Genomic DNA, 144,179 nt, shown 5'->3' with positions numbered 1-144,179 from the left:
AGCCCGTATCACTGACCTATTCCCTTTATTATAACCACTACGTTGTTTATCATTACATGTGTTTTGGCATTCTCTTCACAAACTAGGATTAAAGTTTATTTTCTACTTCAGTGAGAAAGCCATTAAACATGTTAGAGCTGACATCCTTTCCTCATATTCAGCAAAAGAAATCATCATAGCAATCAACATAGCATTATTATCCCTATGTATATTTACATCTAAAATCCATTGTTAACTATTTTATTATGTGGCAAGGCTACCTTTGTGTTCTTCAGTTCATCCGTCAAAACGTAGTGTGAAAAACAGTCAAATAACTTATGACACAACTCCTAAAAATGTACTATAGACTGAAGGGCACAGCTACATGCAAAATGCATTACCCAAGATGTAATCTAATCCATAAAATGACAAGAGGGAGCTTATAGTTGGGAATGTAAGAATTGAAAAACAACTATATATACAGCATATGTGTGTATATAAATCCACTCATATGGTTATAGATATGCTTCACTATATATAATGATCCCTGCATTCATTCTAGATAAATACATTTGTTATGATATTGAAATAGCCTCATGGATAGATTTATAATGAAACCACCCACAGGATTACATATATGAAAAAGGATCACCAATCACCAACCTCGGCTATTAAAAAGTTCTCTGTTGTAGAAGTTGTCATATGCATATACTCCCAATATTCAGTAGCAGGTAAATATTTTTGCTAAATAAACATCAGAATGACACACAACAGGACTGGATGACCTTGGGAATTGCAGTAAAACTTAATTTGATGCATTTCCACAGAATGCAACACATGGTCATGCAGTGAATCTTACTTCAGGACCAGATCAAGACTTGTCTACACTAAACCTGAAAGTTCTTAGCATTGAAATTGCAGCAGATAAAAGTCTTAAGAAAAACAGAGCAAATTAGAGACTGACTGCAAGACCTGTGTTGATACCTAAAAAAAAAATAAGTTTAGCGAATATCAAGTAATATTTCCAATAAACTGAAGACACTAAGATCTCATCTAGAATACAAGATATGTTTTATCACCAGTTTTCAGAAAAACTAAAAGTCTGAGAGTATTGAAAGAATGAAAAAATATAGAATATTAAAGAGTTTTACTTTCATAGTCCACCAAAAAAACACTTTTGCAGAAGCTATTTTTGCCATGTATAAATAGAGCAAATGAGTTAAGCGCTATGGAGGATTAAGAGTTATTCAAGTAAAAGATTAAGCTCAGAGAAGTCAGCGGTTTATACACTGAACAAATTTATTATGTGACTAGATTTCTAATGGTCAAAAAGCCACCTGCATCATGTTCTCACTATTCAACTGTTCTTCTATAACAACATCTCTTTAGCTGAGCACAAAAACCCAGATTTAATATGGGATTTGATTTTTTTTTTAAAAAAAACACCAATCAAGATACAGATGGTCTAACAAAGTAAGGGATTGGTTTAATGAGCCACGATGTCCCTTTCATTCTTGGTTTCCTAAGTTCCCAGGGTCTAAAAAACCCCCAACAACTTACCAGTTGTAACCCCCATTACTCTGGGTAAAAACTGTGTCCACTCACTGGGAATGTATTTAATTGAAAGGCAGTAATTAATCTCCTGCATGCTAGGCACTTAACCACTACTGCATGATATGATAACCAGTCATAAAGGGCATAGACTGAATTTCATCAGGCAAAGTACCCCACATCCCATTAGGAATCCCGTGAGCTATTTCATGGGCTATTATCAGTCTTAGTCCCTGATGGGAACTCCTAAAGGTTCCCAAGAGCTGCACATCCTCAAATAAGTGGAGTGATTAGCAACTCAGCATTGGGTTTTCCTAGTTAAATTACGCTTGACTTCTTTTTAAAGCCAGACAGCTTTAGATATCTTCAGAACAGTTGTGGGTCAACATTGGTTACATCTGTGGTAATTCCAGTTTTCTAGTATTTGTTGAACTGGGGCTGTTTCACATTGGTACAGCTATTGGGGTTTATGTGTGTTTCCCAGCCTTTTTGGTACTTAAATTCAATCAAGCATATACTAACTAGGGCTGTGTATGTGACAGCCAAAATCTTTTATGATGCTGATTCTATTTCATATTTTGAGAGCCAAAACCCATTTGATTGATCTGAACTCTGATACAGACACACCAAAATAAAATGCAGTTCAGGAAGGCCCATCTGGGAAGAAAATGATAGTTGGTTTGTTCCCTCAAGAAAAAAAAAATTAAAAATATCTATCTCTAGCTGTGGCATAGACCTTTTTTTCCATAAGTTTGAACAACTTATAACATTATTGAGTGTGCCCACTAAGATCATGATGAAGCCTAACTCAAATTTGATTTAGAGTTTAGTAGACTTAACATTTTCTAAATCACATACCTGATACTTGTGCGCTTCATTTACCCAATCTGTAAAATGAATTTTAATCTCATTACTCAAACATGTAAGAGCATACAAATGCTTCACTCATTTTGAATTTTTGAGGCTAGAGTTTAAATATTGATTTAAAATAAGATTATTCTTGAATTACATATAAAATCCTCTGTTGCTTGTCAGGAATGCATCCTGTCACACAGCTCTATGGAGCTACTCATGCTTGGGAGTCTGTAGAACCGAGTCCTTCTGCAACATCTTTTGGATATGTTCTGGGACACACAACCCCTTCTTTGGGCCTGAACATCTTTGTGTATAACACATTATCACAGAAAAAGGGTTGCTAATTGTATAAAACTTAAACTCAAATAGATCTCTAGTAAAGAATATTACTTTTGGAGACATCTCAGTGCTGGAAAGCCAAAGTAAAACTTTTCATGACAATTCCATCAGGAAATTAATTTTCACCCAGACTACTTTGGTCTCAAATCTCAAAGAGTATTTTCAGAGGAAGGGAAGAAAGTCAAATCAGATTCTTAATTTTAATTGAGGTAGGAGCTCCATATGCAAAAAAGATACCACCTTTTTGGATTATTTCACATTGTATTTTTAAGGATCATCATGGTATTATAAACTCTTCAACTTTGACACTTCAGTGAAAAGAACATATTTATTTTGAAAATTCTTTACAAAATATAGTTTGCCTCTAAATCCTGTTGTGCAGGGGAGTTGATTGCACTAATGAAAATAGACAGTGGAATAAGAGTCTAGAGTTATGATTACTACACGTAGGATTTTGTGACTAAGCTACACCTACTGGTTAGTCAGCCTGTTTCTTTTAACATCTTTGAAGAAGAGAGACAGACACCTACCTGAATCTTAAACACTTTTACATACCTCCTGAAATACCTCTAGCTCCAGGGAAATTTCTGTAACATAGTTTGTGCTGTTCAATTGCTTAATACAAATAAGCAGGGTTTATTTTTTTTCTCTTAATTTCTCCCTCATGTAAAAAAATCACTAGTAAAAGAAAAACAACCGCCACACCCTAGAAACCGTGACCCATAACTTCAATACATAGTGCCTGTTTGGGACTGGAAACAAAGGCAAAATAGCTGTTTAGAGAAATAAAGCCTGAGAAATCATGATTTTATTTTTTTTTTTTTACCTATTGAAAAGATCATTGAGAAATACAGAAAGGGCTCATCAAGTGGAATATTGCCAGACAAAAACATTTTACTTTTTTGCAGGATTGCAGATTTGGGAGCAAGGTAAGACTTACTAAGTATTATTTATATTACAGCAACATTCATAAGCACAGTCAGATTCTGGGTCCCAATCTGCTCAAGCACTGTACATGACTGAATTCCTTATGGCATGATTCTTCTGCTTTCCACCCAGCTGTCTAGACAAGTAAAGGATGTAGACGGTTCTCAACTCATCATAATGCCACTGGAACAAGGTGTAATTAAATCCTAGAAAATGTAAGTAGAGGAGTAGCAAGTAGGACTGAATATTCTCTCCCAAGTAAGGAATTGGTAAGATTAATATTAAACTACAACAAGATCTACTATTTATACAGGACATTGAGGAAAACATACAGAAGAGGTTAAAAAAATATATATAGTGAAGGAATGCATACAGAGGTCCATCTCTTTATTTTATCAAACAGCAGGTGTCTTATTACAGTGTTTAAGGACCTTAAAAAAATACTAAATGACTAATCAGATAAAAACAGAGGAGTTAGTGAAAGTTGAAGATACACACTGAAAATAGAAATAACGTACTTTATTTATGGCAGCAAGCTAGCTTTTTTAAGATAAGTTATAATTAACTATAAGTAAATATGATCAGTGTTGATCATATTTACATGACTAACAGGTAGCTATTAGCTTTAAACATCTATGAAACTAGTCTAATACTTCACAATATTAACCATAGGAGTGTATTTCTTGTAGTAATTGAAGTATAAATCTCAACATGAGCAGCAGATAATAAATCAGTCTTTCAAAGAGGCTGAAAGAAAAGATGCTTTTAAATTTTGGGGGAAGGAAAAATCTGGAAAGGCTGACAATGTTATAATGAATGGAGCTTCCAATGAACAGTGTTATCAAGGTAACCACAGCTTCACAATTCAGAGCCTGAATCATCTAGTTTTGTCATGCAGTGGCTGGAGAACAGTATAGCCCTTTGCTAGCACTTGATCTGAAGCCACATAAAGCCAGAAAGGATAGAGGCAATGAATAATCTGGTTTTGCAATCAGCAGGGAAGACATGATCAGACCTCAACTCACTTAAATTGCCATTTCTGATATAGGAAAGATTTTCTGACTGGTGGCAAGACACGTCAGGCTCTCCCAGTTCCTCCTACTACTCACGCAGGGCACACACCAAACAAATGCTGGCTGTGCAATTTGCACCATCGTTGCATCAACAGTGGCCAGTGACTCTCACCCATCCATGTGTGTCTGGGCAACAACATGGGGTTCACTGGGAGCAGAGGGGGGGAGACCCTGTTTATCTGCACCAGGTGAGGGTAGCCATTTGGTAAGGCCACCAAGGTGGAGGGGGAACTTCACGAGCCCTGAAACAGGAGCCCAGCCAAGCTATTCCTCCAGGAGGCACTGAGATGTAAAGTCTAAACCTATACAATTAAAACCAACCACATACTCAAGAAAAAGCCCCAGCTCACTTGGTCACCTGCTGCAGCACTCTCCAAACTAGCCAGCTACAACAAGGTCTTTTACCACCACATACCAACATACTCTTCATACAGTCCCTCTGCTGCCTTCTCCTCGTCTCACCTCATCCAGGGCATGCACTCTCTCTTCTCTCTGCTTCTTCCTCTCCTCCCCTCTCTGCCTTGGCTGCTCTCTCTTCCTTGACCACCCAACCGCTTACCAGAACCAGCCACAGCTACCCCTTATCCACACCAGCCAACCCCCCCGCCCCTGAAGCCAGCCCACAGCTGTATATTATCGGTGTTAATTAACCTGCCTTCATTCCTCTACAGTCACCATCAAGGAATAGTCTTGCTCTACAGTAAAATTAATCAATGGACATCAGCAGTGACATCTGAGGACAAAGTCCTACCATTCGGTAGGAATTAACTAGCTGGAGAACTCCATTGCCAAACAAGCCTAGCTGCAGCATCAGAGTGATACGAGACCAGCAGAGCTGCTCTGAATAAGAACCTGTGCAGGACTACTTTTAAACGTGATATGACTAGCAACATCTGGACAAAATAACCTATGATTTCCCACATGATTAGGAGATATACATCCAGTATTTATGAAGATAGATCTGTCTTTCCCTAAGCCCCAAGACCTTTCTTCAGTACTCAGGCTTATAACAGGATCTTTCAGTCATTGTCAGAGCCTTAAAAGAAATCTCTTCTCAGTCTCAACATCTTTGAGAAGCAAAATATATTGAAACCTAACTGAGACAAGGAGCTGGGGATGGTGCTGCATTTGTTTGTAATTGCCTACGGTCTCTTCTACTTTATGTTTTTTCCTCGTTGGTGCCGTACCACAAAATATATTTCCTTCACAGTGCCATTTGTGAGCAAATTTTAAACAGTAAAACTATAAACGAGCCTCAACCACAGACATCATCATGAGTATAATATATAATTGAACTGTGGAATTCACTGTCCCCAAACATTACTGGGGTGCATTATTGAAAGGAATTACACATGTACTAATATTAACATCAAGTTTTACAGACACTGACCAGCCTTGTAGTTTGGTTTCTGTAGGTAAGTGTTCCAAAGCATAAAAAGGGGTCAGAAGGAAATACCTTACCCTGATGAAGTATTGCAGTTAGGTGGATTGTGAGAGTAGAAGTCGGAGGGAGTACATTAAACTTCTGATTTCCACCATTATCCATGGCAGGAGACATCTCCAGGATTGATATTTCCACTAAAACAATTCTTAAATCCCTAAAAAAAATAATTTATAGAACTCATTCTGACAACTTTGCAGAGACAGGTCATGATCTTTCCTAATGCTTGCTAGGAAAGACATGCAATGTGAAGGAAATTGTTATAAAAAGTCTTAATAATCCAGTATTGTAGGACTTCTTGCAGACTTGCTAGTTTAGGGCTAATTTTATACAAAAAATAAATTAATACTACATAAAAAGGTAAGCAGTATCATAACCAAAATCATTTTATAGTCATCATAAAAAGGATAATTCTAAACACGGGTGACATGCTCTGACAAATGGTATATTCTACAGAGCAATAACTTATCCATTTGTGATTTTCTCACCCACAGCTCCTCAGTCTATATCCTGTAGGTCACCACTCTGCTCCCAGTTATGAATTCCAAGTAGGAAACACCTCACTGTCAATATTCATATATTTCTTCAGGATTTAATGGTGAGGGTTATCAGTTGGAAATATTCCTCTTTTTGTTAGTGTGCTTATTTGCCTAGTGAAATTAACTGAATAGTAGCTTCAACTGGAAGTAGGACCATCAGACTTCTCGCTGACTTTAATTGCATAGATTCCCTTATCTCTAAGAACATCCCAAATAACGTTAATAACCCTGTCTGTGTCTTAGACTGCCAGGGACCCGGTATTTCTGCTGAGGGTTGTAGTCTTTTATATTGAATAAAGTTCATTTGTTTACAAACACATGCTTTCTCATCCATTATTCTACTGAATGAAGCATTTATCAGGGAGATGAAATCAAGTCTGTTGTACAATGCTTTCCAGGAAGCTGTGCTACAATGGCTTTTTTGTGATAGAAAGTGATCAAGCAGTGCCCTGAAGCATGAGATTTGATTACTCATGTTTATCAGAATATATATGAATATTCTTCTCAAACACAGAAGTAACCTGATATAACACATCTCCTACAATTTATACAGTGAACTACATCTACGTTATGATTTATGTATAATCCTGAAGTAGAAAGAGGACAAGAGAGAAAAAGATCCTTTAATTTAGGATCAGTATGATCACTAGCACTTAGCAAAAATAAAGATTCAGGACTTGGTCTTTGGGGGCATTTGAAACACAAACTGCAATGTGGACCAGACCTACCCTTGCACAGAAGTTAAGCATGTTTATCAGATTTTTAGTTATTATATGTAGTTTATCAGTCTTTGCCTTATTGGAAAGAAACGTCTTTTTCTCGAAGTCTCTTAGTAACCCAAAAATCATATTAACTGCTGCAAGCCCGTGACATTTTTGTGTAGTAAAAGGCTCTAAAAAGGCTTTGATCCAGATATTATTCCCACACCTTCACTTGATATATCAAAATACCGAGTACAGTCAGTAGTTCTGTGCCATACCTAGTTAGTTATGGTACGTCAATAAAAAGCACAACAAATAAAACACATGCCCAGAAGTGCTTTTCATTAGGAAATTTCTCCCCATTCTGAGTGGGACTAAAATAATTTCTGAATATTTTATTAATAATTTTATACTCACTATTGACCAGAGTAATTATAAATAAAGCATATCATGCACATTTTTTATATTTTATAAATTAGTAAGGATTGTATCAGAAGAATTAGGATTTTATTGTTGATTTCTCTTCCTTACTTATTAAGGAGGGAATTTTCCCTATGAGAACATAAAGCAAATCACCAGTAGCTTCACCACTTCTGCAAGTCTGAGCTGGATCTCAGCTCAGAAGCCTTCACCCACTTCCTGAGAGTTCATCTCTGGACAGCCCTGATTTTTTGCTTCTCTGAATCTGTTTGAGTCCCCTAATTTCTCCCACAAATGTATTCACCTCCCTACTCAAAACACCACCTTTCAAAGCTCCAGGACCACATAGTTTCAACTCCCCAGGAGATTTTCATGTTGCTGTTTTAGTGGTGATGTGTTATGTTTGGGGTGGGTTGTTTGTTGTTTTTGTTTGGTTGTTGGGGTTGGTTGTTTTTTTTATCAGCTTCCTTGATTTCTCACATTTATCTGAAAGGAGGACTCCATTTGCAATTGCATTTGATGTAGCTTAGAATATTTATAGTATTATATCATCATAGACAACAAACAGGGCTAAAAGAGATCTCAGGGGGAATTTCTTTGTGCAGTTTAAACCCATTGCTTCTTGCTCCACCCACCATGTAAACAAATAACAGATTACACCCTCCTCCTCAGCAACCTTTTATGTCTTAAAAAACTGTTGGCGTATTTCTCTTCATCTTCTGTGATGTAAAACATTGTTGTTTCATTCCGGTTTTGTAGGTTATCTCCTAAACTCTTTTCTTAGCTCTCTTCAGTTGGGCTAGCAGTCACTCAAGCAACGAGCTCAGAAGTACTTAGGTCTGGAAGCCAAATCCTTACAGTTTACCCTTGTGCCTTCCAAACTACAGCTTTGTTCATATGCCCAGTCTGATGTTCGCTTTTTAGCAATGAATGGTTTTGACTCCATTTGTGATCTAGAGCTGCTTTTCCTGCAGATCTCTCACACGGCCAAAGGTGTGCAGATCCTCTGTTCATCAGCTGATTGTTTCCACCTAGACTTTTGTCTGTAAGAACAGTTGATAAAAGTTTTAGACATTCTCAGAGAAAGCTGTACTCAATGAAAAACAGTATTTCCTAGTGGAAAACCGGAAATTGCTGTTTTACTGACAAGTCCTAAAATTAAATCCATCACTTCCCCCAAGACTGACAAGTAAGAATTACTTACTTCTTGGCAAACTCAAGAAATAAGAAAGTATTAAGGAACAATGAGAGACATGGCTTGTCCAACAGCACTGAAAAAATGCTGATCTGGGTCCCAGCTTCTTAATCAGGACTCAGTCCTGGTCACCATGGGAGATGGATATCCTATTAGACACCCAGAATGTCCCCCCCTTGGTCAGTGTAAGTATTATGGTGACAGTGATATCCACCTGTCTTTATGCCAAGCCACTTCCAGGAGTGATAAACAGTTTTAATTGTTACAAAACATTTATTGTCCAGCCAGTTATTCTCTACCTCTCCTGGCATAAAAGCACAATTTGGATGAAACATCCCTTGGGCCTGTTTGGCCTAGGGACTGCCTCTAGGACTATGCTGTGATGATGAACGAGATTTTAATCTTAATTGTATCCCTCAAACTCAAAACAACCCCCATGAGATTCCAGGGACGTCAGCAGATTCACAACAGCAGCAACAACATAGAAACCAAAGCACTTCTCCCCTCCCCCAGGAGCAATCTGGCTACAGTGCTCTCAATTCTATTATCACTTCTGTTCTTGCCAAAAAAATGCCAAAACCACTAAAAAATATATATAAATAAATCACAGACATTAGTGCTCAGATACTTCCAGATGGAGTTTTGGCTCAGCATCTGAAATATTTATTAACTCACCAATAATATTCTCCTGCAAGACAAACACTTTTATTTTTCAATTGTAAAATCAAGTACTGAAAAAGTTTGGGATTAATGCTATGTGCTGCACAGGTTAATGGAGCAGACCAGGTTTAAAATCAATCATCCTTAGTGTGAAAATATATTCATTAGTACAGGTAAAGAAAACACATAATCTTTAATTTCTTATCCAAGCAGTCAATTTAAAATTAAATTGGTATATTAGATAAAATAATTCAAGCCTTAGAGGACACTGTGCTTAATGGTATCTGTAGTGAAGAATGTATATTTTTCTGATAGCAATGTAATATTCCCTAGCACTTCTAGGTTTGCAACATCAGAAAAATAAAAATGATCCAACCCGCTTTGACGGGGCGCTCATTGCACATGCAGACTCCACTTCCCCAGTCCTGTCCTTCAGGCTGATCTAATCTCAGCAGCTGTGGGAGCTGGATTCCAGGTTCGTACAGCCATACAGACACTCCATCCCCAGCTGGCTGAATCAGCATGGTAAGACCAGCTTCCAGACATTCATGCACCAGACTGGTTGAGGATGCAAGATCTGGTGTCTGAAGTCAAGGGTGCTATGCAATAAACCTGCCAGGCAGGCTGAAAACCAGTCAGAAGGTAATGCAGTTGACTTCTTTCCCAGAAGACAGTCTACTGCCTGCTGATAGCTGCGGAGATATCCTATTCTATTACCCAACAACTTCAACCTTGCTTATGATGAATGAAATTACAGCAAGCAGAGACACGGAAAGGATCAATGCCAAACTGTAGTTACAGTCTGATAGTCCAGGACCCAAAAGATTCTCCAACAGCATTTGTTTGGTTTATGTTTTTCATGCTGAAAGGTCAGTGTCAGCTTTGCTATTATCTTACGTAAGGGTGATGGGTAAGGACAGCAACAGCGCAGCAAAAGCTGTTAGAAACAACGCTCAGATGGTCCTGCCTGCTCACTCTGAATCATGATTGCATCCCTCCTCCTTCTCAGCTCAGAGAAGTGCAACCAGAAAGGATGATCCTTAATGGCTACAAACAAACTGTAAAAACTATAAGCTATAAGACTCTGACAAGAAGTTTTGGTGAATCAGCATCCCATCTGCTTCTCAGGTGCACACGCATCTGAAGGTGAAATCTAGCACCTGTGTTTTTATCAACCCACAGGTTAATCTGCATGACATTCTAGCACATTCCTATGAATTCCTCCCAAAAGTGATGCTTCTTATACCTGATTAACCACATTTCTCTAAAAGTAGCTAAAATAAGAATGAATGTTTGGGTTTTGGTTGGCCTTGGTGATCACAGGAACTCACAATGGATTTCTTTTGGGCTTTGAAAACATTGGCAAAAATGGAAACTTCATTCAAGAAACAGTTTTAAGAATATTAGACCAAGAAATTACACTTTAGCCCTTTAAAAAGACAGTGAATAGACCAATTAAGTGAGGGGGGAAAAAAATGTTTAGTTACACAGGCAGGACATGATAAACATGACTAGGGATGAAAGCAACCTGAAGTGAAGCCTGCTTCTGAAGGAACTCCAGTGGTGGGGATTTTTTTAAAGAACAAGCACTGAACATGTCTTAAATAGATGTCAGAAAAAAATCAGTCTTCTGGAAAAGGAAGTTTAAATCTCGCAAGTGATTCTGTAATGACATTAGACTACCCTTCCATTTATGCTTAATAATCAATAAGGCGGTGGATAATTTACACTACTGAAACCACAACCTGCCATAATTTCATTTGTAGTCCTTAGTGAGCCAATTACACAACATCTTTCTTACTTTTTTTCCTTTAAGTGACTGCCTTTAATGCATATTGATCTGATGGTATACAGTATATAAATCCATCCCTTATCTGTGGAGAGGGAATGAAACAATGTTTACAATTGACAAGACAAACTTGAGTAGTTTAACCTAATCTATCCATCTAATCAAATATCACTCACGCTTCTTGCCAAGCTCTTGAAGAATCTCCTGCATGTAATGCCTCTACGGTATGAACAGTCGCCCAAAAACTCTGAAGAGCTAGGTCTCAGGTTCAAACTGAAGATCCAAAGAAGGTGTAACAAAATAAATGTAAGTGTATAATCAAAGAAAATGTTGCATCTGATTTCATATGCACATAGGAAAAATGTTTAGGTAATAAAAGTTAAATTAAAATGAACAAGTGGTACTAGTTTGTGCATGACATAGGAAGATATGATGATCCCAATTAATACTTCTTTCCTGATCCAAGCTGATTGAGACTGAAGATAATTAGTCTCATGAATGGCTGGCAGCTTGCAGCAAAGCACTCGGTGGGAAAATACTGTATTTTGCCTGGATTTCACCCGATCCATCTACCTACACAAGGCTCCACTTGACTGTCAATCTCAGAGCTGTGATCAAGGAATGAATGGGCAGGGAAAGTCAGCTCCATTTTATCACAATATAAAGTCTGGGATCAAAAACTATGCAGAAGCTTGTGCTACCTAATATGTTTGTCCTGTTATTACTAAAGCATTTCTTGGAAACTGACACTTTTCATCTACATTTAGAAAAGCTTGCTTGAAAGGAAACGTTCTGTACATTTGCTTTCAGGCTCTGCTAGGATGGATCACACGTAGGAAGAGTGTATTCAATAAACGTTTGTGTCAGTTGTGAACTAAATTACACACAAATAATTCTTGACATGATTCAAGTAGTGCTAAGTCTCTATCTTGCTGAGTAATGACAAAGACTGGAAAGGACCTTGTTTTTAGCTGTCATGACGCATTATTGCAGCATGCATCTTTCCAAGATGTTTAAGATCATGAACATGTCTTCTGCTGCAGCTGGGTTTGGTTTGAGCCATTAGATATTTCCTGGAATGCATAATTACCAGTTAACACAGCCAAAAGCCATTTCAGACTCTTTCCATAAAGCTCTAAGTAATGATCTGAAAACATACGAGTTGTTTAAACAAAATGAGGGCTTGGATTAGCTTTCAAGGGAAGTCAACAGCCTCAAAAGCAAAAGCTAACTGAAATGCCTTTCAGAAGCATCTCTACATATAGCAAAACACTAAATAACTGAAGATTCATTACATTAATTTGAAGGCTACACTTTCTCCAGCATGCTGGGAGTTTCAGAAGAAATTCCCTACACAGAGGAGTTTTTATTAGGAGCTTTATCTCAAGGCATCCCTTCACTTCTGGTCATCTCATCTCACTGGTGTTTAAGGAACTCATGTTCTTAGAAACAAACTTCATGCTACTGCCTAGATGTAACTCATACATTCATCTCAGTGCTTTAATTTTCCCAGTCTCCTCTACTAGTAGCTAAAATAGCAGCTTATTAAAAAGCCTTGTACCTCCATAAAGCTGGGCCATGATCCCCTGCAGCCTCAATAGGTACCACTTCACTTTCTTATAGGGGTCAGGTCACCCCATCAGAGAAGAAAGGTCAAATCACAGAACCCAATTCTGACTTCAAATTTGCAATCTGTCACTGAAATCAGCTTCAAGCATTTTGCTAAGAGGAATTCAAAGCATTACACACCTTGTAATCATTACAGAATGGCTCTACCAAATCATAAAATCACAAAATCTCAACATCAACAACTAAAACATTATAAGGACTAATATCAGCTCAGCTGCATTTTTTTTTCTGCCCCATCCGGGGCCAGAGGAAGCAGGTTTCCTCTTCATGCTGAGTACACAAGGGTTTGACTCATATTACCAAAAAAGCTGGAAGGAGAGGCCTCCCCCAAGCTTCTGAACTCATCTGGTATCTGCTCACACAAAGACATCAATGTTCTGAGATAAATTAGCCCCTGGAATGTTTTTGTTTTTAGAACTGTGTTCTGAAAAGGCAATGTTTGCCATACATCTGGAAAAAGTGTGCATAGGTTAAGGATGGAAATGGGAAAGCCCTGAGAAAATAAAACATGAAAAGGAGCAGACTGGGTGGGAAAACTGCTGCAGCCTAAGTGAGGGGGTGAAAGGGGACTATCCTATCAGGAGGACGTCTTGCAGAGAAGCTTACAAAGATAGCATTTTCTTCTGGGGCTTGGAGATGCTTCATTTGACACACATCACTCCCCAGCAGAGTGGGTGGACAGCTAGTTTGAGATTTTATGTGAAAGTGAAATCTTAAGATATAAATACATAGAGAGGATCAGAAATTCTACACAGTTGTTTTGGTTTGATTTTTTCTCTTTTTTTTTTGTTTTTGTTTTGTTTTTTTTAAAGACATCCCTTGTTGCTAGAGAAATGGCATCCTACACCCCAGCTGTAGAACATAATGGTCAAGAGAAAAGAAAGAATCCACAGAAGCTTTAAGTGCCACCTTCTTCTAGCCTGCTCTTTTGTCTAAGGTCTTAATAACTGCAATTAGTAGAAAACTGAAAGTCTAAACAGACAAGGTCAACTGTAGGACGTAACATTCCCAGAATTTCCAGTGCACTGTATCTCCAGCCTCTTACCAGACCTCAAGCCTGCACCTGATATACTGCTGTATATAGAGAGTTATGGATGTCTCTGCAGTTCTTGTAGCCCTTCCCAAGAACAAATACTCTTTACTACCAGTAGAGCTGAAGCTCATTTCTACTCAGCATACTGATACCATTGCTAGAAAAAGCATCTCACTTAACTTGCTGATATGGTCCTCACAACTGATTTCACATGATCTGATCATTGCCATCTGGAAAACCCTACACACATCTCTCAGTTATTTCTGTATATACAGAAAAATAAAACTAGGAAGCCATCCAGCATTTGTATAAATGCACTACCCCACTCAGTGGTGAAAAAAAAGCATGCTAATAATATATAAATACAAAAAAATTGTTGTCTTTTAGGGCAATAATTGAGCCAGTAAGCTCAAGGAAGTATGCTTGCTATTTACTAGCTTGTAGATGTTACTGTAATGCAAGAAAAAAAATCTAACCCATAAACAAAACTGAAGAGAAAGAAAAGGGCAAAACCCCTCAATCTTCTTCCATCACAATTATGCCAGACAAGTTATCAAGGTGAAAAGGACTCTAAACCCAATAGTAAATCCCAAGAATGGTTTTGTCAGTTCTGTGAAATGATAAATTCAACAAGTAAGAAAATAATTTAAAGCATGTAGCAATCCAATGTACATAGTGAGAGAAAAAACTACAAAGGTGAAATCATAGTCTACTGAACATTCTAGTAAGGACTGGCAGTTGACCTACAAGTCACAGGCTCTTGACAACAGATTTTAAAGCCAGAGGTGTTAGGTTGTCTGTGTGCTATAATCTAAGAACTGTTCGTTAGCCATCATTGGCAGAGAGCCAAATGCTCTGTGTCAACTGAAGTATGGTTTCAGAAAAACACTCACTAGACTTGAAAGCAGCAAGAGACAATCTACCATTCCCCCAAACAGTTTGTTCTCTTAGGAGGTTGGACAATGCTGATCTGAATGTCTGTAGGCTGGCAAGAACTTGAATCTACCATTTCAGAGTTTCAGCCAGACTAGCTCACCTTAATGGTCAATAAATGTAAAGAAAGTCATCAGTGTCTCACACCCCTATCAGCATTTCAAAGGGAAAAGATTGAATGAACATGGAAAAGTCTGAGAATTCAGTCTGGAAGCGAAGATGAGAAAGGGACAGGGACAGAATCAAACAAATGACTTTCTTCTGGTTTTCTTATTGACTACCTATCATACCTATCTATCGTCTTCTCCCATGTCCATCCCCCCGCCCAGTTAGTGTCTTGGCTGTTCAGAAGTCTTGTCCTGCTGCCTACCTCCCCAGCACATTGCTCAAGAGATCTGTAAGTCCAAGGTTTTAAAACTCAAGGCAATTGCCATGCAAAGAGGAGGTACAGCAATCATGACTTTTATTACTCTTTAAGAATCTTCACTTTCAGTATCTTAGTTTAACTTGTACCTTCGCAGCGGGCAGAGAAGTGTCTGTCAGTATGCATGTCACAGCAGCTGGTGATCCTTCTCATCCTGTCACTAATCAATACATACTAACACTTGAAAAGTTTCTGTTAATGAGCATGACTTCAGTAACAACAGTACGTGACAGGTATCTCCAGACAATTCCATTATATGCACATTTTTAAACTTATCAAATCAAGTCTTTGTTCTTTAAATACTTCCTGAAACTCAGACAAGAACATACCAGAAGTGTAAATTTTCTGGCAACTGCTCAACTTTTACCTGTCCTTTATATAACTGTTCGCACAGCTTTTTCTTCTGGTTATCTGTTTACTGTTTTATTAGAAATCTATCCTACTTTGCACAATAGCATTGTGCTTGCAGTGTTAATATCAGTTTAATTAATCTTTGTTTCTGCAACAAAAGAACATTTTAAAAAGGAGGAAGAAGAACTAAGCACAGATGAATGAAGGAGAGAGCGACGCACAACGTAAATGGAGAAGTGAAGGGTGAATAAGAATTAAATTAGTCTTCAGCCATGTGTGTGCACCAACCAGCCATACCTTGCTAAAAATCAAGGAGCTGTGAGCTGCCCCTGTTTCTGTTTTACATCCATAAAACCTAACAGTGACATGAGAGAGGCTGTCAATGAGGTAGCTCAAAGTCCCCTTTTCCTTACTTGTAACTGCCAGGTGAGAAAGGTATCCAAGCTTAGCCAGGGAGATGGTGGCATAAACTGTTCTTTTTTTTTAATAAGTATTTTACATACTGGCATTGCTCTGTGGCCCAATGTGGTTGCAGGTCACTGGAATGCTTCCCAACACAGCAGACAAGTATATTTTCCAACAACAACAAAGTAAGCCATAAGAGTACCCTGCCTTTATTTAACCTTCCCTGAAAAGCATTGCTTATGTCACATATACGTGTTCATACTAAGGGTCCTGCAAGCATAAATCTCACCGTCTCTAAGAAGGGAAATGTAACTGAGGCTCTGTGCAGAGAGAAATTCTGTTGTGAGTTGTTCCCCCCGCCTTTATTTGTTTCACAGTCGTAGCTAAAACCTGGCCTGAGGATGACGACAACATGCAAAAGAGGGCTCCTTGCAGCATCGCTAGCAGGGATCGTGTCAGGTGGCAAGCCGGAGGAGACAGTTTCCTCAGGTCCAGTGCCAGTCTGAACAAACATTTCACTGTGAACTATCAAAACCTGAGCTATTACTTCTTCTACATGCAAAATAGGTTTTGTTAAAATTAAAACTAGTCTATGTTAGTGTTTTTAAATCTGGGCTAATGAGTAAGCCTCAAATGTTTGCCTCTGCTTTGTTGTACTAGCATAACTTATTTCACTTCAACAGAGTGCATCAAGCAGATAAATCAATCTTTACATGGCACAGGAAAATGCAAAGGACTTAAATCCATCCCCTAGCTCTATATGCATTAGAGATGCAAAATTCCAGTGGCTGCTTCAAATTCTCTTTTAATACTAGTAGAGGTTCAGACACAATAGAACTTAAACAGACAAGGTTAGCTTGTTCCAACACATACATATTCACTCTGCCCCCTTTTCACTGATGTGAAGGCACGAAAAGGAACAAAGGCAGCCTGTCCTGCAGCTCCCACAAAAACATTCCTCCCCTGGCTAGCTTATATCCTTTCTCTCTCTTAATCATCTATTCCTTGCCCCCATTACAGGAACAGGTTAAGAGCGCAGACCAATTACTCTGTGCATTAGTTACCTCCAAAAGGTGCAAAACATTCTGCAGAGCAACCAGAAAAATTGGAGTTATTAAAACTTATCCAAGGCTTGGACCAGGACCTTAACATGTAGGGGGTTGAGCTGCAGAAGTGCCAAACACCATATCTGCCTCTGACATCAGCAGAAACAGCTTTTGCTCATTGCCTTTGAGAATTAGGCCACTGCATTTTAAGTTATCACATACTCCTTAATTACTTAAGAAAAGTAATTCTTTCTTTTATGCTCAAGGCAAAAGTGATGCATTAAACAAGGGTCCAAAGGGAATGTAACAGCAAAGGCATCAAGGTTCTCACTGTCTTCCAGAGCACTGGCTGGAGATCAAATGGCATACATGCACTGCAAACCAGGCTACTGCAAGGAGCCAGCCACCCCTCGGCAGCAGGGAGCGGAGGGGACAGGAGCCCAACACAGCGAGCAGCCCCAGTGCTGCTAGCAGGGTTCAACAGAGCCACCAGCACAGCAAGCACAGCGCTCAGCTGGTGACAAAAAACTGGAAACAGTACAACATACCCATACAAGGGCTCCAGGCAGGACCAACTGCCAGTAACAGGTCACCTCAGGGAAAGAGCAAACTCCCAAAGCTGAGCTTAAATGGGACCGTGGCAGGGGTGGGTGTCCCAGGTGAGTGGGGTCAGGGTCATTAAAGCCTATTAGTACCCTCAGGGCCCTGTCACTGTAAGGTATTGCTGCCTCTTACTGCAGTGGGCAGGGAATGATTTGGAAAGGCAAAAAAAAACCACATCAAAAAGCCCAGACAACTCAGTTCTGTGTCTGTTTCCTCTTAAGAGAAAGTGCTTGTCCATCTTCTCTGTGTTGAGGACACAAGGTCTACAACTCTTCTTAGAGAAATTAAAAGGAAAACACAGACTTAGTCCTTTAAGAAAGAAAAGCCCAAGTGCAAATAGTCCTGCAGGTCATCTCCCTAATGCTTAATTTATTTGAACAGCTGTGTATCAAAGCTAGCAGAATTAAGTGTCTCCTTCTGTTAGCTGTGAGCCATTTGAAGGAAAAGTCTGAAAATGTCATAACATTTTGTATTTGATATATACAAGTGCAGATTCAATGGGATGCGTGGGGAAAATATCTCTTTCATAATGCTTTTAATCGCTCTCCATTTACAGGGAACAACTGCATTCACAGTGGCTTTTTCTAGACTTGGTGTTTTGGACAATTAATTCCCAGTGGGTACAGCGTAACTGGTGATAGCATCAATGGGGCTGGTGGTGTTGCCAAGGGTTCAGGAGCTCGCAGTCCCATTTCATGTCTGAGTGCATATGAGCAGTCTCAGGTTAGAGTTTAACTGTAGTTATGGATCTGCACTTAGGCATAAAGAGATCCCACCACAGATCAGGCCACTGCTAATTTTTCCCAGCACCATCATTGTCACGGGTTTGGGGCTGCCTGGAAGGAGGCATGGAACGTGGAGACAGTTCCTCATGATTGTACTGTAAAGATCACTAGTAATATGAGAGTTCCTAAGATTTAAGATAACTTTTCAAATATTATCAGAGTTGCTAAGACTTCAGAGAACTTTTCAGCTATGTTTTGGGTTTGGCGTGCTTTCCACTCCTAACACTCCATTTGTAGCCCAGGTTGGATGAGAAAGTACTGACCTTAACCCGTGTTTGTAATCAAAGAAACGAATACAATGATTGTGCCGTTTAAAGGAGAGATCTTAATGTTGTATCATATTATCCGCCTCAGGAGAGGCAACCACGTGACACCACGTCCCTGGCCATCGAGCTCTGAGAAAGATGCTGCTGCCCTGAGCCTCCTGGTCCAGAGGAGGAGCAGAGGCAGAGACACCCGCCACTACCCAGGAGGGTCACGACTAGTCTCTTGGTTGGTTCTGAAGTAAAGAAAGGCAAAAATAAATTTCCCTGACTCTGCTGTGTGCTGTGTCTCAGAAGTCAACCCTGAAATACTTCACAGAAGAAGAGAGAAAGATTTAGGCTGTGCTTTGAAAGAAATGTAAATGTAATGCTTCATTAGGTGGATTCAGGCAAAATTACGTTCCCTTCTTTTTCCTTTCCCCTGCCCTTTTCCCTCCCCTCTTCCCTCTCCTCTCCACCTCTCTCCTGTGTTTCCCAGTGGGATTACTAAAGGGTTGAAGGAGCCAGGGAATGCTACCCAGGCTTTCTCAGACGCCGATGCAACGGGACTGGGGAGAGCAGCTCTTTCTAATCTCAGACAGTCAAACCCCAGGAGCCGGAGGCTGACTTCACCCGTATGATGAAACCAGTTTTAAATCCTTCAGACAAACACTATGATATCATTGATGTACGCTCCATTTTTTTTGTTCTTTGCCTAGTTTCTCTTCTACCATTTAGTACATGACAGAATCCATTCCCCGACTTGTCTTAAAGATGCTTTTCCCCTCCCAGGAAAGCTGAAATTCATGAGAATTTGTATGAGTCCAGAAGCTCAGCTTTTAGGACAAACAGCAAATGTCAGGGAGCTGTGTCATAAAATCCTGAGCATGTGTGACAGTGGAATTGAACCGACAGTTAGGAATTCATCTTGCTGGGAAGATCCTCTTCAGAGCTTTCCTAATTTTGTTTTACACGCTGTATACATACCACTTCTCTGACAATCACAGGAAGTGATAAACTTGTTTTATTGCTCTGCAGAGGTACTATTGTGTCCAATTAACTTGGTGCTACAGTTTTTTCTAATTAGCCAGGAAATAGACATCATAGTTAATTATACTGTACACCATTCAGGAGGCTGGAAATAATTAAACATGTTTTCATTATTCAACCGGCCTGGAAAAAGTAAATACATTTCAAGCGCTAGTTCTGAAATACTCTCTCTGATGGTGGCGGCCAGTTGCATCAAAACTTCAGCCAAGCCTGAATATATTGTCAGAAATACACAACAACAGTCAAAACAGCGAGCTGTGTGCCTCTGTGAAATATGTATTTGTTCCTTAAAGGAAGAAAGTATATACCTCTGTGGAAAACAAAACAAAACCAAAAACCAAAGTGCCTATGTGATCTATATAAATGTAGTAACAACGAAGAACATGCAATGTAAACCACAGTATATGAGCAGTGAAACTAACTGAAACTACAAATACACGCAATTTTGAAAATGGAGGCAGCAAAATATATTTTTTCCCTTAAGATTTGCCATGTAATTAAAATTCAGCAAATAATACCACTGAAAAATAGTGCATTGTGATATCTAAACAGGAGATGATCTTTGTTCAACAACTTCGTTTTCAATAACCCTGCCCTAAATGGCTGCAGCTGCAGCTTGATTTTTACAAAAGGCCAGAACCTACAAAGGACTGAGGTCTGACTAAAAAGAAAAAAATCTGGCACAGAAGCATCGGCGCTGAGCAGGCGGGCTCCCTGCAGATTGCAGTGGGAGAGCCAGAGCCCTCAGGGCAGCACACCGGGGTGGCCGTGGGGGCTGGAGCTGCTGGCTGTCCCCCACCTCAGCAATCACTAGGTAAGGGCGACGGACAGGGACATGCAGTGGTCAGGAGCACTTCAGAAATGTCACCCACTCCTCCTCAGGTTGGGGTCCCAGTGGCACAGGGGCACTTGGCTGCCCTTGATCTCCAGCCCTGAGCATCCTCCTGGACAGAGAACATCTCTTTGTTCCTTTCCTAACACAGAAGCAGGCAGACTTCATGTTCTCCATTAAAAACAATGCAGAGGCCCAGGCCATCACTGTGGAAGTGGCCCAAGTCTGTGCTGAGGTGCCCGAGCCGTGTGGCAGTGATGTCCTCCATCGATCTGCTCACCGCTACCTCAGGCGCACCGAGCACCGGGGCTTGGCAAGTGGGTCCGTGCGCAGTTATCGCCCTTTGACACCAAATCTGCACAGGACAGCAAAAAGATTTTAGGAAACTTGTTTACACAGGAGGCAGCTCTCAGACCCGTGCAGGAGCTAGAAGTTCTGTTTTGTTGAAGAATTTCCAACACGTAACAACCCACCCAGGCTCCAAAGCACCCGGGAAGGGAAGTTTTAGCAAGGGTGACACAGGGGAGGGAAAATTACTGTGGCTGATTGAAACTCAAAGTGGTGCGATTTACAGAGTGGGGTAAAACACAACAGAAAGTCAAACACATGTGGTAAAATAAATAATAATAAAAAGATAAAAATAATTTAAACACCCTTATTATTAAAATGGTCAAATTAGATTTTTTTAACGTTGTGATGATTTTTCCCGCCATAAAATTAAACTTTGCAAATCATACATCATAAGAAATGCAGTTTTGACAAAATCATGCATTTTCACAGAATATGATCCCCTCAAGATTTCTTTGTCCTGAACTATTTCTTAACTTTTTCGAGAGATCCATTCTGAATATACACAAAATTTACACTGAAGCCTGCTCGTTGTCAAAGCATTTAGAAAGGTTATGGGATGAAACAGACAACTAGAAGAAAAACTCTTCCTTCATCAGGTATTTCAAATTAGCTTTTAGAACCTAATATCTGATGGTCTGTGAAATGTGAGGGTCTGTTTACTGAGAACATAAGCAGGAAATTGCTTGCTCCAGCCTGCCTTTACAAACGAAGCAAATCAGATACAAAACTGGTTGCTAGTGACTTCGCAAATTTGAAATAACCCATTCTTCTTTGAAGTTAAGACAAAAGAAATTTCAGTGCCCTACAAAATATTTTTATGTTTAAAACTGCCATTTGTATGATCTGACCTTTTTTCATGACTTGACAGTTACATTAACACAAAAAGAAATTTAAACCTGAAACAAATATGCCTCCATGGTTGTAATTTGAACTTCAACCAGTCACAAAATCAAATGTCAAAATGTGTTCAACCTAAATCAATATCAAGATTAGAAGAGGCATTTTCCTCTGTTCATTCTGTTAATTTGAACTTCTAAACATGATTATCTCAAGTTATTGATTTATACAAATGAGACATATTTTTACTTAATTGAAACCATTCATGAACCACCAAACTCATTTGTAAAATTATGCAAGGAGGCTAAAAAAGCTTTAAATACATTTTATTTTTATCTTACTGCAATGAGAGTAAAGCAGTGTGAAAGCTTCCTGAACAAAACTGAGCAAGTTTTAGTTGGTAAGTGAAAGCAAAATAGTTATGCCTTAAGGATGATTTATTTTGCTGTAAAAATTTTTGCCTACTATTACAGTTGAAATATACGTCCCCGGTGACATAGGTACCTATCCCCAAACTCTAACTGAAAAGCCCATTGAAATCACCGACATTATTTTCATTGAGCTCAAAGGATCAAAGCAGTCTTACAGCTTCCCTGCTGATGTGCAACAGTGTTTCCTTTCATGTGCAAAGTCCGCTGTCCATTTCCAGCTATAAGAACATGCAACAGGATGTACACAAGCAGCTTTATTTTTAAATGAAATGTAAAAACTCATCTATATCTTTTCTACATATATTGGTTAGTATTTCTCCATCCATTCATATATTGCAGAGACATTCTAGAATTAATTGAAAATATGGAGGACCATAATTTTTGTAGGGTTTTCTGTCTTACTAATGGTGTTGTAATTTACCATACTGAACCATAAATGTATTTGGTGGTTTTCTCTGAAAAATGTGACGTCACCTGACAGCATGATGCTAAATGAGCTTGATGTAATAAAACTCAGCCTGTCACATCTGTTGTTGCCATATTATATTTAAAACAAGCCTGCAAGTGACAAGAACAAATAAAATATTGTCAAGTTCTAATTGCTCCTGCAGGGAAAGCACCTCACCAAACTTCAGGCTGCCTAAGCTAGGCCAGTAACGCCAGTAATGCACAGCAGACTGGCAAATTTACTGAACGTCTATGTTTCCCTTAATGGAAGGAAAACCAAGGCAAACTGAACATCCCATTAATGCACTCTAGTTCAACAGCTGTCCACAAAGCCGAAAACTACAGGGAGAGGAACTTCAGACCTGGACCTCGGTGAGGGTTTGTGAGACACCTGGGAGTCCCCAGAGCGCCCATGAAGCAAAAGGACTTTCTCATCCAAAGCCCTAGGTAACCGGAAACTACAGCAATTCCGCTTTAAAGGAGTATTTCTCAGCCCTAATTTTAGTCTTACAGGTAAGTAATGATCACGTGAGCTTCCATATCCTTCAGCCCTGTGTGGGGTCCAAGCTGACAGTTGCTGTGGTTGTTTTAGGGGGGGCTGAAGGCAGCGCTATTGATTGCAAGGAGCTTGGAGGATGAGGGGCTGCTGGACTGAGACCTCCACAACAGCAAAAAGCAGTGCCGGGGTGGTGACAAATAATACAGTAGCAGCAATTTAATGCAGCAGTTCTTCTGGTACATTAGTTAAAAATTAATGTAGAACCCAGGAGCCTGATCCTGATTTCAAGAAAATCAATGTTTAAACACCCACTGAATTGTACAAAAGAGAGATAAACTTCTAAATTATTGACCACCGCTGCTTATGTCATCTGTTTGCAGTCCAGGTGTCTGGTTTCTTAAGGGATTTTAGAAAGATTCAAAGTCTTTCCTTATCTCAAACACTGAGCAAACTCAGACAGACTCAGACATAATCTGTACCACAGGAGGAACAATCTGATGAACGGAGGTGATGCATCACTCCCATGGCAGCCTGGGTTTTTCTAACACGCAGAATTACACTAAAGAGCACATGCTTCACCTTTGCTCTCCCAGCTGTTCAGAGCAAGCAGATCCAGCCCTGGCCCTGCGAGATCATCATTGTCTGTCCTACCGGTAACAGAAGAATAGCTATCCCTAAACAAACTACGAGACTCCAACCTCTTCTTAGTCACCTTTCAGTCTGCTGGTCCTTCAGGATCTCTTTATCTCCACAGCATTGTCACAGACATGCTTGCCTAAGGCTAGGAGAAATTCAGATTTTGTAGGAAGAGGAAAGATTTGTCATCGAAATGAATGATAGCTGAAAAAAGTAGTCCGTTTTCTGAGACAGGAAAGGAAAAGGCTTCTTTTTCAGGGCAAAAGAACAATTTCTCTCTGAAAGCTTGTCTGCCTTTTCCAGCTAGTTTAGCTTCAGTTAGTTTAACAAAAATTCTTCCTATGCAACGTCAGGATTCTTTGAATTAAAAGTGGTAATAGCAGCATCAATCTGATAAATAGTAGCTAAGACTTTTAAGATATAATGATGTGAAACCAAATTTGCACAATTAGAACATACTGTTTAGGGGCAATAAAGTTAGTTTGGTTCCTCACATTTTGAAGGTCTGTTCTTTTTCATTTTGTTTTCTTATTCAATTTCTTTTGGTACATGCCATTAGGATTAGGTGTGCCCTGTTTTTATGAATCAGGGTAGTTCAGTATCAATCACCAGGAAAGGCAGATTTATGCTTACTGAGAATTTGGAGGAGGTTGTATAATTAGCTGCAAAGCAAGAGCAGAAGAGATCATTTCATTGCAGAGCAGAGCATAATAAAAATTCACTTATTTTGTTTTGTTAAAATATACATCTTCTAAATTGCCCTTTTCTGTGACTAGATTGTGAAAGTTAGGCCAACTGACTGAGGCAAGCAGGATAACAAAATAATCCCAAGGTAAAACACAAAAACAATAAGAAGGGAGTCTTTAATCTTTTCAATGGAGCTGGTCCAAAAATAATAACAAAATTTCATTTTAAGCATAGCCCAATATAAAATAAGCCTCACTTTTGTATTATCTGATTCTGCCTGTTTTGCTACTTTGCTAGCTGTATCTTTAATGTAATTATATGTTTAAGTTTCCTTACCAGCTATATCTTCTTACCTGTAATGACTGCAAGTAGATATGAATAGGTGTAGGAGGACAAAAAGATTTTCTGTCTCGTAAATAGACAGTTTGCCTTTTTACTATTTTCTTTTAACTGTAAGTCACAGCAATCTGGCAAACATTTTTCTGACAATTTAAATATTTAGTTCTGCTAAATTTTGGATGTTTGTTCAGATTTTTTTGTTCTCCGGAGAAAGAGTAACTTAGCTTGGTAGAACAAAATGTACACATAGTCCTGTTTCTTGTCTTTAGTGCTGACCAAGGAAGGTGCATGAAGAGCCAAGTCATCTACAGAACAGTATAGAAACATGGCAAATTTTATTAAAGACGTGTTTTCTTAGTATAATCAAACAGCTTCCTCTGATCTGAAGTTCAAGGTCTTCCTGAGTAACAGGTTGTATCTTATGTTTATTAGCCTTTGATAGATTAATCTTCTCTGAGTCTGCTTAAAGAGTTTTTAAATTTATGTAAATTTTTGGCATTGGCAACACACTGTAGCAACAAGTTGCACAGATTAATAATTTTTTGTGTAGGAAAAAAAGACCCACAAAACATTTTGTTCGGTTTGAACTTACTATATGAAAATTTAATTTGATTACCATTGCTTCCCGTATTCAGAGAAGCAGTGAATAGTCATTGCATATAAACATACCTTCCCCAGGCAAATAGTGTTGCTTTAGATCTCTGTAATTTCCTCCTTATTTGTGTCTTTTCTGTCTTGTGTAATCCTAATCTAGTAGTATGTCCTTAATATAGAAGCCATTTGTTTCTTTAATCAGCCTTCTCTCCTTTCAAGGCACCTTCTCTGGTTTTACTGTATCCCATTTTACAATAAGCAGATCAGGAATTAATTCAATGTTGAATCTCTGGGCACTCCACCAACATATATAGTAACACAATGACGTTTTCCATTTCATACTCAGTCCCTTGATTGTTTGTTTTTGGTTTTTTTTTTTTTGTTAATATCAGGACTTGACAAGATTAAATATAACATTTGTAAAGGCCTCCTTTGTTTTCTAGGAAGGAGTGAAGGAGGAATAGAGTTTGACATGAGATATTTCACATTTAAATCTGTTAGATCTTAACCTACAAAAAAAAAAAAAAAATTGTCAAATTGGAATCTTGCTATAGACAGAGTGATCTAAATGAATATGAACAACCAATGATGTAGGTAATATATTTAGTTACATTATTGAAAATTGCTGAAGAACAGCTGCGTAAAATGCCCTGTGCAGAATCCGTCCATCACACTGGCACTTTCAGTCTGGCATTTCCTATCAACTTTGTACTTGGATATATTTTTCAGCATCTGTGCTGTCTTTGATTTTGTGCCCAAACATAGGAAAGCCTTCAATTCTCAGAAGTTACTGTAAATAATAAATGGTAAAAAAGCCCCAACCCTCTCCTGTCACATGCTGAATGCCTTCTGTGCTCTTCAATCTCCCATTTTGGAGATTGGAGCTGGATGAATTATTAGCTCGTGCCAGCATTCCCATGTCCTTGCTGGGAACAAACTATCTGCTTTGCTATCTTGCTCTCTGAAGTGCTTGCTTGGCTCCTGCTCTGCCTTTCCCCACCGTGGAATCTGCACCATGAGCCTGTGCGCGGAGGAGCATCCCCCAGGCTGCCCAAGCATCGCCCCCCTGCCTGGCCATCTGCCCCTCCACACCCGAAAGCAAAAAAGGAAGCACTGGCCTTGTGACTAATTGCAAATGTAATTAATATTTTTAAATAGCTGATGCTTTTATTGGGATTTTTTCCTTCAGAGTCACATCCTGAACACTCAGACTTTGTGAAGCCTACTTGCATGAACAATATTTGAAAATAACCAGAAGTGACCTTTCCAATTTTATTTGAACCATGCATTTAGATGAAAAGAATAAAAAGATTTCTCGATTAAAAAGAAAAGGAAATCGGTTAGGTGACACTTAAAAGTTTTATCAGGTCTTCGATGATCTGTGGAAAGTTAAATATTTGTTTTGCAAAGCAAATTCCACAGCACATCCATCACCACTGTTGGGGTCTGTGAGATACCATTAGCAGGAGGAGCAGGAGGAGCAGGAGGAGCAGGAGGCATGGCTCCGGCACTCCAGAATTGTGCTCCATTAAAGATGCTGATTCTGACCTAGAAAATGTCATTTAACATGGAGTCTTTCACCTACCAGATTTAAATAGGCTACAATTATTTTTGCCTGTATCAAAAGGAGCTGGTGAAAGTCATGTTTTACCTGGCTGTTCAGAGGGTGTGCGACAGGAGTGGAGCTGCGCTATCTTTTTCTCTCAGCCTCAGGATGTTTAGTCACGTTTGGTGACGTGATATAATGGGGATGACAAACACGGTAAATGCTCACTCCACTCCACGCTGCTCATCTGCCAATGGTGATTATGATTATTACCTTTGCAGCTGGGAAAGCAGAGCACATTTTAATGCAAACTGAAATGGGACAGATTGTATTTTTGTTTTAACATATTAGCATAAATGAAATTGTTGGCAGATTCCTGCTGCTGAGGTGCTGACCTTGAGATGATAGCTGCTTCCTCCTGCCTGCCACCACGCTACCGCCAGCAGCCACCCACCTTTTCTTCCAACGAATGGGCCAGATACACCTGCTTTACTAGCATCTCCTTGGAGTGGGTCTTTGTCATTGCCACCTAAGGGTACAGCAAGGAGGTAGGTGTACACACACGCGCGCACACACACACACGCACGCACACACGGCTGCTGAAGAGAGGGGTGCTCGAGTCCTGGGGAGGCTGCTGTAGATATTTCCCTTGCACAGGCCGGGTTCCCTTGTAAAGCTGTTTTGCCTCCATGATCTCGTTTTGAAGGGTGGGAATGACTAAATTGGGCCAATGAAGGTCTTAATGGCACAAGCTGGCTTTTAATTCATATTTACGCTGAAGCCTCAGCACACTGCTCCACCAGCATAAAAGACTATAAAATTCAAATAAATTATATTTACAGCCACTGTAAGGCCTCTTTACAGTGTGAAAGTGACAGAAATGAGAAGCAGGCGTGTTTGCAAAGTGCTGTGAAGACAGCCCTGTTTTATAAATTGGAAAGCATTATAATCTTTCAACTTGCTATCTCGTGAAAGGTTTCTTCAGCCTTCCCTCCTTTTGTTGTGAGGGAAGGCTTGGCTGCAATCACTTTACACTTTTGGCTGACAAGAGTAGATGGCACTGCCATCCACGACGCTCCCTCTCCTAACCTGCCGAGCATGCCGGGGAGGCTTGCTCCCGCCAGAGCTTTCACCACCCCAGAGGCTGTCAAACCTGTTGTCACTCACATATGTTGGAGCGTGGTAGCTCCAGCATAGGGTGGGGGGTGGGGGGAAGCTGAAAAGGTGCAAGAAATGGGAATAAATCACAAAAAGAAGGGAGAAAAAAAACCACAATCCCACACATAAGGAGGTCTTTCCTAATGGGACTGTGCAATAAACCACAGAACAATAATCCACAGAGTGCTAAAGCTCACTGGTAAAGGAATTGGAAATGCTGGTATAATGTTATGCTTCAAGCATATCTTCAACTTCCTTAGGCCAGATCCAAAATTATTTATTCAGTCGTTAGGGCAGGTCTTGAAAGCAATACGATTGAGTTTTTTCTTTACTCCAGATAAAGAATTGTAAATTTGGCCTTTTGTGTTTGCATGATTCATTCCCGCAGTGTTAAACTGAAGTCTTTAATGTTTGGATTTGATAACATACTGTATACAAGCAATTTATCAGAAGTGTTATTGAGTTAAAGGCTAGCTGATTACAACAGATTTTTCTATTTGATTTACCAAAAGTGACACGGTAACCAAACACACATACTCTGCTGTCTGCGATTCATCTATATGACACTCTTATCTCAAAAAACGGAACAAAAAAGTGATAAATAGGTCAGACACCATGAGGTCTACTTTCCCATCAAAAAGTTAAACCACAGCCTTGCATATGGGACGAAGAGTCGTTCATGCAAATCTCCGGCACGACAGACCTGAATCTCTTCTCACCAAAATCACTTCAAATTAAAAGGTAGCACAGCAAAGCCAGCACCCCGGTATCAAAGAGCACAGAGGGAAGCCACTCCCAGAGTCCTAGTTATGTAAAAAACAATGTGATGCTCTTTAGAAACCTCACCCTGAAAGGAAATCTGAGATGAATAATTTCATTTTTCTTAGGAGGAAAATACTTCTGTCAAGGAAGGCTGTAAATCTGGGTGTTGGAAAGGGGAAGCTGGGGTGGCTGGAGCACCAGGGTGTCGTGGTTCACGCTTTCTGTTTCACTGAACTTATTTCACATTGCTGCATGATGTGCAGCACCCAGAAGATTACATGCCCACAAATTGTTAGAAAGGCTATGCAAAAAAGAACTATAAAAAGGAAGCTGAGGTACCTTAATTTACCAAGCTACTAACAGCCTAAGACTGTACTTACAGCTTTGATATTCAGGCTAAAAATCAGTCACGAATTCTCATTAGTCACCAGCAGAACTTCTTTCTGTTCCACGGGCCCAGGGTACCGAAGCCTCAGGCTGCCTGTGCCAGGGGCACACCTACAGAACACTGCAGGGGCTCTGCCCCCCCAGCCTTCATTTAAAAGGTCCCAATACATTAATTTTTTTTTTAAGCCTTGCAACAAAATTCAAGGATAAAAGAGCAAACCCAAGTTGAGATGAGTGAACAGACATTTCCTAAAAGTTCTGTTAAGATTATATGACCTAAGATAATTTTCCTTCAGAAGGTTTGAAAGCTCTGATCTTGCCCTTGCTGTCATCAAAGTCAACAATCCACTAGAATATAATAATGCCGCAGAGTGCCTGGAACCTTATCCTGCTGTCCCACCACTTTTCTGCTACAGTTTATTTCAGGCAAGTTAATCCTTTCTTCCCACCAAATTTAGCTGAGATCTCTGGCCACTGGTGTTGAAACCGAAGAGGTTCTGTCCACTAGTCCATTAATGATTTATCCCAAGGGAGAGAACTTTAAGGCAAATTAAAGGGAAGACAGACAACTGCACACAACCAGCTGCCTGGTAAAACAACTGACCTGAATTGTAAGTGGGTCAAAATTTCTTGGCTTAGAGAAGGGAGGATATTTGCAGCATGAGATTACATGATCCTCTCTCTGAGCAACAGGGATTTTCCTAGGAAGCCCATGTCCCTGTAGAGATTGAACACTAGTGAAAAAGCAGATAGCTTCCAGAAGTCATACTTTTAAATAACTGTAAAAACTCTCTCTGCTGTACTTTTTGTGAGCCATAATGCACTGCATCTTTGCAATCACAATTATTAATTTACAGTGTTATTGGTTGCTAAATATCTAAGCTAATGCTGAATTCATGCTAGCACAGTTCACGAGGGTGATCCCTAGAAGACCCTTTCTGATAGATCAGAGTAACCAGAGCTATTTAACAGACAGAGAAACACAAGCAAGGTAGTGAAATTATTTATATGAATGTGTTGCATATAAGCATCTCTTTCTGCTGAAGTCCCTGATAAGTGGTATTTGCTACCTCACTTTATCTATGTCGTTGTGCCAAAAGCAGCAACATTAGTGTCTAATAGCGGTATCCTCAAAGGCACTTAAGCAATTTTGTTCCCTTCAGGCCTTCAGGACATAGCCAGAGATAAGCAGATAAGAAGAGTGACCGATGCCTAAACTTTGTTTAAAAGTAATATTCAGACCCTGCCTGTTTACTCATGAGTATGAAATAAAAAGTTTTCTCTTGAGAAGGCAGTGCAGGCATGAACCTCTTGATATTAGAGTTTAGGAGTTCAGCAGTACTAAGAGCATTATCTCTATGGGATCAGAAGTTCAGAGCAAAGATTGAGATACAGCTTTTGCTACGCTGAAATTCTGAGCTGATTTCATCCTTTCAGTACTTACTCATCATCACAAGAACTTGATGTGAGAGCAGAGCATTGTCTGTGAAGGGAACGGAGACTGGAATCACTGTTTCCATCTGTCTGTTGTTGAGATATCTTGCAACTGATCCCCTTTTTATTTGTCCTTAAACTCAGAAACTGATGTTGCTCTGCTCGTAATTACCACATGGAGTGATGCTAAGCATTGCTCAAAGACTCACCAGCAACATAAAAATTTGGATTCATAGTCACAGTTTATTTAACCAGATTATAAAGCTAATGTGCTCAGAAGGGAGAAATAACATCAGAAATGTACTGGGCACAGAGATTAACCTTTCAGGAGTTTTACAAATCTTTCAAGTCTTCAACATTCACTTACAAGTTCTTTGTAGAATAATTCTAGTGAATGCATTTATAAATGAGGGACATGGACCTGTTGGAGGCCACAAAGATGCTCAGAGGGCTGAAGCACCTCTCCTGTGCAGCCAGGCTGGGAGAGCTGGGGTGGTTCTGCCTGGAGAAGAGAAGGCTCCGGGGAGACCTTATAGCAACCTACAGGGGGCTGATAAGAAAGCTGTAAAGAGACTTTTGAGTAGGGCCTGAAATGATAAGACAAGGGGTAACCATCTTAAAGTCAAAAAGGATAGATTTAGTTTAGATATTAGGAAGAAATTCTCTACTGTGAGGGTGGTGAGGCACAGGAACTAGATAATCTTTAAGGTCCCTTCCAACCCAAACCATTCTATGATTCTATGAAATGCATTTCTAACTTCTTCCTGGAACTCATACTCTATTTCTCCATTTTTCCCAGATGCAAACACTGATGAAATGACTAATGCAGTTTGGTCTTTAAAATAGAACTGGAAAAATCATTGCTGCAACCGTGTAATATCTCCTTTGGGTTTTTTTCTTCCCTTTCTGGGTTATGTCTTATTAGCTCCATCCCAAACAGAGACAGCATATGCCTTGTGCTAGCTGTCTTCTGCTTGTGTCCCTGGTAGGTGAGCTTTATGCTTATCCTGCCATCTTTCTGAGGCAGCTTATGACATACCAAGAGGTGATAATCAGAGTTCAGATCCAAGTAAAGCTAAACTCTGCACTAATGATTATCCAAAGCAGACAAACAAGGAAAGATGTCACCACTGTCATTCACTCCACCCCATTTAGGTCTATCTGACCAGTCGAGGAAGGAATGAAAGAAGTCACCTGTCACTAGGATGCCCAGGATACACACTGAAAACTGTAAGAACATACTGAACTCATGATTTCTGTGCAGTGGTGTCAGGGCAGAGCCTGCCTTCTGGGATCCAGGCTACAGCAGCAGGCAGGCTGCACTCTGATTCCTGAGGCTATGAACAGTGCCTTGAGATCTGGTTTACTCGGCTAGCCCACTAACTGTCTTTAATAATTGTCTTTAAGCCAAATTCCAAGAATAAGGAGGTGAGTTTTAATGGTGAAATATAATGTACCTTTTTTATGTTTTGAAGATTGGTGTCACCTACTCTTTTTACTGACTGACTCAGTTATTCCTGAGGGTGCAAGTTACTGGGTTAGCTTAAGGAAGTTCTTCTTTCTTACCCCCGCCCCCCGCCCCGCCCCCCCCCCCCCCCCCCCCCTTAGTAAGAATTTTTCCTCTGTAGAAAGAGGTTAAAACTTCAGTCTTAAGCCCCACAACCTGGACCAAAGAAAACCAAAACACCATCTTGGAACTGTGCAGTAATGGGGGTATAAAGGACATCCAGAGGCCATTAGTCCAATACCCACTCAAAGCAGGGCAAGTATCTAAGTTAGAGTAAGCTCTCAAAGACTGAGCTGCTCAGGATCCTACCCAGCTTCATCCAGCAGAGGGGCCAGCCAAAGATCAGCTACTCCTCACTAGGAAAAGGTCCAACCGGTACTACCTTCCGCTTGTTGTGGAACCAGTGCCCCCACAAGGATCAGGTGACTGACCTAAGTGGAGGGGTTTGCCTGTGGTTCCGTACACGCATGGATCTTTTGTGAAAAGTGCTTTGATGGAGCTCGATTGCTTCTTTTCATTCTGTTTAATTGCAGATGGAGCACTCCAAACAAGGAGAAATTCCTCTTCTGTGTGCCCAAGTGAAAAATGCTTCATTGAGTTTTTAAGCTGTTTGCTAATGCATATAGAAAATGGATCTTTCCCGAGAACCATGTCACATCTTTCAAGCAGATATTACAGGCAAAAGGAAAAAGAGCTGGAGAGCCGCCTGGGACTTTGGCTAGGAACTGTGCTTTTCTTAACAGTGCATGGTTTTCCTTTGTTGTTTGAAGTATCAGGTACAAAAATGAAGTTTCAGCAAGATCATAAGTGGTATAAGCCCAAGCCAGAAATATAACCATCAAAATCTTAACAAAGTGAAAAGATGGAGAGGAGGAAGCTCAGGATGTGATGGACCAATTGACTGTTTCACTTCATTTAAAACACAGGCTCTTCCTGCTTTCCATTACAGATCCTAATGAGTATTTCTACCCTACAAAATGTTCCCGAGCTCTCCCTCAGTGTGGGACAGTTGATCACTCCCAATCAACTAGATAAGACATTAGAAAGACTTATCTTCCTTTCTTGCTGTGATGTTTCCTAACGATACCAATAGCTAACTTTGCAGCTGAAGCTGAAATACAGGTGGTGAGGTGTAACATTAATACTACTGCCATGGGTTGCTTTTTCTCATTCTATAACATTAAACGCAAATTTGTTTGAGGAACACAGTAGCAAAAACCTGACCCAACAGGGCCCTGTCAGTGATTAGGGAATGTGCTGTTTTCAATGCAGGTAGCATCATAAAATCAGGACTAACAGTGCTTAATATAAAGATTGAGAGGACATAAACTATTCATGAATCAATGAAAGAGGTCATAGCCCAAGTTCTTCACTGATTCATATGCCATTTGTATCTGATTTTGCTCTGCATAAGATACCTTTATCTGCTATTTTTAATTCTTCTTGGTTGAGAAAACTGCTCACTCAAATGTCATATGCTTCCAAAGCCAAATATAGATACGAATTTCTTTGGATTTTAGACATATGTATGGTGTTAAAATTCACAGTGATGCATGTTAGGGAAAGATCCTGTTCTCATTTCACACTTCTGACAATCTGGAGCACCTCTTTCTACTTCACTGAGGATACAATCATTCAGTCACAGCAGAATGTGGGTCCTTGACTTTAGCGTGGCTTTGTGAACTATTGAAACTACGTTTTTCTTCACCCCCAAAATATGCATCTCATGAACAAAAATTTTGCACACCAGGCTGCCCTTCAAAACAGAAGGGCACAGGTGAAAGGTTGGTATTATGTCAATGTATAAGCCCTGTGGGTCAGATTTTGTGAAATATTTCAACTCCTAAATGTGCAGGACTACCTTGGAGAGGTTTGAAAACCCCACCAGCACACTACCGGTGTCTTAAGGCAATACAGCTTTTAAAAACTGTTCCCAGGTCAGTCAGGATCACAGTCAACAAGCAGCTACACAATAAACAGCTACAAATAGCGATGTATTCCCTTTTTAAAAAAGAATCCTGGCTTGAACAAGCAAACAAATTTGGCTAATGTTGCATGTTTTACACCTATATGCAACTGCTTGGATACGAGCAGGAACTGCTTAGATATAAAGGTAATGTTTGAAGAAAATGCCTCATTTACTCGCGCAAAGGCTATTAAGGCTTCTACAAAGCAGAAAATTAATTAATACACTCAAAACCTTGTTGTCTTTAAATTAGGTAGCACTGGTAGCTGCTCAAAGGCAGTTATGCAGGTTTACATTTCTTCCCATGCCTGATATAAATGGCGATGAGTTTGGTGGAAAAAAAGTTGACGATGTTTAGTGAAAGTGTAGGGGGGTGGAGGTGATGGCAAATAACTTTTAATTTTGTATGATGAATTCTGGTATCCTCAAATTTAACTGCTCAAAGTCTGCCAAAGAGAAAAGAGAAAAAAAATCCCTACAATTCAGACGTAATTTCAGCCCAGAATTTCCCAAGAAAATTGATTAAACGAAACGGGAGAAAGAAAAAGAAAACTGACTGAATTTAGCTGCTAAATTATTTATGAAGTATCTTTTGGGCTTCATCTTACGAGAGTTCACAGTCTGAATCCACTTTCTGAACTCCTATCTCAGTCTGTGCCAAGGTGAATTTATATCTCCAGTGACTGTATTCAAAAACTCCATCATCCTGATTTATTTGCTGTCTTTTGCCATGTTAATCATGCATCTTAGGGGCACAATGTGGTGTCCCTAAGTATCCTATAAAAAGCAAAAATGCAGAAAGACAAGGAAATATAAAAGCTTCTCCTTGTACACTCAGCAGAACCATGGCAAGCAAAGTATCTCCTTGGGCCAGTGCCATTTTTCTAGCGTTACAGCTGACACCAAAATAGTACAGTAACTGGAGACACATAAATATCATAGATAATTATATTCCCTTTAGTTAATTCCAAAACATCTGTGCATGAGACCGCAGACATAGTCAGACTTTTCAAATGTCAGGGCGATGCTGGTAAATCAACACTTCCACGCATGTGACTGTGCTATAGGGAGCTCCCAGGTCAGCCAGGGCTACCCGGCCGTGTCCCCGGTGTCCCCTGTCCCCAGCGCTCCTGCTGCTCACAGCAGGGCAAAGAGGTCCTGTGGGCACCATGGGCTGCTTCCTAAGCGGCATTTAGACGTGCAAACTCGTCCTAATGATGCCTTGTTGGTTCACAGAAAATTGTCTCACTGACATTTGCTGCAACTTTTTGCTTTGCTGAGTCAATTTCCCTTGAAATAAAGATTTGCTCACATGAACATCAGGTTCCTCCAAGTGGCCTCATGTCTGTTATCCTCTTTAGGGATATTCTGTGTAAGCTAGCAGGCAAATTTTCTCTTCTTTCTAAATTTAGCTCCTCATACTTTCATCTTTCTTTTTTAACAGAGAGCAACATGATAAATACCTATTCTCAGTGAATTTACAAGATCTCCCAAACTCTCTATTTGTCATCTCAGAATTAGCGCTGTATTTTGTCCGGGTTTTAGGTTTGCTTTGAAAACAGTTGTTTTAAAATACAATGTTTACTATTTTGAAGTACAAACAGGTAGGATGAAGTATTAATTTTCCTGAGGTACAGCTTAACAATGAGCTGAAAACAGATGGTGTGACCACCAATTAGGCAAAAATCTTTGATGGTTTCATGCCTTTGTTATTGACACTAATATACATAATTTTAGAATCAAAATTATGATCTGGGAGAAACGTATGCCTAAATTCAAGGGTGATTCTAAGAGTTCAAGTCAGAGAAGTAGTAAAAAAATAGAAAGGTGAACACGTTTTATTTTATTTGCTTAGAAGAACTAAACAGCACCCTCAAAAACTCTAATCAGGACAAAGCTAGTGGTATAGAAAGTGGGTTGAATTGATATTGGGACATAGGATCACTCTGATACATAAGAAAAAGTGACTCGCCTGGTTTTGACTGCAGTTCCAGAAAGCATTAGGTGGATTCAGTCCTACACAGAAAAAGCTTTTGGCTGCACTGGAAAATCTTCTCAGTAGAAATCAAGATTTGAGTGGAAACTGAAATACCAATTTAATTCCAGAGCAGGGTTTGGTTGTTGTGATTTAGCTACCTGGTTACGGTTTACTGTGGGAAAAATTTAAAAAAATAAAAATAAAAAGAAACTGCCCAGGAAAATTAGAGATCATATGAAGGCTTAACTCTTCCTGTACATAGGTTAACTGTACCTGTATATCCAACTAATACACTTAGCAGAAAAATTATATATAAACCATACCTATATGAATGCCTTTGTCATCTTGCATACTAAAACAGATAACTAGATCACTGCAATGAGTTGGTAAAAGCTTTCTATAAAAATGTATCATTAAAAAAAAAAAAAAAAAAAAAGAGCAAGAAAAGAAATAAAGAGAAGCCAGTGTTAGTTCTTTAGCAAAATGAACTCCACTTGCTGAAACATTTTTTGGCCAGAACAATTGTGCCTGGTTTTGCCAGCAGAGCAGAAGCTGGATAGATTTTCCTGTTTTGTTTTTCACACTTTATCTGACATATGCTGTAAAACTTTCTGGAGAAGTCCAGGCCAAAGTCTTCCCAGAGTCTTAACTAGGATAGTTAAGATAGTCTTCCTTCTCTTTTCTCCTCACATATGTTCATTATGTTTCAGCATCACTCTAAACTTGTGGTGCTCGTGTATAACCATGATGTTAGGGTAAGCGTTTGGGTCAGGATAATTTTTTTTTTTACCTGTTAAATTGGTGTATTATTAGCAGAGTTTTTTAAGGCAGTAGAAGTTGGGATTAATAGATTTATGGCCTTTTATCCTGCAGGAATTGCCTCTGTACTGGTAGTGCTTCAACAGACACGCTTCAAGTGGTGCAGTTCCGGGAGCTGACAAGGCTTTACATAGCTCACTTGGCAAATGAGCAACGTACCGCAGGGTAAGAGTGTGAAATTACAGCAATGTGGTAGCTGCCAGGTGCATGTTCTTATTCCACAGAAAACATGACGGAGCTTACCTCTTACCTGCCAGCTTGTCAAGCCAGGCACCAGGGCACAACATGCAGCATGCACTGGATGTAAAAATCTTCCTGATAGGAGGCAGAGCAAGCGCCTTGGAGGAGAAAAATCTTCAGTCATTGCGAGCAGCTACAAAACTGCTGGGTTTGCAGCTAAATGTGCAAAAAACCCACGCATAAAGTGCAATGTGAACCAGAGCCTTTACTTGGTTATGAACCTCATGCTCACTGCTGGGCGCACAACTTCTATCACCCTTTTTACATATCATCAGTGACTTTGGCCCGGAAAGTCGAAAGTCTCGCTGAATGCACAGGAGCCGAAGCAGGCAAATGCAAACGTGTTTACTCAGGGGTACAGAGGTGTAGCAAGAAAACCAGCCAAGTATTAGAAAGTGCTCATAAAGAGTCTGTTCCCTCCTATAGGTAATACCTTCTCCCTCTTCCAGGTCCTCCACATGTAAATCACATCAATTTACACTCCATTTCACTGACTTACACTCTAGTAAGTGAGTGTAAGTAGGTCTTAAGGTGTCTAACTGAGCATAAAGGACTCTAAATTACACATTTTATGCATCACCTCTGAACCCAGCTCATAGGTTTTAAACAAAAGAGGAGTAATAAATCGATAGTTTGGAAGAGGGAGGACATTAAATGTATGTCCATTTTGGTTTCTCGAGGTTATCATTGTATTTCATCAAAAGTAAGTAAAAGCTCCTGCCTCTATAGTTGAAACATTATTCAACTCAAATTGAGGTATGTACAAAATTCTTTAGACAATTATTTCAGCAGGTCAAAAAAATAGGAAAACATGAAGATAATAAATCAGGGTTTGGATTGTTTTTCTGGGTGGGTTTTTTAATCTCGGTTTTGATCTGTCCCTGGGGGAAAAAAAAATGTTTCAGAGAAATAGATGTTATTTTCTGTTTTGGATCATGGGCTGAAATCTCTGATGTTAAACTTCATTCTGATTCACTGTCATTTTTACAATGGAATATGCATTTCAGTAAATTGCTGATGAGGTTTGTGGCAAAGCTACCACACTATGAATAGTGTCTCAGAGTCAGTAAAAAAACTATTTAGAAACAGTGGAATCTATTTATTACCAGATTACTTACTCCTGAGGTCAATTATTGCTACAAACATTTAATTAAATGGTGATGTAAATTTGATGAGCCTACTTAGTAAAAGCAAGGCCTGTTCTACACTTTGAAAAGGTGAATAACAGAAATGTCCCTCCATCATTCCAGTTAAAATTAATTGGTCTCTTGGAAGTCTAGTTACAGAAAATATGCAAACTCTTGGTTCATCTTCCCCATTAACTTAAAAATGTACCAAGAACAAGATTTCCCAAAGCAGAATAAAACAATCTGATTTACTTTAACAATTGAAAAAATCCTGAGGGTTACATTGTATTAAGGAGGGTTGTGGGGGGATTTGCGTTTTGGTGGTTTTTTTTTTCTGAGCTTGGGGGAGGGTTTCTTTAAGGTATGATGTGGAGCTGGAAGGGAAATAGTATTTAAGCTGAGAAACCTGTTATTATTAGTGCTCTGCCTCCACAGTTTTAAAAACAGATTCTGGTACTTATGAGAACGGGGAATTGTATCACTCCGTGACTTCCTCCGTGATAACAAATTAATTAGATGCCAAGTGCTAAATGCTGGATTCGATGCATTCAAAGGGACACTTATGAAAACAAAAGAATTTGGCATCTGAATAGCCTGTGTTTGTTTCTGGGAACATTTATTTATTTTAAGGCTTCAAAATAATGACAATCCATAGAATGCAGCACTCACATTTTAAAGCCCATATTTCCTCACAAAGACCTTTTTTTTCCAATTTTAATAGAATCCGTTCTTAGAAATTATAATTATACACCAAGCTAACTCTGCCAGCGCCACACTGTACAGCTATGAAAATCAAAAGACTTGCTTTTATGCATTTGCTGAACCAGAGATTTTCTTGAAATCCCTTTGTTGAAAGCCTGCCCAATATTATGAACCACACAATCTCTCAGTCTTCATTCAGACAACATTTTGAGTGAAATAAAGACTTTCTCTGGTGCTATAATACAATTTACCCTTAGCTCAAATCTCTTCAGCTGGTCAGTTGAGAACAGTTAGGAGTGAGACTTTGTGAGTCTCAGAAGCAGAAAGACCTGATGAACTACTTGACTTTCTGGAAACACAAACATTGCATACATATCCGTCCTGTTTAGCATCTCTAACAATAACCTGAAGGAGGTGATGAGGCGCTCTTTCTTCAAGTTTGCAGGTGACACCAAGAAGGAGCGGGAACAGACAATACAGTTGAGGGTGGAGGGACACAGACCTGCTGAAAGAATGGGGCCAACAGGAGCCTTAAAGAACACAGCAAAGACAAACGTGAAGTCCTGCCAGTGGGAAGCAGAGCTTGGTGCAGCGTCACCGGCTGGGAGCGGGTGGGCTGGGCGCAGCCCTGCTGTAAAGGTCCTGGGGGTCTCAGTGGGCACCAAGCTGAGGGTGAGCCACCAGCGTCACCTGCAGCAGCAAGGGCCAGCTGCATCCTGAGCTGCAGGGGCAGGAGGGGAGCGCCGTTGGTCAGGAGAGGTGTTTATTCTCATTTACACACCACTCATCAGTCCACTACAAGACTGTCCAGTTTTGTCCCACTCTGTCTAGTAAAGGCATTGGTAAAGAGGAGTCAGTTCTGCAGGGCGCACCAACAGGACTGGGGGGTGGATGCCTTGCCCTGAAGAGAGGTTGAGGGACCAGGGCTTGTTCAGCCTGGAGGCAAAGGTAGCCTCAGGGTAACCTAGCACCTATATGGAGGGTGTTGAGATGACACAGCCAGCCTCTTCACAGTGATGTGTGGCGGGAGGATGAGGGACAAGAAGCATAAACCAAAGGAAGAGCATTTCACATAGTGAAACTTTCTGCCCATGAAAGCAGTAAAGATGAACTAGGTTGCCCAGATAGGTTGTACAGTCTCCATCCTTGGAAGTTTTCAATATCTGATAAGATAAAGCCCTGAGCAACCTCAACTGGCAGCGAGTTGACCCTACTGTCGGCAATGTGCTAAAGCAGTGCTGTAGGAACAGCAGGAAGGAAGCCCCTGGAAGAGATGTCCTGGCTGTCAAGTTGTCTCGCAAAGGATTTTGTCCTGAATGCCCATATACCTCTCTAGCACTTGTGCAAGGTACTACTGGAGCTATTACACATCATTCTGTATAAATTCTGCATTTCCTCTTCAGGTTCATGCCAATTTCCCACCAAGGAAAACAAAGTATTCGAGTCACAGCACATTTTGGAATGACTATGTCAAAGGCGTTTGTGCCAGCCGAGCTGCACGTACTGGTCATGTACTTCTTCCTACCTCTGTCCATCAGAAACATATTTCACCAATCTTTGCGATCTCTGGTCTCAGATCCCTGGCCCTGGCTCACTGAATTTCCATTAAATGTACCTCTTTAGGTTTGTTGCAATTTGCTTTTTTAAGTGTGAACTATCTTGAAATTTTGTTTAGCTTTAGTTAAACAAGCAAATTAAATTAAAGCCTTGCTTATGGCTTTCCAGCCTATTTCTTTTCCATTAGAATTACAGGGGACATTATTTAGGAGGTTAGACAAAAATTGCTGAAAACTCCTATCAAGCAGCATGAGTCTCCCAGGTAAATATACACGGGAAACTCATTTAAATGGCCTTAGTAGTAATTAGCCAATTTTCCCCATAATACTATGAACATACTATTGGAATTCTGTAAGAAATGCATCTTATTCACCCAACAGGCTAGAAAACTTTATCTGGAGCAATGCATTATTCTACACTGTGTAAAGACATATCCAGTCACATAATGATATTCTTCTCTTTGCCCGTATTATATATTTTACAGTTTTGCAAATTCTATTTACTCTTCAGCTGCAAGTCAAGCATACCTATGAAAAACAATACCAAACCTATATATTGCTACAAACCTCCAGAAATGTGCACAAACTTCCCGTAGGAACACAATTAATTACTGGATCTGCTGAGATTCCAGCGGTAACTTGTTCATAATTCAAGGTTTCTCTTACCTGTGCCAAAAATATCGGCATGCTGTCGTCACCCGCATGAGATGGCTTTTTATGAGATCTAAAGACTAATACAGTTTCTATCAATGCAAGCTGTTTTCTGAGAGGTGGAGGATGCAGAACACCTGTCATCGACTTTGTAACAGGTATACCTCAAACTGGGGATTAAAACAGTGAGAGCAACGCCTGCCTCCTTTACAGAAACCCACAACGGGGGGCAACAGCACAGGCTTGGCCATCCCTGAGAGAATATTGAACCTTTGCGACATCATTTATGAGGTTTTCCAGCTTTTAAGAGATGATATCGTCAACTGCTGTGAAAATAACTACTGCTCTTAAGTTAGGAACAAAACACAGAGGAAAAGCAAGCAGGCAATCAGGCTGACGTCATTTTTATGACTCAAAACTTTAAAGCCCGCAAGAAAATGCAAAGTTTTTGAGATTTCAACATAGCAAGGCATTTACTGCTAGCCGTGGTGACTTGTATGGGTTCTTTTGGAAGACTGGAGTCCGGGAGGGTTTACCTTTGGCTAATCATTGCCTCCTGAGAAGATAGGAGAGGGGGATTTTCCATCCCAGCAATGCCAAGACTCCTTCCCCACCCAGCATTCAGCGATTCACCACTAAGCAAGGCATCCAGAGTGGATGCTCTGTGATTCCCATCGGCTCCAGAAGGGCATTGCTCTTCCATCGCTCTCCGGCTGGAGTCGGGACTGGTAACGGGCTGACGTGGAACCAGACAATTCCCACTGACTGGAGTGGGAGACAGTCCCATGGGGAGGGGATGGCTTCACAGAGCGCAAACACCAGGTAAGCAATGGGAAAGGGCACGCCGTCGCATCCAGCTGAAGTAGGACACACGCTAGGAAGCGATCTTTCCTCTTCTTAGGGCTCCAAAAGCATCTCCCACGTGAACAGGCTGCGCAGGGCGGAAAGGGAGAGGGTCTGGTCTTTTATTAGTGTGCTGGTTTTGCTTCATTGCCAGCTGGGGTTAAATCATGACAATTAGAAAGCTGCAGGCTTACTTAATCTAAACACGCCGGGGAAATATGGAGAGACAAGTTGTATAAATGTTGAATTTAGCTTAAACATTGTTCCAGTCTAGGCAGATCCCTGGCTATACAAATATATTTCTTTGTGTATATATGCATTTGTACACTATACATTCGTATGGATGAAGATCACTGCCTATGCTAGAAAGAACGAAAAAATAATTTTCAGAAAATATTGTGTTAATTTGCATTTAACTCTGAAAAGCGACTGGTTTGTCCTGTTGTTTCATGGTTTGAGAAGTACAACCCCCTCCCCACCCCCAAAAACCACCCCAAACAAAAGGCAGGCTGCTGATAATGATACACCAAATCTACATGATATGAAACAGCTTTCAGATATTCATTGCCTCCAAACTTTCCTCCACCCCACCTCATGCTTTTTATCTTTCATATCTTTGATTTTCCCTTCAGCCTTCCTCTCACACTTCCATTGAAGGTTGCACAAACAGTGTAAGTTATAGATTGTTCCCTGCATCTTTTTCTGTAGGGGATTCATTTTGCTAACAGCTTTCAAATCAAGCATGGTGCCACCAGCCACCTTGCCACTCTTTCACCCCAGAGGGAGGAACTGATGAGGAGACAGGTCACAGATGTGCAGAAAATTCAATATAAATTGGATGAACTATTTGGACCAAGACAGCAAGGGCTGTCTTATTGCAGAAGCCACACACACACACACACACACACCCCCCTTAATCCTCCCTCAACACATGGCCAAAATATGGCCACTGAGTTCCCAAAATGCAAAACGGGTCACATCCTTCCTTTTCCCAAAATGTTTTCATGCTCTGGCGGGTGGCCAGAAGGTATCTATTCAGTTTCAGTCACACCACAGAGCTTTTGTTATTGGAAGGTGGGGAAGGACTTGGGATATGTGGCCTAAAACATGTTCCAGTCAGAAATTCTCTCTCTTCAGTTTGGTTCAGGAAGAAAACTAGGTGGCAACTCCACAGGGCAGGAGACTCTCGATCAGAAATTGTGCCACAAGGTCCCGAATATAGCCAGATTCTGCCTCTCGCTCAATATCTTTTTACTTTACAGTGGTCTCAGGCTGGTTCCTTAAATAAACTCCCCTGGCAGTAGTGCGGCAGGTGTAGGAGAGCCAAAATACACTGAATTTGAGCACTTGTTGTTAGGTGGAGAGGCTGTAGCAATAACCAGCTGAGCAGACAGTAGCTCTAAATGATGTTGTCAGCTGTACCCACTGGCACAGAGGTTTTGCTTTCAGCCGCCATTGCTAAGCAGAACTGCAAATGAAGGCTATGGTGGTCTCTGGTGTGCCATGTACTGTGTTTTGATACCAGAAAGCACTGGTGGTAAAACAGGAGGAGAAAATTTTAGGAGAAGATATAGTTTGTGGGGAGGAAAAAGAAAAAAGAAAAAGTAATTTCCAGAAGAGATGCATGTCTATGGGCTGTGGCCATTTCATCTTCCACTTCATATTGCCTTTGACTGAGGGCAAGCTGGGGCAAAGTTGGAAGCTGCGAGCATTTGGTGGTACCTGTCCTGCAGGGGCAAAAATGGCTGTATAAAATACAGCAGCAGAGATTAACTGTGGCATTTTCCCTGACTCTTCTTCATTTTCTTTTGTAAGTTATAACAGCACAGTCACTCGTGCTTATTACGTTATGCATAGTGATTTAGGGCTTGAGATTCTGTGGTAAGAAAAAGGGAAGATAAGAAATGAAAGGGTGGGGGGAGAAGGAAAGAACAGGAGTACAAGAAGAGAAAAGCAGCAGAAGTTATGTCATTTGCAGCAATAAATGAGTCAAAGTTAAGAACTAATAGTAAGAAACAGTTAATCCACAGCATACCTCAGCACAGATGAATGAAATAGCAACCTCAATTAGCAAGTGGCAGCAGTGGAGGAGCTAATCCATTGGCAGAAAGGAGGTGAAAGCTAGCAAAGGTGATTAAATGGCAGCAGAGTCGGTGGAAAGGCTTGAATGTGCTATAGTATTTAGCAAGGCAAATTAAACGGCAGGAACAAGCAAGCTGTGAAATGGCTGGACAAAAAACTGACAGATTTTGCAACAGGGCGGCAGAGAAGCAGAGGGCATGGGAAGTCAAACATGGCCCTGCCTGTGCCCTGAGGGCCAGAATGGAGATCCTTCTGGCTGCTGCAGCTGGAAATGTGTTTTCCACCGGCTGCCTAGGCAATACCACAGACCTGTTCCATCCCCATTGTGTGACCAGCTGTTCCCAGCGGAGGTTCAGAAGTTTCTGCAGAGCCATGTCATGCTTTATGCTGATGAAGATCAGGAAATAGGCTAGAAACAGAATTCCTCCATCTTTCAAACATGGAGAGCTGCCAGGAGTCTTGGACAAGTACCTAGTTCTTGATTGTTTCTTGTGGGTGAATGGCAGTATTGGTAACAGGTGATGCGTTCGGATGTTTTGGACAGGAAATGAGACAAAAGTCAGCTGGGAGGTGTGGGTGGGGGATGCTGCAGATGACAAGGAACTGGTAACCAACCAGTAAGACCCAGCAAAACAGCGAAAAGAAAAAAAGAAATATTTCATTACTTAAGAGGGTTAAGGAGAAAAATCCATTTTCCTTTCAAAGAGAAGGTTCCTGTGTCATTTGATCATTTTTAATTAGTTGCATGAAGAAAATGATGCATAATCTGTAGCAGCAACCAATGGCTGAAAATTCAAGGCAGACAAACTCAAATGTGTAATTAGCATTGAAGATAATTAACCATCATGACAGATTATCGAGAGCTTGGTTATCTTTTTAAGCAGTATGTTCTTTCTCAGTTGAAACCTACTAGCTTAATACAAACATTTTTAGGTAAAATTAGGCACACTTTAGCAATGCTTCATAGACCGACCCCTTAGATGATTACATTGCTACTTTAAAAATATGACACCTCTTAAAGACTTTTTTGCTTAATTTCATTACAGAATATATAAAAGATATAAAGTATTTCTGGTGTTTACAAAATTAATCGAAATTAAAACAGTATATGAAAAGTTCAGAAGGATGGTGATGTACTTTTCACTTTTGTGATGACTTCTGCTCTTTTTAACACTCTGTAACACTGCACAGGCTGTCAGAAATTTTTGTTTTGGTGAAAGTATTTGAAAAATTGATTAGAGAGAGATATGAAAGTAAACTGAGCCTCGGCAGATTTCTTGTGGCCTGTTACTATTTCTAGTCTAAAGAATTACTAAGCACTATATACACTTTGGTCACCTGAACTCAAATAAAGTCCCTAGGCCTTTGAAACCAGCATGTAACGATACTACAGCTAGAGCTGCCTGAATCTCTGTTGAAAGCAAAAACAAATAAACAAACCCATGCACATTCACGTTTTCCTTCTATACAAACCACCTTAGTTTCATTGGATCCACTGAAGTTATAACAATGCACAGCAGCTAAGGAGCTGAGCTGTAGCATATCCACCATTTTATCCTGCTACAGGAATCTTCTACCCGATAACCTTCACCTACTCATGAGAAGGATTTCCCTGTGAAGGAAACAAAGCTCATTTATCCATTTTACGGGTAAGGAATAAAATACCTGTACAGCCCATAATTTATGGTTTTGAAATTTATTTCTTTAAAAGCAGGCCTTTGGGTTCTTCATCCAAGTTGTAAATCACCTTTTGGGACTTTGCGAGGTATTGCATGCATGTGAAAAGGCAGATTTGCTGATAGCATGTGCTCTTTTAAAATAAGATGTCATGAAGGATGAAACAGGTACGCAGGAGGAAAAAGATCTCAAAGGCAAGCATAGGCAGTTACATGAGAATTAAAAATGAAGGCAGTATTTTAATTAAATAAAAAGAAAACATGATGCATTATAAAAGGAAGAAGGAATACAAGCCATCAGTAAGAGTCCTTACCTCCTGCTGGCCACCAGTCTAGTCATTACCAGCAGGCAATATTACATCACAAAAGAAATTACTTACAACAAAGAATCCGGAGTGCTTATGAGTTTTAGGCTATGTCAAGGATGGTGTCCAGAGCATAAAAGATAGGCTAGGAAAAAGTGTGTAGACATCTGTGGGGTATAACAGATCCCCAGTCCCAAGATTTATCCTGCCTTGCTCTGGCACGTTGGTCTTGTAGATAAACATTAGGTTTAAGAGTATAAACACTTACTAAATGTGGAAAAAAGCATTACCAATATTTCTGGCTTGAAACTGCTAGAAGGTTGCAAACACAGCTGGTAATTAAAGAAATTAAATGCAGAAAGCAGAAAGCAGTTAGCAATCAGTAATGGATGGTCGAGGAAGAGTAAATAATGAGGAAGAATGCAGACAAGTGCAGAAAGACATATAGAGCATTCAAAATGCTAACAGGTGACAGACAGTTCAATGCAGATGAATGAAATGTAATTACGACTTTGATGAGCCTTCATGGCACAAGACTACTCTTTGTTCAAGATAAAATATGAGGAATATAGATGAAAACAGATGAAAAAAATGGAGACAAGTCATTGTACATCATTAATGACTGATAAGAAACAGAAAGAAGAAAGACAAATCAATGCATTTAATGAGTCTTAATAGTCCAGTCCTGTACGCCCGTGAATTAGTATGCGCAAGCTTCATAAAATATGAGCATTTAGAAAAATAGTGAGAAACAAAAGGCAGCTTCTTCATGTGCTGTTAAAAATACAAGGTGTCTGTGTGAGCACTCAGCTAGAAAAAAATCATCAGTTTCTCTGACTTCTGCTTCTTCATCCATAACTTTTATAATCAAGACATGTAACTTGAACAATCGGCCAGGTGGTTTATGGAAATTTTTTGCCCATTTCTCCAAAGTGTCAAACACAGGCATGGCCAGAAATAGCAGGGCGTTGGCGTGGCTGTACCAATTATTTGATTCAGGGCATCTAATGTTGTGCAGTCAGTGTGATCTGAGCCGGCTGACTCAATAGAGTTTGCCCTGCAAAAGCAGGAGACGCCTTTTGTCCATTTATCTCTCAGAATTATAGAACTTCAGATTTGTAATAGTAACCAAGTCCATAGGAAGCGATTCCGTGCCCTCTCTTTCAGTACAACTACAGAAAGGGTATTCCCAAAGGACCTACTCCTATGTCTCCAAAGACAGGTTTGCTAGGAGATAATAAGTTTTGTAATATTATCCCCCACCAATCTGGAATAAACCCAGCTAAGTTAAATCAGTTCTATGAGAGCATAAGGTAAGTGACAGTGGACCAGGTCCTGAGGACACGGGCAATGAAGAGTGCGCAGGGACTGCAACGCGCTCCTTAGCTCAGCTATCACACGGCATGAGCATCACTCAGCTCTCTGGCCAGTTTAGAATATGGAGGGGGAAAAAAAAAAAAAAAAGAAAACCAAACAAAACCAACAACAACATAAAGGCAAAACAAACAACCCAAAACAAGTAAATGCAACCTTAGCAGTAACAAGAAGGGAGAGAAAACCAGCACTGCTCACTCTAATCCTTTCTCAGTCACATAATTGAAAATCCTGAGATTCAAAACCTGCGTTTCTAGTGCCAGTCACGATGGTAAGCTACAACATGACGTGGAAGTCTAAATCAGTATTGATGAAGATTTTCTTTTTTTCCAGTAATTATCTTATTCACTTACTTTGTGTTGGTTGGCTGATGGGTTTGTTAGCTTTTTTTGACTTTTTTCCAGTTTGAGGACTTGCATTCTTGAAAGTTAGAGACTTCTCCCCACCCCCACCCCTGCCCTCCCTTTAAATTAGAGTTTGCAGTGGGGGATCAGACAAGGCTGGTTACAGTTGTTACCTCCCCCAGTTGTCCACCCAGCTCTTTCCTCATTTTCCCTCCACAGGAAGAGCTTCTTTAGGTTGGCAGCAACTCCTGATAGCTACCACTTTACAGCTTAGCATAAAAAAAGAAGTGGAAAATCGACACTGGTCAGCACTAGTACATCTTTTGCTGTCAGCTGCAGAGGTTCAAGAATACACCTCAGTAATAACTGATGTGCCAGAGTACCTGCTGGAGCTCAGCAAAGAGCTCTGAGCAGTAACTGCTTAAAGCACCTTAGTTTAGGTGACTGCAAAAGCCTGAGTGTCTCAAGCAATCGCCCAACTCTAGAAGTTAGCTCTGTCAAATGATCGTCAATTATAAGGAAAATCATAACACAATTATTGAAAATTGTAATAGTGCCTCTGCTCGGTGAGCCTGTCCAGTCTCACGTACAGCAACAAGACTAAGAAAAGTGAAGCACTGACACTATTATCAATGAGCTTAAAAGCTTTCTCACAACTAGATGAAATATCACATCTTTCAAATATTTAATGTAATAGACTATCCACTATGGATTGGTAAAATCATCTATTCTCTGAGAAAAGAGCTGAAGTTGATTTCTAAGCTTATGAAAAGGCCCTTCAGAGAGTTGATGTTACGTATTGATGAACTATTATGTGGTTTCAGTAAGTCATGTATGCAGTTGCTGGTGGTGAAGATCATAAAAGTCAGAGCCCTGTGGGCACCCCCAGGCCATGACGGGGTACACCCCCAGCTGGGATGCTCCACACACCCTCTGCTGCGGTGCAGGGGCTCCGTGGCGGCGTGGGGCTGGCAGCCAGTGCTGCTCTGGTGGCTGCTGCAGGCGTGCAGTCCTCCGGTCCTGCCTTCTGTGTGCATCCTGGGCATACATGTCAGCCTTCTTTCCAGTCCTGTCTCTGGTCCTGGGTGAACGCTGAGCCTGACTCTCCACCCTGCTGTGTGTGGGATTATTAAGGCACCCTGCCCCCATCACCCTGCTCTGCCCACCCACCTCCCTGCTACAGGGCTGGCTGGGGGCACTGCCTCTGCCTGGGGCCACCCTCTGCTTCCAGCCCATCCTCCCTTGGGCAGCAGCCTTGCTCATGCAATAAACAGTATAAATTGTATTTTAAAAAATATTTTTACTGATTAAATTTAATATCATTTAATATTTTTTTTTCAAGACAAACTCCAGTAATAAACCAGTAATCATGAGAATGTCAAGACTGGCCATAACAATATTTAATAGCCAGCAACGAGTCAGAGACCAGAGAAACCCAAGGATGGTGACAATGGAAGTATCAAATTAGCCTATTTTTTTTAGTGGTGGTTGAAACAAATTGTGTTCAGCAAATGCATGAAACAAGCTCCAGAGATGTTCCCATAGCAAAAACCCAGCTTGTCTCTGAGCTTGCAGAAAACTGTCCCTCTGCTCAACGCATGCTGACAGCCATGCACAGGCTTCAAAAATACAATGAATAAGTCAAATGCTGAAAACTCTCCTCTCCCCTAACTCATTTTATTTGCACTCACTAAAAGTCACCAATAAACCAACACACACCCAAGCTGCTTCATTCTCTTCAGGGAGGATTTCACCGCCTTCTCGAACCCTACGAAAAGAACAGCTTAACTTCTTCCCGTTCTTTTTGCCTGAGGCACTGAAAGGAAGATCATTTTATGATGCAAGTAAAAAGTTCAATCTGTCCTGGGGGTATATTCCTGACTCTTCTTTGTAACTGCTCCACCTAGGCCATTGTATGTGTGGTGTGTTTAGCGAAATAAGCCCATGGTTTGTCTCAAGTGAAATTTATCACCACCAAGTAAGCAGAATTAATCGACGAGAAAACTCAGTGTGAATTGAGGCAGGGTCTGTTTGAGTCAAAAGCAAAGGAGAAGCACACCACAATTACTTAATTATTAATTCTGCAAGATAATTAAGTTATATATATATATATGATTCAGAAAAACTTCCCATGTACTATTACTTTTACATACAGCTCTTTTCTTTATAAAAAATGGTCAGCGCTCTCTCCCAGGCTGAATATCGTACGTGCAAAGCCGATGTAGGTCGTTCCCCAGGGACTGTTCGAGATCTTGAGAACTGCGAAGACTGCAAAGGGGAAAACGAAGAGGAATGGAATTTCCTAACAAGGACCCTTTAGCTGAATTAAACTCACCCTATATTTGCAATCCTGGTGCAATTCCGTAGATGGGTTTTCTCACCTGCAGGTTCCTTCAGTATCCCTTTGGGGAAAGAAATTCAGGGTCTTTCCCAGTTCTGTTGTAGCGTGGAAATGAACTCAAGAAAAAAATCTGCTGGTACTGGCGACTAAATATTCTTCATAGCATCGGTGTAGTAAGTAGCCTCATACCTTTGGAGCAGCCCATCTCTGCTTCCACATAGCACACACCCCTCATTAAAGCACATCCCTTCTGTCCCCCTGCCAGCAGGCCATGGTTACCTGCATGGGTGCTGAACCTTTCCCTGCTTCAGTGGTTCTCATTAGAGATCCTTGTTCCTTCTAACAACATCTTCCCTACGTCTAAAAGGCAATGCCTTCCTGTTCATAAAGAGGTTACTGAAAAGAGCTCCCTGTTACTAGATATTAAGAAAAAGTTTAGCGCTGCAAAGAATTAAGCTGGTGCCCTGCGTTCCGAAACTGATGAAGAGTTGTTGACTGCTGTGACAACCTTCTTATCCCCCTCAGTCCACAAATCTGTGACGTGGGTGCTTTACACTGCTGAAAAGCAAGACAAATGGTTTCACAAGATATTTTCACTGCCTCAGAATCCTCTCAAAGACCTGAAAGCTTACTGCCAATTTATCAGGATTCAAAACAGATACCATCTGCCGAGTCATTCTGCCCGGGCCTTTTTTTTTCCCCCCTTTCCTTTCAGGTAATCAGTCTGTACCAGGGTGACATGCTTTTCTGCCCTCTAGTAATAGCCCCTGGATAGGAACCTTCTGGCACAGCAGCATGCAAAGACTATTGCTCATTTATTTCTGAGTTTGGAGGTGCAATCACGTAGCCTCTAATTCTTGACCTTGATGGTCAGTGTAATGGCTTTATACCTCCTCCTTTAGGTAATTGAAACCAATTTTCCTTTTCACCTATCCATTTTACGACAATATTTTCTAAAATATATAAGCAGGAAGGATTAGGAAAGGCTTTGCAAAATGTCATTACCTCTTTATCATAATCAAGGGATTAATCCAGAAAAAGCAAAAATCAATAAATTTCAATAGAAAATCTACATTCTCCTTTGTATCTTATTACACGTAATTAGTTTATACCGGAATTGAAAAAGAGTTAACAACGGTTGTCAGCCAGAGCTCAGGGTTCTTTAAAACATTGTAGAATGAAGTTTGCTAGCCTTGCCTAAAGTGCTGCATGGAAATCAGGCAGCTATAAAGCCGTAAGACCCGTGCTGTGAGCCCTGGGGGCTGCATGGTAAGCTGTAGCAATTTTTTTTAGGCTCTCTTTCTTTACATAATATTAAGACACTTTGACCAGGCTAATTGTTTTAAAACAGTTTTCTCCTGTACAACTTTTATAAAGCTCAAAACTCTAAAATCTGTCCATTCCTGTTTATTGAGCTGAAAGAAAACTGGTTCTGCTTAGAACATCCAGAGGTGCTCTTCCGTAATTGCAACAATCCCCTTGAAAATACAAGAAGTTACAGAAAGGGACTCGACAGAGACAAAAGTGGAAGAATGATTTTAGCTTGCTGAACCTGTGGATAAGAAAGTACAAATGAATCTGTTTTTTTAATCAGTAGAAAATTAGAATGAGTGAGCTCTTGAAGTCCCTCGGGAGATAGGGCAGATGGCCTTGTGATCAGAAAGTGATGCTTTTTCTAGAGTAGATTGATAGTCTGCCTTCTAGCCTTCTCCACTTGGAATAAAAGAAGAGCGATGAATGCAAAAGGGGCAACTTAATGAATGCTGCGCAGCTTGCACTGGGCTGGTGTTTTGGTTCTACATGGTGCAGCTAGAGTATGTCTGGTAGAAGCATGTGGAGTTGTTTTCCAGAAACATAAACGTCCAGTAACAGAACCAGAGATGGAAAAATTTCCTTTATTTTAAAAGCTGCCTATGGCAATGAAAAAGACCTTAATGATTTTGCTTAGAACATGTTAAAGAGAAAACTCACGTGGGCCATTTGTATGCTATTCACAAGGTTTTCCTTATGCCTTCTACTTACACCTTGGTAAGTAGTTAGGTCAATCATAAATGAACTTTTTTTACCCACCCCCACCCCACCCCCCGTGTGTGTTGATTTCAGCCAGTTGCTTTTCTGGTTATTCTATTTTTCCCTTGCATTTTGCATACATTAAAAAAAACAAAGAACCAATGTATAACAATGTTTAATGATGCTGGTTGCTTATGTCCATGATGATTTAGCCATTTCAATTACCTAAATTTCATCAGATGCAAATAATTAGCTGGATTAATCTATATTTGTGCAGCTGTTTTCAGTGTGAAAATTAAGGTGAGCAACCAGCAATTTATACATAGAATTTCGTCTTCCCTATAGACTTTTTGCTTAAAATAAGATAGCGTGATATGTGATGCAATTTGTCATTGTTTACTTTGGTCACAAAATGTGGTCAGAAAAATAGACTACTTATTGTTTCAGATATAATAAAATGTTACAGTCCAGTCCTCCTGTCTTACCTATTTATCTGTTTCCAACATGTCTATCGGATGGCGTCTGGGTAGATCTATTTTGATTTATACAAAATTTGACAGGAGTCTCTCCGGTTTTCAGAAGGGAAGGGAGGAAAAAAAAAAATTTTCAACAGATTTCGACCAGCTTATTTCCTGATTTTATTGGAAATCAACTTGACAAACAGGCTGCAAACAGAAAAACTTGGAACATCCTCCTCAGTCTTAAAGACGAAAAAAACAACCCAAAAATCTATAAGGCTCTGGGATTCCTGTGTCTCCTGGGATAAGGCGGTGAAGGATGACCAAAGGCAATCCATAGAAGCAGTTTATCATGACACTGTCAAAAGATAAATGCAGAAATCCTTGCAGTAAGGAGGGGAGAGCCTCGGCCAGGTCAAGGCTATGAAGTGCAGCAGCCCAAGGCACTGTGGTACTGTCACAGGCTGACACCCAACACAGACAGGTCAAAGCCCAGCCCGCGACAGTGGGTGAAGGGAAAGGGGGAGACAAGAAAGCACCGATGAGAAACACCACAAACAAGGACAGTCTAATGGCATACTTAAGTTTTATTGTTAATTCTATTTGGAAATCAAATCCAATCCCTACTTTCCAAAATAGTAGAAATTTACCATTTGAGTCATATCACAAACTCTGCCAAAGGCTGTTTCAGAACCAGTATGGTAATTTGCTTTTCAGCTTGCCACAGAAGTGAGAGCCCAGAGAAAAGAGACATGGGGTGTTGGTGTTCCCTGGTCTAATGTAGTTCTAGCTCAAGTGCTTCACTTGTTTCATTGCAGTGAAGAGAAACACATTCATAACTTCATCTTGTCTAGAATTCAGTACAATATAACAATATCTTCATAACTCATTTGTCTGCTATTCTAAATGCCCCTTTCCCTTCCTTTTTTTCTTCCCTTCCCTTCCTCAAAGCCTTTTTTTTTAAAGCAGCTGATTTTCCCAAATTTGATGAAGAATTCACCTTGTGATTGCTAGCCCCCCCCCTCCCTTCTATCAGCTGCACGAATTTAAGGCCTGACCCCCAATTTGACATGATTGACAAGACCCGGGCATCACTCAGTACGTTTCAGACCAACCAGCCCCCCCCACCCCCCACCCCATTACAGAATCACTTCCAGTGCCTTTTCCCGGCTCCCCTGCAGCTGCAGAAATCACTTTAACGATACAGCTGGGGGTAAAAAAAAAAAAAGAAAAAAGAAAAAAAAAAGGAATTTATGGAAAAGACTCTGATTTTTATAATCTTCCTTAATGTTACCCCATTTCACATTCTGTTTCAAATAAGTGAGGTGGCGTTGCGGCTCGGAGGACCACCACCGCGGGCTGGCCACCCTGCGTGCCCCCAGCCCATGCGGGAGCACCCTCGCTGTACCGCCTTTTCGGCTGCCTTTCCCCACGCCGGGCGGTTTGCTCACACACACACACTTATATCGCGGGTGGGGGGGAAGCTGTTGTGAGCAGACCGAGCCATCGGGGGTGGGGTGGGGGGGGTGTCCCGGTCGCCCAGCGCTGGGCTCTGCTGCCCCCTGCGCCGCGCCGCCGGCGCTGCAGCCCGCCCCGCTCCGCGCCCGCGGAGCCCCGCTGCGCGCCCGCCTGCCCGCCGGCCTCAGCCCGGCGGCTGCGCCCACCTCCCCGCTTCTGCCCCCCAACGTTACAAACGGGATGAGGCTATATGCAATATCTAAAGGGGGGTTTTTTGTTTGGCTTTTTTTCTTTTTTTTTTTGGGGGGGGGGGGAGGCGGGTATTCTTTCAAATAGGTCTATTTGCCTCTTCTTAAATTCCAAACCTAAAAATGTGGGTGGGAGGAGGTTTGGTTTGGGGTTTTTTGTTTATTTTTTTTTCCCCTGCTCGTTGGCTTATTGTAGGGTTCTTCTCCTTCCTCGACCAGCCTTACCTTACACAGCTCACGAGGCCAGAGTCCCCTTGGCCCGCAGGGGCCATTGCCTCCGTGTCCTCCCCGCGGGGTGACCCCCGGGGCGCTGCAAGGAGGTCCCGGCAGCCCAGCCCACCTCCAGGCTCTCAGTGTTCAGCTGCACTTAGAGGTGGTCGTATGTGTTTGTCCCCCTTATTTTGTTTTTATTCGGGGTGTGTGGGGGGGGTGTGCAGGGAAGGGTGGCAAACATCATAATTTCCTGAAAATATATAAAAAAGAATATTAAAAAAAAAAAAAGAAAAAAAAAACACCAACCACAAAAAACAATGGAGTTTGCTAGTTTCCTTCTTTCCCCTTCCACATCTTTGTGTTGCAGCGCTCCGGCGTTGTCTTGACATCAGGCTCCAGGCTGGTGGTGCTGAGTTTGGAAAGCTTTCATGCACTTCATTTCATCTTTGAATTGCACATGCTTTTTCTCTCATTTTTAAGCTCTCTTCTGCTTCGAAGGAAACATGTTCTGACATGCTGGAGTTTGCTGGTGGTAAATATTTCCTTTGACTACAAAGTGCATGTGTGAAAAAGGCTTTCTGGTTGGTTTGTTGTTTTTTTTTTTTCTATTTTTTTTTCCATGGAAATATGTTTCTTTCTCGCTTGCTCCTTTCTCTGCTGTTATTAATAACCTGTAAACGTGCTGAATCCGGAGGTCTGAGTGAAATAGCTCATGCGGAGCTGTACTTTCAGCCACACCACGCTGAGGAAGGTGTAGAAGCTCTGTGTATGTGTGTGCGAGGGATCCGTGCCATGAGTGTGACAGTTTCCATACCAGACTCGGTGACAAAGTAGGGACCACAGGTGAGTCCCCAAGAAAGCTGCTTTGCCGAGAGGACTCTTTTTTTTTTTTTTTTTTTTTTTTTTTTTTTTTTTTTTCCTCCGGCCCCTAACCAGAGAGCAGTGTTCAGCTCTCCAACTGCTCCCCAGTTGGCGGTTGTGATTTATTTCAACTGAAAAAAAAAAAATAATAATGAAATGAAATCAAGACTAGCGAATGGCACGTAACTGAAAGCCGCCGGGCGAGCAGCCGGCTGCGCTGCCCCTCGCACCAGCGCATCCCCAGGGCTGCGGGCTCGGCGGCCGGGCGAGAGCAAGGGCTGCAAAGGGTTAAGCCGCTGACTCGCTCGCTAGGCAAAGTTTAAGGAAGACTATGCCCGAGGCTGGGCGCGCCGCAGCCCCGCGGCTGGGACCGGTCCCCCTCGCTGCGCAGCGGAGCCGCTCGGGCAGCCGGCGGGGAGCGGGGCCGGCGCGGCCGTGAGGGCGCTCCGCCGCGCTGCGCCCCAGCCACCGCTGGGAGAGGAAGACAAGGGAATTCCGAGGCGTTTAACCGCTTTCCCGGGGTGTTCCTCCGTGTCATCGGTGGGGGACGGGGTCAAGTGACCGGCTGGACGAGCAGCTTGGCAAGACAATTTCCTTCCTCCTTTCCTTGAGAGAAACCTTGCGTGATGGTGTCCGTTGGCAGCTATGGAAAGCAGAGACCTTGGCAGTGATCCCTAAAATCATACCATGCCGGAGCACAGCGCTTCGGTCACTTTAGTCCCTTTCAACCTGCCGGACCCGGTGGGCTTTGGGTGACCAAGCGAGGAGGACCCACCTCCGCAGGAGCAGGTAACGGCTGGTCGAGTCATCTCCTTGGCTTGACACCCTCTTGATTTGACCGAAGTGTGTCTCGAGTGTCTCTGATGTGAAGCGTGGGCTGGGTGAGGGGCCAAGGGCAGGAGGGGGCCGGGCGTGACCCCCCCCCTAGCCCCTCTGGGGCCGTGGGGCAAGGCAGCAGGAGCTTGTAGTATCCCCCGTGATTTGGGGGCACAGGGAGCAGAAATGCCTGGCTGGGATCGACAAAGCTCTGTGTGTCGGCGACAGGTTGCTAATATCGGGGAACGTGGAGAAAGAAGGGACGGATGGACAGAGGACGAGAAAGATTTATAAGGGGGGCTATTTTTTTTTTTCCACGAAAAAATGCACCGCTCGTCTATCAGCTTCGGGAAAGGGATATAAATCATCCTCAAATAAGAGCTTTGAAAAGTATGCAGAGCCTTAAAAAAAAATAAATAAAGACAGGTCCTAAAAAGTCAAAAAAGACCCAGAACAGCCTTTGATCAACGTCGTTCATTTGCCTCTAGACCCTGCGGGGCTCCTGATGCTTTCATCCCTGGGAGCAGCGAGCAGCCCTCCCTCCGAGCCGGGGGTACAGGCTCTCCCCGCGGGCTGACCCGTGCCAGACCCGCTCCTTCCCGGCCGGCTGAGCCCCGCCGGGGGGTTAGGACCCCCCCACCTCCATCCCGGGGGCGTACCCCGGACCCCGAGGCAGAGGTGTCGGGAGGGGAGCGGGCTCGTCCTCAACTCCTTCCCCCTCGCCGAGTCCCCTGAGAAATGCCGGGGTACCTGCGCTCCCCGTTCCGCGCATCCCCAGCACTCAGCGCACCCGCGTAGGTGAGGGCGCAGCCTCTTCTCCGGGCAGGGCGGCTCGGGGCTGGCTGTTAAGGAGCGGGGTGAGGTGGGGGGGTCCTAAGCCCCCTTGGAGGGCAGGGTGCGGGGGGGGCCAGGAGCCGGGCTGGTCGGTACGGCTTGTTAAACCTTTGAAGTCGTGAATAATTTAGCCCCCCCACCCACCCCACCCCCCAGCGAAGGAGGTGCGGAGACAATGGCGAGTGATTCAGCTTTTGAGCTGAAAATGCAAGCTAGCGAGCAGCCGGGGGTGAGGGAGAAGCAACCCCCGAGGCATTTCGGTTGCTTTTTCTGTTTCCTCGACACATGGCATTGATCAGCTCTCCTCTCCCCACCCCTCCCCAGCCCCTCTCTTAAAGTAACTCGCAGCAAACGCCGCATTGTGCGTTTTCTGTACTAATGGAGGAGTTTCGAGGCAAATTCTCCTCGCGCACAACCCCCGTCCTACCTTGGAGGGCTGTATCCTATCGCCCGGGTGCTTCTCGGTGTTAAAATAGTCCTGCCTTTGCGTGGGCTTGGCAGGGCAGGGCAGCGGCTTAGCGGGGAACGGGGCGGCAGGGGAAGGGTTACCCCGAAAAAAGCGCAGGCAGCCCGGGATGCGCGCACACACATGAACGCGCACACATGAACGCGCACACGCACTGGCTGAGCGCCGGAGGGGGGGCGGGGGGTGTGGGGGTGTGGGTGTTAGCGCTTTAGGGCAAGAGGCGGTTTCTCCAGCGGTTTATAAAGTCTTTCTGCCTGATGATGGAAATCAGACGGAATACTAAAGGAGGTCCGTCTGGTCCCTGAGGGTTGGACTTTCTTTTATTCTGTGTTATATGTATTGAGTACTGCTATTGCCTACCTAAAAGTTCGCGGGGGGAGGGGGTGAGGCGGGCTTGGCGGCGGCTGCACATGAAATATCGCCATGTTGGTGGAGAACACGGCTGTAATTACTGCCGGCGAGGGCATCTCCCTGCTAGGACCGCAGCTCGGGGAGTTTTCCAGCTCCTCGGATCCTCCCCGCCAGAGCCCGGGAGCGAGCCGGCCAGCGGGGCCGGGCAGCCGCGGCGAGGCGGGGGGGGTGGGGTGTCCGCGGGCTGCGTAACCCGCGCGCAGCACCGCCCGCTTGCTTCCCCTCGCTGCGAGGAGGAGGAGGAGGGGAGGGCGAGTCCAAAGGGAGGGAGGGAGCTAAGCTGCCTTCAGCAAGCAACGGGTTAAAAGCGGGAAGAAAAAAAAAAAGAAAAAAAAGGAAAGAGAAAAAGAGAAAACCTACCCTGACTGCCTCTTGGAAAGCTTTAGGTTGCAGCCCTGCCTTCCAAGCATTCTTTAAACTAGAAATGTGGGAGGGACTCCAGGAGAGAGAGAGAGATGGCTATCAACTGAATTCATTACTGTAAACATCTCCCTGGGGTGTCAGGCAGGGAGGAAAAAAAGGCACGACTTACATTAGCAGGGAATAGTCAGATCTGAGGCATCATTACTGCTAAGACCAGCCTGCAATCCCGGCTGGAGGCAGGCGCAGGACTTGGAGAGAGCCAGACACAGACTCACACACATACTCACAGATACGTGTCCGATGCCTTCTCCGACTTCCAGGGGTCCTGGGTCTCCGCGCCTGCTCCTCATGTGATCCTTTCATCATTTCCAGAGGACAGAAAGAGAGAAAAAAAGAAAGCAAGAACCCCCAAGACCAGGCGTACCCGCGGTCCCTTCCCGTTTTTGTTTTGTTTTGGTTTTTTTTTTAACTTTTTTTTTTTTTTTTTTTTTTTTTTTTAATACCGGAGAAGGAGGACCGGCGGGGGGAAGAGTGAGCGAACCGAGGAGAGAAAGTGCGTTGGGGATGCCAGAGCCGCGGGCTGCGCGCCGGCGGCGGCGGTGGCGGAGCCGGGGGGAGGACGATGCCGCTGCCTCCTAAGGGCGGAGGAAGGCGCGGGAGGCGCGGGGGTCGCTCCGCAGCGGCGGCCGGCGGGGAGCGGGGCCGGCCGGGAGCGGCGCTGCGCGGCACGGAGGGCGGCGGCCACCCCCGAGGAGCGGCGGCGGAAAAGTTTTGGTGCGGGGGGCCAGAGGCGCGGAGGGGGATTATGATCGGTGCCGGCGAGGGATTCCCAGACACCGCCAGGTACAGTTGGGATTTCATTTTTCTATTTTTTTAAATTATTTTTTTATTATTATTTTACTTTCCTCCTTCCTGCTAGTTCCAGCCCCGGGCGATTTAAAGCCGCGGAGCTCTTTGCCGGCCCCGGGAAGGCGAAGTTAAGGAGCCGTGGGTCAGGTGGGGTGTCAGGAATCTCGCCTCCGCATCGTTAGAGCCCCGTGGCTGCGAGTGCGCGGCGCCGGGCACGGGCACACGCGGGCACGCACACACAGACCCGCACATACACACATTTATGAATGGCCGGCAGCAAGCGCTCGCAGGGTCCCCGGGTGCGGGGGTCAGCAGCGGGACCCCCGGCTGGCACCGTGGTCCCGGATCCCCGGTCACATCCCGGGAAGGTGCCGAGCCCGGCCCCCAGCCCTACCCCCCCCACCCCCCCCACCCCCGCCCCCTGCCGAAGCGCTCCGGCAGCTGCCCCTGCTGCAGGGACCGGCAGGGAGCCGGTGTCAGCACCGCTCGGCCCCGGGCGGGAGGTGGGTTGGAGAAATGGGACCTGGAAAGGTGAGACTCGCTGGGGGAGAGGCAGCCGCCTTAGCTGGGAGCTCAGGGATCCACCGGGAGAGCGGGGAGCTGCGCCCGGCGGCAGGATCCATCAAATCCCCAGCGGCAGCCACCGGAGCGGGGCTGGGGGGGGGGACGGACGGGGGAGGTTAAGGGAGCTGAATCAGGGCTTCGGCGGACTAAGGAGACCCTTAGAGACCTGGTGAATTAGTCGGTGATGGCTGGCAGGATGATAACAGATCCTGCGGGGTGCTGGGGGTGGTGGTGGTGGTGCAGTGGTGGTGGTGGTGACGACAAAAAAATACCAGATAGCGAAAAGAAGTCAAACAGCTGAAAAGCCCTCTGTGGAGCATGTAGTGGAACCCCAAAACATACACAGAAATCTGCTGCAAAGTGAGAGAGTAAGGCTCTCCACCTTCTTTTTGGAGTGGGAATCAGTCAGCAGGAGCTTTTAATTAATTTTAATGGAGGAAATCTGTTGTAAGGATTACAATAAGCTAATAAATCCAAGGCACAAATCCGTGTAAATTCCCGTTCTGTGTGTGGAAGGTACTGATTAGATTTGTTCAGATGCTGCCTCTTGTGATGCAGAGCTCGGCTAGATAGAAAGGGAGAGGTTCCTTGTATGAGGAGCAGGAAAAGATCCTAGAGCAAGTCAGAGCTCTCTCTCGCGCGCACACACACACACACACACACAGAGAGAGAAAGGCAGGGGGTGTGTTAAAGAGAGGTGTATTTAATGCATCTAACTTTATGGTGCTTGCAAGGAAATTAAACCAGTTTAGAGACTGAGACTGGTTGCTGCTCGGGTTTAAAAACCCCAACCAACCAGAGAAAAAAAAAACAACCCACAAACCACCACCAAAAAAACCTAACCACAAACTTCAGTGGGCTTAATTCCTTGCTTCGTTCACCGGCGTGGTCTTTCTCCAAGAGCACCTTTATATATTTGTAGTTTTAGAGGAAGTTAATGAATTGGGTTTAGCTATATGTATTTTTGGAAGGAGAAAAATCCATCCTGGCATTTTTTCAGAACACTTGATAGCCACCGTACCTATACCTCTATCCACCTTTCTTTCCTTTCTTCATTTCAAGAGTCAATGTATGCAATGTTATCACTGAGACAGGATCTTTGCATAATGAAAAAGATACAACAGATGTTATTTGAAAGTCACCACTCCTAAGTGACAAAAGTGATATTAAAATGTTAGTGTCGATCTTCCTGAAAATTGCATGACAGGAGAGATTGCAAGCAGCATTACTGCTTGTCGGAGGTTTGCTATTTGCATGGTTGTTTTCTACCCTGATACGGTAGCGAGGCAGTTAAAAGTAAGAGAGTGCAGGCCTGGAGTACTGTAGGTGAAGAAAGTCGGAGCACTGTGTAAATACAGTGTCTGTAAAACTACCTGTGACCGGACCAGTGCTTTCCAAAGTCCAAGGCTGTAGCAAGAAGCGGTGCTGGAAGACACCCAGCAGTCTTAAAAGAGTCGCTCCTCGCATACACATACACCCGGTATTTTGTATAAGGTGATGTTATCTGTGTTTGGCTTTGAGAGTCTGGATCTAATTTGAGCCACTGTTACAAGTCACATTTATATCCTGGCCTGCTGGATAGTTTGATTTAGGATGTAGACGTATCTCCTTTGCGCAACCCTACACCCTCCCAGTTGGAATCTGCATTACATTGGCTATGGTTTCCTTAGAGAATCAAGAATGTACTTGCCTTTCGCAGCTTAAAATAGCAGTATCTAAAATGTAGGATGTTATCAGGGCTGACTTCCCTACCCTTCCCGCAGAACAGAAGGAGACACAGTTTTACCAAGTCAGGAAAGCAAAAAGGAGTTCAAACAAGCATCACTATCAGGCTTTACCTGTACTGCACTTTCTATTTAAAGGACTAGAAAGGCGGCACACTTAAGATAATATTGTTTCCAGGAAGGTGAGAGCTTTATTTCTTAATCATTTCTGCTACCTCTTTAATCTCAAAATGAGTTCATTTTTCACTAGATTACTTTCAATGTAACTTCCAGCTTTTTAGCAGGCAGATTCAAATCCAGTCCATTAGTGACCTCTATCTGTGAGAAGTGTATAGTCAATGGTGGGCTTTTTTTTTCTCCTTTTTCTTCACCGTAGTCGATTGGAAACACAGGCTTTAAATTGTTTTGGTCTTTTATACCTGTGAATCACCTAGCTTGTCAGGTTATCAACGTCACATCCATTACGGGCAATGAGATTTCCTAGTGTTTTAAACAGGAAAACAAGAAAACCAAACTCCAGTTCCAAACATGAATCCAGAACCTGAAAAGAACTCTAAATCTATCCCAGCCAGTCCAGTGACAATGCAATGAACATTTGCAAAAATCCGAAAATTAACAAGTGTCCAGTGGTATTGGACACCAGTAATAAAGGAATCACATTTATGTTCTCTGGTGGTTTAATACTCACTCTGAAGCAGGCTGACCCGATGTGAAATTTTATTGCCCCTGAGTGCTTACATAATAACTGAAACTTGAGACAAACACTCAGACCAGATATACCATAAGTAGACTTTATAGTAGCAGGGTGTTTAAAAAAATGTAAAAAAAAAAACCAACCCAACCCCAAATCCAGCTGTGTCTATATTAGGAATACATGTCAGAGATCAAGGAAAAGGGGGTCTTTATAGACAGATGGTCTCTTTTAGGGGATTATTAAACCCAGCTTCCCAATACTAATTTGTCTCCTGTTTATATCCACAGCTATATTCCATGTTTTAGTTAGTGATTGTAGATGGCAGCTGAGGTCTTGATCAGCAATATCTTTGGGTAGGTGACTAGCATTGTTTGACATTTCCCAGATTGTAGTTGATTACCTCAGCGCTTGGTAATATGATGGTTTTAGGTGTTTCCTTCCTTCCCCCTTGGGCAGTCTTTTTAGGAGACTTTCTGCCAACGCTTTTTATTTATTTCCTCAAGAAACCAAAAGAGCTGGAACTTGCCCCAGAGGTATAAAAATTGCTTTTTCTTTTCTTTTGGTAAAACAAATATTTGTATTTTTTTTTGTTTTATATGTATAAAAAAGAATAATACATAGTTATTATTGTAAAGAAGGCTAATTTAACATACACTGAAGATATGAGCTTTAGTTCCCCTACAGCTATGTGTAACCTACACCTTTCAAATAATTGACTACTTTTAAAGACAAACAACCACAGAAAATCATAATTAAAATATGTTTCTTGAGAGGCATGTTTTATTCATTTAAAACAAACCTAAACCTTAATCCATAGGTAATACTCAGGAAAGAAACGTCTGAAATAAAAAACTCTTCTCTGTTTAACAGATTATATTCTAGTCACATCAAACAATATGTCCCAGGAATAGTGCAGTTTAATCTGGTATTTTCAGCCACTGGTGAAAGGTGTTGGGACCTTCTTATGCCTTCCTTTTTTTTTTTTTTTTTGTTTTGTTTTGTTTTTGTTTTTGTTTTGTTATTTTTATTGGTGATTTACCCAGCTAACACGCTTTTTTCACCTCTTCCATTACTTCTTCTGACATGGCCCTTTGAACTGAATCAAAATTAAATACTAGCAACAACCTAGAACAAATCCATCACACCCTATTCAGCATTCCTGAAAACTTAATGATGCATAAAAAGGCCTGTAAAATATCCTTTCTAAAAAGAACTCTTGTGCTAGCTATCAGGTCTACCTAGAAGCCATCTCCTGTATATTTTACTTAAATCTGTAATGGCTTTATTTATTAATTTGTTATAAAAAAAACCTTTTCTAGCCTAATGCGGGGATGTATTTAGAAAAGCATATGGCACGGTGAAGTGTTGCTCGGTCAGAGGTGCACTGTCATTGAAACCCGTCCTTCAGTCCCTGCAGGCAACGCTGGGGAAGCTGCTGGCATGCGGGATGCGCTCCTGGCTGGGCATGGATCTGCCAAGGGATGGTTTTGCTCCGGCCCCAGGTGAGGGGTGACTTGCTTCCACCAGGCGCAGGCCAGTATTTTGTAGGATCTGCCCCTCGCAAAGCGGAATATTAAAGGTCACGGATAATATTCTGCCTTGGCCTTCAAGTCAATGGGCCACTTTCATAACACTTAATCACCAGCTACCTATTCACAGAGTAAATTATCAGTGTAATTTCCTGCAACAGTTATGGATTAAAGGCTGCGGTCAAATAATTCTGAAGAAAAAGAATCATTTTGAAAGGTAGTTTGGGAAATAATCTGCAGATTACTGTAATGGTCTGCAGTCTGGTTTGACAAATCCCAGCCCTGGCAGGGATGTACCTCGACACACCGAATACAGAGAAGTTGTTTAGTTCTTCTTATCATCATTTGTTGGTGAATATATCCCAGTGAAGATGCTAGGAGGAAGGGGCACAAGTTCTGCTCTTTGGTCAGAGTTCTTTATCATGGCCAAGTTGTCATGACTAATCTAATTATCTTAAAAATACAAATTCCTATATACATCAAACCAGTTCCTTTGTGAAAACATGCTAGCTATGAGTGAATTAATCCAAAACTACTCCACAATCTTTATTCAGACAAAATTGTCAACATTTGCCTAATATCAGGCATCTTGAGGGAGAATTGCAGGCAAAATATTTTGGCATTCCATCCCTCTGATTCCTTGGCTGTTCACTGTCATGCATTTCTGTCTTCAGCAAGGTCTGGCTGGCTGATGCTGGGCACTTGTCTCCTAGTAGGTACTGTAAACTGTGCCAAAGTACTACCTGAGCCACTGAGAGCAGAAAAGGTCAGAACTCTGAATGAAAAGCCTCATCAGCACCTTCTAAGAACTGAGATCAGTGTGTGGCAGTGTCAGTCCCAGTTCATGCTGGCAGCTTTTGTCATTCCTTCATCAAACCCAACAGGGAAAATTATCTGAAGAGCAGAGTACTTCCCAGTCCTGCACCACGTAGCTGCACGGGTGGCTCACACCTTGCTGAGCTATTCCATACAAGGTAGCCAAGAGGCATCCTGTGGGGAAGGGTTAGGAGCCAGTGTTCCCACAGTGTGCCCTGGCACTGCTGGGAGCCTTCGGTGATACTCAGGCACAGTCCTCGAGCTTCACACGGGTTGGAGAGGAGCAAACCACGGTCAAACTTCAGCCACGGCATCAGCAACCACAGGCTTGTAGGTTCAGAGTCACAAATATTCCTTTCTCTTGAGATTTCCTGCATTCTTTTCCTGCAGAGAAAAAAATTGCAGTATTAGGACTGCTTTAAAATGGGTATGACATTGGCAATATCACTGGAAATGCATGTAACAAAAAAGACGTATTATTTTATGTCAATATCTTACTGACAAAACAAGATATAATATACAGCTCTGAAGAAGAAATGCAGGTTTTATATGCATACATATATATAATTTGTGTATGTGTTACATGTATAAGTGGCTGTGACTTCATCTAAAATCATAGAGGTCCCCCTCAGACCCTTCAAAGCATACATCATTAATTGTCATTCAAAATTAGTGTTGCTGAACAGCAAATGAAATTAAACAAGGAGAAAAACTTCTGTTTCTTCCTGCAGTGTGTTGGAAGTTTCTATACTGGGTAAGAACCACAACGTGCTCCCAAGAGGTATTTTTCCCAAGGCTGCTGGAAGGAGTCTGAAGCAAACTTAACCTGTGCTTATGAAATAGAACTTCATAGCCGAAAACCTGCTTTTTAAATGAGTGCATTTGATTCCAGACTCGATCCTTCTCTCTTGCACTGGCAAATTAATTTCACAGACACTCTTCCTGTGATTAGAGATTACTCATCTGAGTAATAATTTGAATACCCCAAAGTGATGTCATTTAGCTGTAATTGAAGATGATACAACCCCAGCAGTGTGTCCCTGGTTATCCTAATGTATATGTGCTTTCATTAGTAGCTCCTTCATGTGTGTATGGGCAAACAAGCTATGTAGGTATGAGCCATTTAAATTGCTAGAATTGCACCTATATTAGGATTGTAGTAGTCGATGTGTTTGTCACAGACACAGCCTACATAGGTATACGTCTATAAACTCTATGGACTAGGCATTGGGTGCGCAGATCATGTGATGGATTATGATGTTGGTAAGTGGGGTGGTTGTGGGAGCCTGTTGCATGCCTGAAATGCTAGCTGAAACCGTGTGAGGTGTCTCCACATGAAGGGATATTTGTTAGCAGTACCTTATAATTTCATGTGTGATCTAGGAAGTTTTTCCTAGGTGGTGCTTCTTGTGTCATTGAGAGATTTGCATCCAGCTAAAGGTACCCCATTTCGCAACCTTGCTGGGCTGGTTTCACAGGCCACTTCCTTGGTGGATCTAGGTTTAACCTTACTCTTATCTTTAACCACTTAGCTTTGGAGTTTGTTGCAAATGCTCCTAGATGAAACATTAATCCTTGAGCTGTATCAGTTGAGGTGCTGCTGTTTATGTCATCATTTGTTATAAATATGTACAAAAAAGAAATCACTTTGATACCCGCATTGGTATGAACCTGGATCAGGTGGTTGGAGGACTCCAATTTGGTATGTTAATGCTCTATATACATATTGCATCATGTTGTACTAATCCATTATGGGAAGCCTCCATATTATTCATTGGACAAAAGAATCTGGAGGTGTAAAATACATAAGGCCAACCAAGAGCTCACAGTTAACTCTCTAGTACACTCATAAAATTTTCGTTCGTGATTTAAATGTTTTCAAAGATTTTGTCTGAGACATTTTAGCCTTTGAGCTGTCTGCAGAAAATTATTTTCCAGCACAAAATAAGTAAACTAAAAAGTGTTATTGTCCAGGCTGATAAATTTGTCCTTTAAAACAAATTCAGCACTCTAACAACAAATTTCCTCAAACTGAAGATGAGTGTACAGTTTGAGACTGCTAAAGTTTAGCAGGACACAAACACAAACGCAGGGACACACAGAGTCATTCCCCACCGTATTGCTAAATCCCATGTAGCAAATTGGTATATGCCCAACGGTGATTTTTGAAATAGCTCATCCTGGCCCTGTGCCATGCTGCTCGGGGAAGAGCTGCTTCTTGCAGCCGTTCAGCAGTAAATTGTAAAATGCATTTTGCCAGTAGAAATCTCTTTTTTCTTTTTCAATTTGAGAAATTACTTTCGCTCTTTGACAAAATTAATTTCAGCACGTTATTCTTTAGCAGTTGTGCAACAGAATAACAGTCTTTACTCGGAGAAAGAAGTGCCTATCGTTACAGCTTTGGAAATACTTAGGCAAGAAAGAAGCATAGTGGACACCTCTGGTTTTTTTAAAATGTGTGTTTTGAACGCCACAGATAGAGCCAAGTCCCCTGTGATTGCCCAGAGGTGCCTAAGCCTCTGTGGCAGAGCATCTGACAGTAAGGTTACTCTAATTGCTTTATCCGTGTTGTGTCCTATCAAAATCTTTTTTTATTCATGTGGTAGTGTGTCTTTGTAATGATAAGCATCCCCATACATGCCTTAGTTTTTAGTTATGTGTAATTCTGGTGAAATGCAGTGATTTATAATTAAATAAAGGGGGCCGGGGTGGGGGGAGCCAACAAACCAAATGAAAACAAACCCCAAAGCAAAACGGAGGGAAACCCAAACCCACAGCCCAGGAACTGTGATAATCTCAATGCTAATAAGGTGGTTGTTTTCTGTCCCACACTGGATAATCTTACCAGTATCTATTTAACTTAATATTTGGTACCAAATACAGGTTTCAGCTAGATAGTCTATTATCACAGAAGTCAAACACTCAGATCTGTCATCAGATCAGCACAGTGGATCTTTATAAATCTGGAACAAATGAGTTGCTGCCAGCAGCTCTGGCAACAGAACTGTTGATCTGCCCAGATTCTCTTTCCTGCAAAAATTTCTTATCAGCAGATCCACACATCCTACATGGTGTGACTGTGGATTTACAGATAAGAGGACAGAATGACTGAAAGTGGATGGATGGCATGAGCATAAATAGGTCATGAGTTACCAGCCGTGGAGCTTGATCCTGAGCACCGGGAGAGGCGACTATAAATTTCAGAACCCCTCTAAGGCTAAGGAGCTCTCTGGGTAGAAGGGTTTGTCTTTAATTCTTTGCCCTTCATTTGTCCAAAGTTGAAAGTGCATAAATCTGTCTGTATGAGCAGAGATGACTCGGAAATCCATAACCACTCATCTCTGTGACATTGATGGAAGCTCTATTGGATCAAATGCATAGGTATTCTAATTATGAACCTCTGATATTCAGAACTTCCCTTAGGCCATCAATATCTCCTAGGCAATCATATTTTACAGGCTGCCGACTGATTGTCTGGTTATGCATGTGCTGACCGAGAGAAGACATCACACACTTTAGCCGACCAGCTGCAGAAAGATGAGCCTCTTTAAGCGCTCCAAGAATAAACACCTTTACATTTCAGATAACACTGGTATCAGTCCACAATCTACTTAGGTCTCGTGAAGAAATATTTGGTGATCTTGGGAAAGGCTGTTTCAGTATAGCCCAGATATTGTCTTGTGTTGAATGATAACCCTGTTTGACAGAAAGGCATCCTTTTTAACTCCTTCAGCGCTATGCTAAAAGAATATCTCCTTATCACGAGTGGAAATACTGCAAAGACCTGTAGCCTTGCCATGAAATCTGCGCTCCCTTCCACCATCTGGGGTACTTTTACTGACATGTATTTATATTTTGGTAGCAGCGTACTTCTCTCCTGCTTCTCTCCCTCTCTTTTTTTAAAATACGTGCATCAGCACAGACCGAATCAGGATTTTTAGTTAGCTCGTTCGCTAAGAAAGATCTCTTTTTTTAGCTGGAGTTCATTCTGTTAGGTCTGTCAGGTGCATTGAGGACACAGAGTATCCTAAAGATGCTATCAAAACTGAGATAAGCAATAATGCTGATGGAAGCTTTTATTTTCATTTCAATATTTCCCATGTTATTTTTGCAGGTCAAGTATTGCAGTATTGTGCAGAGGGAAGATAAAAGCAGGAAAGGGAAAGTGACTAGGAAATAACTGGGGGGGGGGGGGGGGGGGGGGGGCGGGAAACAGGACGAAAGTGAGTAATCCAAATTGTCCAGACTAAATGAAGTGCAGAGATAAACAACTTTCTGTGCAGCAGGAAATCGGAGTTTCCTAACGATCAGGGTTTTAACCACCTAAGCTGTTATTCATCTGAGACTGCCGGCTGCCCTGAGCAGGAGAGGGGGGGCAACGCGTAATCTAGGAGGAGCTGGGAGGGGAGGGAAGGATCCCTCAGGTTTCCCCTGTTCTTTCTGTGGTGGCCATAGCACAGGGGAACTGTCAGACAGAGTTCATGCTGTCTGAGTGTGTTAGCTCTGGAACAGAACCCTGACTGGTTTGGTGAGTCCGGTTCGGTGTATTCCCTCTTGATGTTATTCCATGTCCTCATTTTTGGTGCCTTAGAAACTGTGCGTGTTAACGGTAAGAAAAAACGGATACAGAGTAAAGATGGGATGGATAAAGCAATTAGTGAGTAACTAGTCTTAAATTTTCCTCTCAGGCACGGGTATATACACAGAAAGTCTGCTTTACATAGATAAATCAAAGGGGAATCATGAATGTTATTTGTTATTTAAAATACATAAAATAGATCGTGGCAGCTTTTATGTCATTTAGTTTTCTCTTGCCTTTATACCTCTTATCTGAAAGAGATTAGAGATGCATTATGTGACAAAAAAAGACTGAATTAGGGGAAGACTTGGGGGCAAGTGGCACTGAAGTGGGTCTTTATTGTTCTTGCTTATGAGAAACACACTGAAGGAAATGATCATCGTGCACTGCAACATACAGAATTGTGATGTTGCTTCTGCGTCATCAGCACTTTCATGCTGTCCAGTTGATTAAATCACTGCTTAGGTCAAACATCGATCAAGCTCTGCGTTGTGGTCTGGGCTTGCAGCATGCTCTTTCCCCTTGCAGTTGAAGCCAAGGCAGAATTCAACACTGGATCCTAAAAACAGCCAGGGGACAGAGCTGCTGCACGCTGGGGGCTGAACCGGCAGCAGCTGCAGAAAACCCCTGGGGTGTGTATGTGTGGGGGGGCTGGCATCACTCCCCCAGGCAAACCAAATGCCCACAGTCATTGGTGGTTCATAACTAATAACATAATAACATAATTACACCCCAGGTCTGGGTGCTTATTATGAAAGAAGGAGATAGTTTATGGAGAAGGTTATACTATGTGCAGTTTTGGGGGGGATTTCAAGAATCTCCACAAGTGTTCTGGTAGTAGTAATATTTGAGACAATGTGTAACTACTTACTTGTAATCTTGCAGAAAATCTAGTAAAGGATCGGACTAGAATTCGGTTACCGTAACTGTAAAAGAGAAGAAAAACCTCAGCGGAAAGATGGCACTGTACGAGTTAACATGTTGGCCCCTCATTCTTTCAGATCAAGCTTCCTGTGAGTAATAAAACACAAGTCAGATGAATTTGGCTGGTCTCAGTCAAGTCTCTCATGGATAGTTGCCCACACGGGAATAACTACTGCATAGATTAGCTCTGTGAATGGTTCCAGGACAGGTGTGGAACTGAACTGCATTGGCAGAACTGCTCGGGGGAACTCGCGTGCGATGCTTCGCTCAGTGGTATCTGTCTTCCCTTTCCACGAGCACTAAAATGCAGCCAAACATGTTTTTTAAGTATGTGTTTTTAGGGAGATGGAGAAAACTCGTGTTTTGTCAGATTTGCAAGTCTTTTATTAGACTTTTCAAAGAAACAAAGCACAAGTGAAAAATAAAATACCGTGCATTATTTCTCACTAGCCAGCATTTCTTTCTTGAGAGCAGGAACAACGTTACAGCTTCTGACCCATCTCTCCCGACAGTCTAAGACAAATAATAAAATAGTGCAACATTTTTAAATAATAAAACAGTGCAACATTTTTAAAGCTTGAGAGAGGACAGAATGACAGAAGGTTTCTCCTGCTGACTGCAAAATCTTTCTGTTTCTATTTGAAATCCGGACACAGGCTATAGTGATCTACATAAAATGAAAGGTGGAGTCTGGTAAACCCACCACTATTAAGAGCGCCTCATTTTTCCAGTCCCTGTCAGAAGTGAAAAGATTTCTTGGGTAAGGAGGATGAACCTTTCTTTCACCTCCACATGCTCTTCTTCCACTGCTCTCACAAAGCAGAACTGAGCCTAAGTCACTGTAAAAAGCACATTATCAGAAACACACTCTGCACTATTTTCGCTAACATAAAAAGAGGCAATGCAAACAAAAGATAGAAGGAAGAGTTAACAGCAGGGTATGATCAAAGGAGCGCTGATGCAGAAGCAGATTCAGAAAGCTGCTCGGTATTAGATGTGTAGCGCTCGCGTAAATCAGGGCTGGACCAGTTTACAGCAGCTGAATATCCACAGTGTAAAACAGAAAACTTCTCTGTTGAGCTCCTTGTCAGAGCCCTGACTGTAGGCCAGCCTTCCTTCCCCGGCAATAAGGGGAAGGGATTGTGGTCCGGGAGCTGACACTCTGCTGTTTGTGCCCTAGCTGCCTCTGCATCAATAGGGGACCCAGCTCTTCAAACCTCTTACCCAAAGTAAATATTCTTTATTTTTTCCTTGATTTAACTGGTTATTTAAGGAAATGCCTGGGCATATGACTTTCTAAGGTGTGGTTTACAGTGCTGCTCTACTTACTTGCCGCAGAGTTTGGAGTTTCAGATTCATATGTTGACATGCTTATGTAATTTACTGAGGCATCTATTTATACTGCGGTTGTGGTTCTTATATCCATCTCACAGCAAATGCTACACCCCTTGCGACTGACATATTTTCCATGACATTTTTCATGCATTCCACCAGTGCTATATCTAAAGAAGCTTGATTTTCACATACATGTGACCGTCGTGGGCACATAGTATGGCTCTAAAAAAACTGACCCGCCTGATCTTCACCTCCTTTTGCTGGAGGACTACAGACGTAATTGTTTTGTCAATGCAACTGTAGACTTTTGCACTTGCATTACATTTCAAACTGATCGGTTTTGGTGAATTAAAGAATTTCTCTTGCTACGGGCACTCTCTGCTCAGGAATGGGGGGAGTAGTGACAGGCGGCTTTTATCAATTTGCTGTTTTTTTATTTCAGTTAAGTCTATAGTTGGGCATATTCTGTTGTTGGATGCCTAGGAAAGATAAGAACAGTATGAGGAAAATACTTCAACGTTACTGGAAGTGATCAAGTACTGCTGCTTTGTGGGTGAATACCTCCAGAATCTACTCTGAGACTCTACACTGTTGTGTCCAAACAGAGATGGGCAGCAAAGTGTGTGGAGCTTTGCTAGCTGGTAGTTGGTGATGCCTTTTAACACATGGTTTAGCGACCTTATTCTAGTACAAATTTCAGTAGCACCCCAGAGGCAGTTAATGTCTAAGAATAAATGTATCCATTTTGTTAGGCGTTGTTTCCTTTATAGAAACTACTATAGTGTTTTGCTACTAGATATAAAACAATCTGAATAACAATGAGCCACATTCTAGTCTGTTCTATTTTATCTATATTCTGCTCATGGCTGAAGTAGCCTAACACCAATCTGTAAAACTTTAGTGAAGGTTGTAGTTACAAAAAAATGCTGCGGTGTTTGATAAAGCCAAATGACTTTATTTCATGCAAAGAATTATTAATATGTGACATGAGACCTGGTCAATCAGAACTGCAAAGCTTTAAATTCCCTTCTGAACACGAAATTCAGCCAGTGGTTTGTACCCACAATTATTGATGAGTGCACTGATCATATTTATAACTCCACTGACTTGATACATATAAACGATCTAGATCAGCAATTAGCAAAACGGCATCAATTGTGCTGCATGTTCCAACTGCAAATAACAGTTGCAAAAGTGACTCCCAAAGGATTGTTCTTTTAGAAATGTAATATACAGCATCTCTCTCCCACCCTTGTGCTCTCTCTCTGACTACTGTCTTAACCTCCAGTGCTTAATACCCTAGATATATTGAAACCTAGGTCTTCCCGCCAAGATTAAAGGGTTGTACTTTCATGGTCCTATGATTCTATCTACTTTAACATCTCTTATCTGAGAGAGCTACTTTGGGAATGAGTCTACAGGCTCACTAATAGATATAGGTACAAAGCTCTCATTTTAGACTGTGTGGAAATGAGACTAGAACTGATCTGACAAGAAAATCTCCCCTTCCTTCACTCTAGTTCCTTTCTCCCAGGTAATTATAGATATTGAATTCATCAGGCCAGTGTATTGCTTGCTTTTCAGACAATTTCCAGTAGGAAGATTCTCCTCATTATAAATATGTACATGAGCTCTATAATTGCTGACAGTCACACGGGGAACCTTATTTCTTTCCTTTATATGCATTGCAATGCTCTAGATAAAATCATAACTTCACATCTCGTATTATTGGCCTGAAATAGAGGACGATCTTTCTGACAATTTTTCATGATTTAAATCTCATGACACACCACTACCAATAAGGGAAAAGGAATTACAAGACCTGAAATGGCAAGAACTAGCGTGTGGCTGGTCACACTTTCGCCACAGATTTTCTCCAGTGTAAATCCAGGTTTGTTTTTCTGAAATCTGGAATTATATTACATGTACATAACTGCAAATGAATAGACTTACTCCTTGTTTCAAATCTTCATCCATAGGATAAAGCAGAAAGAAGATGAGCATCCTTACATCAGCCCAGCTGACAGTCTCACTGCCACACATATTACAGGGCTGCAAATAATCAGAAATGTCGTGCATGTGCAGAATTGTGTGAAACGCTAAAGTAAAGTAGAGGGTGCTGATGGCTTGTGAATCAATGCATAGATATCAGTGCACTGACAAATCCAATGGGTAACTACAAAGAGCTGGCTATTTGTACACCACCCATAGCCGTAGCAGGGTTTAAAAAGGAAGTGCAAAATTCCGCAACGCTTTTGAAAACAGAATCTAAAGCGGAACATGTAGTCCAAAGGGAACGTCCAAGAATTCCTGTTTTTAAAGTGTGTTAGTTTTTCATTAAAAATACAAAGTAATAGGGAAATGAAAAATAATCCGTGGCTTTTTAATATAAACTGTGAAAAAAATTGCCATTCCATAAACAGCAAAATTATGACACTGTTTGAGCCAAGGTTCGTGATTTATTTTGATGATTAGCATGCCATCCTGTAGAGGAAACTCATACATGTGCCTAGTATGTGGCCATTCTGCCTTTTGAGCGTGTGGGGCCTGGGAGAGTAATAAAAATAAATCCAGAAAAACAATTGTCTACTTCCAGCTCAAGTGCTGGCATTAAAAATGTTACTATACTCAGATAATTCCTAATGAAGCTGTAACTTCAATATATCTGATTTTTTCATATGCAGACTGAACTTGGAGTAAACAGGGGAAGGACACTATAAGGTTGTCCAGAAAATACAGAAAAAATCAGAAGAATACTTTAACAAAATGACTATTACTGCTACAGCTTATGTATATCTCACTTTTTATAGTGAGCTATAGACAACCATAGTTGGTTTCTAAGGGCTTTGCTCTCCGTTGTAGCAATGTACGTCAGGAATATTTTCTCATGAGTATTTCAATGCATGTAGAGTATTGTTCTTAAGAACTGACTCCACATTACTCAAATTTAACAATATATGACTGGTCCCCCCACCCCAGCCCAGCCCCAGCTTAAGACTGATGCAGTTGTACTCATTTTGCAGTCTTTCCATGTAAAAACAAAAGAAGTTTCTTTGATTTCTCCCCTACCTTCCCCCCCTGCCCCAAATGCGACTAAGGTATTATTCCTGTGAAATGCAGGTCTCTATTTCATGCTAAATATGCCATTGGCTCCTTCTGTTTTCTAGCTTGATCAGAAAAAAAAATATTTGGGAAGAAGTCCTCTTTCCACAGCAGAGGCCAAGTTCTGCAAAATTATGCACACTTTTAATTCCAGTTAAAATCAATAGGTTTTGAATGCATTAACCATTTTGCAGGGTATCTGCATATATGTAAATGCACAGAAATGGCTTGCGGCTACCTCCATTTGATATCAAGAAGCGTCACCCATTATATTTTTAGGTTTTTGAGTAAGGAAGATTTAATTTTAAGATACAGTATGACCTAAAATATAAATCTGAGACAGTTGGAAATAAAAGCCCTTTCTGCAGATGAGATTTTCTCATGCTGAGGTTTTTTGTTTAATTGTAGCAGTACCCCCTGCAAAGTCCACAAAACAACAGCAATAAGTCATAAGAACAGGTAGCAAGTTGGCTGGCATACAACGAGATTTAAAGCAAAGACCAATCTCCCTTGGTAAATGTTGATATGAATTATTAAATGAAATAGTGGCAAAATATAGTCTGTCAAAAGCAGTTTCCTTCTAGAGACATGGGAGGAATTAAAATTTATTTCAAAGGAAATCTTTTGTGCATGTTTCCAACATCTTGGTTTGCTTGTGTTGCACCACTTCTCTGTTTGCTAAAATTTCCCAAACTAGTTTCCCAAATAAATAATGTTTATTGGAATAATTTTCACAATACGATGTTTATCCTAGAATTTTCTCATATACATCTGAAGTTTTCCTTCTCAAGTGTTGCCTGGAGAGAAAATACTCTAATATTGTAGTGGGTGTGATTTCAGTGGGCTGGAAGTATGGCATCCAGTTACTGATTTGATATTTAGTGTATCTGACAATGCTAGAATATATACTCTGTAATCTGAACATGCAGGTCTGCCCCTCAATTCGTCTGTACTGATGTGATTTTTTTGGCTTAAATTATCTCATCATTAGATGAGTTATGCTAGTTTAGGATTTGAACCAAGGAGCAAACTGTCAGCTAGAGGATTTGATCTCTAGATTAGCTTTCCAGAGTAGCAAAGAATTAAAGAGAATGTCAGATGTTAATGATGAAACTATTCCTCTTAAATTTAACATGAAATTATGAATTTTTTATTTGATATGCTTAGAATTGGCTGAAAATTTTAGAAATATTTAAATAGATTTCACATAAAACATTTTGATTTGGTGAAACAGGCTATCTAAAGTGATGTAGGTTTACTTATTCATGGCTCTAAATACTATTTTGATCTGCATAAACCCCTGACAATTAATACCAGCCCCTTGTTGTATGGAATTGATTCATTTGGATATAGTCCATTTTTAGGTATTTGTGGGGCTAATAGCACCGAAATAGCTGAAAGTCTGTGTTTGATGTAAGTGACTGAAGTTCCTGGAGTCAAAGACCTAGATGGTGTTTTGGTCTTCAGCAAAATCAATAGAAATAACTTGTACAGACATCAAAGGAGTGGGGTAACTTCTGACCACCCTTTCCATATCCCATATGGCTAATGAGGGCTTCATTCAAGCACATCATTGGGTAGTTGCTAAAACTTTTAATTCATCCAACGAAAGGCCACATCTAAATGATTAACTTGTGATCTGATCGATAGTTTTAACTCTGCTGTAAAGTCCTACAAGCCTCCAGGAAAGGGATAGATTACTTTTCTTCCTGTTCAGTGCACCGATGGAATAGGGGTACTGAGACAACCATGCACCCCAAAGCCAGGCAAAAATTTATTGTACAGACACCTGGAATCTAAGCTAATACAGACAAGTTCTGGGTATAATTCAGACCAGAGTACTGCACGTTAGTGTCTTTCAGCAAAGCCATGTAAAAATAACTTTGAACTTAAATGATCTAAAGGAAGTTTGTAAAACCAGGTGCTAATACTTATATGTGTATTTTGCCATATAGACCTGTAACGTTCAGGCTTGAATTCTTCACAGACCCTAATAAATCGCCTTTCTTAAACGTATCTCCAGATAATCAGCTAAAACCCAGTGAGAGACACTGAGTATTCCTTGAGAAACTGAAAATCATGATACTTGTCTCACTAGCTGGAACACCTTCTTTAGCCTCTTTGCCTTTGTCTCAAATAAGCAGCTCACCAGGTCGTTTTTCTAAGAGCAAAAAATATTACACAGTCTCCAAGAAGTTATGGAAGCCTCATTTCTAGGCACAAATAAAATTAGCTTTGACGAGCACTGATGTATTGGTGTTGAAAAGATGCCTGCGAGGTGATGGGACTGGTACAGCTGGCATAAGGAAACTTTCTCGTCGCTTAAGATAAATTAATTGAAGGACTTTGGTCATTTGGAACAGCAGAAGGGAATGACCAGGGTTGAAGTTGAATTTTACCGTAGGAGTCATATCTTCTCCTTTGACAAAGAATGAACTGACTACGACACTGTTGCCTTCAATCAAAAAAAAAAAAAGAAAAAAAAAAAAAAGAGCTGTGGGTGAGTTACTGAGAAGATACTGGGAACACATGGCGCCGAGATAACAGCAAGTCTCTTGAACGCTGGCTGAGTTTTTGTCCAGGCGCCTATTCATGAGATCTGTAATGTATATATTCCAGATCTTCTATCCATAGGCCCAATTTGCTAAACCCTTACAAATGTCTGAATTCAAGTTCATTTCAGGAAAGCACACTCACATAAGGGAAGTACATGTTGCAGCCAACAGCTGAAATCATGTAGAAACCTCTGGAAAGATACTATGATCATTTATGTTATTGAACTCTGCATGCATCCGGTTCTCCTTCCTTTTCCCGGACCTCTCTTACTCCCGTTGTGCATCTCCTCAAGCTCTTTTTCCTTCCTGATGGCTTTCAGTGCAATAAATCATTTTAAAAGAAAACTTATGGCAACAGAAGTAATGCCTTGCTGACATAAACTGCTATGTTGCACACAAGATAGGAGGTATATTTCTTACTTGGATACTTTAGGTGGCATTAATAACATCAATATTTATATTGCCATAAGCTTAGTTTGCACTAGAGTGTCGTTTATGTAGTGTTACGTTTCCTGCAAGTATTCTTCCCGTCACATTCATTTCTGTCTTTTTGAAGGTAAACACACAGCAGAACAAAGCCATGTGCGTGGAGTTTCCAGTATTTTTAATGTTATAGCTATAAAAATAATGACCTTTATGCAGCCATCTGCAACTATGTGCAATGCCTTCAAACTCAGAGGTTCTTTGGGATTATTAATAGCAATAACATTATCTCAGTAATGTGAGAACTGTAGCTGTCCAGATTGAATGTCACTGGTAAAACTGCACTGGAAAATATGGCCATCTGTATCGGTTAAAAATATAAGTATTAATTCGAAGAATCATTTCTTCCATTTCAAATATTTCTCAAGCATTTTCAGCAAAATTCTGGAGAGTTGTGGTCATCAGAAAATTATTAGGATTATTAAGGAAGTATTGAAGATATCTGAGCTAAGCTTCCACTAATTTTTAATGCAAAACCATTAAAAGCGATTTGGTTCTTGCAAATTTTTGTGACGAGCTTATCAAGTATAGTAATAATAAACAAGAAAGAAAGAAAAATTGTTTTTTTAACCAAAGACTTGACCATCTTTGTTGCTATCAAAAGAAGGAAGATTTAAATCTGCTGGACTATTTGAGTTTCTCCAGACTGATCAAAAGTACAATAGCTTTATTTAATTTACTTTGTTTCAGAGTTTCCAAAGATTTAGGGCAGAATCAGTTATCACTGTTTATTAGTACGAGTTGCATACAAATAAACAAAAATTGTTCAAGCTTTTCTAGATCAAGTACACAAATGTTGTACATTATCATCATGTTCTTCGGTGCAAATAGCCTGAAATGAGATCTGCCTTTCTACAGAAATTTTATTTATAGTTTACTTGATTCAATTTTGGTATTACACTGTCATTTTCATTCCCTATAATAAGTTAATGCTATGCTGGAACTATTTAAAGGGATTATAGTGTCAGTAAATTTTAAATCATGCTACTTGCCTAAGCTTATATTACTGAAATAATGCATGATGAGCACTTTTGTGAAATCATGTGAAATCAAGTACATGAGTGGGCAAAAACTATCACCAGCACCACCGACAAAATGGCCTTTGAAAGTTTAGGAACTGAAGAGCCACTTAGTGCAATTGTGTTTTAATGATTGGAGGAGGGAGAGGCATACTACAGAAACTGAAGTGAAATCCTGGCTCTGCAGAAAATGTTGGGAAATCTATGCTGCCTTCAAAAAGATGAAATTTCACTCCTGGGTCTTATTCCTTCTGGCTCTGCTACTGCCTCACTGACCTTCCTTAGTCAAGTCATTTAACCTTTGGTCCTATCTGGTTAAAAAATCTGACTGATCTCAGAAAGTTTGTTCACAGCTGTATTGGTGAATCATCTACTGTCTGTAAAAACCTTAAAGATGATGCAGGGAAAGATGATCTTGGTATGAAATGGCACATAAAAGTCTAGACATCTCGGTATCTTCAAAATTGAAGTCAACAGCAAGAGAAAGTTTCCTGTGTTTGGTGTGGTTGTGGTTTTTTTTTTTTTTTTTCCCCAAAGGAAACATGCATTTTTTTCACATCAAAATTTGTTAATATTGTGAGGAGATGCTACACAAAATGTAAGTATTTAGCTCAGAAGGGAGATGCCCAAAAGGAGCTGGTATTGTAATACAAAAGGTATTAGGTAGACAGGGAGAAATACAATATTCCAAAGTGTCTTTATCATTACATCAGATCAAGGGTCTGTATAAAGAATACTATAAAGATAGACAAATGCTTGCTAAAGTGATTATATTCTCTATATTTAGGAGCTGTCCTGCTGAACTCAGTGCCACAGGGTATCCATAAAGTCCAAAAGTTATGGTCAGGACAACTCTCAGCTAGTTATATGGATAATGAGACATTCTTAAGTTACAAAAGAAGAGTATTTTATGGATGTGAGGCTATGTGCCCTTGTAAGGGAGTGAACAAGACAGCTGTTAATCACTTAGGAGCTAGGTAGAGGCTTAGGAACTTGTTAACAAATATGTGAACAATTAGAATTTAGGATGTCTTTAGTGTTTTAGTCTTCAGGACTTTCTGAAGCATCTGGTAATGGCCACTGCTTTTGACTGGTCTGGCTTGCCCTTCTTCTCTCTTTTGTGATGTATAGCATATATTTTCCAGACGAAACAATTCTTTTTTCTAGTCAGGATCTTGCCGCTTACCACATTGTTTTAAGAGTTATTCTGTCTTCTTTTTCATATATTTTTAGCACTAATCCTCTCATTCTGACTAATACTGTGTAGCCTTTTCGGCATCTACTTACCAGGTTTAGTAACGATTAAAGTGCATTTATCTAAGCTACTAGTCTACATTACTGAGCTATATTTTATAAAGATTTTTCATGCATATATATACACTCACCTGCACATAAATATTATCTACACTGCATACATGACTTATTAGAATTTTCAGCTTATGTAGCATTTTCTGTTTCTCATTTGCTTTCACAAATGATGAAGCTATTGTAATAAAACTGGTAGCAATTTTTGCCACTGTAGGATTAGTCTATAACAATAGTAACAGTATAATAATTTACTATCATAGCACAACAGCAAAAAGATAGGCTATAATGGTTTAATCCAGGTGCACTCCTAGAAAACCTAATGAGAGTTGCTCCAGCAGAACTTGCGAGAGACCCAAGGCGGTCAGCGTTCGGACACAGGGTTTTGACTGGGGATGCGATGATGCCATAGATAGTGCTTTTTGTTTCTAAAGCAGCACATAAATATAAGCAAATTGAACCTCCTAATCCTGCTTTGAGTGACACATATTTTGTTATCCTTATGTAGGGAAAGAGAGGAAGAGAGTTTTTATAACTCCTTCCAAGGAAGTTCAAGTAGTCTCAGTATCAGGGTTAGAACTCTCACTGAGTTTTCAGTGAAGGTGACACTGAGAAATGCAAAGGCAGAAAGGCTAATAGAAATTTGTACTTGAAAACTGATGTTGCTTCCCCTGAGGATGCAACAAGAGTTAAGGACACATAAACTTCATCCTGGAAATCTGGAGGATTTGAAAAGTAACTCCTGAAACATCCTTCATTACTGGAGAACATACGGAAAGAAAGGAGAGGAAAAGAAGTGATTGTCTTTGTTGGTGTGGCCAGTGGTTCTTTGCCTTTGTCAGATTTAAAACACATTTTGAGACAAATATTTGAGAGCATAAATATCTGCTAAAAATGCAATGGAATGCAACTTGCATTAGCCAAAGATAGAGGGAGGAGTCATCCTAGGCTAGTCTGATGGCTGCGTTTAACAAGATAGCTGGTTTTCTAGAAGAAAATTATAGTGCACCTTTTCTATCAGGACTTCAAAAGAACATCTGATATGGTGAAATTACTTAGCCTGAGGAAGACACTTGAAGACTTACAAGACTTAGAAACAATTAGTTTTCTAAGTGTAAAACAACTAAAGGGTGGAGAGCTAAAAAAAGTAGCAATTTGTCTCCAGAGATATCATTATCAGAATTCCTCTAGCCTTATCTTTGGAGCTGAAAATTATTAGCATTTCCATTTAGGAATTCAGTTTATTAGGAATAAAATCAACCGATGACAGAAATTTGAGATAAATTCACATTAAACTACTGAAATAATATATGAAAAATCTGAAAAAAACACACAGAAACAGACACAGAAAAAACCCAAAGAAATAACATATTTATGGGGAAATTAAGCAAACCAAACAAAAATATTAGGTATTAATACATTTATATTGCAATTAACAAAAAGTCTAACTTGCATGCTAAGAAAAGATGGGGAGACTTGGAGGTATCAGTCAATCACAAAACATTTATGTGACTTGGCCATGACAGAGAGAGAAAGGAAAGAAGAGGAAGAAGGGCAGAGAGAACGAGAAAAGGAAAACATCTCATATGTATGAAGTATTTCTAATGGTAATGAAAACTTGATGGTTAATAGCAGGAACAGGTAAAACTATTTGGAACATTATGGAGAGTAGTAAAAAAAAGATGTTTGAACTGGAGCAGGTACACAGACCAGCTGCTTCAATAATTAGAGGAACGAAGAAGCTATTTTACATGAGGGGACTGAAAGAGCTGGATGTAGTCTAGCAAAATAATAGCTGAGAAAAAGTATGATTGCTTTCTATAAATAAACGGGGGCGGGAGGAGGATGAGCTATTTTTGCTAAAGGACAAGGTTACACAAGAACAAATGAATATAAACTAGCTATGAATGCATTTATTCTGCAAATTCATAAAAAGGGTTTTAAGATGGAGCTCAAATGAGATGAATGGGATTATATGACATGATTACTTATGATAGCAGGGAATTGGATTCACTGACCCAGGATGCCTCCTCTAGTTCTACAGCATGTGCTCATACAGATTGCAGTTCTGCGCTTAGACCAGTAGATCACCTGTTTCTGTGATTAGTTGCTTCCTCTGCTGAGATCTTTTTCAACATGTCTAAAGTCTCTCCAGTTTTCATTTCCAGCAGTGATGCAGTCAGGGACACAGTTTTGGATTTGTTTCTTTTTCTCCCCACCCCCCACCCCCCCTTCTCTTTGTGTCTTTTATGTATAAGGGAAATAATGCTACCCTTCTGCATTTTCCAGTGAATTTTCAGATTTTGCTTCATGTATTTTTGGTAGAAAAATAGATCAGGGTGAGTGAAGGCAACAAAGTACATGAAAGGTAGGTGGTAAACTTTCTGAGCAGGAATTATGTATGAGTAGGTATGAACAACAACCAGTTTTACAGCTATTGTAGCACTAATTCAAATATGAACAGTAATGCATACACACATGTTACATTTTAATTTTGGTATAAAAGGCATGAACAGCTACTTCGATTTAACATTAAAGAAGTATTTTCTTTTTACAGACATGGAGGAAATTCAAATACAGAGATGTAAATATTTCTCTGTAGATTTTTTTTGTATAAGTTCCGCTGATCCCACAGAATTTTCTGGCTCTCCCAGATCACTGAGCTGATTCTCCGAGCAACCTAGTGCCTGGAAGTGCCATGTTGGCTCAGGTGACCTAACTGGCTCTGGTGACTGGGATGATCAAGGTGCATCTGCTCATCTTGATGACGCAGATTTCTTTCATGATGAATGGGGTAGACAGAATTTTCTTTTCAAGAACAGGCATTGTTGATGATTTGCCTAGAAGGACACGTGTGTACACTGTGGATAACTGTGCAACTGTCCATCGGTCCCTGAAGAATTAGCTCTACGGTCCCTTAGCCATGATGTTACAAGAACTTCTTAGCCAAAAGAAAACCACGTCATATGCCAAACATCAAAAAAATCTCTTTACTAGACAGAGCGTTTCTCATTGCCTTTTATTCAGCCTTGAAAAAGAAGGAAATCTTTGGAATACAGGTGAGTGATTTGGGAACGTGATAGCAGAAAGAAAGGAAATTCTGGGAAAGAGTTAAACAAGTGCTAAACTTTTTGTTCATCTACTGTAGGTTATGAGGGCTATTAGTCAGACAGAATGGTAAATCAGTCATGATGTTCAGAATTTCATCTCTGCCTTCCCGCTGCTGAGCATGTGCTGGATCTGGCTCTGGTATTGTCAGGCATATTAGAAAAATATCAAAGGAGTATGAGAGCAGCAATGCAGAAAAATTCAGACTTGTGTGTTGCATTATGCCCTGTCAGTCACAGTGAATGTGGCCTGACACAGCATGGTATTTGTACCTGGCTGGTCTCAAGGGCTTAACATTCTAAAAGGAGAGTTTCTCCTGAGCTTAGTTATTAGGAGTTTCATCTGAATAAGGAATGAAGGATGTGGCCCTTTAGAAACAATGGTATCCCACGAGATTCCTATGTCTTTGTCAATTTAAAATGATGGCAAGTAGTAGCAGCAGTCATTGTATAGCGGTAACTATATTAATAGCCACCACATAACAGCTGAAAAACATTCCTTTTCTCTCTGGGCATGTCGCCTTAGTACATTAGCAAAGGTTCAAGAACAGAAGATGACAGGCTTTCATAGAGAATCATGCTGTTAAAATAACATTCTCTCCTGTGCCATAGCTTCTGGCACTAGCACCCACCATCCTGTCATAAATTGCTGACATCAGTGTAGTACAGCATTAATATTATGTCTTTAACCCCTTGGATACCATTTCCCTGGGTAAACCTGTATCAGATTTAGAAGGAAGGGAAAAAACTTCATGGGAAGATATACACATATACATACATGCACTGTATTTTTTGCAGACAAATTTCAGAACACAGACTTGAGATTTTCTTTAGAACTCGCATCACTTTTTCAAAATGATTGCATTAATGCTGATAGTTTTTTACTTTTCATTTTTAAATGAAAGAAGAATTAGATCCTACATATTTAAAATGTCATCCTTCAGAAATTCCTGATAAAGTCTGTCTACGCCTATGTATTAATTTCAGTAATAGCAGAGTTTAATGAGAAAGAGGGAGAAGCACTCTCAGGCGGTTCCAGTGGAGTTTTCTTTTGTTTTGGTGACAATATCAATCCTAAATCACAGCTCTGTTTAATTCTATGCAACTTTTAGGCTACGTCTATTACTGTGAAACATGGTCTTTTGTCATTTTTCATAGCCATTTATACTCTGCTGATTCTTGGTTCATAAAGAAATGCACCTCACTATAGATATGACTGAATGCAAAGTAAGAAGACAACTAGAATCGATGCTGAGTAAGCCAAGGCTGCCTAGTCTGCAAGAGGGCAAAAGTGTTTGCAGTGTCAATTTACAAATTATGGATGCATTTCTGAACTTCACTACAGCTGAAAGTGTAGTGAAAACCATGCTGTGGTCACTGCCTCGAATGACTTTAGAAAGGTCTTGCACATTTGTTGGAATCAGGCAACACGGATAATCTACCACACAAATACTGACCAAATCTGAGTTTCTTAACCTAGAATCACAACACTAATCACACCTCAGAGAATGGTCTCTTGCATGTTAGGTTAATACTTGAATTTGATTCGTCCTGTTCAACTCCTTGAGAAGCTGGCCTTTTTCTAGAGCACACAGTGAATGAAATCTTTCATTCATTTTGTCTTTGCCCTGCGTACCTGTTCTGCAGCTCAGCTCTTCGTGGTGTAAAAAGTACTTTCTCACACCACTGGGCAGAGTGCTTTAAATTCACCTTCTTTTCTGCCTTTCAAATAGCTGTTTTCGCTTAAAAGCTATATTTTTGCAGCCCCCCCATAGCATGGAAATGATACATTCTGACATTTTTTTTGGCTCTAGTTAAATTCAAAGGTGATAACATGGTAAAAAAAGTTCATTAGATTTTTTGCTCCTGTCACCCAAGTCCCTAGTAGAAATTCTGTTATGCAGAGTTTGGCCCAAAAAGATTGTTGGCATAATTCCATTAAATCCTGCTTTCTGTTTACAACAAATTCTACTTTCGTGTAGGGGGTCTGATTTGGTATGGGATTTAACTTTCAAGATGTGGGATAAGAGAACAGAAGTTGTTACAGGATACAATGACTTAGATCGCCAAGACTGACGTATTTGCCCCTGAATGTGTCTCATTTTCTTTCAGTGCACGTACAGTGTGAAGAGACAGGGGAAAACTGAAAGAATGAACTTTTACGCTGCAAAATTGTATTTAATATAGAGCCAGCGATAACAAGAGCTCATCTGGCTTGAAATATTATTGTGACTTTTGTTTGCTTGGCAAAGCACAGAGTTGTTCATATATATCTTCTTCCATGTTCCCTTTGCTGAAACAAGGACAGATAAATTTCTTTCCAAGAAGCCAATTACCCACTAACAAAACACAGTATGCAGGTGGAAAGTATCACTGGAAAATAATACCGTATCTTCCATTCTGCACCATCATGGAGGCATATGCCACTATTTCTGGAGGTGATGATAGGCTACCGAGCTTCCTAAGCTGCTTGGACTTCTGTCACTCCTTTTCACACCAGCTCTATTTTTACATTTTCAGAACCCTGTTGGAATCAAAGAACCCCATTCCTTTGCAAACTACAAACTTCTGCAGTGTTTTTGCTGTCCCTATTGCAATTCCAGTTACTGTTTGGTTTCTGCTGATATTTTTTTTTTCATGTTTGTTAGGTCTTACTCCATCATCTTTCCAGTTCTTCCCTAAATTATACAGAGTAGGTATGTGCTGCAGGGCTTGGGGATTTAGCCTACTAAAAGCTGCCTTTAGTGTTAATGGAGATCATATGTAAATCTGTGCACAGCTCAGAGAAATCTTTTCCTTCATTTTTTTTGGTGAAGGGTGATATAAGTGCGATTAATTTTTATTTGATACCCTATTAAGAAGGATAACAAACTCATTTAAATGGCTTCTCTTTAATACAGATTAGAAAATATACTAAGATGCCTATACATCGTTCTGTATTTACCTGTCTTGTCATTTTAGGGAGTAGAAAAGATTTATTTTCACCATTTTCAATGATTAATTATTGTAGTGCTGGTTATCGGACTGAAAGCCTTGAACAATAAAAGTCTCTAACTATTCATAGAAGAAATACTGCACGGGCACTACAGAAGCAAAAATTATGCTTTTACCCTCCTTTCACAAACACATATTGTCTCACTCTGTCCCTCAACCCATGGGAACCTTTCAATGATTAAGTGAATAATTTCATCTCCATGGTTATTTGCTCTTTTTTTTTGCCTTTGCAAGGGCCCAGTTATTGCCAGTGGCGACTGTGGCTTTTGCTGCGCACACTTGCCCAGTGATAACTGTGTTGGCATCTGCTTACAGAATGGCGATCGGCTGGCAACAACTGTTGGGTCCAGCTGAGATTGATTTACCAACATTTGGGGGAATCCTGTATTCTACTTTCAAGGTTTTCAACCAAATAATTCATCATAATTCTATTAATTGAATACCATGTCTACAATCTGTGTTCTTTTCAGGACAGTATTTCCAATCTAAACTGCTATAGGCTGACCCTAGGAGCAGGTCATGCAGAAACTCTTATAGATCTGTATGACTTTGATGTGGAAGCTAGGGCTAATTGCATTTGACCCCTACTGCTTTGGGGCAAAACTGCACCGTCCTAGCTCTAAATCCTGATTATTTTCTATTTCTCCCTCCAAAAAATCTGTGAAAATGAGCACTACGTTGAATTTTATAGTTTTAAAATAAGTTTTCTTCCTTAATAGTAATGACAAATAGACTCTTGAGATTTTCCAAGGCGTGTCACTGCAGCCTTAATAAAATATTTGGGTTTTTTTCCAGAGTTGTTAGTTAAAGTTAGTTTGTCTGTCATTGGTAACTCTGAGACCTGGACTTGGCTCTGTGAACATGGCTATGGCACCTTGTTGCCAGAATATATGCCCAGAAGGAAGACTGAATCCATGTCTGTGTACATCCAGATCCAGCTTTTCTCCCTTCCTGGCTCCAGAGATCCAGGGTAGGCAGTGGGAGCCTGGCCAAGAGGAGGTGTGGTAGCCGATCATGTGTTCCCTGTGAGGAAAAGTGTGAGACTGGTTGGAATCAGCCCTCAGAGTCATCTGGTCCCAGGTCAGCAGCAGGAAGATACTGGTTTGTATGAACAATGAAAATATCAGCCATGGCTGAATAGTCTCAAAATTCAGTTGACAATTAAAAATCTAATGATAAGCAATACATTAAAAAGCTTTTCAATGTCGTTGATTAGGAATTTTCCACCAGAAAGTATGCACTACTTAAAATTAAGTACTAGTCTAGTACTAAGCATCTAAAATCCCATTAGAAATCTCGCTACCTGTGGTTGCGCAGAATCTCCAAAATACAGTTCCTCGGTTTTCTGCTTCAGCTCATTTGTCTACAGTATTTATCTAGCCTACAGAAAATTTTGGTGACCTGCTCATGTTTGCAACATGCATTTAAATGTAAAAAGGCAGGCAAATCAAGTGTTGCTGTGATGCATGGACTGCTAACAGTACTTCATTGGAAAATGTTCCTGATCTCGCTCAAAGCCTGACTGCCATACCTCTAAGTGTCATTAATTTCTGACAGTCCTTCCTGAGATTTAAATCTTATTTTCTTTGTATTATCACAGTCTCTAAACAGTAGGAATAATAATTTGGCACTTAAAAAACACTCAGATGTTAACATTGTTATGATTATATGATTGAAAACGGGGAACTGTATTAAAATATTCAAACAGGTGCTTATGGAACATAGTCCTACTATTAGTTGCCCCTAACTTTTTGTTAAATGGAATTAGAGAATTTTATTTTTCATGTCTGTTATTCCCATCTGGGTTTTACTCAGTAATTATGGTGGGAGCTAATTGCAAATTCTATATTTAGGCTGGTTAACGATTCCTTTACAAAGGATTACTGTGAGCTCTTCTTTCAGAAACTTTCACAGCTGTCTTATTTACAGCAGACATTAGCCAAGAGAGAACCCCATGGCTTTGTCCCAAGCAATTCAATTTCTGATTTGCTTGTAATGCAAGGAGTTAAACGACATTTCTGTTCTCTTGCTTGTAAGTCTGTAATCAGTATTCTCAAAGTACAGACTACACCTCTTCCAGTCTATCAGAAGCTGCTGGGAATGTTCTAAGGACACCCTTCCTTTTTGACAGCAGCCACAGTAGTTGGGGTGGGGATGAAGGCCAGAGTCTTCACATACATCCATCCTTTCCTCCCCATTTGTCCAAGAAGAGGCAGGTGTGCTGAACACTGCATCACTGGGATTGGAAACATATGTGAGCCCTCCCCATAAACCCTCCCCATGAGACATATGGCCTCATCCTTTTCTGCTGGCGCTGTCAGTGAAACAAATAAGATAGGAGCTCTTGCACGGCTCTAACAACAGAACGGCTAAAGAATCCTAGTGACCAAGAGGTGAGAGTAAGTGTCACTTAGCAAGATTCCTGGGCTAAGAAGAAGCTGTCGGTAGTCCTTTGTCCCTCCTAGGCGACTCACATGAACCAGAGCCCAGGTACTCCCATCTCTAGTCCTATCACCTCTTCTTGTGGGGACAAAAAGTGGGGGAAAAGAAAGCTCCCTCCTCATTGTCTGCGGGGAAACAGTCTGCATGGTCATCAAGATTAATTTCTAGACACCTATATAGCATCCTTTGAGCAGTTCTTCATATGCAAAACACAAAATACTTCAAAGTTTTTTGATGCATATATTGCTTAGCCTGTAGAGAAATGGCCAGGACTTGTCTTGCAATCCAGCTTTGCTCTGGCAGAACAAAGCAGAAGAATAAGCAGTACTGCTTATTCCCAGCTGACAATTCCATCACTAGCCTGGCCACAAAAATTAGGTTACCCTGAGGGTCAGATGGGCCAGAGCCAACCGTTTACCAGAGGCAACCGCTTGGCATCTGCTTCCAATTGCTCTCAGATGGCAAATGGCTGTGCAGAGGCTGCTACCAGCCAGAAGGGTTTAGGGCAATATGAAGCGCCTCTGCATTTTGCAACTACCAGAGCTACCTTAAAGCAACAGAGCAGGCATTATCACAGAGCAGAGATCATCTGCGCATAGATCGTCTGAGAACCAGGGATTTGCAAACCCTTTGTAGCATCATTGTATGCCTGGTACGTTCAGTAGAGATGTGAGGAGAATACTGATTCTGCACCAGTATCCTTAGTATTGGTAGAATAATATTGAAAGGAGCCTTGCAATCATTTTGCTTTGTCTACTGTCATATGCTAAAGGCCAGAAAATACATTATAAAGCCTAGTTTAAGATGAAAAGTCAAAACAAGTTTGGCAGCAGGAATAGCATAGGATTCACAAGTAAGAGCAACCTCTTAACAACGAATTTATTAAAAGAGCCCATTTGAGCACAGGAAATGGAACACTACCCACACTAGGTAGGAAAACAAATTGGGAAGTGAGAGAACATCTTGCTTTTAAACCCAAACCTATCAATTGATTTAAATCAAAACATGTTTTTTCATCCATACCAACTGTGCGCTTGGGAGACTGTGCTGCTGCTAGGAACACGGGAGAACAGTGCCAGGGAGAGAGGGCAAGGTGCATCCACTCCCGCTCTCCTTTGCAAGTGTTGCCCAGCAGCTAATAGAGCAAAATGTCCCAAACTCTTAAATTATTCATCAAGGCAGGTGGACAGATATCTCTACAGGAGACCATCAAAGCCCCGAAATGAATATCGTGCAGTCAAGAAAATTATTTAATCTCTTTGAACCCTGGAGGCAGTAACATACTAGGCAATGCAAGACTCTTATCACAAGTTCACGTTGTTTATATCCAGAATTTTTCTATTCTGGCTAGAGGCCTTATTGATGTACAATTAATTTTCTCTGGTTTACATGTTTTTGCATTGGTCCCAATTATTGTTGAGTGGTCAACCTGTAGATATTTTATACTTAACTATAGGAGATGTTTCATTATATACTCTTTCTGTACTTTTTCAGTCAGTCCTTGACCTTTTTTCATTCCTGATTCCTGAACTTCCCTTCTGCAATCTTTTCACAATAAATTATCACTTAACAAAATTTAATAGTAATTTTAGTAATTTCTTTGTTCATCTTAGTGTAAGCAAACATATTCAGTTATGCAGTGCCTACTTTCCGGGTATCCAGCACTCCTCCTTAGGTACCTAGCATCCCCAAACCCAGACATTTAATTAAAAGGAAGCATTTGAAACTAAGTGTTTTATTAAAATCAGTAGGTCAAGAGATTCTTTGCACATTCAGCTCTCGGCAGGGGGGTGTCTGCTGGTTATTATTATAGTTACAGCTGAAATCAAGTTAGACTGAACTTAATGAACTGGCCTAGCTGCATGTCTGGGTTTTTATAGGTTCTCTAATGTTCATTGTTTTCTTAATTATCCATTTGCTGTTTTTATATTGGACTGGAGCTTCATTACTTAATGTTTCTACTATACTTGAGAAATGAAAAGTCATTTAGCAGAAAAGTACATTTGCTGTAAGCGTTAAATGTTCTTATTATCTCCTATGGGCAGAGCCTGGACATCCTTAAATCCATTCATTTAGCACAGAAGGCCTCTTGCAAGAAAAATGGATTTATTTTCTATGCTCTTTTCATTGATCCCATTTTAGAAAAATATCACCACACTAAAGGAAACAAAAAGTGCAGTTTGCAGATCTAAGGGGAACTTCATTGGAGCTGGATACTCAATTAATTTGATATTAAAGAGGGAGAAAAAAAAACCCTTAGAAATCCTGTTTTGAACAATTGAGAATGAAAGTATTATTCAGTTTCCAACCAAATTCAGTCCTTTCAAAAATCCAGATACCATTTAATTCATGTAAATCATGAGAGGGAGAGACCAGCAGTCAGAAGCCAGTCCACCCTTGCTGAAATCTAGAGAAACCTTGGGGAGCGGATTGTGCTCCACCTCGGGGATGGGGAGACGGGGAGGAGAGAATGTGGAACAAATGACCCAGAGAGAGAAAGGGAAAGAAATGGTGGAAATACAGGTGTGTGTGGGTGTGGGGGTATGTGTGTGAACATAGTTTGTTTTTACAGAATAGAGGAAGGAATATCCAGTACGTGGTTCTGGCTGGGTTCTTTCTCAGCCTTTCACTGGTACCAATGGTATCTTTGTTAAGACAGGGCAGGAGAGAGTAGCAGGGAAGATGAAGAAAAAACACTTTAGAAAATTTAACTGACAACAAACAAAATAGTGTTGATTTTGTAGAAAGATGGGAGGATAAGAGTAAAAAAGAGCAATGCCTGGAATAAGTTAAAGTTTTGGCTGGTGATCTTTAGCAAAGCTGCCGTAACACGCAGTGGTGTTTTTATCTTTACTTCAAATCAAATCAAACCATGGCTGGTAGATTTTACGCGGTGCACAACGGTGCATTGCATCACCAGATGAAACTTTGGGATAAATTTTCATTTTGAAAAGTGAATTAGATGCTTAAATATCTTATGAAACTGATGGAGCCCATTATCTTGTTTGTTATTCACATCTTTAAAAAATCCCTTGGTGCAGCAATAATTGCGTGCCTGAATCAACTGACTTTATGTAAAACAAAGTTTCAGATACTTTCTTCAAAATATTGCTCTCCAGCCTATTACACTTAATGTCATTCAGAACAGTCCCAAGAAACTTGGAGAAAATTGCCTTTTTGCTTTTTCTCCTAATGTACTGAAAGTACTCTCACAGTTTTATGTCCTTGTCATTCCACAAAGTATTAACTGTGTTTTTCTAGTGAGCTGCCGTTGTTAGCAATATAGCTATTGCATAAGCTGCAGAGCTCTATATCTTGAATTATAAAGTGGGATGGAGAAATCAAGTCCTGTGATTGGCATTCCATGCAGTTAACAGAATGTAGCACTATAAGTGGTGATGATGGGTCCAGCCCTCCAGGCTCATTGACTTCAGTAACTCTGCCTATTCATGTGCATAAAAATTCTTTCAAGATCACACCCAAGGTTAAATCATGGGAACTTGGAAATGGCAAACTTTAAAAAGTACTTCTGAAAATAAAACAATGGGCCAACTGAAACTAATGGGAAATTTTCCATTGACTTCAAAGGCAGTAGGATGGAATCAGAGCCATGAAGCTTCATGCATGGGAAAGGAATCCATGACTGTGATTTTGTACTAGTTTCTCAAAATTGTGCTTTTATTGTCAACCACTTCTTTTACCAATTTTAATAATTTCTGGCTTCTCTTCAAATAAAGCACATAGTCTTGCAGCCTAGTGCAAATAAACCTATCTCCCCTTCAAAAATATGAAAGAAATGAGAAGTAAAGTATTATCCAACTTGAATATTTAAAATTTAGCAATAAAATAACTATCACTCACAGCAAAGTCTGTTTTATTCTCTACTAACTTATCTACTTTATTCTCCGCTACTTTTGTTGAGAAAGCATACAGAACTAGATGTCATTCTAACGTATTAGCATACAGCATTGGAAAGAAGGTCAGAAATTATGTTCTATTTAGTTGGTTGGTTGGTATTTTTAAGAAAGGAAGAGCATTCACAGTGTCAAATTGCATTACCAAATTGTGACATCAGTTTTTAAAGACAAATATTTTTCCAAAAATCTTAGATACATTTAGAAGCAAACCTGCAAAAAAACTTCTGTAAGGTGCTAAGAATTACGCAGCTCCTTTTTACTCATTTCTTAAAATGTTTGTGTAATCTTTTAGTCAGACTCTGGTTCAAAATATCAAAATATTGTGCAGTATGTTCTCTGCTGGACCATCATGATAAAATGGCTTGTTTTCATCAATGGAGAATTTGGCCCTGGAAGTAGAAATTCCTGAAAACTGGAGGGATGCATTTGCATACCTTTTTTCTTGATGTTTGGGCACATTTACATGAGTTTTGAGAAGACTTTGAAAAGTGAATTCTAAGCTGTTGTGTTGAGCTCATCTTACATATCTCTCTATGAACATTTCCAGCAGAAAATCAATCACGGGAATTAGGAGCATTGAACATGAAACCAGAAGCTCTCTGTATGACTAATGTGACCAACTGCAAATAATGAAACTTTCAATAATAGGCCACCTCATTGCTGTAATTTGCAGAATATTTTATTGTATAATTCCAAAATTACTGATATATTTTAGAAAATCATATTTGAGTCAAGAGCACTCTAGGAACAGAATAAGAGGTGATATTTTCAGTTAGCTATGGCAATTTTTTGTCTCAATTTGAAGACTAAGATGGTTCATTCAATCCTATGTCAATAGAAGTGCAAGAAGTGGTGAAAAACCCACAAAGATTATTTAATTTTGGCATGTAGTTGTCCATGTAATATTGTTGAATCAAAAGATTGGGGTAATCTGCCTACCTGGAGCATTACCAACATGAGGTATATTTTTTGCTCATGAAATAAAATAACTGCCGTGAGTTCTACCATGTCTCATTCAGGCTCTGTTAACACCTGGGTACCATAAAATTTAGGCACTGCAATTCATGTGGGTCTCCCTATTCCAGTTTTATATTTGCTTTCTGCTGTGCATGGTTGACACAGTATGTGCAACTATTCTTTTCAGCTTGGGCTCCGCAGTGCCATTCAAAACCCACAAAGACAAATTCCCTCTGTAGTTCAGAAAAAGCAGACTTGCAACTTTTCAGCATTTAAAAGGACTTTTGTCACCCACTGTCAGAGAGAACAAGGTAAAACCAGCATGGTCACTTTAATAGTTGGTACTTAAAACAAAAATGGATTTGAATAGTTGCTGTGGCTTTCAGCATTGTATGTTTGTGCTGTTCTGTCACACAGCACAATAGTTTCCAAGCTGTCCTAACCACAGGATCAGGGGAAGCTGTGTACTTGTTTCCTTGTAACCTTGTAAATCATACTGTCCATTTACATGCTTTCAATAAACAAAAGAATTTCTGCAAGTGCTTTCATTAAATCGAGTTCCCCACTGTTACACCAGTCTTCTTCCCTGTACTTGCATTGAATGGCTCTGTCTGAGGTCGGTAGTAAAGGCTGAAGGGGAAAAACAAACCAAAATAACAAAGCTGGAACAGTCAAACCTCAGGCCATTAAAGGCCACGTCTTCAAAGCTGGATGTCTAAGCAGAGAGAACATGTGGTTTCATTGATTGAATGCAGACTAGGAGACAGGAACTTGTAACTTTTAATTTTACTTGTGCTCCCGTCTCACTTTGTAACCCTTAAGCAACTTTATTTAACTCCGAGGAAGACCTGGCATTGCCTTGTTTAGCGTCGCAACGCCAATCCCAAAGGCCAAGGGAGGCTTAAGACACGCTGGGTTGTCCTTGTTCTGGGCTGCTCCAAGGGTGCAAGAAGGCCTCGTGAGGAAAGCTCGGGATAACCTCCCAACCGAGTACACTTGTGTAAGATCCTAAAGCCCTCGGTCTCACTCCCTTATAGCCCATATACTGGGTCTTCTCCTCCATATTTTGGAAAAGCCTGAGCTGCGTTCGGTGCTGGCTGTGCTGGGGCGGTTTCCCCTGAGGAGACCGAAGGGTTCCCGCAGTTCCCGTGTTTACCGCGGCCCCGTGCCCATCCACAGCCGAACCCAGCACACACAGCCGCTGTCTCTCAGTTTCTCAATCCAACCCAAAAACTAAAAAAGCTTTGAATTCCAGGAGAAGGCTAATAATGCTTGTCATGCCTCGATTTTGCAAGCGATGGTTAGCTAACCCTGGGAACAAAAGCAGCTGAAGCGCGAGGCCTTATCTCCCAGGAAAAAACAGGAAGGGCCACGAAAGGATTCTCGGCAGGAAGAGCAAACCCTGCATCAGCTCCCGGCTAACGTGTTACCTTCCAGTGGCAGGGATGCCTGCCATAGCGGGGCTCTGGACTCCATGACCCAGGAGGTCAGCCCCAGGCCCACGAACCCGGGAATTAGCCTGTCTCCTGCTGGCAGCCATCTGCTCACAAGCAGGGGCAGAGCTGCGTTCCAGGGCAGAGCTCTCAAACCCCAGGCTGACACGGGTAAGTGAGCGCTGGGGTAAATATAATTAACTGTATATTATATAACCAAAAAAAATACCTTCACAAAGCCAGTGTGTGAACATATGAGGCCTGGCCTTTTGACTCTTTATTTTGAGGATGGAAATCCAAAACCTGACAAGTTTAAAAAAAAAAAAAAGTATCAGAAAAGGAAAATTTCCTTCATTCCTAGCATGGCACTGGCTCAGGGAAGCCGGTGATACTGCCACAAACCCTGTGTCTTTGCCTGGTGAACACAGGCCTGCGGAGGACACTTTATCTTGTTCGTTTTCATCATCTTTGTAATGAGATACCTGGGACAGGCTACCCATGCAGCTTGATGGAGAATGCTGTTTTTAGGTGCTTGGCTTCATTTTACCTTCTGTTATGCTTGGGAGAGATAGACTTGTCATAAATATTCAAGTGGGAAGCCAGGTGGGATAATTGGATTAATCAGTCATATTTACTTAATGCTCACACTGAGTTTAAGAAACACATCCACTGGTGTTATGCCTGATTATAGGTTCTGACATGCAACCTTGCCACTTCTGATTTTGTTGTGAATCTTAAGACAGTTGGCATTTTTTTTATGGCTCCTTCTCCTGGAACCTGTGGGTCCAGAAGAACTTGAGCTTTTCTTCCCTGAGATGCAAACCTCTGTGATTTATAGGGATGTGAATAGTGCTTGCAGATCTGAATGTTAACCACTGTCCAGGCCACTACAGCATTTCTTAGGAAAAAATATTATTTCAGCACTTAGACAACTCCATGTAGAGCTTCTCTGGGTGCAGGGGTATGCTATTTGCTATGCATTAGGAGGATGGTCTCATTTTCAGTCCTGTCTTCACTGACTGCTTCCAACTGTAAGGTAGTTTTCACCCAAAGATCTTGTCAGAGAAAAAGGAATGTCTACAAAGAAGAGATCCTGAAGACTTATTTTCTATCAGTGGAATGACACTGACTTCTCCAAATACCCCCTTTAGAAGTCTGCCTGACTGCTCCTTGCTCAGTAATTAATCAAAGGTTTGGAGTCAGGAAAGAGAAATAGGACTATCATGCATGCAACTGCCTCGTCTTCACACCATTTCAGACTCTACTTCTCCTAAGGAATAGCCTCAAGCTACCACCTCATTTTTCGCCATACTCATCACCCATTCTAATGACCGATGGCTGGACACTACCGACCTAGTCTGGATTAGAAAGGACAATCAGAAGGTGAATAATAATGTATGCAGTGACAAGTATGACTGTGCCCAACAGATCGCAGGATATAATTATCCTGTAGCAATAAAGCAATGTTTGATCCTTCGTGGCTGTGTTAACACTGTCAGATCGTGTTTGTTATGTCTTGCTGCAGCTGCTGCAAAAGCTGAGCTGACCCTCTCAGAGAGAGACTGCAAATACAGCATGGAAAGGAAATTCTCATTTCTTATCACAAATCTGTAACTGCATGTTTTAGAGAAGGAATAAATAAGCAAGCCTTGCTTGCTCTTACCAAGCATTTACTATCAGGACCATAGCTGTCAAAACACCATCTCTGGAATTTATTTTATTTACTTTATTACTTTCAAACAGCAGAAAAATATTTATTTCTTAGAAAACAAACTTTTAAAAATGTGATTGTTATTACTTATGTTAACAATGGCAGAGAAGAGTAGAAGTTTTTGAATCGTTCATCTACAAAAAGCAGAGAGGGATCTATCTGCATGGGTGCTGAGGTATTACTGGTGTTGATGGGATGAAATTGAGTGAGGGATCAGAAGAAGTAAAAGCGTGGATATCCTCTGCTTTTGGTGTTTGTTTTTTGTTTTTGGTTTATTTTTTTTAAATCACTATATTTATTCTGAAGTATTGTTTGTGAAAAGTATCAAGTTTAGGAAGAGCTAAGATTTTTGCTAAGTTCTCTTTACATTGAAGCACAACCAAAATTATGGAATCTATAGGTTAGTGGAAGATGAGGATCTGTCAGAGTATCTTATCACAAAGGAGGTGAAGTGAGCTAGTGAGCAAGACCTTCTTACAAAGGACTTTGTTTAACAATCTTCCCAGCAGTCAAAAAGGAAAAAATATAACCTAGCAAGTTCACAGACTTTATATAGACTTTATGTAGCAGCTGGTCTAATGACCTTTTTCAACAAAGTTTGGGCAGGAGACTGAGAAGAAAGATCCCATCTATATAATATAAAGAATACAAATGGAATTGAAAAAAAGTATTTAATGATGTTTCTGCAAAGCTTAGAGAAATAAAAATTACAGATGTGTTCAAACCAAAACCCTAGTCTCAAAACAGTCTGAGTTTCAAGGCAGTGCAATTCTATATACAGACATTGTGGCTTGGGTTTTTCTCTACAGGCAAGGTTCAGAGGTCATTGAAGAGAAGAGTCCAAAACATGATGATATGTTTCAGTTCCTTATGTGGTCACTGCTTCACTCTATAAAGTTTCCAGTCCTCTAAAGCTAAAGCAGGACATTGCTATTTAGGGAGCTAGAACTTACTGCAGCCCTGGAAGAAAATTTCTGCATTATCATTTTACCATTTTATTTTTGCACTTGCTTTAAAGACTCATGGCCTCAAAAGCAGAATAGAACAGTGAAGTCTCCCTTTTTCTTTCTGCCACATCTGGAATGCTCAGGAGTAAATAACAATGAGATGACATTAAATGGTTGGTTTAGGTTTAATATTATATTTGTGGTCATTAGCAACCATCCAGAGTTTCAAAATGCAGAACTTGAGCTGTCAAGGGCTTTTAGGCTATCAGATAGATTACAGGATGGCACTGTATTTAATTTCTGATTCAAATACTCTGCAAGTGTAATGGACAGGTCCATGCATGCTACATTTCCACTGCGGTGCTCAGTCCCTAGTTCTGACCATAAAATGTGACTCACTAAAACATAAGAAATTCCTAACTCAGGCAGACCGACATTCCATCTAGCTCAGTGTTTTGTCCCCAACAAAGACAAGAAATTGTTGCAGTTGCTTTTTGCTATCTGTTTCCCCCCTGCACACCCCAGCAGTGCCCCAAATGGTGGAACTAGCCATATTAGCATGAACATCCCTTCCTCTTTTCTTTAAGGGAACCTGTTTAGAAACCATGAAATTGTGGAATCCTTTTTCGAACCTGGTGAAACTGTCTGTTCTACAGACACCTGTGGCAGCAAATTCCACTTTGCTGTCTGCTGTGTAAAAGAGTACTTTGTATCATCTGTTTTAAAAAGATATCTTTCTAACTTAATGAATCTCAGTTCCTTTTAGTATTAAAAATATGATTTTCATACAGGAATATTCCTGATACCATGCTTGTTGTCAGGCAGTGGTAGTCAGGAGCTTCCCAGGTGAAGACTGGTGCCTGTGAATTTAATAAATTTGGTACAGGTACCTATGCAAATCACCCTATATTTTCTTTCATTATAGTGCAGCTCAATGATTTGTAGGAAGTGAACTCAGAGAGTGACCAGAACAGCCACAGTGAATGTGTTTAAACATTCAGTGCTAAGTCAGTCCTTATCTGTACTTCAGAAGTGGTTGGTTATTAGTAATAATAATGAACACTTCCTTTGGCAAGTCTTCCTCCTTCATATAAGCCCTACAGAGAAGATTTGAGTACATTTTTTTTTTTTTTTTTTGGAGGAGGTTTAATGCTTAAAATACTTGCAGTCAATGTGGAAACAGATTTCTTCTGTCTCTCTCTGTCTTGCATGCGAGATGGTTTTCTGCTTCACTGCAACAGAGGAGGGCAGTATCTCCCAAAAGGCTCAAAAGCCTTGAAGATAATTGCTGCCAGGGTGGGTTAGTTTAAGCCTGTGTTTGGATAGAGCATGTGGCAGTATCTCTCAGGATGTATGGTATTAGGAAATGCAGTTCATTTTGATTGAACTAGCAAGGAAAGGATTTCTAAAATAATATTATACAGTAAACAAACTCCACTGCTGTGGGCTGAGCTCATTCAAGCTCTTAGGAGATTTGAATAGTCTGTTGTCCTCTGGCATAACTGCAACTGTTTAATTTTTTGTCCTTTATTATTTCACACCACTTTTTGAATGAAGGTCAGCTGTTGACTATAAAGGGTCAGAGATGTCTAGGTATATCTGGAGTCAAATGTCTAACAAATTCCTGCCAAATCCAAACTGAAGGGTGTGTGTGTGGGTGTGTGCGTGCGCATGCGAGCATGTGTGTGTGTGTGTGTGTGAAGGCTCAGGTGACTTCCCCCCCTTCGTATTTATTCCAATCTCAGTGCCACTTCTGTTGTCTAGGCTGTATGTCCCGCAGAAGACAACGCAGACACAGTACCCCAAAGACAGAGGTGCTGTAAAGAGGGCTTTGTTCTATAAGAACATTTCCTTTGTGTAACCAAAGCAACATCTGCAGCTTCTCCCATTCTCAGAATCCTTTTCCCAGGCTGCTTCCTGCCCTGCTGCCATTCTTCTAACCATAAAGCAGAAGATTTTGAGGTTTTTTTCCTCATTTGCTCCATAGGTATTCTTCCACATCTGCAAGCATGTATGCAATATGAATGAAACAGGAAGGTGCAAGCCTATGCCTGCTGTTACGCGTGTATGCAATAGAAATATTTCCCTGGCTATAAAAGCTGATTTGCTTTTTAGTTCCCTAATTTTATATTCCCCAATACAAAAGGATCATGTAGAGGCCACAGCAGACTAGCAGAGGTAAAATTGCTGAAAATACCACAGATTGGATGTAAAGGTAACACTAACTTTATACTCTACATCAGTGGGTTAAAACAAATATATGACTTATTAGTAAAAGTGTAAGTAAAGAACCTGTGCCTCTAGTATCTAAAATTTTGGTGTAGACATAGGTCAGGATCCCAGATTTCCCATGCTTACAAAGATACTGGTATTAGGGACCTAGCTCAGTTTTTAGTTCAAGCAAAAAACCCATCAGCAAGCCCCCAGATCCCTCAGCAGATCTTCCTATGAGGTCCATTTAAAGTACCCAGAGGTCTACACAGAAAACATAAAAGAGTGTCTTCTCATTTGATTCCTGCAGTGACCTGAATAGATAGAGTGCTCTGCAAACAGAAGAAAACAATAATTGCATTTTTGAGCAGGCGTATTCTGCTGCCTGTAGAATAGCTGAAAACTCTATCTCACTTTTTTTTTATATTTCTCCCTCTGGCCCTCTCTCAGGTTTTATTGTGCACTGCCTCTCTGCCTTCCTGAACTCATTCAAGATGTCTAGTTTTGTATAAGCACAAAATGCTGATAAGGATACTGCTGTGATGCCTTGCAATAACAACTGTGCTGAAAAGTAGCACAAGGACACATATTGATAAGGAATCCGTTGCCTGAAATGCTTTGGCACACATCAGATGGAATTTGCTTTTGGGCTGAAGGCCAACTCCAGGCTTCTGCACCTCTTAGGACCCACTTAAAAGCTATTAGGAGAGTTTAAGTGGTGTGCAAGTCTTGTTGGCTGTCTGCACAGAGCTAAAGAACACCCACTGTGAAGTGTTAATGGTAGAGGACTATGGTTTCTGCCCTACTGCTGGTAGGTATCGTCCGTGGGCCTGCTGGCAATTTTGATCTCACTGATGCAACCACACACAGACCTCAAAGGCAAAGGGGGGAAGCAGAAAAACAAAGCTGAATTACTTTCTGTGCTCTCTTCTATCTTCGTCAGGATTCATTCAGTGTGAAGGCTTTGAACTTCCTAATTGAAATAAGCTCTTTTTAAAAAAAAAAAAAAAGTTTTAGAGCAGTTATTGAGAAAATACAATGATAGAAACTTTACGACATAATACTAGGGGTTTATTCTGCTTCATAAACAACATAGGTGGCAGGTTCTTTCCCTGTGCATTGTGGAGAAAATTAGACTTATTACCATTCCTGTATCCCTCTTTCCTCTGTTCATGGTCAGAAGACTTGCAGTGCTGTATGGCACGTGAAACCATTCACACAGAATATTCTTTCCTTCAGCCATCAGCATGGGGCAGAAGAAAAACTGGCTGGAACTGCACGTTTCCAGCTTCTGGAAATATGATGTCCACTTGGCTCTGCTTTGTCTTTGTGCACCCCCTGTGTTGGCAGCATCACTGCTCCTTCAAGGAAAGACTAGAGCAGGAGGAAGACCGAGAAGTGACTTTAATCATAGCTGCAGTTGTAAACACGGTTTCTTCTTCTGCTAGGTCTTTTCTTCCCCAGGGAACTGAGCTGCTGCCAGAAATTAAAGGCAGCTAGTAGTTACTTGGTTGATGTAAACTGTTGCAGCCAGTGTTTAAACATGTAATCTGTGCTCCTTCATCCTGCAGGCGCAGTGCTCTTGCTGGCTGACACTGCCTTTGTTTATTACTCTGTGATCCCTTAAGACCTCTCATGATCTTGCGGTTTTAATTCCAGGGTTGAGAATCATTGCGTTAGAAATGTCTATTTACTATTTCTAACTTATTCTTATTTCTGCTTGTACCTAAAACTGAAGCTGTCCTGTGTTTATTTATTTGCAGTCCCATGCAGCCTCCCCTTCTCAAAGAACTTTGAAGTTAAACAAGAAATCTGAATGACTGCTGGGGAAATGTAGTATTGTACCTTTTCACCAAAGGAGAACCAAACCAGAGCCAAAGTGCCAAAGAAGTGTGCTGTCACAATCAGGACTGGGCGATTCACATCCCCATTGAACCAAACACCTTCTTTAATCCCACCACCTGTCAAATTTTCCTCAATACTTTTATTCTTCAGATGTGTACGTTCTTAGGATGTGTGCTTGGGCATCAATGTTGAAAAGGGACGACAGGACTTTCTCACTGAAAACAGTTATTATCGTAGAGAGTTACCTGAATCCTGAATGAAAACAAGCAAAAAATAAATGGAAAAAACAAGCAAAAGTAACTGAGGAAAAAAATAATCCATAAATGGTCCATATCCTTGGCAAAATGTGCTCACCCACAGCCTCTGGTGCTTCTTTTCTCTCTTTAAGGGAAATCACTGCTTTTACTGGTGTCCGGGTAAACAGTGGATCTTGAGAGAATGCTACCGCATGCTGGATGTTTTTGTACTGTTATAAAATAGGTACTGCTAACTCTTTAGTGTTTTATATTACTGTAGAATAAGTATTTTTTTGTATTCTGATGATGTGTGGGAACACAAGGTGTTTCCTGTATGAGGTGCTCTAGTGTCATTCCTGGAGTAGTGAGAATATTGCACTTTCTCCACCTGTGCATACAGGAAAGTGTAATTGGATCACTGGGAAAAGATAACAAATCCAGATCCCTAGACCCTTGTCAGGCGCTATTGATGCTGAGATATTGTACAGTGAATAAATAATTCAACTATTTAGCAGAATAGGGGTTTCACAGGCTTAACTGTATGTTCTTCATCCATCATTTTAATATCTTTCCCCTTTTCTGGCAACTGGCTATCTGAATGGCAGTGGTTTTTAAAAACAATTGATTGATAACCTTGTTTGCCTGTTACAGGGGCTGTGTCATATATGCAAGATTTGCTCTCTAGCTGCAGAACATCTTTTGTTCAGTGGCCCCATAAGTGACTACACCATACAGGACAGATTCTCTGAAGCAGTTAGAGTGCAAACAACTTTATTAATCTTTCTTGATAGCTCCTTAGCAGTGTTTATGGAGTAGTTCTTAGTACTGTGAAGGAGCAGCATGCTAAGTAGTATTAAAAGGGGAAGGAGAGATCTCCATCTGGCTTTGTTGGAAAGATGAACGTATGATGACACTTTCAGCTTTACTTGTATCAAGGTGCCTGAGAGGTTGAGGGGCAGCTAGTGCCATATTTTCTCCCTGGACCATATGCTACAAATAGGGAAGATAAGAACATGGCAGCCCACACTCATTTGCCTAAGACCCCAAATGAATGATACCCCACAAGGTAAAGTGACACCATGCAGAATCTCATCAATGATGTAGCGCCATGCAACACATTTAAAATGTGTCAAGATGTTGTCTCCACAGAAGCAATGTTTAGTCACTTAGGTCACTAAAAGCAGCTTTTTCAAATTATCCACAGACGTTTTGCCAGGCTGCCCACATATCTCTAGATAAAAGCAAACTGTTTGCTTCACAGTGTAGAATAATTTATAGGTAGGGACCAATTTGCTTGCAAAGAAACAGCAGGTTGTCTTCATTTTTTCTTAGTACAAAATGCATTATGCTAAACAAAGTACAGAACATTTGTGTTCCAAAAGGGGAATTATTTTAAATTTGTTTAGTGTTATTAGTTTTTTCTCAAACAGACGTGTCCAGTTTTTGTCACAGAAAGCTGTAAGCCCTCTGGGAGAGGGTCAAGAAAGCAAACAAAGAATATATTTTTTTTTTTTCCATTTTCCTATGTTAAGTGCAGCTGTCCAGAGGCAGATAATTCCACAACAGCTTTCATGGTTTTGAAATGTGGAATGTAAACACTATTTTATGAATGCTGTCATGACATGAAATTGTGTCAAAACTTACCTTTTTGGGTAAAAAGGTCAATTTTTCACTCTTCTTTTATCCTTTTTTCTCTCTCTGCCTCTGGTCATAAACGATGAGAAAGCGTTGGACCTCAGGCACATGTCCTATTGAAAACATAATCAAAACTGACAAATCTCCATGAAAGGTTTTGGCTTCAGTTAAATTGTATATTTTAATGAAAATGCATTTTGTTGAAACGTTCCAGATAGCTCCTCATGTAAAATTCTTTTCATCTGCCATTTCCAACTTTCTCAATCCAGCTTTACATCATCACATAGTACATTGCTGAGTTTATTGAGCCCTAGATGAGATCCATCAAAACTATTTCACCTAAGAGATGAGATCAGTTCTTTGGGGATGAAAGACTAGGTAATTAATTCACTACCATACTAAATAGATCGTTCTCACTTTTTGACAGATTTGTTAAGTTTTGAACAGCGCAGCATTAGACTGGTGAGGAATTAGACTAGGCCTTGGGGGAAGGTTAATAAAGACACCAATAGCCCTTTGCTAGTAGGTGCAATACTCCATTTAATATGAGTCCTGGAGGTGATCATCTGTTCCTCTTTGCCCGCTGGAGTGAAACTATCATGATGGTCACCATCTGGAGTAAATTTTCAACAATCAGCGATTTTGTAATGAAAGCAGGGATATTTCTTTATAAACAGATGCTTGGGCTATCAATGACTTTGGGCTGCCTTGAAGTCCTATACAACTCAGAAGCTCATGTTGGTGGAAAACCTGGAATTCTGCATGTTTCCTTCTCCCTTGTGTTCTGTGAGGGAGTCCTACCTGCTTGTGCAGAGGCAATTAAAGATTCTGTTTTTTAAATGTGTGTCCTCATTACCTTTTACTCTGACAGCTACCATTAGCTGAAATAGCACGTTTTGATGATTCCTACATTAGAATTCAGGACTCCACAGGCAGAAAGTCCTTAGAGGCAGTTTTCCATTTCTAGAACTCTCCTTCCGGGTCTGCCAGAAGCTGAAATGATCAATAACAAAGGTCTATGCAAGAATAATCCATGCAGACAGGGGTTCAGATTGGGCTGGGTGGTATAACAACCAAAAAGATAAATTTGGATGAATGGCACAACAGTGACCACTAATGCAGCCTGCAGTAGGATATGCGCTATTTCTTTGATGTTTTCCATTAGATGTTCTATAGCCTTTCATTTCTGTTTTTTATTACTAAAACCAGTCATATTTCCTGACATATATCGACTATGACAAAAATTGTATTGACCTATAGGGCAGCTGTGTGCATGAACAGGCATGAGGTTTTTTGTCATGGACTGGAAACACAGATGTTTCTAGGTTTAGAGGTTTATTACTTATCACAGGTGATATGGTCTTGATGAAGTTATGCAACATCAAATTTTGAGAATAACTTCCTTGTGTCATAAATAAGTAACTGTTGAGCAAAGGCAGGAATGAAGATACCTTAGTCCAGACAGGCTGTACTCTCCGCAGCTGAACCTTGGCATTTCAGTGCCCACTTAGGGACAAGGCTGAGAAGCTGAGCAGGATGCTTGGCACAGGACAGTGCCCAGAGGGATGAAAGCAGCCTTGAATTCATGGTTCCACCGGAGGCATTAATGCTGTTGTTCTTGCAGCTATTTCAGCCCTGCTTCCCAGAGGGAAGTGGTCACCCCAGTGATTGTCTTGCAGTTTGTTCTCTCTTTTGACCTGTCACTGGTTCCTAGTAATCAGTAAAAGGAGACAAATCTGTTGTACCTGAGCTGTATCCCTCACAAACCTTTTTTCCCTTTGCTAACTCCCTTTCCTCCTCCTCTTGCATGCCTTCTCATACCTATGCAATAATTGCACTCTGTAGTAACTCACAAATAAAAAGTGTCTTGAACCATGAAGTACATAAAATTCAATGCTCATTATTACCATGTAGAAATATTACTTTTCCCAGAAACAAAGTGCTGCACTGCTCAAACGGGTTGTCAGGCATGTAACAGAGATGCTGTCAAACAAGCCAGCAGTCACTGGTGACCCCAGACATCTGTGAGGAAAGAGAAGTGTGTGCATGTTGTGTGGGCATGGACAAAGTGGGAAGAAAACGAGTCCCAGATTTATTCGTTTATTTGTTTATTCAAGATTTCCTGCGGTCCTGGCTCCCCCTCCTGGCGCTCAGGGATTGGGCTGCCCAGATTCCCGGTGGCTGACAAGAACCTGTACACCACCCAAATTTCCAGAGACAAAGCTTTTGTTCATTCTAATATCGTGCCTTTTAGAAAGGGATTTCCTGAAGCTTGCAACCTTCAGGGAAATGTGTCTGCTTCTTAAGTTGCAGGAATGTAGCTGGAAAAAGATAAAAGGCTTGGAGGAGCGGAAGGTTAAGGAAGAGCAAGGGGGGAAGGATGGCGAATGACGTCTTTAGACCCGTTGCTGCAAGATGTACCACTCTCTAAACTTTCTTCTGCCTCCACCAAGGCAGATCCAAACCCATTTCACTTGCCTTCAGCAGGCTGCTTGATCTGAGCTGTTGAGAATAATTATAAGTGCAAACCGAGAGGCAAAACCAGGTGTCCTCATCAGAGCAGAAAAGAACATGAGGGAAGAACTCATTTGTGTACATTTGCTGAATCATTTTGCTAACAGTATTGCAAAGGCAGTAAGGTCTGTCTCTGTCAAAAGCTGTCCATATAGACTTCATAGTGTCTGTAACAGTGTACAGAGACACTTTATGGTTTCCTTCCAGGACTAGCTACCGATCATTCTCCTGACATCAATATTCACTTTAGAAGGCGGCAACAAGGATGGTTTCTTCTTTTCCTCCTCACCTCATTTTCTTCCTTTTACCTCTTCTTCTTACATAATACACACCCGTAACTATGGAGCAGCCACAGCAGCAAGCACACAGAAGGGCTTCCTCTAAAAGCATTTTGGTTCCTCTGGGTCATTTTTTTTGTGCCTTTGATGCAGAGATTATAGCCTCATACTAAATTTTGAACACAAAGTTCAAACTCGCATAACTCACAGAGAACCATAAGCAGTAAACCATCACCTAAGGCTCTAATCAGCTAAAAAAAAGCCAAAATATTCATTCATGTGTAGATGTTAGCTCTACTTATATGAAAAAAAGGGATTTGTCAGGTATTAGTCCATAATTATTTTTTGTTACCGGATGATAGAAATACAGGGGCTTTTTTCTTTAAGCACTAGGAACTCTGTACTAGGTTTCAGAGGAATGGAATCAGATTTATTTTCTGGTTGTCATTCAATTCCAGATGTAATAGCCGTGTACTTAACTGTATATTATAATTATGTAGAGTAAGATTATGACTTGATTATGACCTTGGTCTGCAGTAAAGCCAAGAAAATTTACACCAAATGGTTTTGTGCTAAATGAAAATCACTGACTGGTAGTTGCAAAAAAGAGTGGATATGACCATTTGGTTTTGGTTTTTCTTGCCTTTCAGTTTATGTTGCATGGCACCATGAGCAATGGATGAACTGCTAGGAAAAGTGGTGCTGGATGGTTAGAATATCAGAAAAAAACCCATCCAAAACCGTGGATTCCTAGGACCTATTTTTGATTATTTTCAGGATTCCTTGAAGGAAAGGTTAGCCAGGCATTGTTAATTTGATTCCCTCTGAAAATTTAATAGCCTTAATACAAAACATGGGAAGACTAATGAAGACGGATAACCTGGCTTCAGGAGCACCACAAAACTCCTGTGCTTATAGGGCTGTAAGTATCCATACGCAGGCTGTGCTCTATATGCTACCTCCTCCCTATAATCTCTGTTATCTCTCCTGGACATCAATAGGTTCCCAGGCAGCCACAGGGACCTCGCCTGGCACTGCATGTCGGGAAGAGACACCATAGACACAGCCACGGAGGCAATGGTGGTCAGTGAGGGGGGAAAGGGTTCCATAAGCAGGCTGCTAGTGGGTTGTTGGTTGTTTTTTTTTTTTCCCTAGATACCACAAATTTATGATTGAGTAGCATTTGCAGTAATATATGAATTATTGAAACATGTTTGTTTAATGAAGCGAAATTATTTCGTGGCTATGCACAGCAGGGTGACTGAAGCTTGAAGTTGTGTGGATGATTCTGACCAGTGAAAGGGACACTAATAAAACCTTCACCTTCCCGACTTGCAGCCAGGTGTTTCAGCCTTTAAATATCTTTAATCAAAATATCTTAAAGGAGCTGTTAAGTTTCAGTGTTGAACAAAAACAAATTTGAAATTTTTATCCAGTACACCACGCCAGAATTGTCCTTCTCCAGCTAGCATCAGTCATGCCAAAAGAGAATTTAAATAAGACAGGCTTGAAAAAAGACAGTGAAATAAATATGTTGATCAGAAACTCCTCTTAAGATATGAAAGGGAATATTTCCATTGATGTCAGGAACTCAGGCCACTGAGCCAAATTTTCAGACATGGCCACCTAAAACGTGTGCATATGTTCTCATCTGTTTCAATGTGCTTTTCTCTAACTTTATTATATCATTCCTTAAATCCTAATGGGATTTAATATCCTGGCTGCACTAAGACAGGAAATATCCTAGACACTTGGAAGACATTGCTTGTGCTCCAAGGAGGATATAGTGAGAAATAATAGAAATCAAGTGTACAGGGCAAAAAAATAGAAACAGAAATTAACAAGGTGGTGATGGGAAGACGTGTTATTATTGACGCTTTTACTTGTTGATTTCTTTAATTTTAAATTAGTTGTGGCAGGTTCCCTCACCCTTGTCCTTCTCTTCCTAGACTGGTATTTAGAACTGGCTGGATTCACAACATGCAGAGGCACTGCCATCTGTAGTTTATGAGTCAATTCCCCAAGATTTACAATGATGGAGCTAAGGAATACCCTTAATTCCTCCACTTCCAAAATTCTACTTCTGCAAGTGATCAGTTCATTTGCAGAGAGACTCCGTTCAGTTCTTGTAAAAATGTTGGAAACAGAGAACTTGCTTTAAGGAAGCCAACATGGCAGGAATGGGGAGAAAGCTCAATTACTCTACCTGCCTTTCATTTTGGCAATTTGCTAAAGAACAAACTGTTTCAGCTTTTCCAGCCTTCTGGAACTCGCAGAGGAAGATTTTCCATCACAGAGTTTCTTTTTCAAATCAAGCAGGTTGTTCAGCTCTTCAATCCTTTTAAAGTCTTTGGGGTAGAGATTTCTAATACAGGGACACAACTCACTTTTGCATTAGTGATTTGCTGAAATTTGTGTTACGTGGCACTATGAGCAGTGGGTGAACTGCTAGGAAAAGCAGTGAGATTTGCTGAAAAATACTGCAACTATGACCACTACTATGAGGTATTAATAAACAGTTTTAAAAGACTACTGAGGTAAAGCTTTTCCCAAACATATTATTTAAACATATTCAGTTGTATCTTTGCTTCCTCGTTCCTTCCTTAGATTACACTGCAGTCAATCCTGAAGTCATAAATATCTAATTTGATTTGTCCTTGTGCTCTTGCTTAATACAATCAACAGTAGTTACCAATGCTTATCTTCTGCGCTGAGTTTTATAGCACTGGTTTATTAAGGACAGATAGCTGGAAATTAGGATACTGCCATTAATAAAAAGACTCCATTTCTCACCATTATAAAGGGAGAAAGCAGTAGGAAAGTTTTAATAGATTTCTAAGGGCAAAACCCATGTAAGAATAAAGAGAAAAACTCCAGCGTGCCAGTTTCCAAAGTGCTGATATGCTTAAGTGACTGTCCAGTCAAAGCTCTTTTACTGGTAATATCTAATGAGAAATGCTGCGTGTTTGACCCAATATGCTAGAATCATTACTGAAATCTTTTATTCATATGCCACATTTACTTAGGTGAGAGGTGCTCTGGGCAAAGTCCTAGAAGAAGGTGCGTGCATAAATCAGTTTTAATACGGCATTCCCTCCTTAGGAGATTCCCAGCAAACCAGGAGCTGCAGCTGCCTGTAGCTGCATGTCCTCAGCTGGGCTGTCTATCATACCCAGGAGCCAAATAAAACCTCGTCAGCAATCGGACTTACAATCAAAAGAGAGCTCAGTGCAAGATACTGACCCTGTGAGGAGGTACAGGCCGTCTGTCTCTGATGATGGAAAGGGAGTGGGAGAATCACTGTTATTACTCTGTGCGGTCCCGAGCACCTCAGAGGAGGCTCTGCACATCCTTTCTTATTTTAAAAACCCAGTGTCACGATGGATCAGAGCAGTACGATGCAGATAGGAGCCAGGCCATATTAAAGGCGGATAAACTGTCACAGTTAGGCTCATGTTAGAACGTAATCCTGTTAGACTTTCTCTACAGTATCACGTCATCTTACATAATTGAAAAGAACCCACTCTTGACTGAAATATGCCTGCGAGAGAGAAAACCTTAAACAGCAGGGTGGCTAATTGTACTGTTTCCAGAAAAGGACAACACACATTATAGGCTACATTACAGTATATGTACATTTACCATTTGAATTTATAATGATAAGCTACAGGACGTTTCAGGCTCTCACATTTATCTCCAACCATTCTAGCCTTGAGGCTGATATTCGATGGTGCTCCAAATAAGTATAGTAATCTGCAAGTGCAAGGTTGCAGGGTTACAACAGTTTTGAGTCCTGAAGAGACTTTCTACACTGTCAGTCCATAGGCTTCCCAAAAGCAGCATTTGGGACGTGTCATGAACTGCACAGCTGTGGCAGAAGAACAAGCTTTCACGTATTCCTGAATTACATTTATTTCTGAATTACCTGGATGGTGCTTAAACTGCTTAAATAAAGGGGAAAAGATTTTTAAACGTGATTTCTGTTCACTGAAATTGCATTTTGCTGAAATCCCAGCCAATGAGTTTTGATTTGGGCAAACAAAATCTGGAAAAATACTGTGCTTATGTAACTGCTATTCAAGACACAGATCTACACATGCTTGGTACTTGGCAGGGTTTATATCCTTCAGTAGGTTCAAGTACGAAAAATGCAGCGTTTGTTTTCAGTCAATGGAAACAACATACAACAAGACATCATCATACAGTACAGTATCTTTCACTGCATGCTTTAGAGAGTTGTGTGGTTATAGATCTGAATAATAAATAGTAGCTGGGAATGTAAAAGTTAAAAATTACACTTGCAAGCTGAAAATATACCTTAAAGAGCTCATCTATGCTAAAGCTAACAAACTTGTTTATGTAGCCATTCACAGACAACTGTGTAGCAGAATTAAAAGAAGTATCTAACCTTTATGGTTTCAAAGAAAGTGCTTTCCTGCAAAGCTGCTGTAGTTTGAGCTGATATGCTAAAACACTAACTTAGCAGATGTGAGCCTGTTTCATTTAGTGGAAAGCTAATTCTGAAGTCTGTTGACAGCACAGTTCACATCAGAAACAGTATCAGGATGATAGTTTTAGCAAATACATGCCTTACAGCAGGTTATCTTGTGTTTGCGGATTACCATACTTATTTAAAAGACTCTCCTCATAAGTAGCTAATTCACTGTAGTAAGGTGCAATAATCTGGTAGTGTGCATTAAGTTGGAGAATATACATAATGGCATTACAGAAATAGAAGCAGAACATTCCAGAGTCTGGTAGGAAATGAAGAAAACATGGAGTGTGATTAAATAGTACAGCCCAGAGCCTACTCTGTCAGGCATCAGTGAATAGCATTCATTGAAGTCAGTGGTTCTGCAAAAGAAAAGAATACCTGAGCAAAAATTTCCAGTTAAATGGTTTAGTTTTAGGTTTGTAAAATGTTTTATTTTTAGGATTTGAAACACTGTGAGAGTACAAAGACTGGAAGTACAATATGCAAACACAAGTGATAGATCTAGCCTTCACTGAAGTCACTGGAAGTCTTTCAATCACTGCAATGACTTTGCATCAAATCTATTTCAAGACTATTTTTTTCCCCAGAAAGCCACAAAGAGCACAGCCTTAGAATAGCCTTCCAATGGGCTTGATCTTCCCTATTAAACATTTCACGCTATTCATCTTTTTCTTTTCTCTTTTCTTTTACAGGCAAGCCAGATCTGGCAGATAGCTGATATGAGGACTTTGGTGACTTCAGAAAGCCGAGTTTAACACCAACAGACTTCAGTGAAAGGAAATATTAACCCTCCAAGCAACTCATACACAGACAACTTTTGGTAGCTTTAAATTAACCTGTTGCTCACCTGCAGAGACATGCCTGTTGTTTCTTTCAGCACACATGGAGGAGGGCCACAAACTTTGTAACCCTGGCTAATAAGACTGTGGCTTTCTTATCACAAGTAGGAGGTAGGCCAATTGTAAAAGGATTATTTTATACATAGCCTCCAGGACTTTAGCTCTGGCATGAACACTGGACAAAAAAAATAGAAGCTAATTTTAATGACCTGAGATTTTGCTACCTGTGCTTTATTATTGTTATCAGTTCGTTAACACTTTGGTACTTTATTTCTTTAAATTAGAAATGGGTTCTTGGACTAGAATGTGGCCCACAGATTGGGCTGTCCTCATGAAATCATGGCTTATCTTTTCCCTGGGGCTCTACGTGCAGGTCTCCAAAACCCTGGCCTGCCCAAAAGTGTGCCGCTGTGATCGAAACTTTGTCTACTGTAATGAGCGAAGCTTGACCTCAGTGCCTCTTGGGATACCGGAGGGTGTAACCGTCCTCTACCTCCATAATAACCAAATTAATAATGCTGGATTTCCTGCAGAGTTGCACAATGTCCAGTCTGTGCACACAGTCTACCTATACGGCAACCAATTGGATGAATTCCCCATGAACCTGCCCAAGAATGTCAGGGTTCTCCACCTGCAGGAAAACAACATTCAGACCATTTCTCGGGCTGCCCTCGCTCAGCTTCTGAAGCTGGAAGAGCTACACCTTGATGACAACTCCATTTCCACTGTTGGCGTTGAGGATGGGGCATTCCAGGAAGCCATCAGCCTCAAGCTTCTGTTCTTGTCCAAGAATCACTTAAGTAGCGTACCAGTAGGCCTTCCGGTGGACTTACAAGAACTTCGAGTAGATGAAAACCGAATTGCTGTCATTTCAGATCTGGCCTTCCAGAATCTTACAAGTCTGGAGCGTCTGATAGTGGATGGCAATCTCCTTACTAATAAAGGCATAGCTGAAGGTACCTTCAGCCACCTTTCCAAGCTCAAGGAATTCTCAATAGTACGGAATTCACTGACCTACCCTCCTCCTGATCTTCCAGGTACACATCTGCTAAGGCTCTACTTGCAGGACAACCAGATAACCCATATACCACTCACAGCCTTTTCAAACCTCCACAAGCTGGAACGTCTCGATATTTCTAACAATCAACTTCGGATGTTGGTAAAGGGGGTATTTGATAATCTCCACAACCTGAGGCAACTCACTGTAAGGAATAATCCCTGGTTGTGTGACTGTAGTATTAAGTGGGTCACTGAATGGCTCAAATTTATTCCCGCTTCCATCAATGTACGGGGTTTTATGTGCCAGGGACCAGAGCAGGTCCGAGGTATGGCAGTCAGGGAGCTCAATATGAATATGTTGTCATGCCCCACCACCACCCCTGGTCTGCCACTTGTCATCACCCCCGTCCCTGACGCAGCCATGCCAACTACATTAGTTCCCACCTCATCAGTTCCTCCCCCAAGTAGCAAATATAATCCTCTCACTCCCACCATAGCCACACTCCCCACTGTGCCTGACAGGGAGGACAGAGAAAGGGTGACACCTCCTGTATCCGAACGGATTCAACTCTCCATCCATTTTGTGAATGACACTTGCATCCAAGTTAACTGGATGTCTCTTTTTACCGTGATGGCGTATAAACTCACATGGGTTAAAATGGGCCATAGTCTGGTAGGAGGAATTGTGCAGGAACGAATAGTTAGTGGTGAGAAGCAACACTTAAGCTTGGTAAATCTGGAGCCCAAATCCACCTATCGGATTTGTTTGGTTCCACTGGATACTTATAACAATTACCGAACTGCAGAAGACACTGTCTGCTCAGAAGCTACAACCAAGGCTTCCTTTTTGAGCAACGGCAGCAACATCCCCTCCAGCCACGAGCAGACGACTTCTCAGAACCTGGGCTCCCCATTTCTGCTGGCAGGGTTGATTGGGGGTGCAGTGATATTTGTCCTCGTGGTCCTCCTCAGCATTTTTTGCTGGCACATGCACAAAAAAGGGCGTTACACCTCCCAGAAGTGGAAATACAACCGGGGCCGTCGGAAAGATGACTACTGTGAGGCAGGGACCAAGAAGGACAACTCCATCCTGGAGATGACGGAAACCAGCTTCCAGATTGTCTCCTTAAATAATGATCAGCTCCTTAAAGGAGATTTCAGACTGCAGCCCATTTATACCCCAAACGGGGGCATTAACTACACAGACTGCCACATCCCCAACAACATGCGATACTGCAACAGCAATGTCTCAGACCTGGAGCACTGTCATACGTGATAGTGAGAGGAGATGGGGGTGTCTAGGACAAAGAGGAAAAACTCTGGAAAAAGTAACCCCCCAAACAACAATGAAAAAATTACATTTGATAAATGTTACACAGATGCATTTATGCATTTGAATACTCTGTAATTTATACGGTGTACTATATAATGGGATTTAAAAAAAGTGCTATCTTTTCTATTTCAAGTTAATTGCAAATGGTTTTGTAACTCTTTGCTTTTTAAATCTTTAAAAAATATTGCTAAGTACTGTACAGGGTTGTACAATAAGAACCCAATGTCATGGCAAAGGAAAGAATGACTCATTCTTCAAGCATTAACCACTTTGCTGTCGAAGCTGTCTGAGGGATGTTAAGTTTCTAGGTGTCCTGTAGTACAGGAAAATAAGTGCATATTAAAACAGGGTCACTAGGAACGGACAAAAGAGACTCAGATAAAATAGGTACAACCCTTCTGACCTGAACCCGGCAGTTGCTGTTGAGCTTCAAACAATTGGAAATACTTCCATTCCCCTTTGTCAGTTCTGCGTTTCCTACCTCCAGCTGAAAGCTGGAGTCCTGAGTGCTACCAAAAAGGCTACTTTCTCCTTTGGTTAGTTTTCTCCCAATATACTTGGAATAGGAAAGGTAGACAGCTCAATGTCAATCTCAAAGTGACCTTGATTCCTATTTGCCAGTGCTACTCTGACAGCATCCCCCAATACTATACACTTTTATGATAGAAACAGTTCCTGGTTTTCATTATGATTAAGAAGCTTTAGGCATTCTCTGACCCTTCTCAGTGGGAGATGAAGGTTATCAGTATGTAACAGATAGCTGTCATTAAGCTGTACCTCTCTTTAATAGAGCGGCATTTGTTGACACAGCATGTTCAGGTAAAGCTTGAATGAGGGGAATTCTGAGTGCTCCCAGCTCTGCAGTATTCATGTAGAATTTGGAATCAAAAAGTGTAAATTGCTGAAGATGTGATGCAAAATATGATGCCAATAGAAAGGTTGCTGTTGGCTTTTATAGTTCAAGCCCTGTTTGATTTAGGGCTCTGAGTTATGTTTAGTATGGAGAGGTAGGGAAAAAAAGAAAACAGAGAAAATAAATAAGAAAGACCTTTAAAATATTTATTTATTATTGGAAAGGCCTCCAGGCCTGTTAAGAACTGAAATATGTTCAGCAGGGAAAATTACGTGTAAATCCTGGTTGCTTTTTTGGGGGGTTGTTCCCCGACACCACCTCACACCCACCCCCCTCCTTCAAGTATAAAGAGACAGACATTAGTTAAGCGTTTGATTAGCTGAGGAATTTTGAGAACACAGGTACACACTGTCCTTCTGAATTACCCTTCTTTTATCTTAAGCTTTCAAAAATTTTCTACAACTATCAGTGCTTTCTAAGCAGTAGGTGGGCTTAGAATTTGCTTTTTTTATTCCCTCAAATTCCGTAGCTGGAATACTTTCTGAGTCCTTGAGATTTACGTGCACTATGCGAAACATCATGCTTGTATTAAAACCTTGATGCTGCTCTCAAAATCACGTAACATTCCAGCCACTCCGTTGACTCTGTGACTGCCAAGCACTCCGGATTTCTTGCCAGCTCAGTGGTAGAATCTAATCCTTCCTTTCTTTCAGTTTGTTTATTTTTTAACGCAAGCAAAAGTTCACAGCAAAGAGAAAAGAAGGAGAGAGAAAAAAGAGAGAGAGAAAACTTTCCTGAGGGAGTAGGGAACCAAAGAGAAAACTTTTTACAGTGACCAGCTAGGGACGAGAAGAAGTTGTTACAATGGATTGGAAGTAAAGGCTGAAGCACTTTCACTGTGGAATGCTTAGACTTTTCACTTTATGAGGCTGCTTATGTTGGGAGAGAGAGTTTTAATCCTTTCCTTTGCTCATTTCGCTCAACCCATTCTTGAATCCCAGCAGTCTATGAGTGTGCAGTTTCTGAAATTCAAATCGCATGATAGCACTCATTTTCTGCAATGGCAAAATGAATCTAATTATGACTGAAGGCAAAGTACAATCATTGTATAAGGAACGGCATCCTCCCCCTAACACCTTTTATAATCACATTTTGAAATTCCACTCTATATTCTGTATGTTTGCTATTTTCTTCAGCTATAACAGGTATTTTAGGCAACCTGTGTGGCTACTGTAATAGTAAAGTCACTGAAATGTTGCTGAATAAAAGGCTGCCATATGATTTCAAATGGTGTAATTCTAGGTAGAAACGTCTATGCAAAGTGTTTTTTTCTGTGACCTATTTACTGAAGATTATGATGAGAAGGTTGATACTTTTGTTTTGTTTGTTTCATATGTTTTACGTGCCAAAGCCCACAAGACAAGCAGCAAATAGTTGTGCCTCTGCACGCTTCCATTGCATGCTGGAGTTTGTTTGAAATTAAGTAGAGCCAGAGATTCCCGTTGGGTGTGGATGTAGTATTTAATTTCACTGAAATAACTAGCTTTACGTTTGATTTCAAAAGGCATCCTTTGAAAGTACGCGCTTACTAGAATTTCATACATCAATGACTGATGCTGGAGGAATCTTTGTCCTCCTTGATGAACATCTTCTGTTCCAGGCCTCAGGATACCATAGTTTCAAGATGAGCTAGGCGCCTTATTTGTAGCAAAAGACGTATTCAGGGAGTTCAGCCGTACTGCAGGTGAATGATCCACAAACCCAAACCAATGACAAGTGTGGTTGCTGTCCTAATAGGGTGAAAACAGAAGGCATTCACAAAGCATTTTGATCTCAGATGATGAAATGTATATATATCTATCTGTGGACTATTACTCGCTTACCTAGATCAAAAATCAAAATGATATTAAAGATAGCATAGTTTAAGCTTCTTATCAGTATGAAAAAGAATATATATATTGGTATGGGATACTGACAAAGTTTCTTTTCTATAAATCCACTTCTAAAAAAAAAGTAGCAAGCCACTTATACCAAAATTTATGGACAGACCTGGGAGTGTTAGCTAAAAAATATTCACAGTTGTAATCAACTGAAAGGTCTTATGTTTCATTTGAAGGGTGTTTCTCCCAATTCAGTTTGTTTTTTTTTTTTTCTTTAAAAAATACAGTTAATGTATTTCAGCCTACAACAGAGTTTGGGACTTTTCAAAGTGCCAGTCACACAAACAGCTGAGACTTCATTTCAGCTCACATCTAGAGAAGCACATAATAGACAATTTTTGCTAGGTGAAGTATTTGGAAAGAGTCAGAGTTAAAATTGGGCAATGATCTTTTGGTGCTGTAAAGTTCAAGATTAGCAGCTTTTTCCTTGGGCTTTGTAAAATAGGGTCATCTTCACTTAGTACAAATATATGACCACATATACTGACTAAAGGCTACAGAGCAGAAGTCCCAAATTTGTGCATATACAACTCATCCAAAATACTCACTCTGAGGTGCTGATTTGGACAGGTTCTTTGGACATGGGGACAAACGAGTGGTTTACAGACAAGATCTTACCCATCTTCCTTTGTATGCTGCTAATAGCTGTATACAGTAGCAGAAAAGATTGGTGAGTGGAATAAAACCATAGTTTAAGTGAAATTATGTTAAAGCAGTATCACAACACTGCTGTGCCCGATGCTTGGGTTCCTTCTGAAGACTTATTTATTTACAAATAGGTCCTCATTTTCACTGATTCTGTCACTGTAACAAGTGTTCCTTGCATGTAGCTTGCTGGCAGAAACATCTGACGAATGCATGGACTTTGTGTTAATGGGTTCTTATTGGAGATATTGTTATTGAATTTCTTCATAAGAATTTTTTAGGGATTGGGTTACTTGGGACTGAAAAGATATTAGCAGTTTTCCCTGTAAACCAATAAAGGACTACAATGAATGTCACGTAAAACAGAAAAACAAAGTGGCATATGCTATTTGCTACTAGAGTAGTTCAACTATTTTTTTCTCTCAGTCATTTTCTCTTTTCATGAGAGAAAATTTCTCCCTCTGAGAAATATATTGATTTTAATTTTGCAAGCAAAAGAACTTTATGCATATTGTATTGTTGTTATGGTTTTAAGGGTCTACATAAGGCACTTTATTAATGACATTTAAGTGAAAGTTCAGCTTTTGACAGTGAAGTGGTTAATCCCCATTGAATTCTCCATTTATAGTACTTCTTCACCTTAAAATTAACATGGAGATATTAAAGGTTTTTCTTTAAAACATGAGAATAATGGTTTTACTTATGACTTACCTTTCCAGCTCAGTGGAAAAACAAAACAGAAATGAGTGCCAAAACCAAAAGTTACTGGCTCTGAGCCTCATCAGATCATGCCTGATGCTCTCGTCTAAACACAGAGATAATCCTAGGAAGCTGATGATCACTCCTTCCCTGAACTCTTCCGAACAGGGTGCTTTTTATCCCAGATGATACTGCAGGCAATATTGAAGCATTTGACATTAAATGTTTGTACAGCAGAGAATGTCTTGCTCTTTAAAAGGACACTGGCTAGTAGTCCATCTGGAAAACTAGCACAAAAGAGATTTGGCAAGCTTTTATTGTACTGGGGCTCTGTGGAAATGTGCCTCGTGAGAGCTGAATTCTGACCCTCTCAGAAACAGATAAGCTACTAAACAAATTATTATCATCACTCGGTCCCAAACATCTGAAGATGATCTTTCACAAAATTGATTTTAACTGAGACATGCACACTTGATTCTGTTCTGTGTTTGGTATACTTTCTATCTTTAACATGGAAAAATAGATGGTTTGAAGTCTGCATTATCTGTTTTCTGCAATCTGCCATGTTGCACGCATTGTTAACTTCAAAACCTCACTATACACTATATATTATCTTGTTGACATATTCAGTAAAGAGTTATTTAAAAAAATACAACAATCCTGCTGTATTTATATGAACAAGTTAATTAAAATAAGGATGTGAATATCTCAAAGGGGAAACAGAAAAGCAAAAATATCAATCTTCTGTACTTTCATTCCTGGAAATATTTTCAAATGTTCTACTTTATGTCCACCGTCTCTTCAGGTTCTAAAAGACAAATATTTTCATCTTCTGTCTCTCAAAGAGTTAAAGCATTTGTTACTTCAATTTCTCAGATTTAATCTTGTCTTTATAAGATTATCCCATTCTGATATGCGTGTAGGAAAGCACTGTAAAACAGGAACAGATTGTATTCCAGTGTTTGCAATTAATAGGTACATTTAAGCAGCTACACATGTCTGTAACAAATATATATGTGGAAGCTGTGACCCATTATGTGCATAGTCATTTGATAAATGCATTTGACATTCATCCTTGACAATCTTAAACCTGCCTTTTACCTATTACTATCTATTTAATCTGTTTCCTTGAAATGAAATGTGATTTTTTTCCACAATTCTCCCTTCAAAATTGTTCTTGAATTTTCAGAATGCACAACATTCAGACATAGGCCTTAATAAATTTTTGTATATCTTATACCTAACATATATGGTAATATATACAGTATATATAAAGATATGCTTTAGCCACTTAGAAATGAAAGTCACCCCTCTTCTAGTTACCTATACAAGAACTAATTTTTGGCTTTGCCATAACCTGAAGTACTGGATGTTACAAGCTGTGTCACTTCAAAACTTTGAAATGTGATATTGCTGAGTGTCACAATTCCTCTAGAAATTATTTTGTTCTCTGTCTTAACCCCAAATGTCAAGTAAAATTACTGAGAAACGCTGTGCAACACATCCACATCTAGCGCCCCACCACCACCACCTTAATGTGCCTCCCTGAACTTGATGTTTATTCTGAGTAACTGAACTTCTTGTCTCACCGCAGGAGGGTGGACAGTAGAGGTAAAGTGAATGATAAACACTTGCAACCATTTATGTATTTCTGGCAAAAATAATGGCATCATCATTTTCAATCGACAATTTTGTTTTCTCTCTGTCACAAAAAATTTGACAAACGCTGACTACTTCATCAGATAATATTTTAGTAACCTCAAAATGATTTATCATAATAGAGATCAATCTTTATATTTACTTTTTGTAGGGGTAAGCTCAGTTATCTGGAGCTGTTCACACACATGTATATGTGCATCTAAATTCCTGGGGTTGTGTATGGAGGGTTTAGCTACAAGGAATTCCCAAAGCAAGTACACGGAGGGCTATATTTCTTTATTGTTCAGTCAATATTTTTCTTTATTTCACTTTAAAAAGAGCTCTTCTATCTAAAGAAGTGTTATGGTGCCACGTGGAGAAACTACATTTGGTCATTGAAGTACAAAACAAATGTTTTAATTCTACTTGAAGTGCCACTGAGAGTGAAGGCTCAAACTAGAGATCGCTAAAGTACTTCTGTCACAGAGTAGAGACCTGGTGAATTGTTTAACAATAATTTGCATTCCTAAAACAAATCAGTACACTCTGATGGTAAAATCCTGGCCACACTGATTTCAAATATAAATTGGAGTATTTATAGGAATAATATATATTTCAGAAGGATTGTGAAAAACATTCAGTATGACACGTATAATATGTCGCACTATGTATCCCCAAATTAAATACATCAGCTGACTAAGGCAGGAAGCCTATGGTATCTCTTTTGAAAAGCTAGGGGAGCAGTGAAACAGACTTCACAGAAAATGAGGTGAGACAGAAATACGTACTGAGCAACATTGTCCAATGTAAAGCCACAAATGGGGGGCTGAGCACAGCAGGAACGTTCTTGTACACGTAAACACGCACATCTTCTGCTTAGAACTCTGTATTATTGCTAACAGATGTGACTGCAAAAATGCATGCATGAATAGAAGGGTTTATAGTATAGTACACTTTGGTGGGGACATCTTGTATAGAATAAGAAGAATCTTGACTCTGTGCACTGGGTCTGTTATCTATCTTCCTCTGTATAGACAGGATTCATATACAGGAGGAAGTAACAAAAGAGGAACGAAAGTCATACTGATGACCCTATCCTCGTTTTCTGAATGTAGAAAGCCTTGAAGAATGATGACCTTGTGTAAACTATTACAGAAAATCCAACTCAAATGCATGTGTGTGTTTACACCTTTAACATGCTCTGTGCAAAAGTGAGAAGGCTCCGTGATGAGGATCAGTCAGTGTGCCAAGCTGAGCACAACCATTCTTAAAAAGCACAATTGCCAGAAACATTCTGTTAAAATGGTGTATTTCTGGAGTGAAATCAATATTTCTACTCCGATAGCATTTGGGCAGGTGATCACATAGATAAAATTCTTTGTGATGAGGTCTGGAACAATGTGTCTAAAGATGGAATGCTGTAATTTTCATACTTTGAAACTGCTTGATGAAAAAAAGGCAGATTTTGTTCCGTGAAGATGAAATGTAGGAATAATGATGGACAGAATGCAGAGATACTCCCCTTTACTGACATTTTATGGACATGAAAAAGGACACATACACATGCTTTATACATATACATTTGTGACATGATTTTAAATTTCCTTTACAATTTTCTGACTCCTCAGATGAGACACACTTCTAACACTTGTACAATATTCCAAAACATTTAAATCCTCAGAAATTACTGCAATTCCTTTCAATTAATAGAAACAAGAAAATGAGATTAAATGAGTATTTGCAGAAAGTGAACCCTACTTTCTCAGTGCTTTAGCTGTGGTAAAAAACAAAAAAAAAAGAAAACCCAAACAAACAAAATAAAAGAATGAAAGAAGACAACTGTTAAACTAGAATAGCCTTGCATTTCTGTTTAGGTAAGTCCTTCCAGATTTGTAGCACACTCAGTTGAATGTCGAACTTTGGTTTGACTTGAAAGTCAAATGATTTAAATGCCAGTGCTGTAAGCTTGACCTCCTATACCTTCCCAGGCTGGTTTGTGCATTCCCAGTTCAGGAACCAATAGGTAATTCATTGCTCTCTGACTCACAACCTGAATGTTAAGACATTTTCCCCATTAAAGAACCATGTTAAGAAAATCTGAGAGTCGGTGCGAAGTACTGCAGTATATGTTAGTGTGTGTAATTTCGTTTATTCAAGCAGGGTGTTAGCATGGCTTTGTAAGCGAGGATTGCAGTAGCAAGGCATGCACATTAACTCTGTCATTTTCAAGAAAACCTTTCTCACCAGTATTAGACACTACTTCTAGGTGACAAAAAGCACATATGACTTATCAGGCTTATATGACTTAGAAAAATAAACAAATGGGAATCGAGAAAGGAGAGACATTCCCAATTATTGTAGTTATACTAATAATACACAGTTGAGTACTTTAAGCAATTAAATAAGATCTTATAAAAGTATTGAAGCTTTTCTTATTAAAGGTCCCTAGCGAGCATATATTCTATTTCCTATTCAGAAGCAATGAGTTTAGTCAACTTTTCACTTACATCTGCATTGCAGGTTAGTTTTGAAATCAGTATTTTCTTTTTATTTTTTTCCCCTGATTAAAGGGAGCCGCATCACATTCATATTATTCTCCAATCTATTTGGTCATGATGTTTATTTGTAAGGCTGTCCATGCACTGATTTACTTTGTCATCTATGAAAAGTTTGAGGGATAGGTTACTTTAAGTATGATACTTACTTTCATGAAAAATTTGTAGTTAACTGTATTTCTATACATTTCCGCTTTGGTTTTGGCTTTCCTTTTTACAATTCAACATTATGTACAAGTGGAAAATTGAGCAAACTTAAAGTAGACTGCATTTAAATTACTTTCTTCTACAATTATAGCAATGGCAAGACTATGTCTTCTTTTTAGCAGAAGACAAAATTTAAGAATACTGAATTAAGAAAGAAATTATCTTAAAAATTTTTGCTATCAATTTTAAGTTGAATTCAGTATTTTTTTTTAACATTTTGTTACAGTAGTCATGCTAGGAAGTTGAGCTGTGAAGACTGGATAAACTCAGGTTTGTGGTCATAGGAACCTCATGTTTGGAGGTTCAGTTTTACAGATCATTACTAGTAGCTGCACAATGAAGAGGGGAAAAAGGTTTCTTCTTCCTTACTGAGGTACATCAGATTCCCTTCTGTAGTAATTCAAGGGGGAATACAGCGATCTCTGTCAAAAACCAGGGTGTCCAGAACAGAAGGAAAATAACTGGAGTCATGGCATTTCTCTTCGCTGACTGCAGAAGCTGGCAGATGAAGATCTGGATCATTTTATGAGAGGTGCAGCAAATTACAGGTGCTCTGCAGCATTATATTGGACCTTTGGTTTGTGCAGGACCCTGCTAAGGTACCTTCGCTAAGGTGAATCCTCTTGGAGGTCTGCAACAAAATGCACAGTACATGCCTATAAAAGCAGGGAAGGACCTGAGTTTTATTTTATGTTGTAAAGCCTTTAAGTTCCATTCACTGTAAGTTCTGGAGTTCCAGGTACATCACGATGTTCAAGGAGTGTGTCACAAGGCAAGATTGGAAGGTCACGTTTTTGATGACCCTCCTTTTATCAGTGCAAATATTTGTAAGGAATGTAAGGTTACATTCCAAACCCCTGCAGATGTGATCATTGTGTTAGTGGTCAGACTGGACACTCCTACTTTCAGTTTAGATGTCTAATACTTTTCTCCTTTATCCCTTGTGCAATTAATTCTTTTCCAAACATTTGAAACTAAGTAATATTGCTTATTTATCACAATGCAAGGAAAAAGCTTCTACAAACTTGTTATACCTACAAACTGTGATGAAGATTACCCAGCAAAGCTAAGCTACAGAAATACTGGCAATACAGTGAACCATTTGTCATGAAGTAAAGATCTTCTGCTGTGACATGAATTCAGGTTATACCCAGACTATGAAAAATCCAGAGGCACCAATCTCACAATTTCCTCTGCATTTGCATCGTTTCTTCTATGCCACATCAACCTTCTCTAGCATGAGTGGCTTGGAAGACAGATCTCTTCTTGCTGCCTCACATGATAATGTCCTTTATAACTGTTTAAATTTAACATTAAAACAAGAAAAACAGCTGTTTTCTGACTGCCTGCATTTTTGGGCTGCCGTAGTAGTAATTTGCTCTGTACCTGTCTACCGCACTACTTGTTTCTCAACATTTTTACACACACACGAGCATGTGCACAAGCACACTGTATTTATACATTTTTAATGTATCTATATTTAGATAGTCAAACATACACATAAGCATATAGATAGATATATATATAAGCATATAGATAGAGATATAGATAAGCTACGTATAGTGGTATGTATAAGTATGGATTGGTCCAGGTTGAGTCCTATACTGATTTTTTGCTCCAGATTTATGCATCATTTCAGTTTCACTTAAGCTTGTGAAAGACAGCAAAGGTGTGGTATAGCATGACCTTTTTATTTTAAGAACTGTATTACCAGTATTGGTGAGAGCATCTTTTCTATAGTGTATGTGCTTTGGCAAGCTGTGCACTCAAACGTGAATAATACAGAGAAGATTAGCATAGCTCCTGGAAGTGGATACTAGGCACCTTCTGAAATACACCTTTCAATGCACAAAGGACATATGAGGAGTTAGTTTATAGCAGGACTGTTCTGTGTGGTTATTAAATAAACTCCAGACAGGGCAGAATGTGGGAAAAAAAAGTATGTAACTAAAGCCTAGTATGAACAAGAAAGGAAAAATCCAGATGTTTCTATATCATTAGCATTACAGTTGACTTTTTCTAAGTAATTTTCTTCTCTGTGGCCTATTTTCCTTTCCCTGTGTTTGAGGTTTTTCATTCTTATGTGAGCAGCCTTTTAACTCACTCTTCACCTTCTGCTTCATGAAGGACCCTTTGTTACATGGGATTTTTGTGGGATGCCCAAAATGTGGTCCCATCTCATACACAAGAGGATGCATTTCTGTGTAGCAGCCCAAATGGGCAGCGCTCATTGCCATCCGCCCTCCTCAATTCATTTATCTAACTGTTCCAAAAAGATCTTGCTGAGATGAGCCACACAGCGACCGTGCTATTACAGGAAGACTTAGAAATCTGCTATGAAATATTCTTCCAGGGTTTCATTTTAGAGGGTCTCTGTTTGCAGCAGACATGCAAGGAGATTTGCACGCAGCAGAAGCCTTCCCAGCAGTGATGCAGCAGCACCTTGTCCTTTGTCGCCTGCCCCTTCCACTTGCATCTGGCTGATGACTTGAAATATGAAAAGCTCACGGCTTGCTTCTGTTGTTCATACACAGCTTAGGTATCCTGACTCTGTAATTAAAAGGCATGAACAGTCACATGTCAAATTCAAGGACTAGGAGCAGGAGCTGCAGGGCTCGGACCATGACTGTGTGCCTGGACACGCGGTAGCCTAGAAGTCAAGTCCGTAATGGCTCCCATCACCTCTACTGCCTTTCTCTCAAACAACTTTGGTGTAAAAAGATTATTTCCTTTTAGATCAATAAACCTATCCATCCCTTCCTGAGGTCATAAATTGTACTATATGTATTATTTCTCCTGAGGTGAGGAGGAAAGGGTGAGAGGCATGTCTCCACCCATTTCTCAAAAGAAAGTCAAGGCACCTGTGGAACGATCTAAGAATGGGCTCCCTCACCGAGTATACACTGTTCCCTTGTGCTAACCAGGCTCCGAGCCATGTAGTACCCCCAGCTACTCTCCTTCAGCCAAATACATCAACTCTGTAGTTAAAATGACTCCTCTCCATGCTCGTATTGTGGTTCTGAACATTCAGAACCTCTATGTTTTATTGTAATTTTCAGTTGATAGTTTACATACTCTTTTTGATAGGACTCCTGGTTTACTCATTACTCAAGATGGAAGCAAAGCAGTATTCAATTGCAGAGCAGTGAACGTGGTATTTCCCTCTTTTAAATACCTGCCTTTGCAATTTATAATATATTTTACTATGGGGGTTTGAGTTTTGTTTTTAATCCATAATATTACATACATATTGCTGGATATACCTCTCATATTCAGAAATGCAAAAGCATAGAGTGTGTATTATCCTAAAATTTGTTAGCAAACATCATTGTTTTCCAGTTAGAGATCATCCCTGCTAGTAAAACAAATTACACAAGTAAAGGAGTTCCTTCTAGTTTCTGAAGTTTCTGTAACACACTTCTCTGAACTTCAAAGCTGAAGCAATGTTTGGGGCAGGGGTGGAGAAAGAAATAGGAATTTGAAAGACAGAAATTGTGCCAGTGCAAAATGTCTTTTAAATAAACATGGGCCAAAACATAAAAAATCCATTCAGGTTTAGGGTATATAGATATAATATATTGTATATATGTGGTAAATATAAAGAAACAAATCTTCCTTACCTGAGCCATGTTTTCTATTTGTGGGATTTGATTAGGGTTACTGCTTATTTCGAGTGCCTGAATTAGTAGTGTTGATATTTTTCTTTCCTGGGTTGAGAAAAAATATTGGTTATATACATTTGGCAGCTATTCATTTTTTTAAATTTGAATAACTCCAATTACTTTATACATTTTATCCCCAAAGATACCGGTGTCTGCTAAGTTGCAGTGAATTTGGAAAGCTGCACACTTGTCATTTAAAGCACAACAATTTCACAGCAAACATTTCTCTACCTTGTTAGAAGAGATAAATTGTTTAGAGATAACTTTCTGCAAGCCCAAATAATCCAGAAAAAGAGTTTGATCAGGAGACAGGATTTATCTGTTTCAAAGGCTGATCTTCATTTGAAATTGTAGAGAAATGCCCTGTCAGATGAATGCCTTCTCTGCATTGATTCTAGAAGGTGACAGGTACTCATATGGATATAGCTTTTGACAGCTGATGAAGAATGAGAGTGAAATAACCGTAGCAAATAATAGAAAATTCATGAGTAAAACACTAACAGCATTACTCTGTTGAGTACAGAGTATTACATGCCTGAAATAACATTAATTTCTTCATGTTAGAAATTTACTGCTTGCTGTAAAATACAGTTGTATTTTCTAATGAACATTATGGCCTTCAAAATTTTATTCACACGATATTTCTCATAACTATTTTAAAATTGTATTTCAGAAGCTATCCACTTCAGGAAGGTCTTTTAGCTATGCTAAACACCAGTTCCCTGGTGTATTAATTGACCCTGGCAGGTCTTTATGCTCTCTTGGATTTGCCCGCAGGTTTTTTCCTTCTGTTTTTCCTGCTTGACTACCCTGGCTGGAGCAGATCGTGGGGAGTATCTGCCATATTTTCCCATGTGCATTTTTTTTCTCAGGGCAGCCGGGCAAGAGGGAAGAGGCAAGATAGGACTGATCCTTTGAGCCCTCTGATGGCGACCCAAGAGCCGTTTGCCAGGCAGCTCCACCTGCACAGCTAATGCAGAGCCCTCCGCAGGGGCTGTGGAGGAAGGGGATTGCAACAGGGTGAGGGACCGTCACCACGTCTGTCACCTCTCCTCCGTGTCACGCTCCCTGCTGCGTGTATCTCCAACATTCAGTCTAATGCATGTATATCAGCAAACAGATCCCTGCTGTGGATCCCACCTGCAGAGTGTTTATGAGCATAGAGGGGACTTAAACCTGGTTTCTGAGTTTAACTCCATGTTCTCTTGTTTCTGTTCACTAACTGCATGCACTACATTCTTGAAAAAAATGTTAGGACCATAAAGTACGCTGACAAAAGCCAAAGCTTTTAGAACTTATGGTGTATTCACAGTTGATGGTAAAGGCTCCAGCTTTTACCTATTATATAAAAATATATTTTTGTATTTTTAATAGGAGAGCCACATCCTCTAAGAGTACTTGAAGACATCTCTTTCTTTAAAAGATATTAAAAAATTGTGGACTGCATCAGAGTTTTAAAGGGCTGGAATGGTCTGTGAATCCCATTACAGACTTCTTCAGAGGGAATTATTCTAACAGCTTCAGCAAGTTCTAGACTGAATCCTGAAGCATATCATTAGCCAAAAAACATGCTAAATCCGCTGTCAGATTAGAATAAATTATGTGGAAGGCCATCTAGGTCAGTTATGGTTTCTTCCGTAGGTCCACATATAAATTTCTAATCTTCAGTGTCATCTAGTCCATAGAGAATAGAAATTCGGACACCAAAATGCTAATGATCCTGAGCCTGCACGCCTGCGGATTCTTGCTTATAATGGGACAAATGGTACATCCTTTACTGACCTACTTGGGATAAGCACTATGTAAAAGATAGGCGTTGTTATTATTTCACTGTATGCAGCTATATGACCTCTGCTGAAAAACAATAGATTCACCATGACGCATCTTGGTGGGAGATAAGAATCTGTTTTATCATTTCAACAAAGAGTTTTCTCTAACCTAATATAAGGACACCACAGGATTTAAATAAAGATATACAAACAACAATGGATTTATATCATCATAATATCCACAGTTCTGCTTAAAATCATTATGGGTAAAAAGGAAACAACTTTATGTAAAGCCAGGAGATATTATTATTAGTGTAACTGAAATCTTAACAGTCTAATTAAAGAGTTAGCCAACATCTAACTCTAACTGAAAAAGAAGAAAATAAGGAACATAAAGAAAAGGCTATCACCATAACAAAATCTTGAAACAAACCAAGGCCAAAAAACCCCCTCATTAATAATCTGGTTAGAATTGATATCACACATTTCCTAGCTGGTAATCTTTTTTCTGGTGTTGAAAACTGACCCTCAGGATCCTACCATCTGTTAGAGCAGCGTATGGTGAATCACTGGCAGCCCAGCTCCTTCACTGGGAAGACTATGATGTCAGCACTGGTTGTTTCTTCTTCACTTTAGGATCTGCTGGGGTATTTTTGCTTGCTTGCTAATTGTCTTTTACACTTTGCTTTTTCTTCATTGGTCTGCAAGTCCACATTACTCCCAAATTTACTAAATATGGTGCACTTTTGAGACCACCGAAACCAGTTTTGTCTAGGTCTGCATTTCTGTAACTAACCATTGATGAGTCATTCATAGCCACGGGCTTTCCAGTGCCAGCCTGTGACCATCTCTTGTCTCATGCCTGTGCTCTCTGCTGCATCCTGTGACTTCCCAAAGCCTCCACTAACATACCAGGACTGCAGTTCTCTACGTTGCTTCTACATTAGAGTCACAAATATCTCCCTCTATACAGAACGACTACTTATTACAACTATACGTAAAACTATGGTTATGCCGCCATAAGAAGATAAGCCATATTAAAACCAACCTTAATTGGTCTTAATATAATCTTAAATGGCCAGCAGGTTATGAAAGAAAAATACTGTTACAGCTAATCCAGGTCAAAGTGAAGTTCCAGGCAGATTGAGACAAGGTCAGATGAAGCAGCCTTGACAAGCCACAGTCCTGAGGCCTCATAAACTCAGCGCAGATCCTGTGGTCTATTGCTAGCAGAGGAAATACTGTATTGCTGAACTACAGGCCGGGACAGATAATACACGTGTTCAAAATGCTGTAATATAGTCCCTGTATATCCTCTCTAACCTAGTTTAGAGACTAGTATCTGGACTATTACAGGAAACAATCTATTTAAGAATAAAAAGCGTTATCTTAGTTGTAGAAATACCTATAAAGTGGCCTAAAGTGTTTAAAGATATAATTAAAAATGTGGTTTGAAAAAAATGGAGGTTTAGTTTTCTGCTACTACGTCTCTACAATTTAAGGTTTATGATTTAGTCTAAATAAAGTCTTCTGAAAGAGAATGTACCGCAGAAACACGTGCCAAAGTAGGTAATAGTTCCTGCAGTGATTCAGCAACCTTAACTTAGATAGGGAAAATCGGTTTCTGAGAAATCTTTACAAGCTGTCAGTTCCACTTTAGAAGACACTATCCTTCCTGGTATGATGGTTGGCTTCTCTAATGAGATTACATTTCTCATAAGACTTTCCTAAAGTCTTATGCTCATGGTCTGGCTTTCCCCCCCCCCCCCCCCCCCCCGAACAATTTCTGTATCTAACTTTACCAACATATAAAGTAATTGATTAATTAAGTCTTGTATTGAGATATTGCCCTCTAAGTGAAAAATTTAGTGAATCATTGCTTATTCTTAAGCAGGCAGTTATTCAAGATCACTCATGCTTCTTTTAGAAGCATAGTTTCATGTGGTCGCATTTTATACGCCACTTCACTCATGTAAAGGCACAAGGATCAGCAATCCAGCTGAAAGTCAAATGCAATATGAAACAGATATTACAGGAAGTTACATCATATTTAAATGAGATGCTTTAGTAGGTTTACCTTAAATGATACAGCCTGGTTCCCATTACTTAAATCAAGGACTTCCTTAATGACAAGACTTCATCTTTTCAAAAGGCAATCTTTCCCTTATCTTTTTCTTGTTTGGTGGACATCTAATTATATCTTGTCTCTGTTACAGAATCAAGTGTGCCGACTTGCTATATTTGTAAATTTATAGTGGGATAATAGACTTTGTTTTAATCTAATTAAGGGTTGTCAGGTGGTTAAAAGCAACTGTCCTCTTATAAAGGAGAAAAACACATAGTCTCAAAAGAAAGCATTTCCTATATTATTATTTCATTATTGGTACTTACAGACTTTCTGCTGTTAAATAAGACATCACTGAACAGATAGTGCTGAAATGAATAAAACTTCATAATAACTATTTTCTGTTGAATTTTCAAACAGCTAACATAACTGAAGGCGTATTTCTAATTCAGCTCTAAAATTCCGTATGTTGAATTTTTGAAGCAAAAGTAAAAACCCGCCAATATAATTTGATAGCAAAGCCTACCAGTGTTGTTTTCATTCCTCCAATGATCAAATGAAACAATATGAAGTTGTTCTCAAAACTGACTTTTAACATCGCAGAAAAACCCTCCTGAATATGCTGTTTTTCCTCTGATCATTGCTCAGCTGGATGTTCTCCATATGCTTTTTCTTTTTTATTCTTGAATGTGACTTGTTTTTTTCTGGCCCAGATGATACAAGAATGGGTTTTTTTAAGCTTGGAGAATGCAGTTTTTAACTAGCAGAATATATTCTAGTCATACCGCTGTGCCCTTCCCATCCATCCAAATATGACTATAAACAGCATTAGATCATTTTATCAATTTATCTGGTAAGGATTTTTTACAATTTGTTTTCTAAAGCTTTGCTTAGTTTAGAGTATTTCTTAGCCATGCTACTGCATCTAAATGTTAGCTATTTTAACTGGTTTGCTTCTCTTAAAGAAAAAGTCTGTTTGTTAGCAACATTTTCCTTTTGATACTTCTGTAATTTCCCTTCTGCTTAGTGTTCACACAGTTTATATGTGGAAGATGTGGTATTCCAAATATAGAGAAGTATTACATGTCTGTATTTGTTTCTCTTCATACTTCTATTCTTTCCTCTTCCTCCTTGTTCTTTGTGGCTTCTTTTAATTAATTCTAATTCTGTAGAATCTGTAAGTGAACATAACACAGAATTCTTCCCCAAAATGTACTGCAAGCTGCTGAAAAGTACAAGTTCCCAGCCAGGATCCTCCCTCCACAATAAAACTGTTGCATGAGCAAGTCATGAAGCTGACGCACTATGAATTTATTTATATGTGCTAGATCCTTCTTCATTCTTCTCTCCCCTTCTTTTTCACATCCATTTCCACCATTTTCACTGTGCCCCTTCTTTCAGTTCAGGGCCCACCACTAGTACAATACTTCTGTTGTGCTTGCACGGCACTTTCAGCTCTTTCCGTATTGCCTACCACCATTTAGAGATGGAACTAGCTGGGTAACAGGGCAAAGATGCTGTAGGTGACTGAGAGCAGTGATAAGCCAGCGCAGGGCTGTGTGTTGCCCAGCTGGCTGAGCTCTATCTACCTTTCCCTGAGAACAGAGCCTTTGCAATCTACCCAGTCACCAATTTTCACACATTTTTTAGCATCTGGCTGACTTTGAGACCTTTTATACAACCAACAAATAAAAAAAAAATCCAAACAACCCAAACAACAAAATGACCCAGAAAAGTGTGATACTGACAATGTGACAGGCAGGTGCAGGACAAAAAATGTTTGTTTTCTGAATAAAGCAAACCAAACATGATGATGTAGCAAAAAAAATCATCTAAGGAATTACACTAGACCAGCTGAATAGGGAACAGCAGGATATTGCTATGATAAGAAAGCAAGAAAATAATAAAAAAAAAATCATTTAGAGTTAACAGCAGTGCCACATATTAGAAAAAAACTGAGGTGACTGCATAAGCCTCACTTAGGGATGAAGTCTGAAAATTTTTAAACCAGAAAGGATAAGAAGAATAAAAGGAGGATATCGCATCACAAGATGTAATTCACCCTGTGCATCACCCTGTTCTGTTAAAACATGGAATGTATCTATGAAAACCTCTTTGCATTTAAAAAAATGTCTTTGCAAAGAAGCATCATAGCCTATACCTTGGCGTAAGTTAAGCAAAACAGATCTGTCCCAAATGGTAAGATTTAAATGTAGGTTTTAGTTAACCCGTTCTTTGAGGGGCCTCTCAGCAGAAGGTTTGATTTGAGGCTTTGCTGAAAGCCTCTTTATTATACTATATTGCATAATACTGTATTGAATGCAAGACCATTTTCTGTACTTCAGCTTATGCTTACAGTTGTGGTTTTAAATTTATTTAAACTTCAAACTAACAACAGCACTTCTAGAGAAACACAGACAAATGTTTTGTTAAATTATGTTATGTTAAATTTTTTAAATTTCACATATCTTCTAAGGAACAAAATTGCAGTTTATATCTGCTGCACTGCATCAGGAGTCTTGGAACATCTTGATGTGGAATGAAATGATTCAATGAAATATTACCAAGTTTACGGATTACAAAATCTATGAATCAAGCCATCAAATATCCAAATTAACTATAAAAATAATGAAAATTTTAAAAACATACATTCTGCCTGATTCTTATTTTTATTTTGCTATGGAATATTTTGTAATCAGACAGATTTTCAAACCTTTTTGCACAGGTAATTTTAAATTTAGAAAAAAGGAATATTATGTTAGTTACACTTTGCTTGATTCTGATTTAAAAAATGGCAAAACACCAAGATAATCTGTTGTGCCACTGGTGATAAAATCAAAAGACTTATAAAAAAAAGTATCTTCCAGAAGAGGACACAATATTGATCTCCTTGTTAATCAGAAATCATTCCACTGAAGAAAAGCCTAGACATGGGGAGAAAAAGTAAATTCTGGTCTCAAAGGATGTAGATAAATGTCAGTACTTTGATGCAACTTAAATGAAGATAGGGTGCTGAAACTTTTAATTTACACCAATCTGCAGAAATGTCAAAGAAAGGTTGTGGTTTTTTTTTTAAAAAAAACCATAACAAATCAACCCACAACAACATATTTTGATTCTGACCTTAGGTCAGTATCCTATTTTCACAGCTTCATTGGTGCCTACAGTGATGTAAAGTGAAATCCACATTTATTTTTGCAAAAAATATCATTGTAATAAAGTCCTATAAAAAATGAGAAAGAAGAATAGCTTCCTATGTGGTGCCTTCAAAATTCACACTCCTCACCATGGTTCTGCCATTCGAAAGAATTTTCTTGTCACTGATTTTTGCCTTTCAATTATCCAGTTCACTGTGGCTTTCCCTTAGGGACTAGGAAGGCATTCTGCCTGAGGCTGATGGCCCAAGTGATTAACTGTGAATGTGTCAGGTGTTCTTCAAATAACCTGGATCTAGTTTTTCAAAGCCAGCTCTAACCTGTTCTGTGTATTCTTTGCAGCTGCTTCTGTAAATGGTTGCCACCAAGATAATCATGGGCAAAATAATGGAGTCCTTGCATCTTTTGTTTGGTTGGTTCCTGAAATGTAAATTCTGCGCTGGGCAGTCCAGGAGGCACTATCTTGTTCTCCCAAATTGTTTACAGTGAGTAAAGATTTGCACAGTTTGAGTGGAATTTAGTAATATAAACTGATCAAACCCAACGGAAGTTTGGTTGAGATGGCTGAATCCATTCAAAGTTTTCAGGAAATTATTCACTCTGAACAAAAGGAAATAAATGAAATTTTGTCATTGTGCTCAGCCTTTGTAAAGTTATACTGAAAATGCATTTTAAAAATGTTCTTACAGTGTCTCAAGGGGTACCTAATTTTTCCTCAGTCCTTAAATACAATGCTCGAACCTCTCTGACCCAATATTACTGGCTGTAGCTTTCTCTGATAGGTTCTTCATCAAAGCCTGCTATTTTATCAAAAACATTTTTCTATTGATTTTGCAAAATGTGGTTCTGCCTTTGTAGAAAGACCTAACTCCCAGAGCAGACTCATGTTCTTGAACCAGTTTCCTTTCATTGTTGGTGAGTATATCTCACAGAAGAAGGGGTTGGAATCCCTTCTTTCCTACAAACCATGTTTATAACCTCTTGACATCTGTAACAGTCTTTCAAAGTATTCATGTGTACAGTTTGTGGTACAGCCTGGCTGTGTCATTTCCTGACATTGTAAGTAGATTTGTTAACCTGTTCATTTCCTCAAAGGTTTCCCCTCCCAAGAATTTTGCATCTTAAAGTAGTTTTCAGGGATTAAAGGTAGCACTAAGTCCTCCACTTCAAAAGAATTCTTGCAACTCTTCTGGCTGTACCACTTCTTCCAGCTCCTTTGGCCTTTGATCATACTTTGTTGCATCAAATGTAATGTGGATTTTAAATTACCACATAACACTCTGAATATATGAAGTTCCTCCTTCAGTCTAGTGCTGCTTCACAAAAAAATACTGATTGAGATCTGAAGATTTATGTTTTTTCTTTCTGTGTGGGTGTATAAACTGATGAACCACATAGATTCGTGAAACACCTCGTAGTAGGCAGAGAGTGAGTTAATGCTGCCTTTGGAATCTTTTTGGTTGGGTATGTTTTCAGTCTAGCCTTAAGCACTTTGATGAAAATGTCTGTTAAACAATTTATTCCTGGGTAATAGGAGAAAAATATCATCATTTTGAAATTATTTAAAAGATCCTAAAAGTTGTCTTTTCAGTTGTTATCTGAAAGGACAAAGCACTTGCTTTAAGATATTAGATAGCAAAATTTCTTGTCATTATTAGAAGCAGAGTATTTTTCTCCATTTAGCCTGATCCATAAGTGCACTCATAATGATGATGAAGACCATTCAGAACGGCTGTTTGACCATCTGAGAGAGGAACTTAGCGGGACTTTCCTGGAGGCAAATATTTTTTTCAGCTTTTGAGGTCTGGTCACAGAAGCTGCAGCAGTCCGTACTTCAACCTGCCTGCTAGGATGGAGAAGAGTCATTTCTTGAGCACCTCAGGAATGTTCTTGATCTTAAATGAGAACTGTAACGTGCTAGCTGTGAAAGTACAGCACGTGTCTAGCAGTCTACAAGTTTACCTCAGACAAGGCCTCTCATCTTTAAAGTACCTCTCTGTATAGACACCATTTTCCATGAGGCATTTCTGTTTTATTTTATGCCTGCAATGGCACACGAAGACAAGGCTTTCTACCATAGAAAGAGTTTATGTTTTGATACATAAAATCTTGTGGTGCCAGTGGTCTCATTCAGCAGGGCTGATCCTCACCCCATAACTTCTCTGACTTCCCAGTATTTGTGTCAGTGAGTGGATCCTGGTCCTCAGCCACCTCTGGCTTGCTGGAATGCTTATCATGGAAGAAGAGCCATAATTTCAGGCAGTGTACCTGCAAGAAGCTCCCACTAATTTCCTCTTCCCAAAGCTTGCTCACCTGTAATGATCTGGTAATAGTTATGGCATTTTTCCTATTAGATTATAGACTAGGGGTTTTATTCTTTGGAAATGCAAAGTTCCCTGTTCTAGAATTGCCTGTTAACATCTCTTGAACTCTTTTTAGTGGTATGGTGCTCTCTTCCCCATTTGATTACTGAATGTGCACATTCCAATGTAAAATGCCTCTACATACAAAGCCTTAAATGTGATACCAACCTGTAAACTGAAAAAACATACTTAATTCAAGGTTATAGATGGAAAAAATGCCTGCCATTCATTACCAGTTCTTAACAGAGACTGGGCATGACATTAATCAGCACTTTGAAATTATAATGGCCTGGGATAAATCTTGCCTGAACTAGTCTTTGAGGAATACCGTAGCAATTCCCAGCAAGCATTGGATCAGTGCTTTCTGATGAGAAACAACATTTTTGTTGGAAATGCTATAATTAGAGGCATAACTTAAATATTGTACAACTATTGAGATTAGATGCTTGGATTAAAATTCCCAAAACAGAACTTGAAATGTGTGGATATGATTCTTGAATCATAGAAAATTAGTCTGGGAAGGATGTTCTAAGCCCTATAATCCTTCCCTCTCTTCTACCTCATGGCATTCCACGTAGATGTCCTTTCAGTGCTTTATATTTAGTGGTAAATACTATGTCCCAGGGAATTGCATCTGGAGTTCAGTTAAAGTTTCCCAACACCTTGTCTAAACCCTTGCTGAAACGTCAATCCATTATTACTTATACTACTAGCCCTGGACATGGAGAATGAAATAATGGTAATTTGTTTCTACCTGACTATTTTTATTTTAAGAACTGCTAGTTTTTCTAACCCCTGCCATATCTTTCTTGGCTAAGCAAGGTCAGTTTCTTTATAATTCATCATTGTTCATGCTTCCAAAATATTTTCTTTCTCTTCTTTTCTTTCCTGATGAATCTGTCTGCCCAGTTTGCTTGTTGTTTCAAGTGCATCACAACAAAACTTGGGATGCTACCAGTGCTAAGGAAATCAGAATTACATCACTTTTACAGCTGCTGCTCCAGTTTGGCATCTTCCTTTTCACAACACAGCATTACACTGTTGATTCCTGTTCAGCTTGGGATAACATCCTGCCCGCATGCTTTCTCCATGCGTTAAGTGGCCCTTGAAAGACCTCTGGTAACTCTGCGAGACCCAAAATTTCATTGTCAGAAATTAAACTGACTTTCCCCTGTATAAGATATTCAATATCAGTTCTATTTATTTTAAACTTTGTATTCCAGCATGGAAGTCAGATTTGTATTCATTTCTGTGAAGCACCCTCTAAAATTATTAGGTTCTTACTACATTCCAGAAATTTAATTTCTGACTCCCTGTAGCACTCATAAATCAATATTGTATGGGTTGACTATTTATTATTATTCATTTTATCTCTTTATTCTAAAAACTCAATTTGATGCTTAGTTCAAAAAAGTTCCATGGTTTCTAAGAAATTTCTGAACTCACATGTTCTGAATGCTCTAAACTATCTTCTTGTCGTCATGTCATGAATATGAAACACCACTACATTCACCCAAGTTCCCGTTCTGCCGCTTCACCCCTCTTTGTGCTGTGAGTTGATAACTCTGAGCGTGGAACCAGTTTGGCCTCTCCTTTACAATGATTCTATTTTATTTCCCTAATTTGTTAATGAAAATGCCATGTGAGAGAAAAGCTTCAAAGAAAACAAACTCCATGACTTCTACTGCTTCACCATCTGTATCGACTGGTACAATATCATAGACAGAAATTAGATTGCCTTGTTACTGTTTTTACTTGATGGTCAAAGTTGGCCAATATTCATCATCGTATTTTCCTCAAGTGCTTACAAATCTGATTTGTTTGCTGACACTATTCAAATTAATTGAAATTAAACTGATTATTCTGCTAGCCTCAAATTCTCCTTTTCCACTTTGTACTTTCAAGATGTGTGGAATGCAGTGAGTTTAATAAGATTTACAGCTCCTACAACATACATCTAACAACAAGAGGAATTTTCATTAATTTTTTTTTTACATTAATGTCCTTGCACAGATACCTGACTGTCAAGACACTTTAAAAGATTGTAAGTAATGTGAGAATTTAGTTTTAGGTCTCATCTGAATATTGAGAACTCAGCCAGAACACTGCCTCTTGACATCTGAGGGAATTTGAACCTCATAAAATCAGATAATATTGCTAACTACACTTTTAGTAAAGCTTCATTGTCCTCTTCTGTAAGCTACCTATAGGAAATGTATACCACAGTGGTACTGTTGTCTGTGGAGACAAAGCCCAGATGGGACATGGGCACCCTGTGCATCTTCAGCTGTATCTTTTTTAAATGAGTTAATGAAACATGGCTTCTTCATAACACTCGTTAGCAGTGAACATGGGAGATGACACTCTCTTGTTCAGTCTCTCCTTTCTGGAAGCAGGATCAAGGAAAATTTACAAGATTCTGAGGAAATACCTTTTTTCCTCCAGAACCCAACTCTGGCTTTTATTGCATTTAGTCACCTGGCATTTAGAAATAAAAGGGCAAAACCTGCCCCTTAGGCAACGTGTCAAAAGACACCCTCTGTATCTAAGCAAGATCTTTCTGATTTTTCTATGGGCCTGGTAGATGGTGTTCTTATTCAAGCTCTACCGATCTGAAGGGGGAAAAGCACAGTTTTGGGGATGTGTTGTCTTATTTATGGCAAGAACTATAAATCATAGTCTGCATTCAGGCTTCAGTTTCTGGAGCACTTCCAAATAGGAGGTGTGAAAGCAGGTGGTTGGCTTATTTTGCACTGAAGAAAAGGGAAGATAATGTAAATTTTCTTTGGCAAACTCTGGCACTGTAAAAAGTTGGGGTGAAATCCCCATCCCTTGGAAGTCAACAAGAATTTCATACAAAGAAATTTTGTGTTAAGTCTTAATGGATTTCAGTGAAACTAAGATTTCATAATGAAAAAAACCCACTTATTTTTTATGAGCTATTCTTCTAGATTGTATGAATTTATTTTGTCCATTTCAAAGGGAAGCTAGTTTAATCAGAATAATCTCGAAAATAGTTTAAGCTTACTCATTCTTATTTCATCCAAGATAGGATTCAAGTGGACACATCATCTGTTACCACCATTTTAACTTCCATTAGAGACGCAATTTATATCTCATATCCACATGGGCCATGACTGCAGCATCTTAAACTGTTGTGGTAGTTATGGATGCAGTAGCACATAAGAGCTATTACTGAGTTTTTGGTGGTCATGTTAGAACTAAAACTTAAATTAAATCCAACACAGAATTGATTTGCAAATGGCAACCCACGTGCCAAAGTCCTTTGATACAGAAACTAAGGAAGAACTAAGTCTTTAAAGTACAGCCATCTCACAGGAGATTGTGATCTGACTTCCAAAAATACAGTGGTCAGACTCCTTCCTGAGAGAGTTTTGATATTCCAGGGCTAGAAACAGCTTGGTGAAGATTTTGGAACCACAGTTTTGGATATTGGCAGGTTTGCAATGTGCACTTGCAGGCCAGAAAGCCAACCAGATCCTGGGCTGCATCAAAAAAACAGTGATCAGCAGCTTGAGGAAGTGATCCTGCTCCTCTACTCAACTCTCATGAGACCCCCCGGCAGTGCTGCCTCCAGCCCTGGGGCCCCCAACATAAGAAGGAAATGGACCCGTTCAAGTCCAAAGGAGGCCACAAAGATGCTCAGAGGGCTGGAGTGCCTCTCCTAAGAGAGGGGTCCAGGGAGACCTTACAGCAGCCTTCCAGTACCTAAAGGGGCCGACAGGAAAGGTGGAGAGGGGCTTCTTACAAGGGCATGGAGTGATAGGACAAGGGGGAATGGTTTTAATTTGAAAGAGGGCAGACTTAGATTAGACATTAGGAAGAAATTCTTCCCTGTGAGGGCGGCGAGGCACTGGCAGAGGCTGCCCAGAGCAGCTGTGGGTGCCCCATCCCTGGCAGTGTCCCAGGCCGGGCTGGACGGGGCTGGAGGCAACCTGGGCTGGTGGGAGGTGTCCCTGCCTGTGGTGGGGGGTGGAAGTAGATGGTCTTTAAGGTCCCTTCCAACCCAAACCGTTCTATGTTTTTATGATTCTATGAAATCTCGCAGCCATTAGGCAGAAAGTAGACCCACTAAGCTATTTTGTAGCTTTCTTTGAACTATACTGATTTAACTTTATTCTTCTGTATCAAAGAATACATTTTTTTAAAAAAACAGCATGATCCAAAATGCATGCTTAATGCTTGTATAGCAACAAAAAATGTTCCTCCCCCAGATAAGTGAGTAAATTTCAGAAGCTGGTTTTAAACTGCATATTTTCATTAATAACACATTTCCATTAAATGCAGATGCTAAAGTTCCACAGTACAGATTATCACAATTATTGTTTAGAGCTGTGTTAGTTTTGTCTTTCTTAAGATTACATTGGGGGAAAGTTTAGCAGATGTCTGAATTATACTTTGTTAATAATAGGGGCAATGCAAAATATGAAGAGATGTCATTAAGATTCATTTTTGGATTAAACTCTAAACAAACAGAACACAGGACTTAGGCAAATCCTATGAAATAAAAAAGGAAATAAATTGGATACAAGGGCCCATATGCTGCGTACAAATCAGGTCTATTATCTTTGCTTACCTTATGGCAGAGATATCATTTATAAACCATCTTTATTGCTGAGCAGAGATAAAAAGTGTATGTTAACAGTAGCTTATCTCTCACAAACAGGTGAGAAGTCAGCTTTTTCTTTAGGAAAAAAAACCCACCCATACCAGAAAACACAAAAACTAGGTATGTATATTTGTGTGTGTTTAATTGCAACACAGTGCAAACATCCCTAACAAGAAATATCAGCTGCTTCATCCCAGACACGATGTATCCCATCTGCTTAGCCTTAGTGATACCAGCTCAGCACCAGCCATCTCTTCCCAGACACCTGAATATTAGAATTCAATCACACTGCAAAATTATTAAATCAAAAAGCCAAAAGGGTCAAAACAAATATCCCCTGAGGTTGAGAAATGTCCAAGTTAGCTCAACAGCTGGTGGCTTGAAATATAATTTGATGATTAGGATAAATGTTGGGTGCTTTTTTCATGTCTTTGCTTGTTTTGGTATAACTTTTCTGTAATTGCAAAACGTTTCCTACTTTCAGGTATGCTGTTGGGTGCAGGAAATGTCCTTCTCATACATATGGGAAAATCAAATTCACTCAAGCTTTTCTGATGGTGTTTTAATGTGATCTTACTCTCACCATCCTCCTCACTATTTAAAGTCAATCAAGGTTGGTGACACAGTGATATACACTGGGGGATTAAATCTTTCATTTTTTCATTAGTAGGGGCAGGCCCTGTGGTTAAAACAACATAAAAAGTAATAAATAAATAAATACATATATATGCTGAAATATCATCCTGTTTCTCTTACATATTTCCTGTGTTGGTTTAGCTAAGTCACTCAAACTCTCACTGTAGTATAAAACCTAGGATTAGTGTGTATGAGAACGTTTTGATGTGATAATGTATAATGGTCTTTATTATTGTCTTTGGATTCTTTGTAAAATAGGTGTAAGACAGTGACATGCAGTGTAAAGAGCTACAAAGCTAGACCTATTAACATTTAATTTATAACATGAAATTATTCTAGGAGAAGCAGCGAATGATATACACCTTCACTGCATCGTCTGTCTGTGTATGCTTTACTATACAAGTACTCCCACTATCACCTATTTGCAGCATAATGCAATACTAACCCTGTAAAAAAAAAACAACCAACCCTGTTCTGAATTGGATTAATACATCTTTTTCGCCGGGAGTTTTGGAAAAATTGCCCTCTTAATCTAAGCACACAAGCATACTGGAAAACTCACAATAATGTTTACCAACTATACCTAACAGTCAGCAAACAGCAGTGATGGAAGGTATCGGTTTTATTTGTGCTTCTCTTTCAGTACATTATTTATATTAAGTTCCATTAAAAAAACAGGACTGAACAGTAGGGAAGCAGTTCGCTTGTTTGACTTCTTGCTGCAAAATTCTGAATCCTTTTTGAAGGTGGAGGGTGAGTTTATGGCTTTTTAAGAGCAGAAGTGCCTGTGGAAATGAGGGATGCCACAGAGCAAGTGAGGGGTCAGCAGGGCAGGATCAAAAGGGCAAGCCGGGAGCATCCAGCGAGAGCAGAGAGGAGGAGGCAACTGAGAGCAGTAGGAAGCAAATACACAGCCAAGTCAAACAAACACAGTGAGGACTGTGTGGAGCGTGCTACAGCTCAGAGGCCCTGGAAATTGCTGGAGTAAGAGAAAAAATCCACCCTGCAAAAATATGTCTGTATGGAGTTTTAAAATCTTTTATTTTAATCTGTCTCTACTGTGTGTATCATATGTTCTTCACATTCTTTTTTTAAAAAACAATGCATTGAGGTCTTGTCAATGGAATCCAGTAAGAGAACAAGAAGCAATTGGCATAAACTGAAGTAGAAAATATTCCATTTAAACATTAAAAAATAGTTGTTTTGGGTTTGTTTTTTTTTCCTGAGGGTGACTGAAGAGTGGGACAGATTGCCCAGAAAGGCTGTGGAATCTCCATTCTTTGAGATGTTCCAAACCCAGCTGGACACCGACCTGAGCAGCCTGCCCTAGGTGACCCTGCTTTGAGCAAGGGGCTGGACTAGGCCAACCTCGATCATTCTGTGATTGTCTTGGGAGAGATTTTTTTGGGGGGAAGGGAAAGTTGCTATGTTCATTTCGATTAATTTTTTTTATTCCCCCTGTGTTTACTTAAGGAAAAAGCATGGACATATCTGTCTCTAACCCCTGGCTGACTTGCACCTCCCCAGCAGAAACCTAGCAGTAGCTAACATCCCTGTAAATATGCTGTTGCAGCAGTAGGTCCAGGTGACTTCCACAAATTGAAGGCACAGGGACACAGAAGGCAGTAAAGGCCACTAGAGGTCACACAAACTATTTAAAAGAACATGAACAAAGTAATTTATACTCCAGTTGGGAATCTTTTCCTTTTCCACCTGCTCCCCTTGCTTGGCAGTCTCAGGTCACCTCCCTTCCTGATACAAGGCTGTGGTCAGGTATGTTTAGCTTGTTTTCTTCCTGAGCCTGATTTTCCTTTCTGGTTTAGTCATGTGGAGATGATATCAGTTTATGGAGAAAATTCCACTGTGATCACAGGCCATGGAAATGTCAAATGCTAGTAAAAAAAATACAATCTCATGCTAGTTGAGAAATGTTTTTCTTGCCTTCCAAATACAGACTCAGTGAGTGAGCAAGACAGAGTATTGGGAAAGCAAGAGTAAGCAGCAATAACAACAGTATTCATCTTCCCCAAACCAATTCAGCAATCAGCTTTACAATTTCCAGAATCCATTTCAGTGAGTTTTATAACAGGAGCTGAGACGAGAGAGAAATGAGAGTCTGTAATGGTAGAACTGCCCCACCCAGAGCCTGATCATTACTTTTGCTCTACTCGAATACCCGGTCTCCTGACTTACAAATTTTACAATACAGGTTTTCTTACTACTGTCCCTTCTTTACATTTACTTCATTGTCTACCCCATGCACATGCAGACAGAGAAATAAGTTTTCCAGTCTAAATACTCTTACATTTAGCTTATTTTTCTGTTTATTATAGTCTCCCTTCCTCCCTTCTCTTATTTGTCTATTTTGCCTAAAATGGTTATCTGTGGATTTTTATTTGATTCAGTATTGTCAACCAGATTCCTTTAAACAGGGCAAAGGAATGTATGGGTGGAAGACAGAGCTCTTCAGACTTACCAAGAGCTGTAGTGTTCAGTCCCTGCATTCAGTGTACAAAATAGCTAAAAATTCTCTTTAGAAACAAATGAATAAATGGGATTATTTTCATTCTCTTTGTTTTAGCTGGATTATCATCTGCCAAGAACATCCTTGATAATTAATTCTCCAAAAATTCATTCAAGATGGTTTTGATTCCTTCTTAAATACTTTCAGTCAACTTACACCAGCTAGCCCCATGTCTGGTATGCTAAATACAATATATCCCTACCTCTGTCAGAGGATAACAATGACTCAGTGCGATGGTACTGATGATGAGGGTCATATAGGTAGTGGTAGATGAGATATGGCTTTACTGTTGTATAAGGATAACTGTTCTGGAATATTGCAAGCTATTCATTAGGACAAGCTATTTTTAGTTGCACTGTTGTCAAAGAACAGGGAGAAAGAGAGAGATCACCCACAAGAAACAGAGGGCAGTTACCATAGAATAACACCTGGTAACCAGAAGGGAACATAAGTCACTTTCATGGTCTGAATTAAGGATGGAACCCGAGCTTACTGCTGTCCTTAAGCAAGGCAAAAGCTCTAAATACCAGGCCCCTTAGATCAGTCCCTTTCTAGCTTCTCAGTTTAGGCTTCTCCACATTGGATTTTGTAGAGGCACAGAATAACTTGGATATAAGACCATCTGTGCCATATACCTTAATATATTTTGTTCACCAATGACCACAGCAAAATATTTCCTTTGCTGAAGCCTCCAGTAAGAAAGCTAATGACCCATTAAAACATCTCTGCTTTAATGCATGCTCTGTCTTGCACCACAGAAATTCCCGGAGGAGGGAGGAAAAAGCACAGGATTTAGTTTTATGAGCAAGAAACAATGGGACATGGATTAATTTCCTTTCCCCCTATAACAAGGGTCTTTTGGATATTGTAACGACAATGAATTTGCAATGAAAATCTGAAGAATGAGC

The 144,179-nt window shown here is 40.3% G+C and overlaps 1 protein-coding gene across 4 annotated transcripts; it reads left to right on the top strand.

Annotated features, from left to right (window-relative positions):
* The first annotated feature begins 56,323 nt into the window (after nt 1-56,323).
* Nucleotides 56,324-121,806, top strand: FLRT2 (fibronectin leucine rich transmembrane protein 2). 4 transcript variants are annotated; one of them, XM_080395787.1, is made up of 2 exons: nt 56,324-56,458; nt 111,452-121,806. In XM_080395787.1, the coding sequence occupies exon 2, from the start codon at nt 111,885-111,887 to the stop codon at nt 113,871-113,873; it is 1,989 nt and encodes a 662-aa protein (XP_080251913.1). In that variant the 5' UTR covers nt 56,324-56,458; nt 111,452-111,884; the 3' UTR covers nt 113,874-121,806. The 4 variants fall into 4 exon arrangements, with proteins under 4 accessions (XP_080251913.1, XP_080251911.1, XP_080251912.1 ...); XM_080395785.1 differs by lacking the exon at nt 56,324-56,458 and adding an exon at nt 59,266-59,402; XM_080395786.1 differs by lacking the exon at nt 56,324-56,458 and adding an exon at nt 59,879-59,911.
* The last annotated feature ends 22,373 nt before the right edge of the window (nt 121,807-144,179 follow it).

This window comes from Falco punctatus (genome assembly GCF_963210335.1).
Source record: "Falco punctatus genome assembly, chromosome: 7".
In the NCBI taxonomy this organism is placed as follows: domain Eukaryota; kingdom Metazoa; phylum Chordata; class Aves; order Falconiformes; family Falconidae; genus Falco; species Falco punctatus.
This window is presented reverse-complemented; position numbering and strand designations above follow the sequence as displayed.

Bases quoted from the DNA above. Each gene is read 5' to 3' on its own strand.
- FLRT2 (XM_080395787.1), top strand. From the start codon at position 111,885: ATGGGTTCTTGGACTAGAATGTGGCCCACAGATTGGGCTGTCCTCATG.